This window comes from Gorilla gorilla, chromosome 10 (genome assembly GCF_029281585.2).
Source record: "Gorilla gorilla gorilla isolate KB3781 chromosome 10, NHGRI_mGorGor1-v2.1_pri, whole genome shotgun sequence".
In the NCBI taxonomy this organism is placed as follows: domain Eukaryota; kingdom Metazoa; phylum Chordata; class Mammalia; order Primates; family Hominidae; genus Gorilla; species Gorilla gorilla.
In genome coordinates this window covers 44,525,075-44,646,970 of record NC_073234.2, presented here as the reverse complement: position 1 = coordinate 44,646,970, position 121,896 = coordinate 44,525,075, and the positions used below count along the sequence as shown (strand labels likewise).

Sequence of the window (121,896 nt, the reverse complement as noted above, 5' to 3'; positions counted from 1 at the left end):
GCCTGCCCCACCTGCCTCAGTCTCCCAAGTTGGTGGGATTACAGGTGTGAGCCACTGTACCCGGCCGGCCTCATTTTTTATGGAGACCAAAAGACTGAATTCTATAAAAATGTCTTAACTCCTTTAGTTCTAAAGCCCAGTTTTAGATGTTAGCCACATTTTTTCCCATTCTAACATATTCCTTCTAGGTGTATTTTCACGTTCTTTCAGGATTCTTGCCTCTACATTTACTTGTAACTTTCCCATTTCTAAATTGTAGCCCTTTGATTTCCTCCAAACCATTCTCTGACAACCCAAACTGAGTTTTTCTTGGAATTCCTACGTAGCTATCTGTAAACTAACTGTTATGTTTTAGTTAGCCTGGGAGAGTCCTAGTTTTCATTTATTGTCCTAATATGTAATTATGGCTGTCCTAATCAGAAGCTACTTTGTAGATTAAAATGTCTGTAGAGAATATGCTTAAGAGCAGAAGGTTTACAATATACTCAATATCTTCCCCTTCAGGAGGTAGCCTTTTCATGTACCTCCAACTTTCTCTTCAACCCTGTACCAAGCTCTTACATGTCAATATGTAACCAATGTAAACTCCTCAGAGGCCACAAAAGCCCCAGTGTGCATTCAGAAAGATTGGAGTTGAGTGAAGGGGCTGATTACTAGATACAGAAGAATCAGGATCTGCTAACAGTTAACATCTGGGAAAGAAAGTGGAAATGAGAAACTAATTTTTTTTTGAGACAGTGTCTCACTCTGTCACCCAGGCTGGAGTGCAGTGGTGTGATCTCAGGGATTACTCAGTGATCCTATTTTTTGTAGAGGCGGGGTTTTGCCATGTTTCCCAGGCTGGTGTCAAATTCCTGGGCTAAAGAGATCCACCTGCCTTGGCCTCCAAAAGTGTTGGGATTACAGGTGTGAGCCGTCACGCCTGGTCAGAAATGAGAAACTTTATAGTCAAGTTGTATTTCCTGAAGTTAAGAAGGTCCTAACAGCCTAGTATAGTAACTTTTTTTTTTTTTTTTGAGATGGAGTCTTGCTGTGTCGCCCAGGCTGGAGTGCAGTGGCGTGATCTGGGCTTACTGCAAGCTCTGCCTCCCAGGTTCACACCATTCTCCTGCCTCAGCCTCCCGAGCAGCTGGGACTACAGGTGCCCACCACCACGCCCGGCTAATTTTTTGTATTTTTAGTGGAGACGGGGTTTCACCGTGTTAGCCAGGATGGTCTCGATCTCCTGACCTCGTGATCTGCCCCCTCCTTGGCCTCCCAAAGTGCCGGGATTACAGGCGTGAGCCACCACACCTGGCCAGTAACTTCTTAAAAGAGGTATAAAGTCTGAGATTCTAAGTGGGAAATCTGTGGCACTAAACCTTATCAAATGAGGGAGGCCTTAGGAGTAATTAATACATTACTAGAACCTTTTTAAGTTTTTTTTTTTTTTTGGTGGGGGGGTGGCAGGGAAGAGACCAGTCACCGACTGAGTTCATCCAACAAGAAGCCATAACTTTATTTATGATAGAAACAGTACAAATTTCAAACCAAGCTGCAGTTACTCCTTTGAGACACCAAAAAAAGTTGTTTCCAGATGGTTACATTGTTAATTCCTGTAATAGAGAAAAGATAATTAGCGGTTCTTATAGGCAAATCAGGAGAATTCAGGTCACTAAAACTCTTACAGGCAAATCAGGAGAATTTAGGCCACTAAAACCTATACGGCAACTCAGAAGAGGCTCTGGAACGAGGTTCCTTAATTGGCTGATATTTAGCAAGACAAAATAAAGTCACTCATAATTGGTCAGGGCAGAGGGAGTCAAGGAACAAAGGCTTGAACACTTACCATAATCGCATTTACAATATCATTACTGTTGTTCTTCAGGGCTCGGACTGCCTTTGCTCTCGACACATTTGCTTGTGACATGACCAGTTCTATGTCCTTAACTTCTACACCTGTTTCATCGACCTGAGAGATGAGAGGGAAAAAGCAGTAAATTAAAGGCAAGAACAATTTCAGCAGTTCTTTGGAGTCTCCTGAATCTAGTTTTTAATATAGCTCACCAACACGAACACAATGCTATATGGCAAGAGTTAAAGTATGAAAGATTTCCTAGTATACCTCTTCCTCTTCACTCTCCTCTTGTACAGTTGGAGTCTGTGTGTTTTCTTGAATGTTTGAGACAGCTTCACCTTGAACTTTGAATTTCTCAGCAGCTGCTAGTTGTGCTTGCTGGGATAAATCTTCGATCTACAGGGTAGAAAATACAGATCCATGTAAGTAGATTAGCAGTCTTTGAAAAATAAATCATATAGTTTCATAACTCTCTGTAAACCCATTCAGGTAACTTATTGTACAGCTTTAAACTGCTTGCCCTCACAGTATAAAGAGTAGTTGTTTAGGTTTAGAGCAGTGGTTCTAAACTAGGGGGTAGTTAGGTCTCCCAGGAGATATATGGCAATGGAGTTTTTGGGTAATCAAAACTGGATGTAATGGATAGCCCTTCCATAACAGAGAACTATCTGACGCAAAATGTCAGCAGTGCTGAGGTTGAGAAACCCTGGTCTAGAACAACGCCCAAGAAAAGTTTACTCACCTTGGCTTCCCCAAAAACTATGTAAGTATCTGAAGCAGGGCTCTTGTAGACATCTGGTTTTGTGATGACAAAGAGGATATTCTTAGATTTCCGGATAGTGACTCTAGTAACTCCTGTAACCTGCCGAAGACCCAGTTTGGACATAGCCTAAAGAAGAGAAAATAGTATCAGGTTTTCAACCTCTTTAGAAGCAGCCTAAAGAAGCAAGGAACATAATACAACATCCAAAGCAAAGCCTTTCCCCAGGCTGAGAAAAGTTCATACAAGAATAGAGAATGGGTTTTCTGCCGTAGTAACTTCTGTTACTTTATTTTTTATTTTTTGGAGGCAGGTCTTGCTCTGTCGCCCAGGCTGGAGTGCAGTGGTGCAATCTCGGCTCAATGTAATGTCCGTCTCCCAGGTTCAAGCAATTGCCGTGCCTCAGCCACCTTAGTAGCTGGGACTACAGGAGCGTACCACCATGCCCTGCTCTATTTTTTTGGTATTTTTAGTAGAGATGGGGTTTCGCCATGTTGGCCAGGCTGGTCTTGAACTCCTGACCTCAAGTGATCCACCCGCCTTGGCCTTCCAGTGTGCTGGGATAACAGGTGTGAGCCACCAACCCAGCTACTTCTGTTACTTTCAACAGGATTCTACCACTACTAAGAATTGGGTTCAGTGTATACTGCTTGGGTGACAGGTGCACCAAAATCTCAAAAATCACCACTAGAGAACTTACTTGTGTAACCAAAATACCACCTGTTCCCCAAAAACCTATGGAAATAAACAGTTCCACTCTGTATAAAGGTGCTTCATAAGATCCTGAAATCCTTTTCAAATCTTACCTTCCGTGCCTTCTTTTCACTCCGACTCTGTTTTGCTTTACTGACTGGTTCTTCATCAATTTCAGCTGCTGCCGCCAGCTAAGAAGATAAAACAGCTATTAGTTAACCAGAATCTAAGATCTGGATAGCACAATCTCCTTGTGGGTTTTCCTTTATGAAGGTTCACAGTTCCAAATACAAAAGTTGCCCTGATCAACCCTGCTTCTTTGACCCAATACCAGTTAGTAAGAGAATACCCACCTGGGCTTGTTGTGTGGTTGCCTGGGTGGAATCCTGTTCTTCAAGCTCTGGTACTGATTCATCACTGTCAGATTCTGTTCCAGACCCTAAGATGAGAAACAACTTTTACTGCTTTATAGTAGAAATTATAAGAGAAGGTACTTCACCACAGCCTGCCCTGGACTAGAGGTGAATGCCTCATGCTAGACCTAAGAATGTTAAATGTAAACCAACTGGCTTGTGTGAAGCCAGCTTGATAGCCCCTAACTTAGTCACTAACTAGCGGGTACGTATCTAGTAAAGACCCAGCCCTAACCCCAGAAATGAGGAGTAATCACTAGAAATAGCTGAGCAGTTTAATATACTGTAACTGCTTTCTTTCCCTCAAGGTCTTTGTTTCTTGGCACAGGCAAATAATGACCCATATGACTCTAAATTTTACCCAATAGTCCAATTATCCCTGTAAAGTTCTGTCAGAAGGTGCCCCCAGATACACTTAAGTGAAAAAACCAAAATCACACCGTGGAGGCACAACAGGTTGGGTGGTTTTCCCCTCAACTTTTAAACTGGGTTGGAGGAAGTCAAAAGCAGACACATACACATATTCAGCCTCATTTTCAAACCATTCACCCCAGCAATGTGATCTAATCAATAATAATAAGAAGATTCTCAATGATGATGACCTATATCTCTAGTTTTTCCAAACATAATTCACATAAATTTCTTTCAATTCAAAGGCCAAGCATCAGTAAAGACTACTGAGGAAAAAAAGCATACACCTGCACCATTTTCAGGCTAGGAAAAACAGATTTCTACATTTTTATGAAAAGGGAGTCCCTGGACAACTGGTCATTACTAAGTCTAATAATGGAAAAATAAATACAAATAGTTCAATTCTCCAATAATTTTAGCAAATCTCAGGCCCAGGGACAAGGTTAGTTAGTGATGTGGTAGGGATTAGAGCAAATGAAAAGGTCTGGCAGGTCTTGGTTTTCAATGTCAGATCAATTAGGTAAAATAGATGGCATGGCAGGCTCAGGGTAGTCCAGGCCACATTATACAAAAATGATACACAATGTACTATGTATCTATCTGAAGTAATGAAAACCAAGATTTGGTTTCATATTCCTAGAACTTTTGCATTTAAAATTATCATTCTATGTTCTACATCCAAACCCAAGCAGATTCACTGGAGAAAGCGGCGCATCACAGGGTTAGTATTGGTGGGTAGCCCCCAAGAGGGGTGTGGACGACAGACACACCATGCACACGGCAAACCAAGGCAAATACCCTTGTTGTTCTTCATAACAGGTTGCTTGGCAGAGGGGGTTGGGACAGGGATTCCAGCAGATTTAGGGGTGGGCATGTTGACGAGGACCGACTGGAAAGGCACTCCCCCAGAGATTGGTTCCGGGGGAATCAGAGGCGGCAGCTCATCCTCATCAGCAGGGGCAAGGGGTTTAGAGGGTGATTCCAACACCAGCCCAGGAGAGGACGGCAGAAATTGCTGTTTAGGAGGCAGAGTGGGAACTGGGGAGGGAGCAAGAGGCAGAGAGACTGGTGGGGTGGGTGCTGGAGAGACAGATGCTGATTCAGGTTTAGGAAGGACCTTCTCAAAGGCAGCTGCTGTTAGAGGGGTGGATGCCTTAGACTCAGGAGGAGCCAAGGGGCCCTTTGGGGAATGAGAAGCATCTTTGCCTTTTGCTGTCTTTGAAGAGTCTTTCTGAACAGGGAGTAGAGGGGCTGGAGCCACTGTGGAAAGGGGTCCTTTAGAACCATTCTTAGCTGAGGGATCTGGGCATATAGGAGGTGAAGTAGCAGAACTCTTTTTGGTCTGTGGACCTTTCCGAGTGGGAGCTGTGATGATTGGCGTGCTTTCTGGAGCTGGGGCAACAAGTACTTCTTTCAGAGCTGTGGGGCCTTTCTTTGCTGGAAGCCCTTTAGATGCCTGAGGAACAGTGGCCCCCATTTTACATGTGACAGAAGCTGGGGAAGTAGGGGAGTCTTTGAGGGAGGAAGGAGTCATAGGTGGGGAAGTGGGAGTCCCTTTCGGGGCTGGAGTTGCTGGGCCCTTTTCGGGGGATGGAGGAGTCACAGCTGGAGGAGTAGGTGCCTCTTTGGGGGAGGGAGAAGTCACAGCTGGTGGAATGAGGAGCTCTTTGGGGGATGGGGCCCCTTTGTAAGTGGAAGGAGTCACTGCTGGGGGACTGGAGGCCTCTTTGGAGGATGGGGTAGCTGGGGCTTCTTTGGGGGCTGGAATTGCTGGGGTCTTTTTAGGGGAGGGAACAGTCATAGCTGGGGGAATGAGGGCCTCTTTGGGGGCTAGAGTTGCTGGGGTCTTTTTAGAGAGAAGAGTCGCTGTTGGGGCAATGGGGTCCCTTCTGGAGGATGGGGTAGCTGGGACCTCTTTGGGGGAAGAAGGAATCACAGCTGGCAGAGTGGGGGCCCCCATGGGGGCTGGAGTTGCTGGGGCCTTTTTGGGAGAGGAAGAAGTGGCAACTTGTTTGGGGGCTGGGGGCTCCTTGGGGGAAGGAGGAGTCACTGCTGGGAGGGTGGGATCCCTTTTGGAGGATGGGGTAGCTGGGCCTCCTTTGGGGGCTGAAGTTGCTGGGGCCTTTTTGAGGGAGACAGGAGTCACTGCTGGGGGAGTGAGATCTCCTTTGGATGGGGTGGCTGCGCCTTTTCTGGTGACTGGAGTTGCTGGAGCCTTTTTGGGGGAGAGAGGAATCACTGCTGGGGAAGTGGGGTCCCCTTTGGGAGATGGGATAGCTGGTCCTCTTTTGGGGGAGGGAGGAGTCATAGCGGGACCTCCTTTGTGGGAGGGGGTTGCAGCTGGGGGAGTGGGGCCCTCTTTGGAGGATGGGGTAGTTGGGCCTCCTTTAGAGGAGGGAGTTGTAGCTGGGAGAGTAGGGGTCCCTTTAGGGGAGGGAGGAGTTACAGCTGGGGAAGTGGGGGCCCCTTTGGGGGGTGGGGTACCTGGGCTTCCTTTTGGGGAGGGAGGAGTTGCAGCTGGGGGAGTGGGGGCCCCTTTGGGGGGTGAGGTAGCTGGGCCTCCTTTTGGAGAGGGAGGAGTTACAACTGTGGGATTGGGGGCCCCTTTGTGGGGTGGGGTAGCTAGACCTCCTTTTGGGGAGGGAGGAGTTGCAGCTGGGGGAGTGGGGGCCCCTTTGGGGGGTGGGGTAGCTGGGCCTCCTTTTGGGGAGGGAGGAGTTGCAGCTGGGGTTGTGGGGGCCCCTTTGGGGGATGGGGTAGCTAGACCTCCTTTTGGGGAGGGAGGAGTTGCAGCTGGGGTTGTGGGGGCCCCTTTGGGGGATGGGGTAGCTAGACCTCCTTTTGGGGAGGGAGGAGTTGCAACTGGGGTTGTGGGGGCCCCTTTGGGGGATGGGGTAGCTAGACCTCCTTTTGGGGAGGGAGGAGTTGCAGCTGGGGTTGTGGGGGCCCCTTTTGGGGGTGGGGTAGCTAGACCTCCTTTTGGGGAGGGAGGAGTTGCAGCTGGGGATGTGGGTACCCCTTTGTGGGGTGGAGTAGCTAGATCTCCTTTTGGGGAGGGAGGAGTCGCAGCTGGGGGAATGGGGGCCCCTTTGGGGGATGGGGTAGCCGGGCCTCCTTTTGGGGAGGGAGGAGTCGCAGCTGGGGGAGTGGGGGCCCCTTTGGGGGATGGGGTAGCTGGACCTCCTTTTGGGGAGGGAAGAGTTGCAGCTGGGGTTGTGGGGGCCCCTTTGGGGAGTGGGGTAGCTGCTGGACTTCCTTTGGGGGAGGGAGGAGTTGCAGCTGGGGGTGTGGGTGCCCCTTTGGGGAATGGGGTAGCTGCTGGACTTCCTTTGGGGGAGGGAGGAGTCACAGCTGGGGGTGTGGGGGCCCCTTTGGGGGATGGAGTAGCTGGACCTCCTTTGGGGGAGGGAGGAGTCGCAGCTGGGGGTATGGGGGCCCCTTTGGGGGATGGAGTAGCTGGACCTCCTTTGGGGGAGGGAGGAGTTGCAGCTGGGGGTGTGGGGGCCCATTTCGGGGATGGGGTAGCTGGGCCTCCTTTAGGGGAGGGAGGAGTTGCAGCTGGGGGTGTGGGGGCCCCTTTGGGGGATGGGGAAGCTGGGATTCCTTTGGGGGCTGGAGTTGCTCGGGCCTTTTTGGGGGAGGAAGAAGTCATGGATAGAGCGGGAGCCTGTTTGGGTGCTGGGGTAGCTGGACCCTCTTTGGGGAAGGGCAGATTCACCACTGAAGGAGTGGGGGTCTCTTTGGGGGGTAGTGTTACTCCTTTGGGAGACAGAGGAGTCACAGCTGAGGGAGTAGGGGCCCCTTTGGGGGATGGAGGAGTGGGAGAATGCTTCGTGGCTGGTGAGTCTTTAGAGCCTTGGAAAGAAAGACTATTCTCTGGAAGAAATGAAGCTTCAACTGGAGAAACAGGGGATGAGAGATTTCCAACAGGAGTATCAGGGCCAGCAGAACCCTTCTTGGTTGGAGGTCTTTTAGTCTGAGGAGACACACTAACCCCTAAAGGAGATGGGGAATCAGCTAGGTAAGTCAGAGTTCCTTTGGAAGATGCAGTAGCAGAAGCACCAGAGTCCTCAGTTGGGCACTCTTTGGGAGAGGAAGCAACAGGTGCCAATGCTGAAGTATGAGAAATACCATCAACCTTTCTTGTACCTGGAGGAGTCCCAGCTGGGGGAAGAGAGGGTGAGGGCACAGACTTTGGGACTTCAGGGGCCAGCACTAAGGTAGCCAGAGGAGCACAGGTATTCTGGGGGGATGGAGCCACAGGGCAATTTTCTGAAGCTGTAGGAACCAAGGGTAAAGTAGTAAGAGTACCTTCCTTAACTGGGTGGTTTTTAGGAGCTAAAGAGACAGTTCCTTCTAGAAAAGGGCTGGCTGTAGTTGTATAAGTTGAGGTACCTTTGGCAGTTGTGGGAGCCACCCCAGCAGGGTCAGCACTTTCCAAAGGAAATGCAGCCACTGTTGGGGTAATGAGAGAACTTTTGAGAAGCGGACCAGCAGAGTCTGGGCCTGCATAAGAATCTGTCTTGATTACAGAGGCCGAGGAGTTAACACCCAGAGGGGAGGTCATACTGCTGGCTGTCTTACCTATAGGGAGAGGCTCCCCAAGGCTTTTCTTTGCTAGGGTGGCTCCAGGAGAAAGAGGTATCTCTGGAGAAGAGGATGTACTTTGGAAAGAAGGGGAATTTTTAGGGGCTGCCTGGACTAACGGTAATATAGCAGGGTCTTTCTTGGTGGTGAGTCCTGCTTGGGCTGGAGAGAAAGGGGCTCCTTCAGGAGAGGCAGGTACAGTTTGGAGGTCTTTTTGTGTTGGAAATTTAATCAATACTGAACTGGGGAGATTTTTGAGGTCTTCAGGGTCTGGCAGAGGAGGAGAGACTGGTATCCTCAGAGTGGTTGCTACTTGAGTAGAAGGCTCTTTGGGAGCCACAGGTGCCATAACCAAGGCAGCAGGGGAAGTTGGTTCTATGTTACTTATGGGACCTGATGACATTGGACGAGAAACACAAGTAGCTACCTCAAAGGTAGTAGTAGGTGCTGCAGCAATTGTACAGGAGTTAGTCACCACAAGTGGGGTGGTTCCAACAGAAGAAACGGGCATTTGGGCCACTAAAGGATAATGAGTGGCATTAGGAGAGCTTTTGAGAATGAGAGAGGTTGTAAGAGATAATGAAGAAGAGGTAGCTACATTTAAGGAGCCAGAAGGGCTGTAGGTTATGCTAGAGATGGTAGAGGGACCTTTGTCAACAGATGGAGCCACCACTGGAAAGGCAGCCACAGTAGCAGGAACTACCTCATTTCTGGAAGGAAGGGGAGGAATTACAGATCTCTGAGGAGGATAAGAGGCCCCTGTGGAAGAATGATCTACAGAAATGGTCTTCACTGTAGGGTCTGACAAAGCACTAGGACCTGTTTGACCTAAAAGTTGGACAGAACCAAAAGAACTCTGATGTAAAGGTGCAAGATAAGAGCCCAGAGAAATGGGAAAATCCGGGGGGGTGTTGGGACCCGCAGTCTTTTGAGAAGAGGTCACCACAGGAAGAGACTGAGTTGAAAGAGATAAGGCAGCAGGTGGACTAACAGGCCCCTTCAGGCTGAGGCTTCCTGGGTTTTGTGGAGAAATCAGAACTGAGGAAATGGTGGTATCTTTGACTTGAGGGGAAGCGATGGCTAGGGTAGTTGTGGGTGTTGTCTGAGGAAGGGAGGCCACTCCAGATTGAATAGAGGCCATGGGAGTCACACAGTGGTAAGGAACAGTACTGACTATACATGGAGGGCTGGGGGTGCCTTTTGGATTAGGGACTACCTCAGATGGAACTTTATTAAGATTAGTCTTTGGTTCTGAGGGAGCAATGGGAGCTGACAGAGTTATCGCTGACCCTGACTCAGCTACAGCCACTGAAGGAGGTGAAGTAAGAAGGTTAGGTGGAAAAGCAGAACTCTTCTGAACTGAGTGGGGAGCCAGGGCAACCAGAGCTAAGGGAGCTGAAGAGGAAGGGGTCCCTTTCAGAGTTGGAGCTATCATGGGAGAGGCTAGAGCTAAGGCAGCTGGGGAGATGGGAGGCCCTATTAGGTTTGGTAGGAAGGTTGGGGCTTCAGGGGCAGTTCCCAAAGGTAGGGCTGTTCCAGAGGATGACTGGGGAAAAGGAACTTCTAAAGGGGTCGAGGCAATAGTAGAGGGAGAAGGGAATGGGGAAGCCTGGTTAGCAGCTGAGAGAGGGCACTGTTGTGGGGCAGGAGAGCAAGGAGGGGGGAGGGTAGGTCCAGGCTGCCCTAAGGCAGCAGTGACACTCAAGGCTGAAGACATAGGTAGCACAGCTGGAGAAAGGCAAAAGGAGATAAAGAAAGGGGGAGGGGGAGGAGAAAAAAGGTGAGTTATGCAGCCCAACTTGGTACAACATGCCTCCTAGGAAACACTGGAGTTTAAAATCTGACAGTCTAAGTCACCACGCAGGATTAGATAAAGGTGACAGGCAACAACAACCTTCCCCAAACATTTTTCAGTGGTCAAGTGAGAAGACATTCCCCTCCTAATTTCTCACACTTCCCCAAGTTCTACCAAAGTAAACCAACTATTTTAGGGTGAGGAGAATAGTCTAAGAGCAGCCTATATCTAAATGGGGAGCACAGACTCTTGGTAGGTTGAGAACAACATGCTTTCTATCCTTTCCCAGTTGTGCCCTCCCCTTACTTCTTGAAATGGACTGTATTCCCAAGTCTTTCTCACAGCCAATAGAATTCCCACGAGAAGAACAGCTGTGCTACTCTGTCCACCCAAATATCATGAACAGAAAAGATACTGAAAACTGGAACAAAGAAGGTAGTGAGCAGTGACGATGATGGGGAATCTGAACTGAATAAGAAAACACAGGCTTTTATACTTTCAGGCTTCCACTAGGCTAGGAAACATCTGACTCTGTTAGAATAGTTTTGGGAAGGAGGTGCACAGCACAATTCAGTTCTTCCTAAAGTTGAAACACTTCAGAATTTAATATCAAGTATTAAAGTCACTTAGCTTCTTTATACCTTACCACTTTACTTACTCACAAAACCCAGACAAGAAAACCAACCACAAAAGGACTGTAATAGTCTCTATAAACCTTCCTAGGTGATGTTAATTCTTCAGACATCAATCCAAGATGAATTAGACATGAATTAGACCTCCAGGCAGAGAGCTTACTCACAAGGGTAGGGACTGTATTATGAAACTGTAACCTAACTTGTTAAACCAGATTGTGGTGCTATTTTAGAAGAAGAGAATTGGAGAGCCTGGAACAGTGGCTCATGCCTGTAATCCCAGCACTTTGGGATGCCTGGGAGGGCGGATCACGAGGTCAGGAGTTCCAGACCGACCTGACCAACATGGCGAAACCCCGTCTCTACTAAAAATACAAAAATTAGCTGGGTGTGGTGGTGTACACCTGTAATACCAGCTACTCAGGAGGCAGAGGCAGGAGAATGGCTTGAACCCAGGAGGTGGAGGTTGCAGTGAGCCAAGATCGCGCTACTGCATGCACTCCAGCCTGGGTGACAGGGTGAGACTCCGTCTCAAAAAAAACAAAAACAAAAACAAAAACAAACCAAAGAAGACAATTGGAGTGGCGAGAATACACTGGATCCCCACTCCTTAACTTGGAATTTAAGTGTTTCATTATGTCAAAATACACCAATGTTTGGCATGACAGTAAGACAGTATCTCTGGCATTCAGGAGGTAACACAGAATTGGATCAACAAATGCTCAATGCTTAGAAGGGAATGTTAAGGGGGGCGGGGGGGAAGCCCGTGGTACCAAAATTCAAATTCAAAATTCACTCAACCAGTAATTCTGAAGTTCTTATGGCATCCTACCATGGAAAAGACAAGGTGGCTCAACTAGTTTTTCCTGGAGAGTGGGTAGGCCAAAGTCTAACGATTACAGGAAAACACTACCAAACATAATGAATCAGAATTAAAAACATGGAATATGTTTTCTTCTGACTGGACCTCAAGTGGAATAAGGACTCAAATACTTGCTTTGACACCATCAACAATTCCTTGAGCTTCCTTCTTCATTCTAATAGACTATCATTACAGACAAAACCTTGTGTATTTATCATTGGTACTTCCTTAATATAAGCCTACTATGCAACTCAGACTATTCAGGAATACATTTAATAGCATTAAGGACTGTTTCAGAAGTAAATGCATTAGTTTTGAAGCTTGAATCAGATTATCCTAAATTCATCTGAATTTCAAATCTTCGTATTTGTAAAATTAAGTTGTTCAATGACACAATCTCTAAAATCTCGTTTTGTACTGAAATTACAGAATCTTTAGAGAACAGTACTTTATTTTTCCCCTTCCTTAAGCCCCTTGTACTTCAAGAATTTCATATTGTTTATACTCCAGCTTAGAGCCCCCTATTGTCCTTCCTAGCAGCTGTATTAATCCCTTCAGCTGCTAAAATCAAACAGGTGGGAAGAAGCTTTATGCTTTCAACTATAAGCAACTCTACTGTAACTCCAAAAAGGGACAGGAATTGCCCTTAAATAACAAATGAAATTTAAAAAAAAACATAAAAAGGTGAGAATGAAGATTACAGCCTGAAGATTTCCTTCATTTAACGCTGCACAACTGACTCAGAAAGGCTATCATTTTAAGAACTTTTCATTACCTCCTCCTAAGTTTTCTACAGAGATATGTTTTAACCAGAATTTAAAATTAGCCTTCACAGTCATTAATTTCGACGCTGAGGATAAAAGAAGGATTTATTTCAATCCTGGGTTTCACACAATGATGCAGGAACTATTCCAGCACACTAGAAGTATCTCAGCACCACCAACCCATAAACAAGTTATCCGACCTAGGACGACTCTGGGGCCCAGTAGGACACATTTACCACCAGCACACATCTCATCCAGACATGTGATAAAGGCACAATGCCAAGCTCTGCTAACTAAAACCTTGATGCAACTTGCTGGCTGGAGTTTCACAAATGCTCCGGGCTCCTTGGCCTGTGTCATCTAGTTCCAATAGGTAAGAATCACTGAGCCCCTTCCCTGCTGAGTTTTCCTATGTGAGGTGGGGGTTCCACAGGAGAGCTTCTTTTGAGGCGACAGGCATAACATAGAAAGCAAGCTAGGGTACTTTTAACATCCACGAATCTTAAAAATATTATTTTTACTCCAAATCCCTAAAGAAGTATCTCCAGGATAGTAATTTTACGGTCTATCCTCCTTGGTAAAGCTGCAACCCCAATCTCTTACAAAGTGTATTTCCCCTTGGTCATTTTGCCCACCAAATGGCCTTAGGGTTAATTTTAATTAATGGCAAGGAGGGTAGGGAAACCTACCTGTCTCAGCCTGGGGCTGCGGCAACTCCTGCTCTGTAGCAGGGACGGTTTCTGTGGCTTCGCCGGGCATTTCTGAAGGAAGGGAATAAAAAGGAGGCCTAAATTGATTGGGATACATTCACTTGCCCAACCCGGAGATAAGTATTCTTAAAAACTCCGAGGAGGGCTGTTAGAAAAAAATCGTGAGGGTGTTTGGTGACAACCTTCCCCAAAGCACCTGGGAATAAGAGGTAAATATGATGTGACCCTCACGCCTCTATCAAGGCCAGCAATTCCCACTGCATTCTCAACCCGAGGGAGAGGATCCCGGGCTGGCTCTCGATCATGGGAGACTTCAGACGCTACTGTGAACCCCCTCCACTCCTAATACTCACACTGGCTGGGCTGGGGCCTCCTGGACTACGTTTGCCGACTTTGGGGTACCAGGAGGGTAAAGACGGTGTTGTAAGTCCAACACTTGCTTGTCACAAGGAGAACGGTGTTAGAGGTTCTAAGGCTGTAACCCCTTACCCTTTTCTGGATCCTGTGAAGCAGTTCCCAAAACAAGACGCACTCCTCTTCCGCCCTCAACACTGCAACTGCTCCCATCTCTGCAGGCTCGGATTCTGGGCCCGGCCCGCAGCCCTTCTACCCTGCTTTTGCCAGGACACCAACCGCAGACCCCATTTTGTCCGCAGGTCGAGGGGCGAGTAGGAACCCTGTGGCCCAGTAAAGCCTCCAACTCTCCTTAACTCAGTCCCCGGGGCAGCTTAGCCCGAAAGAAAGGCGGATGGCTGCGGATAGAGAGTAGCGGCACAGAAAGTACTTACTGTGCAGGGAACGCGGAACCAAGATGGCGGCAGAAAGAGAGCGAGCGAGAGCGTGACCCACGCCTGTTGCAGAAGGAAGCCTGGAGCGGAGGGGGTGGAACTAGGATCCGATTCCGGGTCAAGAGCTGCCGGCAGCCACTTCCTTTGACGAGTGACTGTCAGGCCGTTCCCACGGCGGGGGTGGTGACAAGGACTAAAGGGTAAGAATTTAGAACGGGACGCGCAGGCCTAGCAGGAGCTCTCTGCGCGGACCCACACAGTCATCAGAACTAAGCAGACTCCGCCCTCCGGTCCGCAAAGTGACGACTGCGGTATTAAGTCGACCTCGCGATTTCTCAAATAGTGCAGGAAGATAAGACATTAAATAACGAATGCTACAGAGACTGCATTCACAACATTGGAGGGTGGAAGTGACTTAGGCTAACCAGTTATTTTTGGAACACACGATGTGAAAACATTTAAAAGCTGCTGGACCTTCCCCCCCCATCAACAACAACAACAACAACAACAAAAACCCATTTTAAAACTTGAGAGATGTGATGGGTCACATATAACTTCAGTTCAGATTATAAATTTAATTCAATTTATTTTTCTTGTTCTGTTCAATGACTAGAGAGACTCAAACGATGTCACCAGATGACAGCAACTCATGCGTGTTAAACCCTCCGTAAAACAATGTTAGCTGTACCCCCGCCCCCCCCAAAAAAAACACTGCTTGTAACCAAATTCTGTAATTATGTTCCAACCTTGTATGGATAACGTAATCCAGCTAAAAATTCCTCTGTCTCCCTAAATAAATGAAATCGTAACTTCTCTACTTCTGAAGGCTGACTCCATTCTTTGGAGGTTTTCTGGTTGGTCCATCCTCACACTGCCCTTGAATAAACTCTTTAAATAGATTCCGGCCCTTTTGATTGTTTTAGGTTCACGACAATTTAGCCGATGTTGAAATTATAAAGCTGCAGATTCTCCTTCCCAGAAAAAAAGAACATAGGCACATATACAATTCCTTTGCTTGCTATTTTGAGCACTTCTTGGATTTTTTTTTTTTTTTTTTTTTTGAGAGTCGCTCTGTCGGCCAGGCTAGAGTGCAGTGGCACGATCTCGGCTCACTGCAATCTCCGCCTCCAGGGCTCAAGCAGTTGTCCCGCCTCAGCCTCCCGAGTAGCTGGGATTACAGGTGTGTGCCACCACCCCCGGCTAATTTTTGTATTTTTAGTAGAGACGGGTTTCACCATGTTGGCCAGGCTGGTCTTGAACTCCTGACCTCAGGTAATCCGCCTGCCTCGGCCTCCCAAACTACTGGGATTACAGGCGTGAGCCACCATGCCTGGCCTGTTTGTTTTGTTTTTGAGACAGTCTCACTTTTATTGCCCAGGCTGGGGTGCAAAGGCGCGATCTCGGCTCACCGCAACCTCCCCTTCCCGGGTCAAGCGATTCTCCTGCCTCAGCCTCCCGGGTAGCTGGGATTACAGGCATGCGCCACCACGCCAGGCTATTTTTTGTATTTTTAGTAGAGACGGGCTTTCTCCATGTTGGCCAGGCTGGTCTCCTCCTGACTTCAGGTGATCCGCCTGCCTCGGCCTCCCAAAGTGCTGGGATTACAGGCGTGAACTACCGCCCCTGGCACTTCTTGGATATTCTAAGCTTATTTATTCTAGGTGTCTGGGACCCCACCTTAAACCATGCTTTGTACAACTGTATTTTTGAAAAGTAGAATGTAAAATCAGTGATGTGTTAATGAAAAGCCTCCCATATCTTCCCACAGCCCTACAAAAGAACTCAACAAATATTTGGTGTACCTGAATTAGCTAAACCAGTCAACATTTATTTATTTTTTGAGGCGGAGTCTCGCTCTGTCGCCCAGGCTGGGGTGCAGTGGCGCGATCTCGGCTTACTGCAACCTCGGCCTCCCGGGTTCAAGCGATTCTCTTGTCTCAGCCTCCAGAGTAGCTGGGATTATAGGTACCCGCCACCCCGCCCGGACTCCTGACCGTAGGTTATCCGCCTGCCTCAGCCTCCCAAAGTGCTGGGATTACAGGTGTGAGCCACTATGCCTGGCCTGATTTAATAGCTTTGACGACTGTGGCCACCTTTTTTTTTTTTTTTTTTTGAGACGGAGTCTCGCTGCCACCCAGGCTGGAGTGCAGTGGCACGATCTCAGCTTACTGCAACCTCCGCCTCCCGGATTCTGGCAATTCTCCTGCCACAAAAATTCTCCTGTTTCACCGTGTTGCCCAGGCTGGTCTCGAACTCCTGAGCTCAGGCAATCCACCCGCTTCGGCCTCCCATAGTGCTAGGATTACAGGCGTGAGCCACCACACCTGGTGTGGCCGCCTTTTAAGGGAAGCAGTGAAAATTTAAAATGCTTTGAAAGCTACTTTAACATTTCTGAAATCCTTAGCGTAGTGAAATGAGGATTAGGATTGGTGAATTAAAATTAAGTGAGATAGTGGGGTTTACCAGGAATGGGAAATTCTGAAATCCTCCTCAAATAGGAGAGGCAATATTGTGGAGTCATTAAAGACAGACTCTGAAATAAGACTCCTTTGTCTAAATCTATTAGGTCAGTTTAGGCAATTAACCTATATATATATTCATGTCAGTTTCCTGATCTGTAAAATGGGAAAAATAGTAGCTACTTGACAGGATTGTTTGGAAGATTAGTCTGTGTATATATATATACACACACACACTCACACTCCAATTGGAAGGAAAAAGAAACAGTCTATCTCATAAAATTATCCCATGTAATCTTTATATAAAACTTAAGGCCGGGCGCGGTGGCTCACGCCTGTAATCCCAGCACTTTGGGAGGCCGAGGCGGGCGGATCACGAGGTCAGGAGATCGAGACCATCCTGGCTAACACAGTGAAACCCCGTCTCTACTAAAAAATACAAAAAAATTAGCCGGGCGTGGTGGCGAGCGCCTGTAGTCCCAGCTACGCGGGAGGCTGAGGCAGGAGAATGGCGTGAACCCGGGAGGCGGAGCTTGCAGTGAGCCGAGATCGCGCCACTGCACTCCAGCCTGGGCGACAGAGCGAGACTCCGTCTCAAAAAAAAAAAAAAAAAAAAAAAAAAAACTTAAAAAATTTGTTACTATTAAATTGTAGATATAATCAATTTCTACCTAATAAATACATGATCTGGAAGATTTTCAATGCAGTCCTTTGGTCCATTTACCTTCAGAAGGACCAGAAATAGCCAATTTCCTTAGACAAAACTACATATTCACAATTTTTCTTTCTTCCCCAGCAAGCCCACATACTTTTTCCTCTCTCTGTAGTAATGACTAGCCAAGGAAGAATGTATTTTTTTTTCCTTTTTTTTTTTTTTGAGACAGGGTCTGGCTCTGTTGCCCAGGCTGGAGTACAGTGGGGTGATTATGGCTCACTGCAGCCTCCACCTCCTGGGCTTAAACGATTCTCCCACCTCAGCCTCCCGAGTAGCTGGGACTACAGGCGCACAACACCACACCCAGTTAATTTTTGTATTTTTTGTAGAGACGGGGTTTTGCCATGTTGCCCAGGCTGGTCTTGAACTCCTGGCCTCAAGTGATCTGCCCACTCTGCCTCCTAAAATGCTGGGATTACAGGTGTGAGCCACCACACCCGGCTAGTGTGTTTCTTAAGTTGGCAATTTTGAAGATAGAAGCCATTTCTTTGCCCCTTTGTTTCTACAGTCCTAATATGTGACTGAATTGGCAAATCAAGAAAAGGGGAAGTCAGTAGTCCTTGGGTATATTTTTGCTGTCTTTAAGAACTAAACATTGGCTGGGCGCCGTGGCTCACACCTGTAATCTCAGCAGTTTGGGAGGCCAAGGCAGGTGAACTGCTTAACCCAGGAAGGTGAACTGCTTAACCCAGGAATTAGAGACCAGCCTGGGTAAGATGGCAAGACCCCGTCTCCACAACAAAATAAAACGTAAGCCTGGCAAGGTGACGCATATCTGTAGTCCCAGCTACTCCAGAAGCTGAGGCACGAGGATCCCTTGAGCCCAGGAGTTCAGGCACTTTAATGCTAGACATATTTATAAAATGATAATGAAAGCTGAAAACGTCTCTTTTTGAGGCCGGGCATGGTGGCTCACGCCTGTAATCCCAGCACTTTGGGAGGCCGAGGCGGGTGGATCACGAGGTCAGGAGATCGAGACCATCCTGGCTAACACGGTGAAACCCCACCTCTACTAAAAATACAAAAAATTAGCTGGGGATGATGGCACGCACCTGTAGTCCCAGCTACTCAGGAGGCTGAGACAGGAGAATGGCGTGAACCTGGGAGGTGGAGTTTGTAATGAGCCGAGATGGCGCCACTGCACTCTAGCCTGGGCAGCAGAGTGAGACTCCGTCTCAAAAAAAAAAAAAAAGTCTCCTCTTTTTAAAAGCATACCAGTCTTTCCACTCTCCTTCTGAGTTCTTTACTGATTAGTTCTGGAATAATGAGTCTCTAGTAATTTTGTATTCAGGAATTTTAATCGACCCACTGTTTCTAGAACCTGAAGACTTAATAACCTATAGTACACATAAGCTCAAATAATGAAGAATTTTTGGGCCAGGTGAGGTGGCTCACACCTGGGAGGCCAAGGCAGGTGGACTGCCCAAGCTCAGGAGTTCGACACCAGCCTGGGCAACATGGTGAAAACCTGTCTCTACTAAAAATACAAAAAATCAGCTGGGTGTGGCGGCGTGCACCTGCAGTCCCAGCTACTCGGGAAGCTGAGGCAGAAGAATCGCTTGAACCTGGGAGGTGGAGGTTGCAGGGAGGCGGATTGCTCCACTGCACTCCAGCCTAGACGACAGAGTGAGACTCTGGCTCAAAAACAAACAAATAAACGAAAAAACCAAACAACGAGGAATTTTCCTTTTTTTGAGACGGAGTTTCACTCTTATTGCCCAGGCTGGAGTGCAATGGTGCAATCTCGGCTCACTGCAACCTCTGCCTCCCGGGTTCAAGTGGCTGGGATTATAGGTGTGCATCACCAGGTCTGTATTTTTAGTAGAGACAGAGTTTCACCATGCTGGTCAGGCTGGTCTGAAATTCCTGACCTCAAGTGATCCACCTGCCTCGGCCTCCCAAAGTGCTGGGATTATAGGTGTGAGCCACTGCACCCAGCAGGAATTTTCTTAAAATATAGGTCAAGGAATCAATGTGTTGACTGCAGTATAGAGTCTGTTTCATATAAACCAGAAGATAAGAAAAGATTGATTGTAGAGGAAACAATGTTAAAGGAAATGCAAAGGAAGGAAAATTTTCATTGTCATTAAAAGCACCAGCCTGACAGCTTGCTTCTCAATGTTTCTCGGAAGACAGAATATAAACTAGAATGACTGTTTTGTTTAGATTAGTTGTAAAACAGGGCAAGAGAAATCGGACACATTAGAACCCATCTCACAAAATCAAACTTTGAAAACTGAAGTACCTAGATACATAAAAAGTCCCAAGTATTTTCACAAGTTTAATACGTTTTATTTATTTTATAATTTTTATTTATGTTGCCCAGGATGGAGTGCAGTGGCATGATCTCAGCTCACTGTAACCTCCACCTCATGGGTTCAGGCGATTCTCTTGCCTCAGCCTTCTTAGTAGCTGGGATTACAGGTGCCCGCCACCACACCTGGCTAATTTTCTTGTATTTTTAGTGGAGACTGGGTTTCACCATGTTGGCCAGGCTGGCCTTGAACTCCTGGCCTCAGTCGGGTGTGGTGGCTCACACCTGTAATCCCAGCACTTTGGGAGGCCGAGACAGGCAGATCACGAGGTCAGGAGATCAAGACCATCCTGGCTAACATAGTGAAACCCCGTCTCTACTAAAAATACAAAAAAAATTAGCTGGGCGTGGTGGCGGGCACCTGTAGTCTCAGCTGTTTGGGAGGCTGAGGCAGGAGAATGGCGTGAGCCCGGCAGGCAGAGCTTGCAGTGAGCCAAGATCGTGCCACTGCACTCCAGCCCGGGTGACAGAGCAAGACTCTGTCTCAAAAAAAAAAAAAAAAGAACTCCTGGCCTCAAGTGATCTGCCTGTCTTGGCCTCCCAAAGTGTTGGGATTACAGGTATGAGCAACTGTGCCTGGCCCTCTAGATATAATTAAATGTCTAAAACTTAAGGACAAAACCATCATTCACCCAAACATATGACGTATCAAGTGAGCTGAGATGACAGTCCTATTACTGCTCACTTACCTCTATATATGGCAACTAGTAGAACTGGGTATTTATATCAGAAGCCTTAGAATTATCCTTGTAGAATATTGAATTTTACAAAATTATCTGCAATCCACTTATGCCTCCTTTTATTTCTCCTTCCAGGAACCTTGACACTCTCCTTGGTCGTCTCAGGAAATCTTACTTTTTTTTTTGTTTTGTTTTGTTTCTTTTTTGAGATGGAGTCTCGCTCTGTCGCCCAGTGGCTGTGATCTCAGCTCACTGCAACCTCTGCCTCCTGGGTTCAAGCAATTCTCCTGCCTCAGCCTCCCAAGTAGCTAGGATTACTGTATGCACCACCACACCCGACTGATTTTTGTAGTTTTAGTAGAGATGGGGGTTTCGCCATGTTGGCCAGGCTAGTCTCGAACTACTGACCTCAGGTGATCCGCCTGCCTCGGCCTCCCAAAGTGCTGGGATTACGGGCGTGAGCCACTGCACCTGGCCAGGAAATCTTTTCAACATAAATTATTTCTCAAGGAAAATTTACTTTGAGGTTTAAGACACATATATAGTTCTGCCATATTTATTAAATGGCTCTTGAAGTATTTGATCTGTGGTTGAAGGCAGAAGATATCCACAATGGTTTGAGGAGCTCTGTCTTCAGAAATCTTTTTGTAAATCTAAAATAGAATAGATAATATATGGAAGAACAGCAAAGGAAAACAAAACAAAGCCCATTTATTTTTACATTCTTTTTTGCCTAATGCTTCTATTTAACACACATCATGCACAAAGATTTGCTTACACATTTGCTGAAGTCCACATCATAGGCTGAGCTAGTATGGAACAGTGAGGATACAAAGGACTTAATATGGCCAGTTGCAATGGCAGCTTCAACCAGGCTTTCCAAGCTCAGAGTTGTTGTTCATCCAGTAATCACACATATGAGTGTCTACTGAGTAGAGCATTATCTTAGGCACTACTGCTTAAACCATCACATATTTAAATAAAAAATGAAGTGGCAAGATAATTTGTATTGCTATAACATTGTCACAGTTTTCTAGAGTATCCTTCATCTCTTGAATAATATTCAATCTGCTGACTTTTTTCGTATTGGCTTATACATATGCTCATATGTCTCCCATTTAGAGTACCCTTCATTTGACACTGCTATCCTCTTTGTGTTTCTTTCCAGTTATTATATGCAGCAGGATTTTATTAGTTTCCTACTGTACCTGACACTTGATAATCTTGCACTTTTCTTTCCCCTGGCTTCTATAACATTTTCCCTTCCATCTTTCATCTCTTCACTTCTAAATCATTAGCAAGTCTCAAGGATGGTTCCAGTATTTGCACCTTTCGGAGATCTCCAGTGCTACTGTTCTAGTGGCAATAGCGCAATTGGCCTCTTGGGCTCTATTCTAGTCCCTGTCTTGCCCAGATTTATCTTTCTAGATAAAAACTACAAATCATGGCATTCCCTTCCTCAGAACTTTTAAAAGCTTCCTATTAAGCCCAAAACCAAGCCCAAACACATAAGCTTGGAATTCAAGGCCATTCAGTTTGCTTCTTTGGATTTATAGCCCATCACTTCTTGACACACCATATACTAGATTAGCTGTACTACTTGATGGCTTCCAGAGTAACTGGATGCTTTCCTGTCTGTCTTTGCTCTTGCTGTTCCTTCAAGAATGAACAACCCTTGGCCTTTTTCCACCTCCATACCCTTATCTTATCATATTTCTGCTTGTGGAAATCCTTCTCATACCTTATGGTATAGTATATTGGCATTAGGGATTAGAAATTTTTTTTTTTTTGAGATAGTGTCTTGCTCTGTTGCCCAGGCTGGAGTGCAATGGTGCGATCTTGGCTCACTGCAACCTCCACCTCCCGGCTTCAAGCGATTCTCCTGCCTCAGCCTCCCAAGTAGCTGGGATTACAGGCGCACAATACCATGCCTGGCTAATTTTTGTATTTTTAGTAGAGACGGGGTTTCACCGTGTTGGCCAGGCTGGTCTTGAACTCCTGACCTCAGGTGATCCACCTGCTTTGGCTTCCCAAAGTGCTAGGATTACAGGTGTGAGCCACCGTGTCCAGCCTAGGGTTTTCTTTTTTTTGAGACGGAGTTTTGCTCTTGTTGCCCAGGCTGGAGTGCAATGGCACAATTTCGGCTCACTGCAACCTCTGCCTCCTGGGTTCAAGCGATTCTCCTGCCTCAGCCTCCCTAGTAGCTGGGATTACAGGCTCCCACCACCACACCCAGCTAATTTTTTGTATTTTTGGTAGAGATGGGGTTTTACTATGTTGGCCAGGCTTGTTTTGAACTCCTGACCTCAGGTGATCCACCTGCCTCAGCATCCCAAAGTGCTGGGATTACAGGTGTGAGCCACTGCACCCGGCTAGGGATTAGAATTCTTACAGCAGCTACACTGAAAGGAGTTCAGATACCACCATTTTCATATGAAATCTCAGAGTCCATCAGATAAAATCTCTTTCTTAGCATTTTGTACTTTTTTTTTTGTATTAAGTTAGTACTTCTTTTTTTTTTTTGAGATGGAGTCTTGCTCTGTTGCCCAGGCTGGAGTGCGATGGTGTGATCTCAGCTCACTGCAACCTCCACCTCCCCGGTTCAAGCGATTCTCATGTCTCGGCCTCCTGAGTAGCTGGGATTACAGGTGCCTGCCACCATGGCCAGCTAATTTTTTGTATTTTTAGTAGAAACAGGGTTTCACCATGTTGGCCAGGCTGGTCTCGAACTCCTGATCTCAAGTGATCCAACTGCCTTGGTCTCCCAAAGTGCTGGGATTACAGGCGTGAGCCACCGTGCCTGGCCAAGTTAGTACTTCTTAAGGGCAAGGAGGCATGATGTTAATTCATCTTTGTCTCCCTTATAGACCTGATACTTAGAATGTGTTTAATAACTATGTGTTAAATTGAATTAAGGAACCTCAATTTCCAAAACATTAAGGATAGTAAGATAAATCTGTAAATTTTGGGAGGAGGGCAAAGAAAGACTAGAACTCAAAAATTGCTCATTTCTACTAATAATAAGATCTAACTAGATAGAAGGGAAAGGCATAGAGTCTTACCACTCTTCTTAAGAAGTTCTCCTTTTCGGGATTTATCCAGATTTTCAAGAAAATGTTCAAAAACTTTCACATAAGGTGCTAGACTGGTCTTCTTATAATCTAAATTATGAAGAATGTACATTATAATTAGCATACTGGCAGCAAGAATAACATGAAAACACAACTAAGTTTCTTATAAGAATTCTCTAGGGCTGCCCAATTGAAATATGAGAGAAACATACATACTTTTAAATACTATATTAGTCACATTAAAAAAGGTGAAATTATTACTGAGACAGGATTTCACTCTGTCATGTAGGCTGAAGTACAGTGGTTCCGTCTTGGCTCACTGCAGCCTCGATCTACTGGGTTCAAGGAATCCTCCCATCTCTGCTTCCTGAGTAGCTATAACTACAGGCATGTACCACCATGCCCAACCAATTTTTTTTTTTTTTTGGTATTTGTAGAGACGAGGTCTCACTCTGTTGCTCAGGCTGGTCTTGAACTCCTGAGCTCGAGTGATCTCCCAGCCTCGGCCTCTGAAAGTGCTGGGATTACAGACACATGCCACCATGCCCAGCTAAAATATTATTTTTGCATGTAATAAAAATTGAGATATATGATACTCTCTTTCATACAAGTCTTTTATATATATATATATATTTTTTTTTTTTTTTTGAGACAGAGTCTCACTCTGTTGCCCAGGCTGGAGTGCAATGGTGCGATCTCGGTTACTGCAACTTCCGCCTCCCGGGTTCAAGCAATTCTCCTACCTCAGCCTCCCGACTAGCTGGGATTACAGGTGCCCGCCACCACAATGAGCTAATTTTTTGTATTTTTAGTAGAGATGGGGTTTCACCATGTTGGCCAGGCTGGTCTCAAACTCCTGACCTCATGATTCACCCGCTTTGGCCTCCCAAAGTGCTGGGATTACAGGCGTGAGCCACCGTGCCCGGTCCATGCCTTTATTTTTGAGTCTCGCTCTGTTGCCAGGCTGGTATGCAGTGGTGCAATCTTGGCTCACCGCAACCTCCGCCTCCCGAGTTCAAGCGATTCTCCTGCCTCAGCCTCCTGAGTAGCTGGGACTATAGGTGTGTGCCACCATGCCTGGCTAAGTTTTTGTATTTTTAGTAGAGACGGGGTTTCACCATGCTGTCCAGGATGGTTTTGATCTCTTGACCTCGTGGTCCGCCCGCCTCAGCCTCCCAAAGTGCTGGGATTACAGGTGTGAGCCACCGTGCCCGGCCCCATGTCTTATTTTTGAGACACTGTCTTGCTTTTTTGCCCAGGCTAGAATGCAGTGGTGCAATTGCAGCTCACTGCAGCTTTGACTTCCCTGGCTTAAATGATCCTCCCACCTCAGCCTCCCAAGTAGCTGGGATCACAGGGAGTGCCACCACAGCTGGCTAATTTTTTATTTTTAGTAGAGACAAGGTCTTGTGTTGCTCAGGCTCTGGTCACGCCCTTTTGGAGATTATTAGAAGTTTTTACATTGAGTATTCTTGTTTTTTTTTTTTTTGAGATGGAGTCTTGCTCTGTCTCCCAGGCTGGAGTGCAGTGGGGCAATCTCGGCTTATTGCAACCTCCACCTCCTGGGTTCAAGCGATTCTTCTGCCTCAGCCTCCCGAGTAGCTAGGATTATAGGCGCCCGCCACGACGCCCAGATAATTTTTGTATTTTTAGTAAAGATGGGGTTTCGCCATGTTGGCCAGGCTGGTCTTGAACTGACCTCAGGTGATCCACCCGCCTCAGGCTCCCAAAGTGCTGGGCCTACAGGCATCAGCCACTACGCCTGGCCTGCATTAAGTATTCTTTGATTTATAAAATAGTTTAAAAAATGTACACAACAAAAAATTTAATATAGGCAGGGTGCGGTGTCTCATGCCTGTAATCCCAGCACTTTGGGAGGCCGAGGCAGGTGGATTACCTGAGGTTGTGAGTTCGAGACCAGCATGGAGAAACCCTGCCTCTAGTAAAAATACAAAAATTAGCTGGACGTGGTGGCGGACACCTGTAACTCCAGCTACTCAGGAGGCTGAGGCAGGAGAATTGCTTGAACCCAGGAGGCGGAGGTTGCAATGAGCTCAGATTGCACCATTGCACACCAGCCTGGGTGACAGAGTAAGACTTTCTCTAAAAAAAAAAAAAAAAAAAAAAAGAATATACAATTTTATTCATCCATTTAATTACATAACCTATAATGATACCCAATGGGAAAAAATGATTGAGAATAAGAAAGGAGTTTCACATAAAATTTGGATTTTAGTAGTATCCTACGTTTGCATGGAATTAAGAATCCTCATAATAGTTCTTTAAAAAGAGTAAGAAAGAAATTATACTTTTTTTTTTTGAGACGAAGTCTCACTCTGTTTCCCAGGCTGGAGTGCAGTGGCGCAACCTCAGCTCCCTGCAACCTCTGCCTCCCAGGCTCAAGTGATTCTTGTGCCTCAGCCTCCTGAATAGCTGGGACTACAGGTGTGTGCCACCATGCCTGGCTAATTTTTGTATTTTTAGTAGAGACAGGGTTTAACCATGTTGGCCAGGCTGGTCCCGAACTCCTGACCTCAGGTGATCCACCCACCTTGACCTCCCAGAGTGCTGGGATTACAGGCGTGAGCTACTGCGCCCGGCCACATAATTTTCATTTTGAGACAAGGTCTCTCTCTGACACCCAGGCTGGAGTACAGTGGTGTGGTCAAGGCTTACTGCAGCCTTAACCTCCTGGGCTCAAACAGCCTCTTGAGTAGCTGAGACCACAGGTGCCTGCCAGCATGTCTAGCTAAATTTTTTTTTTTGGAGAGACAGGGTCTCTCTGTGTTGCCCAGGGTGGTCTCAAACTCCTAGGCTCCTCTTGCCTCGGCCTCCCAAAGTGCTGGGATTACAGGTGTGAGGTGAGCAGTAAGCGAGCATTACCGCCTGAGCTCTGCCTTATGTTAGATCAGCAGAAGCACTAAATTCTCAAAGGAGCATGAACCCTATTGTGAACTGCGCATGTGAGGGATCTAGGTTGCGCACTCCCCATCAGAATCTAATGCCTGATGATCTGAGGTAAAAAAGTTTCATCCTGGAACCATCCCCAACTCCTCCCCTTCTCTTTGCAGTCCGTGCAAAAATTGTCTTCCACAAAACTGGTACCTGATGCCAAAAAGGTTGGGGAGTGCTGCGCTGCTATGCAGCATCTTTTTTTTTTTTTTTTTTGAGACAGAGTTTTGCTCCTGTTGCCCAGGCTGGAGTGCAATGGCGCGATCTTGGCTCACCGCAACCTCCACCTCCTGAGTTCAAGCAATTCTCCTGCCTCTGCCTTCCGAGCAGCTGGGATTACAGGCATGTGCCACCACAGCCGGCTAATTCGGTATTTTTAGGATAGACAGGGTTTCTCCATGTTGGTCAGGCCGGTCTCGAACTCAGGACCTCAGGTGATCAACCCACCTGGGCCTCCCAAAGTGCTGGGATTACAAGTGTGAGCCATCGCGCCTGGCCTGCAGTATCTCTTAGGTGTTAGATTTGCCTTCCATTAGCAGGAAGATTTAGAAATTCCTTAGCTTCTTCAAATTCTTTTCTTTTCTTTGTTTGTTTGAGACAGTCTCCCTCTGCCGCCCAGGCTGGAGTGCAGTGGCACAATCTTGGCTCACTGCAACCCCTGCCTCCCGGGTTCAAGCGATTCTCCTGACTCAGCTTCCCAACTAGCTGGGATTACAGGTGCCCTCCACCATGCCTGGTTGATTTTTGTATATTTAGCAGAGTTGGGGTTTCACCATGTTGGCCAGGCTGGTCTTGAACTCCTGACCTCAAGTGATCTGCCTGCCTCGGCCTCCCAAAGAGCCGGGAGTACAGGCGTGAGCCACTGCGCCCAGCCAGCTTCTTCAAATTCTTGAATATACAACTTGGTAAACAGTTTAGACATACGTTTACCATAAAACCCACCTATATGCATCAGAAACAAAGAAAAAAAGTACTGCATATATAATAGTTGTTAAATAAATAGGTGGTGAATCTCAGAGACTGATTATTCATACTTATTGATAGTTTAATCTTACAGTATAGATCCTAGCATTAGAAGTTACTTAGGAAATACATGTTGAATCAGACTGGATTCAATAACGCCACTTGGGCCGCTGTTGAAGAAAGGACACAAACATTGTATGCAGTTCCAGGACAAATGCTGATCCATTCTAGTTGAATCAGAGAATTAATTACTGGAGTGACAGATGGAGATCTATATAAAAACCCTGTATTAAAGCGAAGCTTCAAAATATTACCTTACCTCTGGTTCTATGTTTGACATCAGATTCAGCTTCATTCTCCTCTTTTTCCTCTTCATTAGTGGAAATGGCATCCAATTCACGGCAGATGAAGCTGCAAGTAACAGAACAAGAGAATTTTGTTTTTGTTTTTGTTTTTGAGACGGAGTCTTGCTCTGTTGCCAGGCCGGAGTGTGGTGGTGCGATCTTGGCTCACTGCAACCTCTGCCTCCCAGGTTCAAGTGATTCTTCTGCCTCAGCCTCCCAAGTAGCTGGGACTACAGGCGTGTGCCACCAAGCGCAGCTAATTTTTGTATTTTTAGTAGAGACAGGGTTCCACCATGTTGGCCAGGATGGTCTCGATCTCTTGACCTTGTGATCCACGCGCTTTGCCCTCCCAAAGTGTTGGGATTACAGGCATGAGCCACCGCGCCTCACCACGAACAAGAGAAGTTTAATGTTGGTTTCTGGTCAGCATTATCCAGTGTATAATAGCATGTGAATCCCATAAAATTTACTGTAAAAAAATTATGTGGCCAACTAAATTTGGGATATTCTAAACACCATGATCTCTTCTTGGAGTTTTTCATGCATATTATCATATGAAAGACTGTGAAATACTGTAGTAAAAGATACTTTTAATCTGTTTAAGTCAGAATTTCCTAAATTTACTTGACCTTAAAATCTTTTTCTTACATAACAGCAGGTGAAAATCTTGTATTGTTCTATTAGGGCATCGTCATCTAACCTTTGAACCTTATTTGGTTTCCATAACCAAATATACCATTCCCATGCAACTACTTCTCTAAGGAGGCTAATTCAATTTATTTAAAATTCATAACAACAATTACAAACAAGGAGTGATCAATGATCTGAAACATACCTTATGGTCGGAACAGTAAATGGATCAAACTGATCCACTTTCTGCAAATCAATAGGCACAGATATGCGACCTGTAAGACACAGAAGTTATAAACTGATGATTGTGGACTATAAATCATTATAGGCATCTCCTACAGGTTATTTTTGGTTAAAATTTTTATTTAAGGCTTAGACAAAGGGTTAAACTTATCTGTTAAGAAGAGTATTTAGAAATATAAATTACTTTCACATTAGTTGTGCCCTTACTCTTTTTTAGAGTTAATGCCTCACTTTGTCACCCATGCTAGAGTACAGTAGCATGGTCATAGCTCACTGCAGGCTTGATGTCCTGGGCTCAAGTGATCCTCCCACCTCAGTTGTCTCCCAAAGTGCTAGGATTATAGATGTGAGCTACTGCTCCTGGCCTGGCCAGTTTTTCAATTTTTGTTGAGTTGGGGTCTCACTATGTTGCCCAGAACTCCTGGCCTCAAACAATCCTCTTGCCTCAGCCTCCTGAGTTGCTGGGATTACAGGTGTGAATGACCACGTCCAGCATGCCTTTTATTTCTCTTTAAAAAACCAGCCAGGTGCAGTGGCTCACGCCTGTAATCCCAGCACTCTGGGAGGCTGAGGAGGGTGGATCACGAGGTCAGGAGTTCAAGACCAGCCTGGCCAAGATGGTGAAACCCCGTCTCTACTAAAAATACAAAAATTAGCTGGGTGTGGTGGCGGGTACCTGTAATCCCAGCTACTTGGGAGGGTGAGGCAGAGAATTGCTTGAACCTGGAAGGCAGAGGCTGCAGTGAGCCAAGATCGCGCCACTGTACTCCAGCCTGGGTGACAGAGTGGGACTCTGTCTCGAAAAAAAAAGGAAAGAAAAAAAACAAAAACCAAAACCAAAAAGCAAATGTGAAGACTGTTGAGCTATTTCCCAGTTGCTCTTATCCCTACTTTTATTTCTATATTTAGAAATAAAGTATATTTAAATATTCCATATTTAAGTTCAGAACAATCTCAGAGTTAGTGAGTCCTGAAAATAGAACAAAATAGATGGAACTATTATATTTACATTGGCTTGGTTTATTTGAGATCAGTACAGATACCCACACGTCAGACACCTTTAAAAAGCATTTAGGAAATAAAATAGAAATTCCTCTACTCTTTTATAATACCCCCCAGGATACCATATAGAATTTAACACATCTCAAAAATGACATAATGAGGCTGGGCGCAGTGGCTCTTGTCTGTAATCCCAGCACTTTGGGAGACTGGGGTAGGTGAATTGCTTGAGCTCAAGAGTTCAAGACCAACCTGGGCAACATGGCAAAACCCTGTCTACAAAATATTAGCTGGCTGTGGTAGCACGTGCCTGTAGTACCAGCTACTCAGGAGGGTGAGGCAGAAGGATCGCTTGAGCCGATCGGTGAGCCGAGATTCCACCAGTGCACTCCAGCCTGGGTGACAGAGTGAGACTCTTTCTCGAAAAAAATTTTTTTTTTTTTTTTTGTCAGTGCTAGGAGTAGAGTTCATTTCATTTCTTTCTTTTTTTCTTTTTTTTGAGACAGGGTCTCACTCTGTTGCCCAGGCTGGAGTGCAGTGGCACCATCACAGCTCACTGCAGCCTCAACTTCCCAGGCTCAAGTGATCCTCCTGCCTCAGCCTCTTGAGTAGCTGGAACTACCGGCATGCACCACCACGTCTAGCTAATTTTTGTATTTTTTGTAGAAAGGGTGTTTAGACATGTGGCCTAGGCTGGTGTTAGACTCTGGGGCTCAAGTGATTTGCCCACCTTGCCCTCCTCAAGTGCTGGGATTACAGGAGCAAGCCAACACATACAGTCACACACAATTTTTTTTTTATGACCTTGGATGGGTTACATCTTGGGCCACCGTTTTCTCATCTGTACAACGAGAGCTGTTGTCCTAAGATTTTGACGGTCCTCTCCAAATCTAATATGGAACCTCAGAAACCCAACTGAAAAACAGTTACATAGTAGAAACTCATCTGGTAGCTACTTAACTGACTTAGGTATTAGGTGACAGAGCAATTCTTCTACCTTTAAATCATAGACATTATATATATTCAGACCTAATGCCATGCTTACTAAAGCCAGTAGCAACTCATTTTTCTTTTAGTTTTCCTTAGTTTCCTTGTGTAGTACCTGTTTTAGGATGAACACTAAAAGGGCTCTTCAGTAGATGATTGATTCCTTTGCTGACATTGATATCCAGCCGTGGAAAACAGTACTGGAGCATAATCTCCCACTCCAGCCAGGGTCCATATTTGTCATTTTTGATGTTATTCTAAAAGCAGATACAAGGCCAACATGAGGATCAGTAGGAACTGTTGAAGATTTCTTTAAAGAAAGTTAAAAAAACGATCTTCAACCACCTTTAACTGACTAGGCAAAGCAATCAATTTAATTAAGAATTGCATTATTATATCTGTAATACAGATTTCAGTGGCATATACCTGATATCTGCTGGCTACTTTCTTCAAGTGCTCCCAACGCTGAAGTGAATTGTGAGACTTTTGGAAGCGTTGTTGAAGTTCATCATGAATTGGTGATGGGTCATTAAGGAACAGACTCATTTAGGGAACATCAATGAACAATTTAGTTTTAAGTATGTATTACCACAAGGATGTCTTATAAATATTCAGAAAGTAGTTATTAACATTTCTTGAAATATAAATGTTGACTGGGCATGGTGGCTCATGCCTGTACTCCCAGCACTTTGGGAGGCTGAGGTGGGTGGATCACGTGAGGTCAGGAGTTCGAGACCAGCCTGGCCAACATGGTGAAACCCCATCTCTACTAAAAATAGAAAAATCAGCAGGGCATGGTGGTGCAAATCTGTAATCCTAGCTCCTCTGGAGGCTGAGGCAGGAAAATTGCTTAAACCTGCAAGGTGAAGGTTGCAGTGAGCTGAGATTGTGCCACTGCGCTACAGCCTGGGCAACAGAGTGAGACTCCATCTCAACAACAAAACAACCCACCCCACAAATGTTAAACTCAACAGCTGTATCCGGCCAGGCACAGTGGCTCATACCTGTATTCCCAATATTTTGGGAGGCTGAGGTGGGTGGATCATTTGAGACCAGCTTGGCTGACATGGTGAGACCCCGTCTCTATAAAAACACAAAAATTAGCTGGGCGTGGTGGCGTGTGCCTGCAGTCCCAGCTATTTGGGAGGCTGAGGCATGAGAATTGTTTGAACCCGGGAGGCGGAGGTTGCAGTAAGCCAAGATCACACCACTGCACACTCCAGCCTGGGCAACACAGTAAGACTCCGTCTTAAAAAAAAAACAACAACAAAACAACAAAAAAACCCCAAACCAAACCAACACCAGTTGTATCATTGAAATCTTCCCCTGTAAAAATACAGTGATGATATAACAGAAAGAATGCCAAAATAACTATAAGGTATGATGTAAAGTTTTCCCTGGTCTGCATGTATTTTGACTATGTAATTCACCATTCTTCAGCTGTTAATTCTAGGACCAACTTCCAAAATGAGAAAACTGATTTGCAACATGGCCCCATTTTTTATTATGTTCCAGACCAGAGATACTAAAATCCAGAAATACAGGAGATATTTTGTGTAAAAAAGATTAAACTTATAAGTATATGAGAACTTACAAGCAGACATGTCTAACATTTATAATATCACAGATCAAAACAACTAGCTCACACAGAAATGATCACGGGAAAGGATATTTTCAGGAACAAGGGCTAAAATCTTATCCCAGCTTTCTTTATTTTCGAGAATATCTTGATTAACCAAGGCATATTCTTCAAAGTATTTTTTTATTATGTTTATAGATTTTCTGTAAGAACAACAATAACAAGAGTCCCAACACTGTTAGTAACACATATGCCACATAGGTATTGCTGCCATTGTGGGGAAAGCTACTGCTTATTTTCATGACATTTTCAGAACTTAACTAGGTAAAATGGGAATACTACCCTTTGCAGGGTTATGATAATTAAATGAGACACTTTTAAGGGAAAAGAACCTGGCAAAGAACCTGGCACAGAATGGGTATACAAGAAATGTTTACTTTTTAAACCTCACAACTTAGAAGGTTAATATACGCAATAAGGGTAGAAAGTAACCAACCCAGGACACCATAATACATCAGTAGTAGAATGTGGGATGCAGCCTACACTTTTCCACTGTGAACTGCTTGTATTAATATCTCAACAATCATATAATGTTTGCAGTTTACAAATATGCATCACATTTACTCTTTCACTTAATCATTGATACAACTGTGAGACAGGTAGAGTGCATGCTGTTCTCCCCATCATAGAGATAAGGAAATGGAGGCAGCAATATTTTGTCAATATTTTATCAAGATCATAGTAAGTGGCAGAATAGGAATTTTTACTCCTAATATAAGGCTTTTTCCACTATCCTAGAGAAGTAGTGAATTCAGTGGAAAAAGCATTGGAGTAGCCTTTACAGTCAGGCAGACCAGGGCATGAATCCTAAATTTAACAACTAACTTGTCGTGTGATGCCAAGCTCATTATAAAATCTCTCTAAAACTCATTTTCCTTATCTATAAATGGAGATACCATCAAGTCTCTTGTGGGGTTTTTTTGAAGAGCAATGAGAACATCTGTAAAGCACCTTTTAGGAATACTGCAGCATAAAATAGGCACTCAATTAACCATAGCTATTATTATTATAAAATGCTACCCAGCAGTGAAAATTGATAGCAAGGTAACTCTAAAGACACATGCCGGTAAATCAGACACCTTAAAGTGCATGGAGACTTTTCCAACAGACCTGATAAAAGGATGAATTTTTTCACTTAGGTGAACTTTCTTTTTAATGTCTTGACCACCCTGAAAAATAAATCATTAAAAAAGAACTTCAGGTATACAATATAAATACAGTCATGTGCAGCATAACGACATTTTAGTCATGATGGACTGCATATAAGATGGTGGGCGCAGTGGCTCACACCTGTAATCCCAGCATTTTGGGAGGCTGAAGTGGGTGGATCACCTGAGGTCAAGAGTTCAAGACCAGCCTGAATCCCATCTCTATTAAAAATACAAAAAATTAGCTGGGCATGGTGGCGCATGCCTGTAATCCTAGCTACTCGGGAGGCTGAGGCAGGAGAGTCGCTTGAACTCGGGAGGCAGAGGTTGCAGTGAGCCGAGATCGCATCATTGCACTCCAGCCAGGGTGACAAGAGCGAGACTCCATCTCAAAAAAAAAAGAAAATGATGGTGGGTCCCATAAGATTGCAATACTGTATTTTTACTGTGACTTTTCTATGTTTAGGTGTGTTTAGCTACATCAATACCTATCATTGTGTTACAATTGCCTATAGTATTGAGTACAGTAACATGCTGTACAGGTTGTAGCCTAGGAGCAATAGGTTATACCATATAGCCTAGATGTATAGTAGGCTATACCATCTGGGTCTGTGTAAGTATACTCCATGACTTTTGCAAAGTGATGTATTTCTCAGGATGTATCCTTATTGTTAAGTGATGCATAATTATAATTAAAACATTTCTAGGGCTGGACGCAGTGGCTCACACTTGTAATCCCAGCACTTTGAGAGGCTGAGGCGGGCGGATCACCTGAGGTCAGGAGTTCGAGACCAGCCTGACCAATATGATGAAACCCTGTTTCCACTTGCCAACACGCCTGGCTAAATACAAAAATTAGCCGGGTGTGGTAGCAAGTGCCTGTAATCCCAGCTACTTGGGAGGCTGAGACAGGAGAATTGCTTGAACCCAGGACGCGGAGGTTGTGGTGAGCCAAGATGGCGCCACTGCACTCCAGCCTGGGTAACAGAGCGAGACTCTGTCTCAAAAAAAAAAAAAAAAAAAAAAATTTTGTAGGCTGGATGCAGTGGCTCACACCTGTAATCTCAGCATTTTGGGAGCCTGAGGTGGGAGGATAGTTTGAGCTTAGGAGTTCAAGAACACCCTGGGCAATATAGTGAGACCTTGTTTCTGCAAAAATTTAAAAAATTGGCTGGGCATCGTGGCGCATGCCTTTAGTCCCAGCTACTCAGGAGGCTGAGGTAGAAGGGTCACTTGAGACCAGGAGGTCAAGGCTGCAGTGAGCTGTGGTCACGTTACTGTACTCCAGCCTGGGTGACAGGGTGAGACCGTGTCTCAAAAAAAAAAAACAAAAAACAAAAAACAAAAAACAAAAAAAAACAAACCAAAACCAAAACCAAACTTTAACATGTTCTATTATTTTATATATAATAAATCTATTTTATCTATTATTTTACATATGCCACAAAGGAAGATATTTATAGCAAAATAAAATGAAATATCTTAAAACATGTAGCTACTATGACTTTAAATGATCTATTGGTAAGATCATTTACTCTGCAATGTGAATGCCATTAAAGATAGTTTTAGGCCAGTGTGGTGGCTCATGCCTGTAATCCCAGCACTTTGGGAGGCTGAGGTGGGTGAATCACCTGAGGCCAGGAGTTCTAGGCCAGCCTGGCCAACACGGCGAAACCCAGTCTTTACTAAAAATACAAAATTTAGCTGGGCACAGTGGCAGGAGCCTGTAGTCCCAGCTACTCGGGAGGCTGAGGCAGCAGGATTGCTTGGACCCAGGAAGCAGAGCTTGCAGTGAGCCAAGATCATGCCATTGCAGTTCAGCCTGGGCAACAGAGTGAGAGTCCATCTCAAAAAAAAAAAAAAGATAGTTTCATTTTCTTTGACAGTAAACATATCAGGCTTGGTAACATCTAGAAACTAAAGCAATGCAAATTAGAATTAAGAGGATCTTACCTTTACAAGGCTCAAATACTCAACTATCCCAGAACGTACTGCAGAAGACAGTTTTCTAACTGATTCATCACAGACCCAACAATGAACACCTCTCCTTCCAGAATATACCCAGAGACGATGCTTAAATCCAAAGTCCTCTGAGGAAGAGAGAAATAATAGGTTTTAAAACAAATCTATAAACTCCTTAATTAATGTATATTAAATTACTTGTTGTTTCCTGTGCTCCCCATGTTCTTGCTTCATCTCTTTACCCATCCTGGTCTCTCTGCTGGGAATTTCTTTCTTTTTTAAAAAACTATTTTATTAGGCCAGGTGTGGTAGCTCACGCCTGTAATCCCAGCACTTTGGGAGGCCGAGGTGGGCAGATCACGAGGTCAGGAGTTCGAGACCAGCCTGACCAACATGGTGAAACGCTGCCTCTACTAAAAATACAAAAATTAGCTGGGCGTGGTGGCATGCGCCTGTAGTCCCAGCTACTCAAGAGGCTGAGGCAGGAGAATCACTTGAACCCAGGAGGCAGAGGTTGCAGTGAGCCGACATTGTACCACTGCACTCCAGCCTGGCTGACAGAGTGAGACTCGTCACACACACACACACACACACACACACACAAATTAATGAGATTTGATCACAAAATACAGAGACTAATAGTTAATAGTAGTCAGAGGAAAACCGATTCTTACACTTGACCCCATTCAGAAACTGCTGATACTTGCCCTTCAATGCTCTGTCAATGATGCGTATGGCCATTGTCATGAGGGTCCAGCACTTAGGACATATGTCTGCAGAACTAAAGCAGAGTCATCATTACTCATTGTCAGTGATATCACCCACCCTAACAGCAAGACACACAGTGCTCACCTACAACATCTCCTCACATCGTCATAGTCTGTCATGTCAATGTCAAATACCAGTTCTTTTTCCTGAGCCTGGAAAGCTCCCAGCTTCACTGTATTGTGTTGATTGGGCTACAAATACAAAATATTGATCAGTTTCTATAAGAGCTGCCACACTGCTAAATCTGCTTATTTTCTACACATATGGAAAAAGTTGCCAAACAGAAATAAAGAGACTATATAATGCCAACTTTATGGCAGTGAAAGTTCACTATTTTGGATCTTACACATACACAGTTGATGAGAGTCTTAACTTTCACCAACTTAAAGCAGGGTTTAATGAATACATATCCATCATAAATGTTTGTTGGTCAATAAGGATAATAATGAAGCTGTTTTTAGTTTTCTGACAAGGGAACGTATACAAATAATGGCCTATTGCAAGGTGTTTTAAGAACGTTTACTTGTTACCATACATACAAGTATTTAAAATTTTTCAATAATTCAAAAAGATCTCCCCAATTAGTTTGAATTGAGACTTTATTATAAAGAGGCTATGAGAAGCTGGGCACGGTGGCTCATGCCTGTAATCCCAGCACTTTGAGAGGCTGAGGCAGGCAGATCACTTGAGGTCAGGAGTTCGAAACCAGCCTGGCCAATATGGTGAAACTGTCTCCCTACTAAAGATACAAAAATTAGCCGGGTGTGATGGCATATGCCTGTAGTCCCAGCTACTTGGGAAGCTGAAGCAGGAGAATCATTGAACCCGGGAGGTGGAAGTTGCTGTGAGTCAAGATCACGCCACTGCACTCCAGCCTGGGTGACAGAGCGAGACTGTCTCAAAAAAAAGAACCTGAGAGGGTAATTCCACCATAAGTTTTTATAACTGTAAGTCAGAAGGGAGTGATTACTGAGGAGATTCATAAAACTAAATCTTAGGCTGTCAGTAAGGAAAGATAAGAGGCGCAACCCAATTTATACCTCAGAACCCCCAAAAGGCTCAGGGATAGGTGATACCAGGTATTGCTGGAATGAGTAAGTGCGTGTTTAGTGAAGCTGAGATGAAAAACAGGAAGATTTTTCAAGGCCACCCTTGACTGAAGGAAAAAAAAAAGGAGGATTGGTTCAAAGCATAGTTAAGAAGCAGTTAGCTACCCAGATTCGTACACTTAGCTTGCAGAGCTAGGTGACTGCTCTTTCATTTCCCTGGCAGAAGACACCTGAATTATTTTCTGGAGAGCATAAAACAGAAGGTCCCTGGACTTGGACAACAAGTACAATTGAAGAGTGTGTTGTATTGATATTACAAATTGATATTAGGGGAATAATTAGACATTTATATGTGGAATGTTAAGACCCAGCCCTTTCCACCCACTTCTGTACTCTTCCACTACCAACTCAGGCAGGAAGCTAGAAGATTCCTCTCTAAATAATCTGATCAGGGCTGGGCGCAGTGGCTCACGACTGTAATCCCAGCACTTTGGGAGGCTGAGGCGGGCAGATCACGAGGTCAGGAGATCGAGACCAACCTGGCTAACATGGTGAAACCCCATCTCTACTAAAAATACAAAAAATTAGCCAGGCATGGTGGCACACACCTGTAATCCCAGCTACTCGGGAGGCTGAGGCAGGAGAATCGCTTGAACCCGGGAGGCGGAGGCTGCAGTGAGCCGAGATCATGCCACTGCACTCCAGCCTGGATGACAGAGCGAGACTCTGTCTCAAAAAAAAGCTTTAGCTAAAAGAAAGTGGTTGCTTCTGGGTCTGGGTGTGGTAGCTCATGCTTGTAATCCCAGCATTTTGGGAGGCCAAGGCAGGTGGATCACTTGAGGTCAGGAGTTCGTGACCACCCTGGCCAACATGGCAAAACCCCGTCTCTACTAAAAAACACAAAAATTAGACAAGTGTGGTGGTGTGCGCCTATAATCCCAGCTACCCGGGAAGCTGAGGTGGGAGAATCGCTTGAAACTGGGAGGCAGAAATTGCAGTGAGCTGAGACGAGCCACTGCACTCCAGCCTGGGCAAGAGAGCTAGACTCGTCTCAACAAAAGAAAGAAAGAAAGAAAGTGGTTGCTTCTGGGTAGCAAAAAATGAGGGGGAAGGGTAGCAGAATTTTTTTTAGACAGGGTCTCACTCTGTCGCCCAGGCTGGAGTGCAGTGGCGTGATCTTGACCCACTGCAGCCTCCACCTACCGGGTTCAAGCAATTCTCCTGCCTCAGCCTCCTGAGTAGCTGGGACTGTAGGCATGTGCCACCATGCCCGGCTGTTTTTGTATTTTTTGGTAGAGACACAGTTTTACCATGTTGGCCAGGCTGGTCTTGAACTCCTGACCTCAAGTTATCTGCTCGCCTCAGCCTCTCAAAGTGCTAGAGTTACAGGTGTGAACCACCGGCCCAGCCTGGTAGCAGATTTTTTAAAAGCCGAATAGAAGTACTTGATTTTGTAAACCATGTGCATACATAACTGATAAAAATCACAAAACAAAACACAAAAAGTAAATAAAGGTCTATAGATGCTTCTGTCTTGGCCCAAGAAAAAAATGAGACGTTTTCTCCCTTTAGAAATTAAGGAGAAGGAAGTAGAGAGTGGCACCCTAACCCTTCTTAGAAGTTCATTTTCAGTTTTATTCTCAACCTATAAAGGGGAAGTAAAACAACTCCAAAGTATTTTTTTCTGCCTGCCTTTTATTACCTCTTCTCCCCTTACTTTGATGATGAGAGACGGGTCTGGGATTTAGAGTCAGAAACCCTGGGTTTAAGTGCCAGCTCTATCATTTAGAAATTGTGTGTGAGCTTGAGCAAACTATTCAAGTTCTCTGGGCCTGTTTCCTCCTTCGTAAAAAGAATGAGGATTGATACAAGAAACAAGTTATATAACATGAAAAACTCCACATAAAAGCTATTATGCTATGTATGTATTCCCTCCACCCACCAGTGTATATATTTGAGAAGGGGAAGAAGGGCAATTTTGGTTTGTTCATTCACTCAACAAATATTTATAGTGTACTGTCTCTTGCCAGGCACTCTTCTAGGGTACTTAGAATATACCAGTGGCAGGGGGTGGGAGGAGTGGCAGGTTTTAGTAGACCTCACTGAGAAGGTGCTATTTGAGCAAAGATTTGAAGGAGGTGAGGGGATGAACCAAGTATAGAAATGGGTTTTAGGCAGTGGAAACAGCTTGAGCAAGGGTCAGTGTGGCAGGAATGAATGAGGGGGAGAGAAGGACTTTTAGTCAGTGAAATGAGCAGCCACCAGAGAATGTTTTCAGCAGAGGAATCACAGATTCTGAGTTGTTTTAAAAGGATTACTCTAGCTTCTGTATTGAGAATGGACTCTAGATTCTACAAAGGCAAACTGTTAGGAGGTTTTTACAGTAATTCAGATGAGATGATAATGTTGGTAGCACTGGTAGTAGTGGCTGGATTTTAGATACACTTATGGTAGAGCCAAAGGGATTTCCTAATAGAATGGGTATGGGAATGTGAGAAAGAGATGAATCAAGAATAACTCCAGGGGTATGAAGGAAAAAGAATATAAATGTTTATTATGACTGAACTGTACACTTAAACGTGGTAAAGATAATAAATTTTATATGTATATTTGACCTCAATAAAAATAAACAATTAAAAGAAAAAAAGAATAACTTCCATGGTGGGAGAGAATGTAATTCTCTTTTATTTCCCTCTTTTTTTTTTTTTTTTTGAGGCCAAGTCTCGCTCTGTCGCCCAGACTGGAGTGCAATGGCGCGATCTTGGCTCACTGCAACCTCCGCCTCCTGGGTTCAAGCGATTCTCCTGCCTCAGCCTCCTCAGTAGCTGGGATTACAGGCGCGTACCACCACGCCCAGCTAATTATTTCCCTTTCCTAAATCATGTCGACTTCCTCTTCCTAGTAGCTAGATACTCAATTTTTTTGTCCCAGTAAAAATGCAACCAATTCACTCCCAAATGATTTCATCAGTAATGCAGAATGTCAAAGAACAAAAAAGGATTAATCACTTGCCAAACAATTAAAAAGTGGCTTTTCATCTAGAATAAACTCTAAAAATTTAATCTCAAAACGCAAGAGGAATCAACCCATTCTTGGTTTACAAAATAAAACAACAAAATATATTAAAAAAATATTTCTTACTCTGTGAGAATATACTGCGCCTATATCAATCTTGTATGGATTCATTTTCTGCATCTCCTTTTCCAGATCACTCTGGTTGTTGAAGGATTGGTAGCGAATGTAAATATCATCTTTCAATGTGAATGAAAATTCACGGTGTTGAAAGTAATTCTTTATCACTGCAAAATAAATGTACATTTTAAAGTTAATTTGCTACTTTATTTGGCTCAGGGCATTATAATTTTAGCCAATGAGTTTTTTTTTTTGGTGAGGGAATCTTGCTTGCTTCCTGCTCTGTCGCCCAGACTGGAGTGCAGTGGCTCGATAAAGGCTCACTGCAACCTCCGCCTCCCGGGTTCAAGGGATCCTACCACCTCAGCCTCCCGAGGCTGTAGCTGGGACTACAGGCATGCGACCCACCATGCCCAGATAATTTTTGTATTTTTTGTAGAAACGGGGTTTCACCATGTTGGCCAGGCTGGTCTCGAATTCCTGACCTCAGGTAATCCGTACTCCTCGGCTTTCCAAAGTGCTGGGATTATAGGCGTAAGCCACGGCACTCGGCCCGAGAAGATGTTTTTAATGAGCCCCCGATGCTCAACACCGTGGTAGATGTAAAAGAAAAACAAAACAAAATCCACATGACCTAGTCCCTAATTTGAAAGCAGTTACCATTCCGTATTTGCTAGGGAACGGTACAAAAGATGAAACAGATGCATAAATATTTTAAATATGTAATGCCACCCCTCTCTCCTCGATTCGCACTAATAAATTCAGCTGCAAGGAAGAAAGTATTTCTCTTCCTCTGAGAGAGGCTCTTCCGCTCCTGATGCAAACCATGCCTCAGCAGCTTCACGCTACGCCCCAGCAACCCCCTGGGCACCGCTGCAGGTAAACGGGGCACCTAATGTGAGCCTGACCACGCAGAGGTAGGAGCGGCGGCTCTTTTTTTTTTTTTTTTTTTTTTTTTTTTTTTTTTTTTTTTACCGCGTGGCCGCAGGCTGGCTTATTATATCCTCTCTCGGCCCATTTACACCTAGGAAGTGGTGGGGCGGGCTCGAGAGAGCAAATGAAGGCGCGCGGCACAAAGCCTGGTGCACAGAAGGCGCTTCATATTGTCATTCTAAGGACACCCCGCCTCCAACCTCCTCACACTCCGCTCCCGAACCCATTCCTCGCCTCCATCACCTCCACCGTAGTTGAGCCAGCGATAGTACTGAGAGTAGGGAAAGAGCCTCCGGTAATAAAGTTTAAGCAGCTCGGGCAGCTCGGTGGGGTCAAACGTCTCCATTGAGCGCGGAACTCGCCACGGTAAGGATTACCACAGGAATTGGCGGGAACAGCACGGCCGGCGGCCGCGCGACTGCGCAGGCGCTTAGGGCCGAGGTCGGCTGTCTGACCCGGCGGCCCGCAGTCGGCCGGGGCCGCCGGGAGTTGTAGTTCCCACTTGGTGCGGGCGGGGGCTGCGGGAGACGCAGCAGTTTGCGCTCTGCCCACGCGTTCGGGCACTAGGGCCACCGCTCTTGTGGGCAGAAGGCCGCGTCCATTCCAGGAAGAGGATCTTCTCCGGAAATGTGAGACCTATAGCATATTGATTTAGGTTATTAAGATGAAGTAAAAAGGATGCTCCACGTGAACTTTTTGGATGTTTTAGAAATAACACCAGTATCTTTTTTTTTTTTTTTTTTTTTGAGACGCAGTCTCGCTCTGTTGCCCAGGCTGGAGTGCAGTGGCGCGATCTCGGCTAACTGCGAGCTCCGCCTCCCGGGTTCACGCCATTCTCCTGCCTCAGCCTCCCGAGTAGCTGGGACTACAGGCGCCAGCCACCACGCCTGGCTAATTTTTTAAAATTTTTTTATTTTTAGTAGAGACGGGGTTTCATCGTGTTAGCCAGGATGGTCTCGATCTCCTGACCTCGTGATCCGCCCGCCTCAGCCTCCCAAAGTGCTGGGATTACAGGCGTGAGCCACCAAGCCTGGCCGACACCAGTATCTTTTAAAAACGTTTGTAGGCAGGCGCAGTGGCTCATGCTTGTAACGTCAGCACTTTGGGAGGCCAAGGCAGGAGGATCGCTTGAGGCCAGGAGTTCGAGACCGGTTGGGGCAACATTGTGAGATCTCTGTCTACACACACACACACACACACACACACTCACACACAACTAGCCAGGTGTAGTTGCGTGCGCCTGTAGTCCCAGCTACCCTAGAGGCTGAAGGGTGGGGGGCGGGGAGTGGGGGGAGGGGGCAATCAATCTCTTGAGCTTGGGAGGTCCAGGCTGTTGTGAGCCATGATAGTGCCACTGCACTCCAGTCTGGGCAACAGAGAAAGACCGTGTCTAAAAAAAAAAAAGTTTTGGAAATTAGTTCTTCATGGAATTTCATGAATTACTGGATCCAATATGTGGAAATAAACAAATAACCAAATGAGAAAAGCATAGGCTATTTATTCAGAGCTTACTATAGCAAGGGAGTCAGCCATCATCACTTGCATTTGGTAGGACTCAAAGGCAGGCAGAGGAATAGGAAAGCTTTATAAAAAAGGGAAGCCGTCAAGGTATTCTTTGATTGGAGGCTGTTGGCATGGAGAAGCTGTACCTGGGCTAACTAGTAGTAGGATGCGGTATGTGATTGGTTTAGGGGTGGGTGTTTGGCTTTCTTTGGTTGGACCTATGTTGGAAGCTGTTAAGGAAGCTGTAGGATACTAGTTAAGGCATTTGGGCCCATTGCTACAGGGGTTGTTGTTTGGCCTCCAGGATCATCATTAGAGATAGCAGTTTGACTTTATACAAGTCTGACTTGTAGCAAGCTTGCTTCCTGTGCTGTTTATTATAGATAAGGGGGCTGGTTTCCCCAGCAGGTTGCTGTAGATTGTGGGTCAGAGTTCTGTTTTTATATATGGTCTGGCTGCTGTTCATATATTCAGTCTCTCAAATAGAACACCCAGGTATAAAAAAATATGAATTATAGGAAGCTTGCAGAATCATGGAGAGCTTTACAAGTATGAAGGGAACCCATCTGCTATTGATGTGGAGATCTGCCAATCACTCTTACTGTGTAATGATACCTTATGAAAATTGTGGGCTAGAGTGGGCAGTCACATGAATAACATGTCACATGAAAAACATAGTTTTATTTTATTTTACTTATTTTTTTGAGACAGAGTCTCGCTCTGTCGCCCAGGTTGGAATGCAGTGGCACAATCATGGCTCACTGCAACCTTGGTCACCCAGGCTCAAGCAATTCTCATGCCTCAGCCTCCCAAATAGCTAGGATTACAGGTGTGCACTGCCACACCCAGCTAACTTTTGTATTTTTAGTAGAGACAGGGTTTCACTATGTTGGCCAGGCTGGTCTCAAACTCCTGGCCTCAAGTGATCCACCTGCTTTGGCCTCCTAAAGTGCTGGGATTACTAGTGTGAGCCACTACCTCTAGCCTTGTCTAGCACTTTTATCTTATGGAGATGGCTTCTGTCCTTAAACCTCATGAACCAACTTCTGCTGGCTTCAAACTTCTGCAGCTTTCTCACCTGTCTCAGCTTTCATATAATTAAAGAGAGTAACCTTGCTGTGGGTGAGGCTTTGGCTTAAGGGAAGTTATGGCTGGTTTGATCTTCTATTCAGCACACTAAAAGTTTCTCCATATCAGCAATAAGGCTGTTTCACCTTCTTATCGTTTGTGTGTTCCCTGAAGTAGCACTTGTAATTTTCTTCAGGAACTTTTCCAGGAAGGAACTTTTCCAGGCCAGGCCTGATAGCTCACACCTGTAATCCCAGCTCTTTGGGAGGCCAAGGTGGGCAGATCGCTTGAGTCAGGGAGTTCAAGACCAGTTTGGGCAACATGGCAAAACCCTGTCTCTACAAAACCAAACCAAACAAACAAAAAAGCCCAGAAAAATTAACAGGGTGTGGTGGCATGCATCTGTGGCCTCAGCTGCTCAGGAGGCTGAGGTGGGAGGATCACTTGAGTCAGACAGGGAGAGGTTGCAGTGAGCCAGTATCGTGCCATTACACTCCAGCCTGGGTGACAGAGTAACACTCTGTCTCAAATTTAAGGCCGAGTGCAGTGGCTCACGCCTGTAATGCCAGCACTTTGGGAGGCCAAGGTGGGAGGATTGCCTGAGTCCAGGAGTTTGAGACCAGCCTGGGCAACATAGCGAGACCTCATCTCTACAAAAACTACACAAATTAGCCAGGTGTGGTGGCGCAGGCCTGTGGTGCCAGCTATTTGGGAGGTTGGGGTGGGAGGATCACCTGAGCCCAGGAGGCGGAGGGTGCAGTGAGCCAAGATTAGGGCACTGCACTCCAACCTGGGCAACAGACTGAGACCTGTTTCAAAAAAACAGAACTTTTCCTTCGTATTTACAACTTGGCTAATTGCTTGGTGCAAGGGGCCTAGGTTTTGGTCTGTCTCAGCTTTCAACATTCCTTTCTCACTAAGCTTAATCATTTCTATGTTTTGATTTAAAGTGAGAGATGTGGGGCTCTTTTCGTCACTTGAATACTTAGAGGTCATTGTAGGGTTGTTAATTGGCTTAGTTTCAATATTGTTGTGTCTTAGGGAATAGGGAGGCCTAAGGAGAGGGAGAGAGAGAGGAGAACAGCATATTGGTAGAACAGTCAGAACACACACATTTGTTGATTAAGTTTGTCTTCTTATATAGGCACAGTTCGTTGCACCCCCAAACAATTACAATAGTACCTCAAAGATCACGGATCACCGTAACAGATACAATAATAATGAAAAAGTTTGAAATATTGCAAGGATTACCAAAATGTGACATAGAGACATGAAGCAAACACATGCTGTTGGAAAAATTGCACTAATAGACTCACTGTAAGTAGGGTTGCCACAAAGCTTCAATGTGTAAAAAATGCAATATCTCTGGAGCATAATAAAGTGAAGCACAATAAAATGAGGTATGCCTGTATATAGCTTTTGCCATGATGTCAGGTACCATTTTATGAATTTATCCCTCATGAGAACTCCATGCGGTAGTTGCCAACATCATCCCTATTTTCTTTTTCTTTTCTTTTCTTATTTTTGAGACGGAGTCTTTTTCAGTCGCCCAGGCTGGAGTGCAGTGACGCGATCTTGGCTTACTGCAAGCTCCATCTCCTGGGTTCACACCATTCTCCTGCCTCAGCCTCCTGAGTGGCTGGGACTACAGGTGTCCGCCACCACGCCTGGCTAATTTTTTTTGTATTTTTTTAGTAGAGATGGGGTTTCACCATGTTAGCCAGGATGGTCTCAATCTCCTGACCTTGTGATCCACCCGCCTCAGCCTCTCAAAGTGCTGGGATTACAGGCGTGAGCCACCATGCCTAGCCTCTTTTTTTTTTTTTTTTTTTTTTAACGCTTTTCCTGTTTGGAAGAAAAAAGTGCAGCTCGCTGCCAGCAGTCATTTAATTTTACATAAGCACGCTTTTTGAGGCTGAAACAAATCTGACTGATTTCCAATGTGAAAATAAAATATAAAAACTGTTCTTGGAGTTCTTTCTCTCTCTCTCTCTCTCTCTCTTTCCTTTGAGGTAGAGTCCCGCTCAGTCGCCCAGGCTGGAGTGCAATGGTGCAATCTCGGCTCACTGCACCCTCTGCCTCCCAGGCTCGAGCCGTTCTCCTGCCTCAGCCTCCCGAGTAGCTGGGATTACAGGTGCCTGCCCACATGCCCGGCTAATTTGTGTATTTTTAGTAGAGATGGGGTTTCACCATGTTGGCCAGTCTGGTCTTGAACTCCTGTCCTGAGGCGATCCACCCACCTCATCCTCCCAAAGTGCTGGGATTACAGGTGGGAGCCACTGCGCCTGGCCTCTTGGAGTTATTTCTAAACAGAACTAACATTAAAGTCATTGGAATAATCAGAATTGTGGATTAATCAAATGAATCTTCGGCCAACAAATGTTCAAGAATGTTGTTAACATCATACATAGGAATTCAGCATTTTCTAGGATTTGACGGTTTTAATGATCAGAATTACTGTATTTTGTAAGTGGAAGTACCACTACTGAAAACAGAATGCTGTTAATAGAATGATGTCTTTTGTTTCCAAAGTCAGTAATACTAGAGCAATGTGAAAATAATAATAAAGCAAGATATTTCACGGCAAAGTTATCTCTGGATAAATGCTGCAGCTACAAGTGCTGCCAGCAAGTATTCTTGGGGCAAATGGGAAAAGGGTTAAATTTTAAATTTATTGTTATTTTTATTTTTTGTAGAGATGGGATCTCACTGTGTTGTCCAGGCTGGTCTCGAACTTCTGGGCTCAAGCAATCAGCCCACCTCGGGTATATTAAGTATATTCAGAGGAACGGGCCAGGCCAGGTGGCTCATGCCTATAATCCCAGCACTTTGGGAGGCCGAGACAGGCTGATCATGAGGTCAGGAGTTCGAGACAAGCCTGGCCAGCATAGTGAAACCCCATCTCTACTAAAAATACAAAAAAATTACTAGCCGGGCGTGGTGGCACGTGCCTGTAGTCCCAGCTACTTGGGAGGCTGAGGCAGGAGAATCGCTTGAACCAGGGAGTCGGAGGTTGCAGTGAGCTGAGATGGCGCCACTGTACTGCAGACTGGCGACAGAGTGAGACTCCGTTTCAAAAAAAAAAAAATAAAAAGTGCTCTGGCATAGAGGCCTTTATCTCAAATGCCACTGGGAGGCAGTATCACCATTCAGTTTGTTTCCCTTTGTGATTTCATACACATAGGTGCAAACCCCTTTTTTCCTTCAGTCCTTACGCTACCTGGCTCTACCATCGTTTTTAGTTTTTTTTTGTGGTATATCTATCAGGCTCAAGTTTCTTGCCCCATGTTGTTTGCAGACTTCGACACTTGCCTCATTGATTGCCTGTCTAGTTTAAGTCCTATTGTTATTCTGGGTGTTTTTAGCATCTGAAATGATGATCTATTCTGTAAAGGTATGGTTAATTCAGTCATTCATGAATTCATTCATTTATTCCACAAATAGTTAATGAACATATGTGTTGGGCACTGAGATGAACTGTGGGGAAAATAATTAATGACATGATTTCTGCTTCTGAGAAAGCTATAGCATACTAGGGGCAATAGACACAAATAAAAAAGTGTAATGAATGAGCTGGGCGTGGTGGCTCATGTCTGTAATCCTAGCATTTTGATAGGCAGAGGCAGGTGGATCACTTGAGCTCAGAAGTTTGAGACCAGCCTGGCCAACATGGCGAAACCCCATCTCTACAAAAAATACAATAATTAGTGTGGCATGGTTGCTCATGCCTGTAGTCCCAGGGAGGCTGAGGTGGATTGCTTGAGCCCAGGAGGTTGAGGCTGCAGTGAGCTGTGATTGTGCCACTGTACTCCAGCCTGGTGATAGAGCAAGACCCTGTCCCCCCGCCCCAAAAAAGCGTAATGAAGTATTATAGGTGCATTTTTAACCCAACTGTCTATTTGTTTTGCCATGTTCTTAAGACATGGATAAGATTGGTACAGGGAACACAGGCACAAAAGTATAAATGGCACTTTTGGGAAGCTGCCAATAGTTTCATATGGACAGAGCCCAGACTTCAAGGGAGGGTATAGTGAGAGATGGGGCTAAGAGGTAAGCCATGGTCAGAGCATCGCCTGCCAAGTTAAGGAGTGTGGAAGTAAAAATTATTCATCATCTACTTTATTTGGTTAAAATGAAAATAAACTATTGATCCTATTAATATTTGACAAGAAGCCTTGGGAGTTAAAATCCTGTTGAAGTAAGTAAGTTGCTTGAAAACTTGGAGTACTCCTATGTTAGTTATTTTCCTCGTTAATAAAATAAAGAAGAGAAGATTAGGAAATATGTTACAGGACCAACAGGTTTGTATGCCCACTGCACAGCAACATACCAATACACTGAGACAGTAGGGTTTGCAGCAGAGAAAGAGTTTAATGATTGCAGGGTGGCTGAACAAGGAGATGAGAGGAGATCTTCAAGTCCATCTCCCTGAGGAGTTCTGGGCTGGGGTTTTTAAGGGGATTGTGGAGAATGAGGGACTGGAAAATTGGGGTCATTGAGTGGTTGGGGTCAAAGGGATGAAGTCGTCAGGATGTGGAAACTGCATTCAGTGAGTCAGCTCCTTGTATGATCCTTCAGAACTGCTGATGTCGATGGGGTCCTTCAGATCAGCTGACATCATTAGTTTCACTGGTGTGCAGGACCTGAAAGGATATCTCAAATGGAAACAACATTTTATAATGTTCAAGTTGTTATCTATAATAGAGCAGTTAAGGGGAACTATACTGTCCGATCTATGTGATTCTAGGACAATATGCCTAAACAACGATGAGAAAGCAGGTCAGAGAGCCAGCTGACCTAATGATTAATGCTGAATGTGTTGCAAGCTTGGTTTGTTTTCATTTCTTTCTCTCCCTTCTTTCCTGATTAATTTTCAAAGGTTCATAAGGACAGTTTCAAATATGTTCTATTGACACAGGAGCATAATAAACAAAAGGAGAATGGGGCCAAAGTCACATCTCAGTTTAAATATGATAAGCTCTGTCTCTTGTTATCATAAACTACTGAAAAGTAGCAGAGAGTTCCGTCATATTTGCTTAAATGCCAGAGTTTTGGATTGATCTCACAGGAATGTTCCCTCTAACAGCACGTGATGATCACAAAGCCAATAAAACGTGTTCTGGGACATTGCAATTGCTCTTTAATCTATTTGATGCGTTTGGTATAGGAAACTGAGTTTTTAAAACCTAAACTGTAAATTAACCTACCAGACTTTAGATAAGCAATCTGCCAATATAAATATTGTGTAGGTTCTCTTGTTAGCCATAAGGCTATACATGTTTTGGCTCTAGCTTTCTCCTTGTAGACTGCTTGAAATAAAGGATTGGCAGATTCACATTAAAGCACAACATTAAGCCTTGTTCCTTCATAGGAATTTGGATTTGTGTGAAGACAATGGGAAGCCATGGAAGGGTTTTTTTTTTTTTTTCAGAGTGTCACTCTGTCACCCAGGCTGGAGTGCAGTGATGCCATCTCAGCTCAAGCGATGACCCTTGGGTTCAAGCGATTCTCATGCATCAGCCTCCCTAGTAGCTGGAATTACAGTTATGTGCCACCATTTCCAGCTAATTTTTTTGTATTGGTAGTAGAGGTGGGGTTTTGCCATGTTGGCCAGGCTGGTCTCGAACTCCTGACCTCAACTGATTCACCTGCCTTGGCCTCCCAAAGTGCTGGGATTACAGATGTGAGCCACCATTCCTGGCTCATGGAAGGGTTTTAAGCAGAGTAGAAACATAATCAGAGTTGTGTTTTGTTTGTTTGTTTATTTATTTATTTATGAGACAGGGTCTCTGTCATCCAAGCTGGAGTGCAGTGGCATGATCATGGCTCACTGCAGCCTCAACCTTCCCAGGCTCAGGTGATCCTCCCACCTCGGCCTCCCGAGTAGCTGGGATTATGGGCATGTGCCACCACACCCGGCTAATTTTTGTATTTTGTGTAGAGATGGGGTTTTGCAATATTGGCCAAGCTGGTCTCGAACTCCTGGGTTCAAGTGATCTTCCCACCTCGGCCTTCCAAAGTGCTGGGATTACAGGTGTGAGCCACCGCCCCTGGCCTCAGAGTTGTGTTTTATAAATAAACTCTGGAGCCCTGTAGAGGGCAAATAGGAGGGTAGAGAGCAACCAGAGGTGGAGCAATCCTAGCAGACTGTTGCCAGAAACCAGGTGAGAAATACTGATGGCCTGAGCTAAGGCAGTAAAGTGGAGATGGAAGGGATGGGATGGACATAATGACTTTAAGGAGGTAGAATTAATATTGATTGGACATGGGGGATGAGGAAGGGGTCTAGGATGATTCCCAGGTTTCAGACTTGGGCAACTGGATGGAAGGGAGTTGCCTGGCATCTATTAAGCACTTATTAAATTTGTTGAATACATGTGCAGATAGGAAATAACATGAAAATAAGGAGGAGGACCAGATTGCAGTGAATCATCATTATTTTAGTTTTGAATGTGTTGAGTTTGAGGTACTGCTGTGATTCTCCCTAAGTACGATTTTACTACGGGGTCGTACTGTGACTCGTCACATTTAATATAAGACAAAAAATGAGCAAAAGATTTGAATAGGCATTTCACCAGAGAAGACAAACAAATAGCCAATAAGCACATGAAAGGATGCTCAACATCATTAGTCATTAGGGAAATGCAAATCAAAACCACAGTGAGATATCAATCCATACCAACTAGGATGGCTAAAATAAAAAAGATAATATGGCCAGGCGCGGTGGCTCATGCCTGTAATCCCAGCACTTTGGGAGGCCGAGGTGAGTGGATCACTTGAGGTCAGGAGTTTGAGACCAGCCAGGTCAACATGGCGAAAACTCGTCTCTACTAAAAATACAAAAATTAGCCAGGTGTGGTGGCATGCACCTGTAATCCCAGCTACTCAGGAGGCTGAGGCAGGAGAATCACTTGAACCCAGGAGGCAGAGGTTGCAGTAAGCTGAGATCGCACCACTGCCCTCCAGCCTGGGTGACAGAGTGAGACTCCCTCTCAAAAAAAAAAAAAAAGATAATAAGTGTTGGTGAGCATGTGGAGAATTTGGAACCCTCATATGAAGCTGTTGAGATTGTAAAATGGTGCAGCCTCTTTGGAAAACAGTTTGGGAATTCCTCAGAATGTTAAAAATAGAGTTATCATTTGACCCAGCAATTTCACTCTTAGGGTACATATATCCAAGAGAATTGAAGGCCCATGTCCACACAAAAAATCTGCATGTAAATATTCGTTTCAGCATTATTCATGATAACACAAAAAAGCAGAAACAACCCAAATGTTTATCAATTGATGAATGCATAAACAAAACATGGAATAGCCACACAATGGAATATGATTCAGACATTAAAATGAAGTACTGATAAATAGATGAACCTTGAAAACATTATGCTAAACAGAAGAAGCCAGTCACAAAGGCCACATATTGTGTGATTCCATTTATATGAAGTGTCCAGAATAGGCAAATCCACAAACATGGAAAGTAGATTACTGGTTGCCAGGAGTGGGGTGTGGGAGGAAAGAATGGGAGGTGACTGCTAAGGAGTATGGGGTTCTTTTGGGATAATAAAAGTATTCTGAAACTAGATAGTGATGATTGTTGCACAACCTTGTGAATATACTAAAACCCATTGAATTGTACACTTCAAAAGAGTGAATTGTATGATATGTGAATTATGCCTCAATAAAGCTGTTACTTAAAAAAAAAAAAAATATATATATATATATATATGTGTGTGTGTATATACACACACACAACCCTAGGTCCAGGGCTCAAGCTATGAAACAGCTGCAGTTCTTTCAGAAAGGTGATTGAGCCAGCCCCAGTTTGCAGCAGCTGATCTCAGGTTGGCAGTCTTAAGAAGTGGGCTTTGCTAAAATCAACCTGCCCTCCGACCCCATTCCAGCAGGGGATTTGCATTGTAATATTCCAGTTTAAATTAGAGGATGGGGCCAGGCACGGTGGTACACGCCTGTAATCCTAGAACTTTAGGAAGCTGAGGCAGGCAGATCGTTTGAGCCCAGGAGTTCGAGACCAGCATGGGCAAGCTGGTGAAACCCCATCTCTACAAAAAACAAACAAACAAACAAACAAAAAACCCCCAAAATTAGTTGGGCATGGTGGCGTGCACCTTTAGTCCCAGCTACTCTGGAGGCTGAGGTGGGAGGATCACTTGAGCCTGGGAGGTCGAGGCTGCAGTGAGCCCAGATTGTGCTACTGCACTCCAGCCTGGGCGACAGAGGGAAACCCTGTCTCAGTAAATAAATAGAGGGCTGGGTGCGTCAGCTCATGTGTAATCCCAGCACTTTGGGAAGTCAAGGCAGGTAGATCACTTGAGGCCAGGAGCTCGAGACCGGCCTGGCCAACTTGGTAAAACCCCATCTCTACTAAAAATACAAAAATTTTTACAGGCGCCTGTAATCCCAGCTACTCCAGAGGCTGAGGCAGGAGAATTGCTTGAACCCGGGAGGTGGAGGTTGCAGTGAGCCAAGATCATGCCACTGCACTCCAGCCTGGGTGACAGAGCGAGACTCTGTCTCAAAAAAAAAAAAAAAAAAAATTAGAGGATGGGGGCTGAGGAGCATACAAGACTCTCTGGTCAGGGCAGCTCTTTTCTTTCTTTCTGTTTTTCATTTTGGTAATAACAGATCTGATTCTGCAGCTGATCAAGGATGACACTGGTGAGAACCCTATGAGGGAGTGAAGCAGCCTGGACTCTTACCACAAGAGGGAGGTTATAAGAGCAATGCAGAGGTTGGAGTGGGCAGCAGTTGGGGCAGGAGGAAGCCAGCTGCTGCCTGGTCTGCAAAGAAGTCCTTTCAAGTCTCTAGGACTGGACTCTTCCTAAGCAAGTCCGGTATGTAGGTGGGTAAGGGTGGTTGTGTGTGTGTGTGTGTGTGTGTAGGGGATATGGGATATGGTCTGTTTGGAGACAGGTTTTGATTATGATTTTTTATCATCTTAAAAGATCCTTCAACTTTGATTCGTGAAAGAAATTTTGTCACAATTGCTTGCTCTGCTTTTTTGATCTTTACTCCCATGAAGTTTGGGAGAGTACTGGTTACAAGTTGGGAGTGATTTCATACTTACAAATAGGGACTCTGGGTATGCTCTGAAAACAGGATTCTCGGCAGTGGGGGAAACAAGCTCTTTAACGGTTAATGCTGGTAGCTGTTGGGTAAGTTCGTGAAACTTTGGGTAAGCGGAAAGGGGCCTTCTGTGATTGGGCCAAGATCCCAGAACTCTGAGAGGTTGAGGAGTGAGGATCCCTTGAACTCAGGAGTTTGGGACCAGCTTGGGCAACATGATGAAACCCTGTCTCTACAAAAAATACAAAAAATTAGCTAGGTGTGGTGGTGCACACCTGTGGTCCCAGCCACTTGGGAGGCTGAGGTGGGAGGATCACCTGAGCCCAGGAGGTCGAGGCTACAGTGAGCTGTGATTGCACCACTGCACTCCAGCCTACATGACAGAGTGAGACCGTGTCTCAAAAAAAAAAAAAAAAAAAGAAAAAAAAGAAAATCAAAAAGAAAAGAAAAAACAATTATTGACTTGAAGAATACTTAGCCTGTATGCCCAAGTGGGAAGAAAATAATGTCATGGTGGATCAGTTCAGGGAGCCATGTGCTGTTTACAGACTTGCTCTTAGGATCAGTGACTAAACTGATTGGAGTTTATAGACAAACCCAGGTCTGAAGATTTTAACAAAAGAAGGGAATAAAGACTACTTCTTACTTTGCCATGTATTATATTGCAGAGAGAGAGGTCCTCGCTTGAGACAGAAGGACGTTAAGGTGCACGAGCATGGCCCAAAATAGTGATAAAGAGCTGATAGAAATGATTAAGGATGTTGCAATATGTGGAGTTATGCATACTGTAGAAAAGTGGTGGTGTAATGCACCAGATAACGCACATTCCCACGGCACAGTTTCCTTCTATGAAAGCTCAGGGGAAGAGACAGGGCTCAGGGAGAAAGGTCTCATATGGCAATAATAAGACAACAACTACCCAAAATAATACTAATATCTAACAATTATGTATTGCTTTACATGCATTAACTTATTTAACCCTCTCAATAAATCACTGAGGTTTCTTTTTCCCATTTTGAACACGAGCACACAGGAACAGAGGCCAGTTCACTTACTCAAGGCTGCAGAACAAGTAAATCTCGAAGCCTGATTTTGAACCCAGGCCATCTGGCCTCAGAGTCTATGCTCATGATTCTATTTTTTATTTTTTTCTTTTGAGACAGAGTCTCACTCTGTCTTCCAGGCTGGGGTGCAGTGGCATGATCTCAGCTCATTGCGGCCTCTGCCTCCCAGGTTCAAGCTATTCTCCTGCCTCAGCCTCCTGAGTGGCTGGGATTACAGGCACCTGCCATCACACCTGACTAATTTTTGTATTTTTAGTAGAGACGAGGTTTCGCTATGTTGGCCAGGCTGGTCTTGAACTCCTGGCCTCAAGTGATCTGCCTGCCTCAGCCTCCCAAAGTTCTGGGATTAAAAGCATGAGCCACCGTGCCTGGCCTCATGATTCTATTTAAGAAAATTTTTTTTAGGCTGGGTGCGGTGGCTCACGCCTGTAATCCCAGCACTTTGGGAGGCTGAGGCAGGCGGATCACGAGGTCAGGAGTTTGAGACCAGCCTGGACAATATGGTAAAACCTTGTCTCTACTAAAAAATACAAAAATTAGCCGGGCATGGTGTTGCATGCCTGTAGTCCCAGCTACTCAGGAGGCTGAGGCCGGAGGATCGCTGGAACCCAGGAGGCAGAGGTTGCAGTGAGCTGAGATCACGCCACTGCACTCCAGCCTGGCGACAGAGCAAGATTCCATCTCAAAACAAACAACAACAACAAAAACACACACAAAAAAACCAATCCTTTTTTTTCTTATTATCTATTTATTAATTTTTCCAAACAGGGTGTTGCTCTGTTGCCCAGGATAGAGTGCGGTAGTGCAATCATGGCTCACTGCAACCTTGACCTCCCAGGCTAAAGTGATTCCCACCCTCTCCCCCCACCGTGTCAGCCTCCAGAGTAGCTGGGACTACAGGCACTCCCCACCATGCCTGCCTAGTTTTTGTATTTTTTGTAGAGATGGGATTTTGCCATGTTGCTCAGGCTGGTCTCGAACTCCTCAAGGAATTCGCCTACCTCAGCCTTCTAAAGTATTGGGATTACAAGTGTGAGCCACTGTGCCCAGCCTCATGATTCTATACTATCCACAGAATCAGGGTTGGGGCAGGGAAGCTCATGCAGAGAGGTTCTTGGAAAGAAAGAAAAGGAAAGGTGTCACGCCTCTGAGCCCAAGCTAAGCCATCATATCCCCTGTGACCTGCATGTATACATCCAGATGGCCTGAAGCAACTGAAGATCCACAAAAGAAGTGAAAATAGCCTCAACTGATGACATTCCACCACTGTGATTTGTTCCTGCCCCACATTAACTGAGTGATTAACCTTGTGAAATTCCTTCTCCTGGCTCAGAAGCTCCCCCACTGAGCACCTTATGACCCCCGCCCCTGCCTGCAAGAGAAAAACCCCCTTTAAATGTAATTTTCCGCTACCCACTCAAATCCTATAAAACGACCCCACCCCATCTCCCTTTGCTGACTCTCTTTTGGGACTCAGCCCGCCTGCACCCAGGTGAAATAAACAGCCTTGTTGCTCACACAAAGCCTGTTTGGTGATCTCTTCACTGGGACGTGTGTGACAAAAGGTAGTAGGAATCATCCAGAGTAGTCTTGTTGGTATCTCCATTTATTAGTGCTCTGTACTTTCCATGTTCCAGGTCTTTGCTCTCACTATTCCCTTTGCCTGAAATGCCCTGGTTCCCAATCTCTGCATGTCAAATACCATCTGTCCTCCAAGGCTCAGCAAATCATACTTCCTTCATTTTAAAGCTCTTTGGTTTTGATGGAACATAGGCAGTGTGAGAAAGAGGAGGGGGAGAAAAGGTCAAGATCCAATCATGGAGGGCCTTGTACAACTAAGGTTTTAGATTTAGATTTTCAGTAGGTTGAATGCTATTCAGGGAGTGACATCGGCAGAGCTGCGCTTTAGGGAAATTAACCAGACAGCCCTATGTGGATGAGAGGGGAAGTGAGAGTGACACTGTGGGGTTAGTGAGAAAGCTTCTGTGATAGGCCAATCAAGAGGCATTGAGGAGTCCTTGCATTTAGGGTAGAGAAGGGAGAGGAGGAGCTGGGAGGGGTGAAGGGGAAGGGACGCTGTCTGTGACTGCTGTAGGAGAACGGGAGTAGAGCATCTCAGAAGTGAACGGAGAAGCGTGTGCTTCAAATTGGGTAGTCAGAAGGATTAAACTATGGCTTCTGGCTGTGAGAGACAGGAGCCAAGGGGCAAACATAGGCCATGGCCTGACCATGAAAAATCAGCTAATTTTTGTATTTTTAGTAGAGATAGGGCTTAGTCATGTTGCCCAGGCTGGTCTTGAAAGGGAAAGGCAGTGTAGTGCAGTGGTTAGATGCAAGGCTTCTGCAGGTGAACACTCTGGAGTTGATCCTGTCTCTACTATTCACTCTGTTTCACCTTGGAAAAGTCACTTAATTCTTGCCTTAATCTGTGCTTCAGTTTCCTCATGTGAAAAGTGGGCATAATAATTGCATACACTGCCAGGCGCGGTGGCTCACGCCTGTAATCCCAGCACTTTGGGAGGCTGAGGCGGGAGGATCACGAGGTCAGGAGATCGAGACCATCCTGCCTAACACGGTGAAACTCTGTCTCCACTAAAAAATACAAAAAAAAAATTAGCCGGGCGTGGTGGCAGGCGCCTGTAGTCCCAGCTACTCGGGAGGCTGAGGCAGGAGAATGGCGTGAACCTGGGAGGCGGAGCTTGCAGTGAGCCGAGATCGCGCTACTGCACTCCAGCCTGGGGGACAGAGCGAGACTCCATCTCAAAATAAAACAAAACAAAAACAAAAACAAAATAATTGCATATACCCTCTATTGTGTATATATATTATATTACATACACAATATATATACACTATATATATATACACACATATATATACACTATATATACACACATATATATACACAATAGAGGGTATATTATATATACACATATATACACACATATATAATATATATGTATTATATATACGTGTATATATGTGTATATATTGTGTATATTATGTATATATATGTGTATATATGTGTATATATAAAAATATATGTGCATATACGTAACCATATATGTGTGTGTGTGTGTGTGTGTGTGTGTGTGTGTATTGTGTATATATATATATGGTTTCACACAGTGCCTGGCAAGGAAAGTTCTCTATAACTGTTCACTATTATTATCGTGTGGCAAGCTGAGGAGTTCTGACTTTATCCTGTGGGTGACAGGGAGTCACAGACAGAATCCAGTGAGAGCATGGCACGATCTGAAAGCAATCTTCTTCTTCACTGAAGGCCAGGTTAGGATCTAAGAATCAGATAAAATCATAAGAAAAAAGAATGTGCTAAATATTGCAGTGAGGTCTGAGGAGAAGAGAGAGGAAGCCTTGGGAATTGTCTGCTAATAGGTCCTTGGTGAGCTGTGAGAGTTTCCAGAGAGTGATGGGAATGGAAGGTAAAGTGCAAGGAGCTCGTGGGTGGCAAGAAAATAGAGGGCCTGTGCTTGCCCTTTGAATATTTTGGCCATATGGGGAAGAGAGAGGATGGTTATTAAAGGAGTGGCAGGTTAGGATGGTCTTAGGGAGGATGAAAGGCAGAAGAAAGAGGATAGAAGACAATACAGAGAAATTTAGAGCAGAGGTAGCCTCACTGGGCCCTGGAACCCCCTGAGATGACAGGCAAAATGTTGTGGGTAGGAATTAGAGTGTCCAGGTTGAGCAGATCTGGATTTTGGCAGGGAAGCAACGTGTATGCTCATCTGTGGAAGGAGAGCTAGGTAAACATGAGGTTGGGAAATTTTGAAGGCTAGTAAAGATTTGGAACAGGTGTTGCTGGGAAATAATAAGGGAGGAGTCAAATGGAGGCAAACAGAAGGTTTGCCTTATATCGGCAGTGGGCGGGGGGGGAGGGGGCGCAGCTGAGATAGGATAACATTGATTTGTTGTATAAAAGTTTGTTTTCTGGTCTTTCTCTAGCACCACTTGGCAGCTGGCAGCTAGAGAACATGGATGGTAAAGGCTTTGGGGTGCTAGTGAAGCACCCCTAAAATGGCCAACTATGAGACCTGTGCTGAATAAGGAGGCAAATGAAACTGTGAGAGGATTGCAGTAATAGAGAGAGGCTGAGGAAAAGGAAGGCAGAGCGGGAAGAAAGAAGTAGAGGGGAGTGGGGGGAGGGGAAGAGCCCCAAAGACAGGATGGGGCTGTGCAGAGAGGGCAGTTTCAGCTTTTCAAGGTTTTTTTTTTTTTTTGAGGCAGAGTCTCACTCTGTCACTTAGGCTGGAGTGCAGTGGCGTGATCTTGGCTTACTGCAACCTCCGCCTCCCAGGTTTAAGCGATTCTTGTGGCTCCGCCTCCCAAGTAGCTGGGACTACAGGCACTGCCACCACACTCAGCTAATTTTTGTATTTTTAGTAGAGATGAGGCTTAGTCATGTTGCCCAGGCTGGTCTCGAACTCCTGACCTCAGGTGATCTGCCTGCCTCAGCTTCCCAAAGTGCTGGGATTACAGGCGTGAGCCACCGTGCCTGGCCTAGCTTTTCAAGATCTTTGTGGGAGAGTAGCTTCAAGCAATGATGAAGCCCAAGATGGGGATCAGACCTGAAATAAACAGTAGAAGTTCTTAACCTATGCATGTGTGATTATGAAGGTGTTTTCTAGGCTAGACCTCAAAACTCATTAAATAAAATTAACCAGATAGCATAGTGTAGATGAGAAAGGAAGAGACTGACAATATGATGTAAGAAAGCTGAATTCTTATTTACCATAGCAGGAAGTTAATTGAGAATGTCAAAAATTGGTAAATCAAGAAATAGCAGCTTAAGTACTGTGTATAAATAATTTGAGTCAAAGGCAAAAATGTAAAGTAATTGCACAGCTTTTGCAGATGAATGGTTTGTAAAAGCAAGCAGGCCACGCCACTTTGGGTATTTGGACATTTGAAATATTCGAGGCACATTCAGGTTTGGCCTAGGGTTTGGGATTCCGCCAGGTGTATCTCTTCTGCAGGTCTTCTTGCTGCTAGGCATGCGATGGCTGAATAGTAATGCCCGGGGAAACTGTGAGGGCCAAGCTTCTCTCTAATGGGGGAAATACGTTTTCATCTTTGACTGGCAACAGAAAATTACCTTTTAGTCAATAAACAGTCAGGATGAAGCTCTCTGTGTTACTGTAGTGCACCAGGGAATGCCACTTGGGCAGAACAGAGGCAGCTGGCTAGAGAACACAGAGCTCTCAGATTGGAGAGAGGCAAAGGGCTTCAGAGAAGGAAGGAGAGAGACAGAGGGAAGAGGGGAAAAGGAGAGAAAGAGAAGATGGTGGGGGAGGGAGGAGCAATATATGCCTCTCTCCACTGTTTTCTCCCTTTCACTGTCTCCTTCCACTTTACTTGCCTACACCCTAAGTTGCCCTCTCGCTACTGCCTTCTCTCCTCTCCTTCCCAGACCAGGCTTTTGAAAAAGAGTCTCCACTCGGCTCCACTTCCTGCCCTCCTATTCATGCAGCAGCCCACTGAAGATTGGCTTCTGTGCCCTTCACTGTCTGAGTCTTCCCATTAAGAGCACCAGTGCCCTCCTATTACCCAGCAGACCTCCTGGTTGCATTGCTGATCCTCATTAAGCCCCCCTTCCCTTGGCTTTCATCAGCTTGCTTTTTCCTACTTCTCTGGCTCATTCTCCCTGCTTTTTTTCTCTCAATTTTTTCTCAGGATATTTTTACTTAGTATAACTTAATTTATCTAACATTTAGTAAGTATCTGCTATGTGCCATTCACTGGGCCAGGTGCAGACTAATATGTAACCTGGGCTCTCAAGGGCCTTATAGTCTAAAAATGGGGAAAAGCAGTGCAATGAAGTACAGCAGGCATCATGATAAACCCAGGCCACAATGGGGACACTAAGGAGGGTATAGTCAATTCTGTTAGACCATGGGGCAGGTTAAATGAGGGCAGGAAAGTCTCTTGCCTGGACCATTTTTGTCCCCTCTGTCTAGTATTGTATGTAATCTCTCAGTGCTCACCTATGAAACAGTGTGGCAGCCATTGAGGTGCATTGCTCAGATCACTCAAGAGAATCTGCTATGAGGAGTGAGGTTGACTTCCAGCCTCCAGTTGTGGCACCCTCCGATCTGCTGTGGTATTTACACTGAGGCACGCTCCTCTTGGGCACTGGTCAGCCAATGACCAGAAGGATGGCAGTACTGGAGCTGGACCAGTTCAGCCCAGTGTGGAACTTCTCCAGTGGCAGTCTTTGTTCAGGCTCATGGGCCTGGCTGAGACTTTCTTGGGGCTCTACTACAGTCTAAAGCTCTTCCTATCTTCTCCTCCTTCTGTTCCCCTCTCCTTCCCGAGGTGTCAGATCTGCATTACCACCTATTCCTGTGCCTTTGTCCTCTGAGGGTGTTTCCCCCATAATCTCTTGCATGTCTAATTTTGTCTTGGTATCTGAATTGACACAGAAGAATAATGATGGGACCTGTCTTGTAGGGTTCTTGTGAGAATTCAAAAAGTTAATATATGTGACATCTTAGAACAGAGCCTGATACACAGCAAGTGCTCGGCAAGGGTTGCTATTTTTTTTTTTTTTTTTTTTTTTGGGATGGGCAGAATCTCGCTCTGTCACCCAGGCTGGAATGCAATGGCATGATCTCGGCTCACTGCAACCTCCACCTCCCGGGTTCAAGCAATTCTCCTGCCTCAGCCTCCCAAGTAGCTGGGATTACAGGCGCCCACAATCATGCCTGGCTAATTTTTGTATTTTTGTAGAGATGGGGTTTCGCCATGTTGACCAGGCTGATCTCAAACTCCTGACCTCAGGTGATCTGCCTGCCTTGGCCTCCCAACATGCTGAGATTACAGGCATGTGCCAGTGTGCCTGGCCTAGCTATTATTTTTTAATTATCCTTTTGCTATGGTTTGGCTTTGTGTCCCTACCCAAATCATATCTTGAATTGTAATTCCTAGGTGTTTAGGGAGGAACCTGGCGGGAGGTGATTGGATCACGGGGGTGGTTTCCCCCATGTTGAGTTCTCATGAGAGCTGATGGTTTTATAAGTGTTTGGTAGTTCCTCTCTTGCTTGCTTTTGCTTTCCTGCCATCATGTGTTTGCTTCCCCTTCTACCATGACTGTAATTTTCCTGAGACCTCCCCAGCCATGTGGAACTGTGAATCAATTAAACCTCTTTTCTTTATAAATTACCCAGTCTCGGGTGGTATCTTTATAGCTGTGTGAAAACAGACTAGTACACCTGTAGATCTCAACTTATATTTTATTCTCTCTAGGAAGCTTCTCAGACCTCTCTAAACTGCCTTAGAAGCCTCTCCTGAGTGTTCCAGCAGCTTCCTGTTTTTACTTCTGTTATAATGCATTGTTGTCAGTCTTCATAATGAGACTGTGAATTCAATGAAAAATGGACTATGTATTGTTCACTCTTGTGTATCAGTGCCTAACACTGTGTCTGACTCAAGTAGTTGTTGAATTAATGTTTGCTGAATGAAAGTGATGATTAGGCTGAGACTTAAAAGATGAGTGTTATGGCTGGGTGTGGTGGCTCATGCCTGTAATCCCAGCATTTTGGGAGGCGAAGGTGGGTGGATCACCTGAGGTCAGGAGTTCACAACTAGCCTGGCCAACATGGTAAAAAACTCTCTCCCTACTAAAAATACAAAATTAGCCCAGCTTGGTGGCACGTGCCTGTAATCCCAGCTACTCGGGAGGCTGAGGCAAGGAGAATCACTTGAACCCAGGAGGCGGAGGCTGCAGTGAGCTGAGATTGTGCCATTGCACTCCAGCCTGGGCAAAAAGAGTGAAACTCTGTCTCAAAAAAAAAGAGTGTTATTTGCCAAGTAGATGAGGGCTACTTCTTTCCAGTAGAAAGAAGTGTGTGCAGAGGCATAAAAAGCCTGTGCTTTGCAGGGGACTGAAAGTTGTTTGTTTTGGCTAAAGAGTAGGATGCAAGAGAGAAGCCTAAGTAGCCAGAGTGCTGGGGACATTCATGTCAAACTAAGGAGTTTGAATTGCATAGACTAGCCTCATGCAGGCATTGTGGTATAGGCCTTATGATGCTAGCGGGCCCATACCCATATTTGACCTCTACCTATGTTGTTATGAATTATGTTAGTTCAGCCAACATGTATAGATTACTAAAAAATGGTGGACTTTGCTCCAGAATTTCATATAGAAACATAGGCATCTGTGAACACTCATTTCAACAATGCTTCTGATTGGTCTAGGTTTACAAATTGCTTTGGCTGCAATAACTCACCCCAACTATTGGATCTCCTAATGGATCTCACTGCCTTCACCACACCTGTTTCATCTATCCTCCACTGCCATTGTGAGACAAATCTTCCTAAAACTTAATCTGGCCACCTGACTCTAGTAGCATACTCTGTTTAATGTCTTCTAGTAGCATACTCTGTCCACAGGATAACATCCAGATTCCGTAGTGTGGCTTACAAGGCCCTTCATGATTTGGCCCTTCACTACCTCATCTCCAGTCTCTTCTTCTGTATGTTCTGCTCTGCACTCATGCAGAATTGTTTATAGGTCTCAAGAAGTTCTGTGCTGCTCACGACTCCCTTCATGTACACATTGTTACTGCCTGGAATGTTGTCATCCTTATCCACTTTTTGAACTTACTTATCCTATTTGGTAGGAAGTAGTACCAAAATCATTCCTTCTGTGCTAGGCTATCCTTTGTAGACTGTGTGTATACTTCTGTTATGGCAGCTTTCACACTGCATTGGATTTGTTTGGTTACCTTACTGACTTCCCTCTCTAGACTGTGGCCCCTTGAGGGTAGGACCAAGTATTAATCAATAAAGAGTCCCTATCACCTAGTGCAATGCCTGGCACATGGCAAATACTGAATAGATATATTGGTTAAATAATAAGGAAGGAATAAAATGTTTTCTTTCTATTGAAAGAGAAGGAAGCACCCTCACTATGTGGCTCTACCTGGCGGCCTTCGTGGGCCTGTACTACCTTTTGCACTGGTACCGGGAGAGGCAGGTGGTGAGCCACCTCCAAGACAAGTATGTCTTTATCACGGGCTGTGACTCGGGCTTTGGGAACCTGCTGGCCAGACAGCTGGATGCACGAGGCTTGAGAGTGCTGGCTGCGTGTCTGACAGAGAAGGGGGCCGAGCAGCTGAGGGGCCAGACGTCTGACAGGCTGGAGACGGTGACCCTGGATGTTACCAAGATGGAGAGCATCGCTGCAGCTACTCAGTGGGTGAAGGAGCATGTGGGGGACAGAGGTATGAAATATTTTCTCCTTTTATTTACCTAGCATGAAGATGCTAAGGTTATATATACAGTTGTTCCTTGGTGTCTCCTGGGGATTGGTTCAAGGACTGCTTGTGGATACTAAAATCCGAGGATGCTCAAATCCCTTATATAAAGTAGTGCAGTATTTGGTTATAACCTATGCACATCCTTTAAGGTATGGATACTTTAAATCATGCCTGGGTTACATAAAATACTAAATACTTTGTAAATGATATGTAAATAGTAGTTATACTGTATTGTTTAGGGCAGCTGTCCCCAGCCTTTTTGGCACCAGGGACCGGTTTTGTGGAAGACAGTTTTTCCATGGACAGGGAGTGGGGATGGTTTTGGGATGATTCAAGTACATTGCATTTATTGTGCACTTCATTATATTATTACATTGTAATATATAATGAAATAATTATACAACTCACCATGATGTAGAATCAGTTGGAGCCCTGAGCTTGTTTTCCTGTATCTACATGGTCCCATCTGGGGGTGATAAGAGACAGTGACAGATCATCAGGCATTAGATTCTCAACAGGAGTTCACAGGCTATATCCCTGGCATGTGCAGTTCACAATAGGGTTAGTGCTCCTGTGAGAATCTACTGCTGCCACTGACCTGACAGGAGGCGGAGCTCAGGCAGTAATGCCTGTGATGGGGAGTGGCTGTAAATACAGATGAAGCTTTGCTTGCTTGTCTGCTGCTCACCTCCTGCTGTGTGGCCTGGTTTCTAACAGGCCATGGGCTGGTACCAGTCTATGGCCCAGGCACTGGAGACCCCTGGTTTAGGGAATAATGACAAGGAAAAAAGTCTGTATATGTTCAGTACAGATGCAAATTAAAAATTGTGTTTTCTATCCACGGTTGATTGAATCCATGGATATGAAGGGCTGACTGTGTGTATCAAAGCTGAGCTTAGAAGGCTGGCCTTGTCATTTGAAGGACTGTTGAGGTCTTTTGTGGCATTTCATTTCCTTAACAATGTTTATTTTGTTGTTGAAAAACAAGCTCAATAGATTTGAAGCTATTATCTCATATTGGAAGTAGAGTATTTATAAACATAATTCTTTATATTTGAGGAGTTGGGGTACAGTGGCATGATCATAGCTCACTGCAGCCTTGATCTCCTGGGCTCAAGCGATCTTCCTACCTCACCCTTTCAATTAGCTGGGATTAGAAGCAGTTGCCACCATGCCTGGCTAATTTATTTTTATTTTTATTTTTAGTAGAAACACGGTCTTGGTATATTGCCCAGGCTAAGATGTTCTTAAGAATCTGATTATCTTGGCTGCTACTTAAAATATAGGCATTTCTTAAAGTCAATCTTTGGTCTTCTTTAAAAAATGTTTTAAAATTTCATTATATTTAAAAATCAACACACTATTTCTTAGAGAAATTTTAGGTTTATAGAAAATTGAACAGAAATACAGAGTTCCTATATACCCCCTCAACAATTTTCCCTTTTTTTTTTTTGAGACAGAGTTTTACTCTGTCGCCAAGACTGGAGTGCAGTGGCGAAATCTTGGCTCACTGCAACCTCCGCCTCCCAGATTCAAGCAATTCTCATGACTCAGACTCCCGAGTAGCTGGGACTAAAGGCATGTACCACTACGCCTGGCTAGTTTTTGTATTTTTTTTTTTTTTGAGATGGAGTCTCGCTCTGTTGCCCAGGCTGGAGTGCAGTGGTGCGATCTTGGCTCACTGCAAACTCCGCCTCCCGGGTTCACGCCATTCTCCTGCCTCAGTCTCCTGAGTAGGTGGGACTACAGGCGCCCGCCACCACGCCCGGCTAATTTTTTGTATTTTCAGTAGAGACAGGGAGTTTTTGTATTTTTAGTAGAGACGGGGTTTCAGCATGTTAGCCAGGCTGGTCTTGAACTCCCAACCTCAGGCGATCCTCTTGCCTCAGCCTCCCAAAGTGCTGGGATGACAGGTGTGAGCCACTGTGCCTGCCCAGTTTTCCCTATTATTAACATCTTTCATTGGTGTGGTACATTTGTTACAATTGATGAACCAATGTTGATATGTTATTGTTAACTAAAGTCCATAGTTTACATTAGGGTTCACTTTGTATTATGTAGTTCTGTGGGTTTGAACAAATGTGTAATGACAAGTAGCCACCATTATTGTATCACACGGAATAGTTTCAGTTCCCTAAAAGTCCCTCGTGCTTTACATATTCATCACTCCCCACATTCCTGGCAACCACTGCTCTTTTTACTGTCTCCATAGTTTTTCCATTTCCAGATGTCATATAGTTGGAATCATATTTTTTTGAGACAGAATTTCACTCTTGTCACCCAGGTTGTAGTGCAATGGCGTAATCTCGGCTCACTGCAACCTCCACCTCCCGGCTTCAAGTGATTCTCCTTTCTCAGCCTCCCAAGTAGCTGGCACTATAAGCATGCACCACCATACCGGGCTAATTTTTATATTTTTAGTAGAGATGGGGTTTCACCATGTTGGCCAGGCTTGCCTCGAACTCCTGACCTCAGGTGATATGCCCGCCTTGGCCTCCCAAAATGTTAGGATTACAGGCGTGAGCCATTGCGCCCGGCCGGAATAATGTTATATGTAGTCTTTTAGACTGGCTTCTTTCACTTAGCAGTATGCATTTAAGATTCCTTCATGTCTTGCCTTTTTTTTTTTTTTTTTTTGAGACAGGATCTCGCTCTGTTGCCCAGGCCTGAGTGCAGTGGAATGATCATGGCCCACTGCAGCCTCACTCTCCTTGGTTCAAGCAATCCTCCCACCTCAGCCTCCCAAGTAGCTGGAGTACAGGTACACACCACCATGCCTGGATAATTAAAAATTTTTTTTCTTTTAGAGACGTTGTCTCACCATGTCACCCAGGCTGGTCTTGAACTCCTGGGCTCAACTGATCCTCCAACCTTGGCTTCCCAGTGTTGGGATTACAGGCATGAGCCACCACACCTGTTCTCCATGTCTTTTCATGGCTTCATAGCTCATTTCTGTTTTTTTGTTTGTTTTGTTTTGTTGAGATGGAGGTCTTACTCTGTTGCCCAGGTTGAAGTGCAGTGGTGCAATCATAGCTCACTGCAGCACGGAACTTCTGGGCTCAAGTGATCCTCTTGCCTCAGCCTCCCAAAGTGCTGGAATTACAGGTATGAGCCACTGCACCGAGCCTGACAGCTCATTTCTTTTTCTCGCTGCATAATATTCCATTGTATGTGTGTACCACAGTTTATCATTCACCTATTGAAGGACATCTTGGTTGTTTTCAGTTTTTGGCAATTATGAATAAATTCTCTTTTTAAGTTCTATTTTGTCTAGATATTATTCAACTCCTCTTTGATTCCCTTCTTCTCCTTCTCCCTTGGTTTTATGGTTCAGTAGATTCTGGTAATTGGATCTCCTAAATAACTCCTCACTCTAGGAGTTGCAAAGTAGCAATGAAATTGCTTCTTTTGGCTGGGTGTAGTGGCTACACATCTGTAGTTCCAGCTACTTGAGAGGCTGAGGTGGGAACATTGCTTGAGCAGGAGTTTGAGGCTACAGTGGGCTATGAAAGCACTTGTGAATAGCCACTGTACTCCAGCCTGGACAACACAGTGAGACCCCATCTCTAAAAAGTAAAATCTTGTTTTGCTTGGGTTGCAGGATGTTATTTATTTATTTGTTTGTTTATTTATTTATTTTTGAGATGGAGTCTCACTCTGTCGCCCAGGCTGGAGTGCAGCGGTGCAATCTCGGCTCACTGCAAGCCCCGCCTCCTGGGTTCACGCCATTCTCCCACCTCAGCCTCCCAAATAGCTGGGACTACAGGCACCCAACACCATGCCCGGCTAATTTTGTTTTTGTATTTTTAGTAGAGACAGGGTTTCACTGTGTTAGCCAGGATGGTCTCCATCTCCTGACCTCATGATCTGCCCGCCTCGGCCTCCCAAAATGCTGGGATTACAGGCATGAGCCACCACGTCCAGCCTATTTATTTATTTTTCGAGACAGGGTCCTGCCCTGTCACCTAGGCTGGAGTGCAGTGGCATGGTCGGCTCACTTCAGCCTTGACCTCCCAGGCTCATGTGATCCTTCTACCTCTTAGCCTCCAGAGTAGCTGGGACTACAGGCGTGCACCACCATGCCTGGCTAATTTTTGTATTTTTTGTAGACATGAGGTTTCTCCATGTTGCCCATGTTGGTCTCAGACTCCTGGGCTCAAGCCATCCACTTGCCTTGGCCTTCCAAAGTGTAAATTTTTTTTTTTTTTTTTTTTTTTTTGGAGATGGAGTTTTGCTCTTGTTGCCCAGGCTGGCGTGCAACGGCATGATCTCCGCTCACTGCAAACTTCGCCTCCCAGGTTCAAGCGATTCTCCTGCCTCAGCCTCCCAAGTAGCTGGGATTACAGGCGCCCGCCACCATACCCTGCTAATTTTGTATTTTTAGTAGAGCTGGGTTTCTCCATGTTGGTCAGACTGGTCTCGAACTCCTGACCTCAGGTGATCCGCCTGTCTTGGCCTCCCAAAGTGCTGGGATTACAGGCGTGAGGCACTGCACCTGGCCCAAAGTGTAAATTTTTTAAAAAACAATTTACTTTAAACTTGCAAATTTACTGATTTGGCTAAAAAAATTTTGAAAATCTAAAATGTATTTTAAAATATTACTTCCTTCCAGCCAGGGTGGGAGGATTGCTTGAGCCCAGGAGTTCAACACCAGCCTGGGCAACACAGTGAGATACCATCTCAATTTAAAAAAATAATAAAATATTGCTTCTTGTCTGAGGATGTTCTTAACTCCCCCAGGCAGAGTCAGAAGTTATGGGTAGTTATAGTCTCTTTGCTGTGCATACCCGTTTATTTCTATTGTATTGTTATTGTTTTCCCATCTGTTAGACTGTGAGCTCCTTGAAGATATGGGCCTCTCTTACTCATTTTTATATTTCCAACTTCTGGCACCTTGCCTGGTACATGTTAAGGGCTCAACAAATGCTGAATGAATCCTCTATACTCATACTTTTGTCTATTACCCTTTTTATCTGTGCCCTTGGTTTCTTACTCCTCACATTTGAATTTCCAACTACTTGCTGCATGTCTCCATCTGGAAATTCTACTAGTGCCTGAAACTCACAAAATCTAAAGGAGTCTTTGTTTTCCTCTCACCTCTTCACCAATTCTTTTTTTTTTTCTTTCTTTCTTGGAGATAGAGTCTTGCTGTGTCACCCAGGCTGGAGTGCAGTGGCGCCATCTCAGCTCACTGCAGCCTCTGCTTCCCGAGTTCCAGCGATTCTGCTGCCTCAGCCTCCTAGGTAGCTGGGATTACAGGCACACACCACCATGCCCGTCTAATTTTTGTATTTTTAGTAGAGACGGGGTTTCACCATGTTGGCCAGCCTGGTGACCTCAGGTGATCCGCCCGCCTCGGCCTCCCAAAGTGCTGGGATTACAGGCGTGAGCCACTGCGCCCGGCCTCTCTTCACCAATTCTACTTTTCTTTCTAGTCCTTCTCTCAGTTTATAATGTTACTATCCCTTCAGTTACAAATACTTTTTACCTTGGAGTCTTTTTTTTTTTTTGAGACGGAGTCTCGCTCAGTCGCCCAGGCTGGAGTGCAGTGGCGCAATCTCGGCTCACGGCAAGCTCCGCCTCCTGGGTTCACGCCATTCTCCTGCCTCAGCCTTACAAGTAGCTGGGACTACAGGCGCCCGCCATCAGGCCCGGCTAATTTTTTTGTATTTTTAGTAGAGACGGGGTTTCACCGTGTTTGCCAGGATGGTCTCGATTTCCTGACCTCGGGATCCGCTCGTCTTGGCCTGCCGAAGTGCTGGGATTACAGGCGTGAGCCACCGCGCCCGGCCACCTTGGAGTCTTTTTTAATCCTTATACTTTCAGCTTTTCTGTGTCTCTGTATTTTATGTGAGCCTCTTGTAAGTAGCATATAGCTGATATAAAAACTAATCCAATCTGACAATTTTTTTTTTAGTAGAACATTTCTTTCATCTATACTACTTTATTATTATTATTTTATTTTTTTTTAGAGGCAAAGTCTCACTCTGTCATCCAGGTTGGAGTGTAGTGCCACGATCAGCTCACTGTAATGTCGAATTCCTGGACTCAAGCCATCCTCCCACCTCAGCCTCCTGAGTATCTAGGATTGCAGGTGTGCACCACCACACTTAGCTAACTTAAAATAAAAAAGTTTTGTAGAGTGGGTCTCACTGCATTGCCCAGGCTGGTCTCAAACTCCTGGTCTCAAGTGATCTTAATGCCTCAGCTTCCCAAAGTGTTGGGATTACAGGCATGAGCCACTGAGCCTGGCCTTAATTATTATGTTTGGATTTATTTCTTTCATCTTTTTTTGTGCTTTTTATTTGTCCAATTTTTTCCTGTTTCCTTTATGCTCTTTTGAATTGATTGAATTTTTATTCCACTTTTTCCACTACTAAATTGAAAGTACTATAATATTCTCTATTTCTATTTCCCTAGTAGTTCCTGTAGAAATTTTAAGTGCATATGTGGTTTATCAAATGTAAAATTAACATCTTTACCTTTCTCCTGAGTAATCCAAGCCCTCAGAACACTCACATTTCAGTCATCCTTCCTGACATACATGCTCTTGCTGCTGTGTATTTCAGTTCTGTTTTTTGGCTCTCCAATATGTAATGTTTGTTTAGATTTATCCTCTTTTTACCTTTTTTTTTTTTTTGCTTATTATTCCTTCTTGAATTTTCCATATAAAATTGCTTTCTTCGTTACCGAATATATGCCTAAGAATTATAGAAGATGCTGGGGCAAAATCTTTTAAAAAAAAAAAATTTATTAAAATGTCTAATTACCCTCATTCTTGAAAGATAATTTTGCAGATAGGCTAGTCTATGTTAATAATTACTTTCTCTTGGCACATTGAAGACACCATTCCAGTCTTCTGTCTCCTGTTGTTCATGTCTTGATAAGTCAGTTGTTAGCCTAATTGTTTTTCCTTTGAAAATAATCTGTCTTTTCTTTCTGGCTATTTAAGGATATTCTCTTTCTTTGATTTTATTTTTTCTTTGATCTTTATTTTGGTGTGTTTAGGTATGGATTTCTCTGTTTATACTGCTTGGGATTTATTTTTTGGGGGGTGTAAAAAGTAAAGTAGAGGTTCCTCCTCAAAGACTTTCCTCCCCATCTGATTAGGAATAAATAGTGACTTCTCTTAAAAACATAATTTATTCAAAGACCTGTACTAACATTCTTAAATATCTGCTAGCTGTAATAAAGAAATCAATGTACTTTATGTTCTTAGCTCCCACAATTTAACCTAAATATTTGCCCTGGCATGCTTATACGGGTCCAAACAAGCATTAGGTCATAGCCTGTTCCTCTTCCTTATTTGAAGGTGTTTTTACCTTTTTCAACATTCCACAAGTTACTTCCTCCTTCCTTTGTTCTCCTCTGCCTTTGCCTCTTTTAAAAAGTTCTAAGTGAGGCCGGGTGCGTGGCTCACACCTGTAATCCCAGCACTTTGGGAGGCCGAGGCGGGCAGATCACGAGGTCAGGAGATCGAGACCATCCTGGCGAACACGGTGAAACCCCCGTCTCTACTAAAAATACCAAAAAAATTAGCCGGGCGTCTGTAGTCCCAGCTACTCAGGAGGCTAAGGCAGGAGAATGGGGTGAACCCGGGGGGCAGAGCTTGCAGTGAGTGGAGATCCCGCCACTGCACTCCAGCCTGGGCGAGACTCCGTCTCAAAAAAAAAAAAAAAAAAAAAAATTCTAAGTTGCTAGCCAATCAAGACAAATATAAAATGTGAGGTCCTGTTGCAGTCAGTAAAAACCAGACACAACAATAAAATAGACATGTCAGGTTATAAATGACCCTGTCTCCTTTGTTCAGTATACTCTCATGGCAAATCTGCTGGCAAGTATACCCTTTCCGCAAAAAGTGAAAAAAATGGCCTTACTAAAAAAATTAAATTTATGTTCAAGTGCTATTTCTTTATGACACCAAAAAGCAAACATTTCAAACAGCGGGGCTTCTTTAATCTGTTCATTATCAGTTCTGGAAAATTCTTAGCCATCATTACTTCAAATACTGCCTTTATTCCATTTCCCTCCCTTATTTCTGGATCTTATTAGACATATGTTTCATGTTTTTACTTTGGTCTTGCTTCCCTTTTCTTTCATGGTTTTAATCTCTTTATATTTGTTCCATAGTCTGTATATTTTTCTTTACTGTCTTCCAGTTTGCTACTTTCTTTCTTCCACTATGTCTATCTACTATTAAACCTGTCTAACAAATTTTAAAATTTCAATAGTTGTATCTTTTATTTCTGAAGTTTTATTTGGTTCTTTCTCAAATCTGCTTGATCAATTTTATAGTATTTTAATGAATATTTTCAATCCTTTTATTTAAAAATTATATTTAGCAGGCTGGGCGCGGTGGCTCACGCCTGTAATCCCAGTACTTTGGGAGGCTGAGGCGGGTGGATCACGAGGTCAAGAGATGGAGACCATCCTAGCCAACATGGTGAAACCCCATCTCTACTAAAAATACAAACATTGGCTGGGTGTGGTGGTGCATGCCTGTAGTCCCAGCTACTTGGGAGGCTGAGGGCAGGAGAATCGCTTGAACCCGGGAGGCAGACTTTGCAGTGAGCTGAGATCATGCCACTGCACTCCAGCCTGGCGATAGGGCGAGACTTTGTCTCAAAAAAAAAATTATATTTAGCAAACTTATATGTTATATCATTTGGGCTGCAAACTCTCATGGGGGTGGTTAGTGGTTATGATTCCTCAAGAGTGATTCTTTCCCCACCAAAGTTCAAAATAGAGTATTTTTGCCTGAAACCAAACTCCTGATATGACTTTTAATTGTTTTAGGACTCTGGGGACTGGTGAACAATGCAGGCATTCTTACACCAATTACCTTATGTGAGTGGCTGAACACTGAGGACTCTATGAATATGCTCAAAGTGAACCTCATTGGTGTGATCCAGGTGACCCTGAGCGTGCTTCCTTTGGTGAGGAGAGCACGGGGAAGAATTGTCAATGTCTCCAGCATTCTGGGAAGAGTTGCTTTCTTTGTAGGAGGCTACTGTGTCTCCAAGTATGGAGTGGAAGCCTTTTCAGATATTCTGAGGTAACTCTTAAGTTAAAACAAAAACAGCTATTGAGCACTGAAATATGTCTTAGGCATTGTGCTAGTTGCTTTCACCTATCTTATTTCATCACTCCTCAAATCTTGATACATAGTTATTATTACTAGTCTATTTTATATAGATAACAGGCTCAAATTTTCTTATCTGTCCCAAAGTTCACCTACCATAGCCAGAATTTGGCAGAACTGTGTTTTGACCCAGGTCTTTGTCTTCTACCACTATGTCACACTTCAATTCTCAATATTTATTTTTTATTTTTGAGACAGGGTCTCACTCTGTTGCCCAAGCTGGAGTGCAGTTGTGTGATCATCATGGTTCATTGCAGCCTCAACCTCCTGGGCTCAAACGATCCTTCCACCTCAACTTCCCTGGTAGCTGGGACTATGGGTGCATGCTGCCATGCCCAGCTAATTTTTTATAGTTTGTAGAGATGGAGTCTCATTATGTTGCCCAGGCTAGTCTCAAACGCCTGGGCTAAAGTGATCTTCCGCCTCAGCCTCCGAACGTGCTGGGATTACAGGCATGAGACATTGTGCCCGGCCTGGCTTTTATTCATGCATTGTTTCAGTTTCATGTCCTTCCACCGGCTGCTTCATTCTTTTGATAGATCCCCCTCCCCCATATATATGTGTGTGTATCATATATATGTATGTGTATTTATTTATTTTCTGAGACGGAGTCTCACTCTGTTGCCCAGGCTGGAGTGCAGTGATGCGATTTTGGCTCACTGCAACCTCTGACTCCCGGGTTCAAGTGATTCTTCTGCCTCAGCCTCCCAAGTAGCTGGGACCACAGGTACGTGCCACTACACCCAGCTAATTGGTGTATTTTTAGCAGAGACGGGGTTTCACCATGCTGGCTAGGATGGTCTTGAACTCCTGACCTCATGTGATCCACCCATCTTGGCCTCCCAAAGTGCTGAGATTACAGGCATGAGCCACTGTGCCTGGCCTATTTATTTGTTTTTAAGAGACAGAGTTTCACTATATTGCCTGGGCTGGAGTGCAGTGGCTATTCACAGGCATGATCATAGCTTACGACAACCTTGAACTCCTGGGCTGGAGCTGTCCAGCTGCCTTAGCCTCCTGAGTAGCTAGGACTACAGTCCTGCACTACTGCACTCAGCCTATTTTCCTTATAATTCTTGAGAGAGCATCCTATTGGCTGAGTTCATTTTTTGTGTGTGCCAGGCAATACCACACTGTGTGACATTTTTGTGCATGGTTATGGGTAAGGTACTGCAGGAAGTACTTTCCATCCATTAAATCATTTAACTTTCATAGCAACCCAATGAAGAAGGCATTATTTTTATTCTTATTGTACATCTGAGGAAACTGAGGCACAGAGGTTTAGTAATTTGCCCATGGTCATATTGGTAATCACAGGCAGAGCTACTGTTCAGCCTTACAAGGGACTCTCCTCCTGTCAAGTCCCCTTCCTGGTCCAATCAGCTGTGGACAAGAGGCTGTAGTCACATGGTCCAAAATATTGCTGTGCACGCTCCTCTTTAGCAGGGGCTGACTTTTGGGCAGTTTCACTTGGAAATGGGCTGTGAATATTAAAGGCAGTATGTATTGACTTTTATGGCCACTGTAATAAATTATCATAGGTAATTTATGGTATATGGTGTTTTAAAACACTTTTTTTTTTTTTTTTGTAATCAGTTCGTAATCAGTATCATTTGACCAAAACTGAGGTGTTGACAGGGCCACATTCCTTCTGAAATCACTATGGGAGAATCCATTCCTTGCCTCTTCCAGCTTCTGGTGGCTGCCAGCATTCTTTGGCCATGGCTACATCACTCCAATCTCTGCCTCCGTGTTCACATCACCTTTTCCTCTTTTGTCAGTCATCAAATCCACTTCTGCTTCTCTTATAAGGATCTTTGTGATTGCATTTAGGGCCCACGCAGATAATCTAGGATAACCCCCTATCTCAACCGCCTTAACTTAATCACACCTGCAAAGTCTTTGCCACATAAGGCAACATTTACAGGGATTAGGACCTGATCTCTTTGGGGGCCGTTATTTAGCCTACCACTTACCATGACTGGTATATAAGTGTTGCAATATGAGTGTTATATGCCTAGGGAGAAAACAGAGAAATAGCCAAGAAATTACATGAGTTGTTACCATGCAGTAGGCACCTCACTTGGTTTCCTGCCTATCTAACGTTCTGTGTACTGCCACAGGGCTGCTGTGTGATTTACCACCACCTAGGGCTGGTCTCTCGGACTCCTTGACTCATTCCCAGACTAAGAGCAAAGATATATCCTTCCAACATTCAAATGACTATGTAACTCCTTTAGAAAATTCAAGTTCACCCTAGTTGTGCTCAGGATAAACAGGGAAAGGAAGTTTTGTTCTATATTTGCATTGGAATGTTAAAGGGGAATGGAGACAAGGGGTGGTAGGAATCAGAGTGAGAAAACTCCAAGGAGAAGTGAAATTTAGAGGAGGAGAGTCACCTCTGGCTGCAAAGCCCTCTCCTCTTCTCCATTACATGTGGGCACCTGGAGACTCTCTTTGAAGCTCTAACATGGAAGGTTTTAGGTTTTGGTTTGGTAAGTGAGGCTTTTCCCTTAGAACAGTAGTTCTTAAACTCTAGCATGCCTCAGAGTCACCTGGAAGGCTTGTTAAAACAGATTATTGAGTCTCACCCCCAGAGTTTCTAATTTAGTAAGTCTAGACTGGGGCCCAATACTTTGCATTTCTAAAAAGTTACCAGATGCTGACGATGCCATTGATCCAGGGTCCACACTTTAAGAACCACTGCTTAGAGGTCATAATGCTTGTGGTCTGCCTCCTTATGGACCATTATTTCAAACGTTTCTCCTTGCTGACAGCTTGAGCTTCGTCTTCTCCAGCAAGGCTGCCTGGACCCATAGTTTAGGGAACACTCCTCCTCACTGTCCCTAGAGCTCCTAGAGTACGCCTCTGCCGTGGTGCACAGTGCCATCTTACTTCTCTCGGTGTAGGCAGCACTTAGTGCAGTACTTAGCCCATAGTCGGCCTTTGATAAGTATTTTTGGAACTGTTTGCTGAACTAACTTGAATATTCTGGAATTGGCAATTTTAATGCTCACATCCTGTTTCATTAGTGATCTCTTAGTCCACACACTGTCATTTTCCACAAGCCCATGCTTTTACATGTGGAATTCCCATTGCCTGGTTTGTTATTCTTCCCTTTTCTTTACTTGGAAATTTCCTTTTGTCTTTTAAGATAATGGTCCCCAACCTTTTTGGCACCAGGGACCTGTTTCGTGGAAGACAGTTTTTTCATGCCCCAGGTGGGGATGGCGGGAAGAAAGAGATGGTTTCGGGAAATAACTGTTCAACCTCAGGATTCTTATAGGGAGTGTGCAACTTAGGTCCCTTGCATGCACATTCACAATAGGATTCATGCCCCTATGAGACTCTAATATCTGGCTGATCTGAGAGGAGGTGGAGCTCAGGCGGTAATGCTGGCTCACCCACTGCTTACCTCCTGCTGTGTGGCCCAGTCCCTAACAGGCCACGGACTTATGGGTCTGCACCCCAGGTTTGGGGATCCCTGTTTTAAGAATCAACTGAAATATTTTTCTCCTCACTGAAGCTTTCCCTGACTGCCTCAGAAAATCTATCTGTACCTTCCTCTCTACTTTCATAGCCCCTTGAATCCCTCTCCTTTATAATTCTTTTGAGTTGTGTTGTAGTTATTTGTCTACTTGTTGGACTCACCCACTGTGAACTTTCTGAGATGAGGAACTGAGTCTTAATCTTCTGAGTTTGTGAGACACTTAGCACAGTGCCAGTCATAATAAATGCTAATTTTATTTATTGTCATTTGTATCCTTCATGTCTCCAGAGTCTAGCACACAGTAGGTACTTAATAACTGTTTATTAAATGAGTGATTCTAGAATTGAATGGTTACGGTAGTTGGTATAATAATTTCCTAATTGTTGGATCCAGGGATGTTTATATTTAAATTTTTTTTCCTCTCCATTTCTTTATTCTTTAAAATATTCAGTAAAGGTATTTTATAATTTTTTTTGTTTTGCTTTTCCTTCCTGAAAGCATTGAAATGGTGGTGGTCTTTAATCATAACTTGTGGGGTTTTATTTCAGGCGTGAGATTCAACATTTTGGGGTGAAAATCAGCATAGTTGAACCTGGCTACTTCAGAACGGGAATGACAAACATGACACAGTCCTTAGAGCGAATGAAGCAAAGTTGGAAAGAAGCCCCCAAGCATATTAAGGAGACCTATGGACAGCAGTATTTTGATGCCCGTAAGCTTTTTTCTTTTGATAGGGATAATGGGTACCCTGTATTAGTCCATTCTCATGCTGCTATGAAGAAATAACCGAGACTGGGTAATTTATAAAGAAAAGAGGTTTAATTGACTCACGGTTCTGCATGGCTGGGGAGTCCTCAGGAAACTTACAATCATGGCAGAAGGCACCTCTTCACAGGATGGCAGGAGAGGGAATGAGTGCAAGCAGAGGAAAGCCCCTTATGAAACCATCAGATCTTGTGAGAACTCACTACTAAAAGAACAGCATATGGGAACGACCCCCATGATTCAGTACCTCCCACCAGGTCCCTCCCACGACATGTGGAGATTATGGGACTATAATTCAAGATGAGATTTGGGTGGGGACACAAAGCCAAACCATATCAGTACCCTTGCATGAGAAGGGGAAAAGAGGGTTGGTGGACAGTGATTGGCAGATCCTCTCAGGACAAAGCTCCTTAAATAAAGCATTCCCAGAACAGAAGGAAGTCAGGAAGGTCCCAGTGCTCTCATGGTTGGCTTGGTCTGATGACTATCATGGTTGAGGAGGGGGACATATAGGTGGCCTGGGGCCAGGCTCTTCCCTGCCTTGTCCTCTGTGGGCCAGGGCACCTGAACACTAGGAGGTATTACATACTTAGAGGCATGGACTCTTGAGAGGGTGTGCCCCTTGGTAGCATGGCAGGGCTGGTGTGAGATGTCTGCTCAACTAAAGTGCAGTCTTCATCATTGTTTACCCTTTTGATAACAAAGGGCTTGTCCACAAACTATGTATCTTAATGTGACAGGAGAAAGCATGTAGGTGGGAAGAGGTAAGTCAGTGAGGACAAGTCTTTGCAGAGCCCTATGGGCCATTCCCTGAGGCTATATTTCTCTTGTTTGGGTGATAGGAGCTTTGTGGGAGTGGGATTTGTCAATTTCCTATAAGAATATTATTCTGAAGACCTGGAGGAGGAGGTGGCAGCAGCGGCGAAAAATGGGAATGACTTCTAATAGGTACAGGGTTTCTTTTTGGGATGATGAAAATGTTCTAAATGTAGATTGTGATGATGATTGCACAACTCTGAATATACTAAAAATTATTGATTTGTACACTTTAAATGGCTGAATTTTATGATATATGAATATCTCAATAATGTTAAAAAAATTTCCAGTTGAAAAAGTATATTCCCATATCTGTGTTGTTCTAAACCTATTTAAAAATCCTCTAGTAACAGAATTAAGTTGTGTGTGTGTTTTTTTTTTTTTTTGAGACAGAGTCTCGCTCTGTCACCCAGGCTGGAGTGCAGTGGCGTGATCTTGGCTCACTGCAACCTCTGCCTCCCGGGTTCAAGCAATTCTCCTGTCTCAGCTTCCTGAGTAACTGGGACTACAGGCATGCACCACCAAGCCTGGCTAATTTTTGTATTTTTAGTAGACATGGGGTTTCACCATGTTGGCCATGCTGGTCTCGAACTCCTGACCCCAAATTATCCACCCACCTCGGCCTCCCAAAGTGCTGGGATTACAGGCATGAGCCACTGCACCCAGCCATCAGAATTGAGTTTTGAGCCCAGGCGTGGTGCCTCACACCTATAATTCCAGCACTTTGGGAGGCTGACATGGGAGGATCGCTTGAGCCCAGGAATTCAAGACCAGCCTGGGCAACATAGTGAGACCTTGTGTATACAAAAAATAAACAAAATTAGCTGGGCATGGGGATGCGTACCTGTAGTCCCAGCTATGTGGGAAGCTGACGAAGGAGGATCACGAGCCTGGGAGGCAGAGGTTGCAGTGAGCTGAGATTGTACCACTACACTCCAACCTGGGTGACAGAGCAAGACCCTGTCTCAAAAAAAACCCCAAAAAACAACCAAACAAAAAAAGAAAAATGATTGAGTTTTAAAATTAAAATTAAATAAAATCCAAAATTTAGTTTTTATTCCAGTGCATTAGCTATTGTTTAAGTGCTCAATAGCTACATATGGCTAGTGGCTATCATATTGGGATGCACATTCTAGATCATTCTATCTTGTAGAAATTAGATGTGGTGAGACTTCTGTGACTGCATGATCTTAAAAATATAAGGAATAAGATTGTTGACCACCATTTCTTTTTTTGTATGCAGTTTACAATATCATGAAGGAAGGGCTGTTGAATTGTAGCACAAACCTGAACCTAGTCACTGACTGCATGGAACATGCTCTGACATCGGTGCATCCGCGAACTCGATATTCAGCTGGCTGGGATGCTAAATTTTTCTTCATCCCTCTATCTTATTTACCTACATCACTGGCAGACTACATTTTGACTAGATCTTGGCCCAAACCAGCCCAGGCAGTCTAAAGAAAACTGGGTTGGTGCTTCTTGGAATGAAGGCAAAAATCTGAAATTGTTAGTGTCTCAGTAATCCTGATTTAGAACCCAGGCTTTTTGTAACAATGTGTTTTCTTGCCTAAATTCATTTATCTGGCATCATCAGAGTACTAACATGTTTATATTTCAGATATCCAAAGCTTACCCACTTTAGGTGATGAATCTTTACTATTTTAGCCCTTTTTTGATGAGACTATTTGTCTAAAGTGAATCATTTGTTCTTGCCTTATTAAACAGAGTAGATGGAAAACAATGTAACCTATTTTGAAGTCATTTCTTTATGAATATGAATAATTGTTCTATGCTTTAATAATCCATTGTGAAGAAACTACTAAGAAATATGTTGGTGTGTTTGTCCTTACTTGAAATGGGTCTGTATTATGGTACTTTTAATAAATATTTGATTTTTCTTTCTCTTCTCTTTTTGTCAGCAGTCTTTTTTCCCCAATATATTTCTTCCTTTTTTAAAAAGAAATTACTTTTTAAATTTTAAATCAAAATAATGTTATACATATATAGCTAAAAATTCAATTAATACTCAAAAGCTTAAAATGAAAAATGGCAATCCTTGCCCTTATCCTCATCCTTCATTGCTGCTCGTCAGAGGCAAATGGTCTCAACTTTTAGCTATTTCTTCTGGTATTTATCTCTGAACTTCTAAATGATATACTGTTATTTTTTTATTAATTTTAGCTATTCTCAATTGACTTTCTGTTATGGTGCAAATTTGGCTTTTTTTACATCACTTTCCTGCCCATTTCCTTTATCCTTATAGTTTGAATATAATTTTATCACATTTCTGGTTAAATGAACAGTGTTTATATAATTAAGTATGTGAATATTATTAACTATTTAATCAAGTATTTTTCTTTTATAGTAACATTTTTTTGTTTTTCTTGGAGTTAATTATTGCCTTGCTTTTTTGCTTGCAAAGGTTTTTATTTACCTTAACCTGTTTTTGGTTGTTCTCTCAGATCTGTCACTACCAGTAGTGTTCTCTAAATAATTAAATAGATTATAGACTTATTCAGTCTATTTCAACCCCCCACCCCTCCTGTCCCTGGAGATTTCCCTCTCACAGCTTTTTTTTTTTTTTTTTTTTTTTTTTATTGATCATTCTTGGGTGTTTCTCGCAGAGGGGGATTTGGCAGGGCCATAGGACAATAGTGGAGGGAAGGTCAGCAGATAAACAAGTGAACAAAGGTCTCTGGTTTTCCTAGGCAGAGGACCCTGTGGCCTTCCGCAGTGTTTGTGTCCCTGGGTACTTGAGATTAGGGAGTGGTGATGATGACTCTTAACGAGCATGCTGCCTTCAAGCATCTGTTTAACAAAGCACATCTTGCACCGCCCTTAATCCATTTAACCCTGAGTGGACACAGCACATGTTTCAGAGAGCACAGGGTTGGGGGTAAGGTCATAGATCAACAGGATCCCAAGGCAGAAGAATTTTTCTTAGTACAGAACAAAATGAAAAGTCTCCCATGTCTACTTCTTTCTACACAGACACAGCAACCATCCGATTTCTCAATCTTTTTCCCACCTTTCCCCCTTTTCTATTCCACAAAACCGCCATTGTCATCATGGCCCATTCTCAATGAGCTGTTGGGTACACCTCCCAGACAGGGTGGTGGCCGGGCAGAGGGGCTCCTCACTTCCCAGAAGGGGCGGCCGGGCAGAGGCGCCCCCCACCTCCCAGACGGGGTGGCTGGCCGGGCGGAGGCGCCCCCCACCTCCCTCCCGGACGGGGCGGCTGGCCGGGCGGGGGCTGACCCCCCACCTCCCTCCCAGATGGGGCGGCTGGCCGGGCGGGGGCTGACCCCCCACCTCCCTCCCAGACGGGGCGGCTGGCCGGGAAGGGGCTGACCCCCCACCTCCCTCCCGGACGGGGTGGCTGCCGGGCGGAGACACTCCTTACTTCCCAGATGGGGTGGCTGCCGGGCGGAGGGGCTCCTCACTTCTCAGACGGGGTGGCTGCCGGGTGGAGGGGCTCCTCACTTCTTAGACGGGGTGGCTGCCGGGTGGAGGGGCTCCTCACTTCTCAGACGGGGAGGCCGGGCAGAGACGCTCCTCACCTCCCAGACGGGGTCGCGGCCGGGCAGAGGCGCTCCTCACATCCCAGACGGGGCGGCGGGGCAGAGGCGCTCCCCACATCTCAGACGATGGGCGGCCGGGCAGAGACGCTCCTCACTTCCTAGATGGGATGGCGGCCGGGAAGAGGCACACCTCACTTCCCAGACTGGGCAGCCAGGCAGAGGGGCTCCTCACATCCCAGATGATGGGCAGCCAGGCAGAGATGCTCCTCACTTCCCAGACGGGGTGGCGGCTGGGCAGAGGCTGCAATCTTGGCACTTTGGGAGGCCAAGGCAGGCGGCTGGGAGGTGGAGGTTGTGGCCAGCCAAGATCATGCCACTGCACTCCAGCCTGGGCACCATTGAGCACTGAGTGAACCAGACTCCGTCTGCAATCCCGGCACCTCGGGAGGCCGAGGCTGGCAGATCACTCGCAGTCAGGAGCTGGAGACCAGCCCGGCCAACACAGCGAAACCCCGTCTCCACCAAAAAAATATGAAAACCAGTCAGGCGTGCCTGCAATCGCAGGCACTCAGCAGGCTGAGGCAGGAGAATCAGGCAGGGAGGTTGCAGTGAGCCGAGATGGCAGCAGTACAGTCCAGCTTCGGCTCGGCATCAGAGGGAGACCGTGGAAAGAGAGGGAGAGGGAGACTGTGGGGAGGGGGAGGGAGAGGGAGAGGGAGAGGGAGAGGTCTCACTGCTTTCTCCTCCTGTTTCTGTGTGGGCTGGTTGTTCTCTGGTTCTGCTACTCAATTATTTTTCTAGGACTTCCCTACATCTCTTTCCTGCTGTCTGAAATCCTGTTTCCTGGAGCATATGGCCTCTTAGTTTTCTCCCTTATTTTGACAGAACTCATTCTTACTAGCTAAGTCTTTGCATGTTTAAAAAGGTCTCTGTTGGCCGGGCGCGGTGGCTCACGACTGTAATCCCAGCACTTTGGGAGGCCGAGGAGGGTGGATCACAAGGTCAGGAGATCGAGACCATCCTGGCTAACACGGTGAAATCCCCGTCTCTACTAAAAATACAAAAAGTTAGCCGAGTGTGGTGGCAGGCGCCTGTAGTCCCAGCTGCTCGGGAGGCTGAGGCAGGAGAATGGCGTGAACCCGGGAGGTGGAGCTTGCAGTGAGCCAAGATCACGCCGCGGCACTCCAGCCTGGGCGACAGAGTCAGACTCCGTCTCAAAAAAAAAAAAAGATCTCTGTTGGCCAGGCGTGCTCTGTTGGCCAGTCATGGTGGCTCACACCTGTAATCCCAGCACTTTGGGAGGCCAAGCTGGGTGGATCACCTGCAGTTAGGAGTTCGAGACCAGCCTGACCAACATGGTGAAACCTCATCTTACTAAAAATACAAAAATTAGCTAGGTGTAGTGGTGGGCACCTGAAATCCAGCTACTCTGGAGGCTGAGGCAGGAGAATCGCTTGAGCCTGGGAGGTGGAGGTTGCAGTGAGCCGAGATCACACCACTGCACTCCAGCCTGAGTGAGAGGGTGAGACTCTGTCTCAAAAAAAAAAAAAAGAGAAAAGGTCTCTGTTCTTATAATAGATTAGCTGAGCATGGACTTCTAGGGTTGAAAATAATTTTCTTTCGGGATTTTAAAGACATTGCTTCACTTTCTTGTCATATCCATTAAGAACCTTAATGCCATTCTGATTCTTGTTCCTTTGTTCCTTTTTGTCCCTATTCTATGGAAGGTTTTAGGCTCTGTTTAGAAGATAAGTACATAAATGTTTATTTTATTCGAAATCTTTATCTTTTATTGCAGGTGTTCCAAAATTTCATAATGATGGACATAGGGGTAGCTCTTCTATTCAGTTATTGTACTGGGTACTTAGTACAAGTCATGATGTAGGAGAGAGATTGGAGAATTGCTAAAATGATGGCAAGGAGGTTGAGAGAGATTCAGTTTGGTGCATAAGTGGGAGAACGGGCTTCAAATAGCATGACTTAAGTAAGAGTTTGTTTTCTTAGGCCAGGCATGGTGGCTCACGCCTGTAATCTAGCACTTTGGGAGGCTGAGGTGGGGGTGGATTACCTGTGGTCAGGAGTTTGAGACCAGCCTGGCCAACATGGTGAACCCTGTCTCTACTAAAAATACGAAAATTGGCCAGGTGCGGTGGCTCACTCCTGCAATCCCAGCACTTTGGGAGGCCGAGGTGGGCGGATCACTAGGTCAGGAGTTCGAGAACAGTATGGCCAACAAGGTGAAACCCCGTCTCTACTAAAACTACAAAAATTAGCCAGGCGTGGTGGCGGGTGCCTGTAATCCCAGCTGCTTGGGAGGCTGAGGCAGGAGAATCACTTGAACCTGGGAGGCAGAGGTTGCAGTGAGCTGAGATCGCGCCACAGCACTCCAGCCTGGGCGACAGAGTGAGACTTCATCTCAACAACAACAACAACAAAACAAAAAAATTAGCCAGGGGTGGTGGTACACACCTGTAATCCCAGCTAATCAGGAGGCTGATGCATGAGAATCGCTTGAACCTGGGAGATGGAGTTTGCAGTGAGCTGAGATCACAACACTGCACTCCAGCCTGGGTGACAGAGCGAGACCCTGTCTCAAAAAAAAAAAAAAAAGAAAAAAGTTTGTTAAGTAATAGTAAATTAGCGGATAGGAGGTCACTGGCATTGCTTCAGTAACTCATCTTTGTCAGGATTAAACTCTATGTGCATCTTCTGGCCTTTTCTTCCAGCTTGTCACTTCAAGGTTGTAAGATGGTTGCTGCGGATCCAGACATCACTTTCAAGTGACACCATATAAGTCAACCTAAATAACAAAGGGAGGCTCTCTAAAAGAAAAAGACATTTATTTGGGAATAGAGTATTGCAATGAGAATATACCCGTCATAGTAAACTATGTGCATATTCAGGGAGGTAAAGGAAGACAAAGGTTTTTAAAGAAAAGAGGGAAATTGCACAATTGTTTTAAAATAATTATATTTGGCTACAAAGATCAATAACAAGGATGATGTCAGTCCAGGTTGGACAGGCAGTTCTGGGGCAGATGTTCTTGCGGTGTTTTTTATGGAAATTTCTGGTGGCTTCTGTGCAAGGATATGATTTTTCCAGAGTCTTTTTTGTGAGGCATACAAGCATAAAGAACCTTCTCTTCATGGCCTTCCATGGCTCGATTTGTCAGGGCTCTTCTTTCTTTAAACATTAGTGACTCCATTTTGATTCTGGCAACTTTCACACAAAAGAGAATGATGGTATAAGGGAGAATGGTGGTGATGTCTGCATCTATCATCTTCTATAAGGAGAACAAAAGATTTCTCAGAAATCCCCACAGCAGACTTTCCCCTATATGGGTGACCGCTATACGGGTTACTTTTGAGAGTGAAAGGAGGCACTTTTATTTATTTATGTTTTGAGTCAGAGTCTTGCTCTGTTACCCAGGCTGGAGTGCAGTGGCACAATCTCGGCTCGCTGCAACCTCCATCTCTTGGGTTCACGTGATTCCTGTGCCTCAGCCTCCTGAGTATTTGGGATCACAGGTGTGTGCCGCCATGCCCGGCTAATTTTTGTATTTTTCATAGAGACAAGGTTTTACCATGTTGGCCAGGTTGGTCTCAAACTCCTGACCTCAAGTGATCCATCCGCCTCAGACTCCCAAAGTGCTGGGATTACAGGTGTGAGCCACCGTGCCTGGCCAGGAGGCACTATTAATCATTTACACGGAACCCTGATTTTATCTTTACACATTATATGAATGTATCAAATTATCACATGTATCCCCAAAATAAGTACATCTATTATGTATGAATACAAAAAATTAAAAAAAATTTACACAGGGATAACAAATATAAATGAGTACTGTCCTAGGTAAATCGAGACATCTGATCACCCTGCTTTGATATACTACCATTATCTAATCTTTAGTTCTTATATAAATTCTGCCAGTTGTTTGAAAAATGTTCTATATAGCAATTAAATTTTTTCCCCAGGATCTAATGCAGCATCTTACTTTGCATTCAATTGTCATGTTCCTGTTCTCACTTAATTTTGAATAGTTTAATTTCTTTTTCACAATTCTTTCACATTTCTGACATTTTTAAAGAGTGTGGGCCAGTTATTTTGTAAAGCGACCCCAAGTTGGATTGTATGCTGTGTCCTCATGATTAGATCCAGGATGTGCATTTTGGCAGAAATGCCACAGAAGTGATATTGTGTCCCTCTCACTGCATCATGTCAGTAGGCATAGATGTGTTTATCTCATTATTGGTGTTAATTGTGAATCCTTGCTTAGAGTCTGCCATGCTTCTCCACTGCAAAGTTAACATTTTTTCCTTTGTAATTAATGAGTAATTTGTGAGGCTATTTTGAGATTGTATAAATGTCCTGTTCCTCATCAAACTTTAACAAGTAATTTTTAGAACTACTAATGATTCTTATCTAAATCAGTTATTACTATGACGGTTGCAAATAGTGATTTCTAACTTCATCATTCCATCTATGTTTAAAAGGTGACATGTCTATCTCCTTTATTTTTTATTTAAGAATGGACTAATTGGCTGGGCGCGGTGGCTCACGCCTGTAATCCCAGCACTTTGAGAGACCGAGGTGGGGATGGATCACCTGAGGTCAGGAGTTCAAGACCAGCCTGGCCAACGTGGCAAAACCCCATCTCTACTAAAAATATAAAAATTAGCCGGGCATCATGGTGTGCACCTGTGATCCCAGCTACTTGGTAGTCTGAGGCACAAGAATCGCTTGAACCTGGGAGGCAGATGTTGCAGTGAGCTGAGATTGCGCCACTGCACTCCAGCAGAAAAGAATGGGCTAATTAATTCTTGTTTTATTCAATTAGTTATAAACCATTTCTATCACTATGTCTTGAAACAAATCTCAGACATAACATAGAAACTAATTTTTAAAATGTTATAATTTGCAATAGCAACAACAAAAATATAAGGTACCTAGAAATAAATCTGATAGAATTTATATAATACTGTGTCCAGAATTGGTGGGTTCTTGGTCTCACTGACTTCAAGAATGAAGCCGCGGACCCTCGCAGTGAGTGTTACAGCTCTTTAGGTGGCGCGTCTGGAGTCTGTCCCTTCTGATGTTCAGATGTGTTCGGAGTTTCTTCCTTCTGGTGGGTTCGTAGTCTCGCTGGCTCAGGAGTGAAGCTGCAGACCTTCACGGTGAGTGTTACAGCTCTTAAGGTAGCGCGTCTGGAGTTGTTCGTTCCTCCCGGTGGGCTCGTGGTCTTGCTGGGCTCAGGAGTGAAGCTGCAGATCTTCGCGGTGAGCGTTACAGCTCGTAAAAGCAGCATGGACCCAAAGAGTGAGCAGTAGCAAGATTTATTGCAAAGAGCAAAAGAACTAAAGCTTCCACAGTGTGGAAGGGGACCCGAGCGGGTTGCCAATGTTGGCTCGGGCAGCCTGCTTTTATTCTCTTATCTGGCCCCACCCACATCCTGCTGATTGGTAGAGCCGAGTGGCCCGTTTTGTCAGGTGCGTTTGGTGCGTTTACAATCCCTGAGCTAGATACAAAGGTTCTCCACATCCCCATCAGATTAGTTAGATAGTTTCCACACACAGGTTCTCCAAGGCCTCACCAGAGCAGCTAGATACAGAGTGTCCATTGGTGCACTCACAAACCTTGAGCTAAACACAGGGTGCTGATTGGTGTGTTTACAAACCTTGAGCTAGATACACAGTGCCGATTGGTGTATTTACAATCCTTGAGCTAGACATAAAGGTTCTCCACGTCCTCACCAGAGCAGCTAGATACGGAGTGTCGATTGGTGCACTCACAAACCTTGAGCTAAACACATGGTGCTGATTGGTGTATTTACAATCCCTGAGCTAGATATAAAGACTCTCCACGTCCCCACCAGACTCAGGATCCCAGCTGGCTTCACCTAGTGGATCCGGCACCGGGGCTGCAGGTGGAGCTGCCTGCCAGTCCTGCACTGTGCGCTCGCATTCCTCAGCCCTTGGGTGGTCGATGGGACTGGGCGCGGTGGAGCAGGGGGTGGCGCTCGTCGGGGAGGCTCGGGCTGCACAGGAGCCCACGGAGGGGGTGGGAGGCTCAGGCATGGCGGGCTGCAGGTCCCGAGCCCTGCCCTGTGGGAAGGCAGCCAAGGCCCGGGGAGAAATCGAGCGCAGCGCCGGTGGGCCGGCACTGCTGGGGGACCCAGTACACCCTCCGCAGCCACTGGCCCGGGTGCTAAGTCCCCCATTCCCCGGCGCCAGCAGGGCTGGCTGGCTGCTCCGAGTGCGGGGCCCACCAAGCCCACACCCACCCGGAACTCCAGCTGGCCCGCAAGTGCCGCACACAGCCCCGGTTCCCGCTCGTGTCTCTCCCTCCACACCTCAGTGCAAGCTGAGGGAGTGGGCTCCGGCCTGGCCAGCCCAGAAAGGGGCTCCCACAGTGCAGTGGGGGACTGAAGGGCTCCTCAAATGCCACCAAAGTGGGAGCCCAGGCAGGGGAGGTGCCGAGAGCAAGAGAGGGCTCTGAGGACTGCCAGCACGCTGTCACCTCTCAATACCTTCATGTAGAAAAGTATAAAACTGGCCGGGCACGGTGGCTCATGCCTGTAATCCCAGCACTTTTGGAGGCTGAGGCGGGCAGATCATTTGAGGTCAGGAGTTCGAGACCAGCCTGGCCAACATGGTGAAACCCTGTCTCTACTAAAAATACAAAAGTTAGCCAGGCATGGTGGTGCATGCCTGTAATCCCAGCTACTCGGGAGATGGAGACAGGAAAACTGCTTGAACCTGGGAGGTGGAGGTTGCAGTGAGCTGAGATTGCGCCATTGCATTCCAGCCTGGGCGACAGAGCAAGACTTGGTCTCAAACAAAACAGAAAAGTATAAAATTTCATTGAAGACATTAAGGCCTAAATAAATGTAAACATATACAATACCCATGAATAAGGAGTCTCAATATCATAAAAAGATATATCAAATAATTTATAAATTTAGTATGGCTCCAATTCAATCAATCAAAATCCCAATAGCTTTTTTTTTTTTTTTTTTTCAATTTGAGAAGCTGATTTTCAAATTTAATTGGGAGAGCAAAAGGGCAAACAGAACCAAGACAATTTTGAAGAACAAGGTGACGGAAACTTGCCTCCCCAAACATTAAGACTTGCAGTAAAACTGTAGTAACATAAACAAATAGGTGCAAGCAATAGAGTGGAAAGGCCGAGTGCAGTGACTCATGCCTGTAATCCCAACACTTTGGGAGGCCAAGGTGGCCAGATCACCTGAGGTCGGGAGTTTGAGAGCAGCCTGGCCAACATGGTGAAACCCTGTCTCTACGAAAAATACAAAAATCAACTGGGTGTGGTGGCACACACCTTTAATCCCAGCTACTCAGGTGTCTGAGGCACGAGAATTGCTTGAACCTGGGAGGTGGAGGTTACAGTGAACCAAGATTGTGCTATTGCACTCCAGCCTGGGCGACAGAGTGAGATTCTGTGTGGGGAAAAGCAAGAGAGATCAGATTGTTGCTGTGTCTGTATAGAAAGAAGTAGACATAGGAGACTCCATTTTGTTCTGTACTAAGAAAAATTCTTCTGCCTTGAGATTCTGTTAATCTATAACCTTACCCCCAACCCCCTGCTCTCTGAAACATGTGCTGTGTCAACTCAGAGTTAAATGGATTAAGGGCGGTGCAAGATGTGCTTTGTTAAACAGATGCTTGAAGGCAGCATGCTCCTTAATAGTCATCACCACTCCCTAATCTCAAGTACCCAGGGACACAAAAACTGCGGAAGGCCGCAGGGACCTCTGCCTAGGAAAGCCAGGTATTGTCCAAGGTTTCTCCCCATGTGATAGTCTGAAATATGGCCTCGTGGGAAGGGAAAGACCTGACCGTCCCCCAGCCCGACACCCGTAAAGGGTCTGTGCTGAGGAGGATTAGTATAAGAGGAAGGCATGCCTCTTGCAGTTGAGACAAGAGGAAGGCATCTGTCTCCTGCCTGTCCCTGGGCAATGGAATGTCTCGGTATAAAACCCGATTGTATGCTCCATCTACTGAGATAGGGAAAAACCGCCTTAGGGCTGGAGGTGGGACCTGCGGGCAGCAATACTGCTTTGTAAAGCATTGAGATGTTTATGTGTATGCATATCTAAAAGCACAGCACTTAATCCTTTACATTGTCTATGATACAAAGACCTTTGTTCACGTGTTTGTCTGCTGACCCTCTCCCCACTATTGTCTTGGGACCCTGACACAACCCCCTTTTCGAGAAGCACCCACGAATGATCAATAAATACTAAGGGAACTCAGAGGCTGGCGGGATCCTCCATATGCTGAACGCTGGTCCCCCGGGTCCCCTTATTTCTTTCTCTATACTTTGTCTCTCTGTCTTTTTCTTTCCTAAGTCTCTCGTTCCACCTTACGAGAAAGACCCACAGGTGTGTAGGGGCAACCCACCCCTACAATTCTGTCTCGAGAAAAAAAAAAAAAAGAATAGAATGGACATACATGAAAACTTGATATGACAGTGGGAGGAAAATGAGGTGGTGGGGAAATGACCCAATAAATGGTGAAAGGACAACTTTTAAAAAACAGAGAATTATAAAATTAGATACTTATCCCATACCAGGCACAAAAACAAATCCCAATGCAATAAATACCTAAATGTGAAAACCAAAACTTTAAAAGATTTAAAATAAAACATTGAGAATATATTTATGTCTTTAGAACAGGGAAGCCTCTTGAAATAAGGTACACAAAACTTAATCATAAAGGAAGATTGTTAAATTTGACCAAAATTAAGAACTTCTCTACATCAAAATACCCCTTAACTTAGAGCAAAAAGACAAGCCACCAGCTGGGCAATATATTTGCACCATAGATAACCACAAGGTTTTATTGTTAAGAAGAAGAATTTGGGCCAGGCGCAGTGACTCACGCCTGTAATCCTAGCATGTTGGGGAGGCTGAGGCGGGCAGATCACGATGTCAGGGGATAGAGACCATCCTGGCCAACATGGTGAAACCCTGTCTCTACTAAAAAGACAAAAAATTAGCCAGGTGTGGTGGCAGGCGCCTGTAGTCCCAGCTACTAGGGAGGTTGAGGCAGGAGAATGGCGTGAACCTGGGAGGTGGAGCTTGCAGTGATCTAAGATTGCACCACTGCACTCCAGCCTGGGCGACAGAGCAAGACTTCATCTAAAAAAACTGAAAAACAACAACAACAAAAAAATAGAAATTGTAGGCTGGGTGTGGTGGTGTACACCTGTAATCCCAGCACTTTGGGAGGCTGAGGGAGGTAGATCACCTGAAGTCAGGAGTTCAAGACCAGCCTGACCAACATGGCAAAACCCCATCTCTACTAAATACAAAAAATTAGCCAGATGTGGTGGCTCATGCCTGTAATCCCAGCTACTTGGGGGGGTGAGGCAGGAGAATCACTTGAATCTGGGAGGCGGAGGTTGCAGTGAGCCGAGATTGCCCCATTGCACTCCAGCCTTGGCAACAAGAGAGAAACTCTGTCTCAAAAAGAACAAAGCTGGAGGCATAACGCTACCTGACTTCAAATTATACTACAAGGCTACAGTAACCAAAATAGCATAGTACTGGCACCAAAACAGATATATAGACCAATGGAACAGAACAGAGGCCTCAGAAATAACACCACACATCTACAACCATCTGATCTTTGACAAAGTGACAAAAACAAGCAATGGGGAAAGGATTCCCTATTTAATAAATGGTGCTGGGAAAACTGGCCATATGCATTTCTAGCCATACACAGAAAACTGAAACTGGACCCCTGCCTTACACCTTATACAAAAATTAACTCAAGATAAATAAAGACTTAAATGTAAAACCTAAAACCATAAAAACCCTAGAAGAAAACCTAGGCAACACCATTCAGGACATAGGCATGGGTAAAGACTTCATGACTAAAACACCAAAAACAATTGCAACAAAAGCCAAAATTGACAAATGGGATCTAATTAAACGAAAGAGCTCCTGCTCAGCAAAAGAAACTATCATCAGAGTGAACAGGCAGCCTACAGAATGGGAGAAAATTTTTGCAAACTATCCATTTGACAAAGGTCTAATATCCAGAATCTACAAGGAACTTAAACAAGTTTACTTAAACAAAAGAAAAAAAACTCAATCAAAAAGTGGGCAGAAGATATGAACAGACACTTCTCAAAAGAAGACATTTATGCGGCCAATAAACATATGAACAAAATCTCATCATCACTGGTCATTAGAGAAATGCAAATCAAAACCACAATGAGATACCATCTCACACCATTTAGAATGGCGATCATTGAAAAGTCTGGAAACAGATGCTGGAGAGGATGCAGAGAAATAGGAACTCTTTTACACTGTTGGTGGCAGTGTAAATTAGTTCAACCATTGTGGAAGTCAGTGTGGTGATTCCTCAAGGATCTAGAACCAGAAATACCATTTGACCCAGCAATCCCATTACTGGGTCCCAAAGGATTATAAATCATTCTACTATAAAGACATGCACACGTATGTTTATTGCAGCACTATTTACAATAGCAAAGACTTGGAACAAACCCAAATGCCCACCAATGATAGACTGGATAAAGAAAATGTGGCACATATATACCACGGAATACTATGCAGCCATAAAAAAGAATTTCACGTCCTTTGCAGGGACATGAATGAAGCTGGAAACCATCATCCTCAGCAAACAAACACAGGAACAGAAAACCAAACACCATATGTTCTCATTCATAAGTGGGAGTTGAACGACGAGAGCTCATGGACATGGGGAAGGGAACATCATACACTGGGGCCTGTTGGGTGTGGGGGGCAAGGGAAGGGAGAGCATTAGGACAAATACCTAATTCATATGGGGCTTAAAACCTAGATGATGGGTTGATAGATGCAGTGAACCACCATGGCACATGTATACCTATGTAACAAACCTGCACTTTCAGCACATGTATACCTGTGTAACAAACCTGCCTTTTAGCACATGTATCCCAGAACTTAAAGTAAAAAACAAAACAGCACAAAACAAAAAAACCCAAAAAAACTACAGTAACAACATATAATTTAAAAAAAAGAAATAGAATTTGTATACATTTATTAGCAAAACAAATCTTCATAGAAAAGTGGACAGACAAACAGAAAGTCAGAATGGCCAATAAACATAAAAATATGCTAATTTTCACTAGTAGTCAGGTAAATGCAAAGTAAAACCACAGTGAGATACAATTTTACATTATTCATAGTGGCAAAAAAAAAAAGTCAGCCAATACCATGAACAAAGCTCTAAACCAATGTGCAGCTTAAACACTTCTGGGGCAAGTGTGAATTTGTACAACCACTTCTGTAAGCAATTTGGAAAATATCTGTTAAACTTGAAACATGTTTGCCCTATGACCAAATAATTGCAATCTCAGATACAGGTGGTAGATGTACATGTACACAAGAAGACTTGTACATGAATCTTCATTGCTCTATTTGAATCATAATAAACTGAAAACAATGTATATGCCCATTCATAGGAGAATGAGTAACTTGTAGTATCTTCATGCAACAGTTTGTCCTTTGGTCTGTTTACATTTAACTATTATCTATCCATCCTATTCATCCATGTATCCTTTTTATATGATGGTTAACATTAATGAGGTTGATTTGCATTTATCAATGTGGGTAAAGTTAATAACATAATGAATGAAAAAGTAAGTTGCAGAACATGTGAATAGTGGTATGACATTTTGCTTAAAATGTTAAAATTTGGCTGGGTGTGGTGGCTCACCCCTGTAATCCCAGCACTTTCGGAGGCCTAGGTGGGTGGATCACTTGTGGTCAGGAGTCCGAGACCAACCTGACCAACATGGTGAAACCTTGTCTCTACTAAAAATACAAAAATTAGCTGGGCATGCTGGTGTGCCTGTAATCCCAGCTATTTGGGAGGCTGATGCAGGAGGATCCTCTGAACCTGGGACGGGGAGGTTGCAGTGAGTTGAGATCATGCCACTGCACTCTAGCCTGGGCGACAGACCAAAACTCCATCTCAAAAAAAAAAAAAAGTTAAAACTTGCAGGAAGTGCTACATATTGTTTATGGATATATATGTATATAGTAAAAGTACTAAAATATTTTTGAGAGTGAGAGACTGATAAACGTCAAATTGTTGACAGTAGTTACCTTTGGGGATTGAGGAGGGATATTGGAGATGTCAACTGAAGTAATGTATTTTTTTGAGACGGAGTCTTTCTCTGTCACCCAGGCTGGAGTGCAGTGGTGTGATCTTGGCTCACTGCAACCTCCGCCTTCTCGGTTCAAGCGATCCTCCTGCCTCAGGCTCCTGAGGATCTGGGACTACAGGCACGTGCCACCACATCTGGCTAATTTTTGTATTTTAATTTTGTATTTTTAGTTCGAAGTCTCGAACTCCTGACCTCAAGTGATACTCCTGCCTTGGCCTCCCAAAGTGCTGGGATTACAGGCATGAGCCACCACGCTGGCCTTTTTTTTTTTTTTTTTTTTTTTTTTAACTTTTAGGTTCAGGGGTACATGTGCAGATTTGTTATATAGGTAAACTCATGTCAGGGGGTTTTGTTGTACAGATTATTTCATCACCTTATGGGTTAGATACATCAGTATAGGTGATAATCAATATTGTCTATAATATTTTGTATTCTTCAAATATTTAATAATAAAAATAAAATGTCATGGTCTGTGTAATCTCTATAGGAACTATTTTACACACATATTACTATGCCTTATATAAAACAGTCAAAAAGCACTTGTTGAATTAAAAAATAAACTATATATTTTCAATAGGGACTAGTAATTTAAATCTGCTTTTGTATGTTCTCATTGTTACCTAGCAAGAAATGGCTTGCTGCCTGATACGCATAAAAGCCAATACTATTGCATCAGCTTTTGAGAAAACAAAGCTTTATTGCAAATTGACTGGCCACAAGACAGGAGGCAATGTTTAAATGTGTCTTTCAAGCTGTAGTCTGAAGATGGTAATGAGGCATGCTCTGATTGGATCTTGCAATGCAGTAATGCCAGGAGGCATGATCTGATTGGATCATGCCATGGGGTGATGCCAGGGTTCAATCTGATTGGATCATGGATCTTGCCATGAAGTGTCCTCTTGCTTTTTTTTTTTTTTTTTGGTGAGATAGGGTCTTGCTGTGTTGCCTAGGTTGGTCTCAAATTCATGGCCTCAAGAAATCTTCACACCTCGGCCTCCCAAAGCACTGGCATTACAGGTGTGAGCTACTCTGCCTGGCCTGGTGTCGACTTCTTAATTCCATCCCCTTTCCTTGGTTCAGGCATTTAGGTGCTGCCCATGGTTGCATTCTTGGTTCACCTGGGCACACTCAGTTTATATAACTTGCAACCTGGGGTCAATAGCAATTGAAAAACAACACATTATTTTATTATACAAAGTGGAACCAGATTGCGCTAATTTTGTGGGTAATGGATATTGCTGGGAATTTTCTTGTGGCCAAACACTGTTTTAAAGAATTTTTTTCAAATTGATTATTAACAGGAAGACCTTTTAATCCTGCCGACTGATCTAAGTAAAGTGTAGAATGTTTGGAGGGCATCGGCATTACGAAAGACCTTAGTCCTTGGGAAGAAAATGAATAAATGTGTCAATAAAATTTTAACCTAGATACAAGATCTTGTACCTAGTAGTTATTCAATAAATATTTGCTGAATGAAGCAAACACAGAAAATATAAAATTATGTGAAGTGTAAAGTCTGTTTTTCTGATGCTTTGTGAGGGAGAGATTATTTTTTAAATGTATTTATTTATTTTTAACTTTTTAAAAATTAAACTTTTTTTCTTTTCTTTTTTTTGAGACAGGGTCTCATCTTGTCACCCAGACTGGAGTGCAGTGGTGTAGTCTCAGCTCAGTGCTCACTGTAGCCTTGACCTCCCAGGTTCAAGCAATCCCCCTGCCTCAGCCCCCAAAGTTGTTGGAACTACAGGCACACACCACCACACCCGGCAACTTTTTGTATTTTTTGTAGAGATGGGGTTTCACCATGTTACCTAGGCTGGCCCCAAATTCCTGGGCTCAAGCAATTAACTTGCCTGGACCTCCCAAAATGCTAGGATTACAGGCATGAGCTACCATGCCCAGCTTACTTTTAACTTTTATTTTAGTTCAGGCTGGGGTACATGTGCAGGTTTGTTAATACAGGCAAACGCATGTCATGGGTGTTTGGTGTACAGACCATTTTGTTACCGAAGTACACTAAGCATAGTACCTGATAGCTATTTTTCCTGATTCTCTTTCTTCCTCTCTCCTGCGTCCCTCAAGCAGGCCCCAGTGTCTGTTATTTCCCTCTTTGTGCCCATGTGTTCTCATTATTTAGCTCCCACTTATATGTGAGAACATGCAGTATTTGGTTTTCTGTTCCTGTGTTAGTTTGCTAAGGATAATGACCTCCAGCTTCATTCATGTTCCTGCAAAGGACATCATCTTGTTCTTTTTTACAGCTGCATAGAATTTCATGGTGTATATGTACCACATTTTCTTTATCCAGTCCACCATTGATGGGTATTTAGGTCGAATCCATGTCTTTGCTATTGTGAGTAGTGCTGCAGTGAACATTAATGTGCATGTGTCTTTATGGTGGAATGATTTATATTCCTCTGGGTATATACCCAGTAATGAGATTGCTGGGTTGAATGGTAGTTCTGAATTCAGTTCTTTGAGGAATTGCCTTACTGTTTTCCACAATGGTTGAGCTAATTTACACTCCAACCAGCAGTGTATAAGCATTCCTTTTTCTTGGCAACCTCGCCAGCATCTGGTATTTTTTGACTTTTTAATAATAGTCATTCTGACTGGTGTGAGATGGTATCTCATGGTATTATGGGATCTTTGGGGTGTTGTTTTTCTAGCCAGGAACCTCTGTGGCTGGTGGCCCCTGCGCCCGAGTTTTGCTCTGGCCCACTGGGCTTGTTTCACCTACTCAGCCTGGCAGGCTGTGTTTGGCTCACCCTACTGGTCTGGGACCCATGTCTGCCAAGGGTGAGTCAGGCATGGAACAGTGAGGAGTGTGTGAGTGAGTGTGGGATCCGGCCACTGTACACAGTCAGACGTACCAGCTGCCGCAGTGGGCCGGGCAGCTCCAGGTGCTGGCATGGGCTCTGGCTCTCTGTGAGGCTGCAGCTAGACCAGGCACACTGCAAGCAGCTTCCATGACTGGCACTGGAGGACACATTGGCACCCAGAAGCTCGGAGATGCCAGGAACCACAGGGCCCCAAAATAGGAGTCACAGCCCTGGTCTGGGGAACTCCCAGGTCTGGGTTCCCCAAAGGGCTGCAGCTCTTCTTTTCTTCTCTTTGCCCACAATGAGGCAAGCAAGGGGCATGTCTCAGCCCTGTTTGTGTTACAGCTCTTTTATCCTTGCCATTCAGTGGGTCCTGAGTTCTTGTCCTGTGACCAGGAAGAATGAGGTAGGCAGAAAAGAGGAGAGTGAGTAAGATGAAGGGGAGCTTTATTGAGTGATAGAACAGCTCAATGGAAACCTGCAGGGGCAGCTACTTTCTGCAGCCAGGGTGTCTTGATGAGTGTTCAGCTCCTAGCAGAGAGGGTAGCTCCTCTCTGCTAGGCAATTCATCCTGACAAGTGTTCAGGTATCAGCAGAGAGGGTAGCTTTTGTCTGCAGGCAGGTCATCCCAACATCTGCTCAGCTCTGGCTGAACCCAGGGCTTTTACGGGCCTCAGAGGGGAGGAGGTGAGCACTGATTGTTCCATGGGCAGCCAAGGATGGGCCTGGAAAAGACACCACAAGTTTCCACTGCAGTCTATGGGACCAGCAGCCCGGCCCCCAGCCTTCAGGCCCTCCCTGGCCTGATGGTGGGGCCTCACGTGGGACCCACTCCCTTCCCCCCAGGAACCTGTGTGCCTCCTGCTGCCATTCATGGCACCCAGGCTGTAGGTGCCAAGGGGCGCCTGTAGGCCAGTGCCAAACTTCCCTTAGCACCCCCTCAGCTTCCCTCCTGTGCTCTTTGGCACCCAAGGTTCAGAGGCAGGCTGAAGTGGCAGGGGGCTGGTGTGTCAACACTTCCCTGAGCATGTACACACCTGGCTGGGCTGTGACAGAGCTCAGGCTTGACCATGACTTTGCTCTTAGATCGGAGTGGGTACCGACAACAGGGAGAAGCCAGGCAGCAGGAGCAGGCACTTCCAAGCCTGTGAGGGCAGGGGGAGAGGACCTTCCTGGGCCTCCAAGAGTGCAGGGATGCCTGGGTTCACAGCCACAGTTTGGGTGTCTGCAGCTGCATCCAGGGGGTGGGAGTCCCGCTCTGTGGAGTGGGAGGTCATGCTCTGCAGTCACGACTTGGGTGGCTGCAGCCACGCCTAGGAGGACAGGGCTCCTGCCTGCTCCCAGCAGCCCCAAGAGCACAGGGAGGCCTGGGTCTGCAGCCATGACTTGGGCAGCTTAACCCGTGTCCCAGGGGGTGGGGCTTCTTCTTGCTCTGTGCTTTGGGAGGCCCAGTTTGCAGCCACAACTTGGGCAGACTTGTGTCTGCACCTGGGGAGCTCCCACCCAAACAAATCAGAAGGGGCAGGGCTCCCACTTGTCTGAGGCTCCCCCCAGCTGCATGGAGTATACAGCTGTGGCTGCACCTCCCTGCTGCAGCCTGTGTGATGGCAGCGGCCACTCTAGATGGCCCACCACTGCCATCAATCACCACTCTGTAGAGGTACATCTAACTGCCGTTAGGATAGGGACAGTGACCATTCTTAACTGCTTCATGCTGACAGGGGGCATTGTTTTTGGGAAAATGGCAGTCAGGTTTTCTCTCAGGGGCCTATATAAGGGTCCGCAGTAAAAGGGAGCCATTGTCCGAGGCTCCATTTGCATGACCATTGGAGTTTGACGGCCCATCCTTTTTGTTTCTTCTGAGCTGCAGTCAGAGATCACTGGTTGGTTCACCCTCACAACTGTCAAAAGCTACAAATATCTCAAAAGGAAAGCTTCCTTGATTCTGAAAAACAAAACGAAGGATCATCAATGGTTCAAGCAAAATATCAAAAAAGATTACTTCAGTCTTCTGTTAGTTCCGTTCACTCAAAGAAACTCCTGTTCACAATCTCCAAAATTATCAGAAACCTTGGGACAAAAAGGTGCCTCAAGAGGGTGTGTGGGCCCATTAAATTAGTCCCAGGCAGCCCTCACCAAATTGCAGCTAGCAACTGGCTGGGGTTGCTCCTCTGTTGCCTCCCTATCATAAGCAGGTGAAGCTGTGGGACCAGTTCCTCCTCAAACAAGGGAGAGAAAGGGAGTCCCAGGAATTGGGGACCTGGCCTAATGAGGTACCTCCTGAAAGGAAAAAAAGTTAACCTGTTGCAAGAAAAAGCTTCCTGTATTCACAGGACTATGACAGTGGCAGAAGGAGACCTGAGATGCCCCTCACGGTTGTGCCAAGGGAGGAGGAGGGCCTAGATTGAAGAGGAGAACTGAAAGACCTGCTCCAGAGTCCAGAAGGAGGTCAACCCTCCTTCCCTTGATGCCCAGAATCACCTGGGGCTCCTGGGTGGCAATGGTAGCCTGAACAACCGGAGCTGGGGAGAGGAGCCCCAGAGCCTGTCAGTCCCGCTGCACTATAAGGGAGGCTGGCCCTGGACCGGGTGACCCGTGTCTCCAGGGATAGTCTGCCCTCTAATTGTCCTCATCACAAACTGGACAGGGTCGAGGTGGCCTCCCCACACTGTCCAGACAGTCCCTCCTAAAATGACCTGGCCTGCCACATTTGCAGTAATCAATGGGTGCATCTCAGGGACTCTGGGGTCCATGAGCCCACAGAGCAGCTATTAGAGCCTCTGTCTTTTTCCTGTATCTCCCCTCTTTTCTGGACTTCCTCCCAGTTCCCACTGCAAAAGACCAAGGTGGCCCCTACCAGGAAGCCCTCCAAAGTACCATCTGGTCCCACAGCCCGTTTCTGCTGCCCCCTCCTGACATCAGGGGCCACCTGTGTGATAAAGTCAGTGCCTAGGACCAGCTATTCTGCTACTGAATCAGGAGATAGAGAGATGTGTTTTACCAAGGCCCCTCCCTCTTAGCCTTTCCAGGAAGCCAGTGGGATTCTCATCAAATCCCTATTCTACCATGAATAGGTTGGTGTAATTCAGGGCCTTAGTCCTTGTCCTTCATAAGCCCTCCGGTATACACACCTGAAAGTGTTTCCTCTTCTATTCTCCTATTTCATCATTGGGGTCCAATTTTCAACCTCCAATGGTACTGCTATTTTTCCAATCAGATAAGTCTCATCCCCTTTCCTGGTCCTATATAAGATATAAAGCTCATTGGCCAGGCACAGTGACTCATGCCTGTAATCCCAGCACTTTGGGAAGCTGAGGCAGGCGGATCATGAGGTCAGGAGATCGAGACCATCCTGGCTAACATGGTGAAACACCGTCTCTACTAAAAATACAAAAAATTAGCTGGGCATGGTGATGGGCACCTGTAGTCCCAGATACTCAGAAGGCTGAGGCAGGAGAATGGTGTGAACCTGGGAGGCGGAGCTTGCAGTGAGCTGAGATTGCCCCACTGCACTCCAGCCTGGGTGACAGAGCGAGACTCCGTCTTTAAAAAAAAAAAAAAAAAAAAAAAATATATATATATATATATATGGCTCATTCCCCAAATTCTCTGCCACTTGCAGGGTGGCCTGCTTTTCAGCGGTGGTCAGGGTTTGATTCAAAAGTAACATGAGGCTTGGTGCAGTGGCTCACACTTGTAATCCCAGTACTTTTGGAGGCCGAGGCAGGCAGATCATCTGAGGTCAGGAGGTTGAGACCAGCCTGGCCAACATGGTGAAACCTGTCTCTACTAAAAATACAAAAATTAGCCGGTTATGGTGGTGGACACCTGTAATCCCAGCTACTCAGGAGGCTGAGGCATTGCCTGAATCTGGGAGGCAGAGGGTGCAGTGAGCTGAGATCACACTATTGCACTCCAGCCTGGGTGACAGAGTGAGACTCTGTCTCAAAAAAAAAAAAAAAAGTAACATGACATCCTTCCAGGAGAGCTCAAATACTTTGGTTAAGTTCTGGAAAGCCCCTATATACCTGTCAGAGCCATCTAAAAACTTGCCAAGATCCCCTTAATTTGCCTTAAGTCCTGTAGAGAAAAGGGAACCTGGACCTTAATGGGGCCATATTCACCAGGCATCTGTTGTAGGGGCAGTTGTGACTGGGACCTGCCTAAAATGAGGATTTCTAGGCTGAGCCAAGCTTGAGAGAGAACAGTGGAGGGGGTTGATTCCCCCACTTGAGGTACCTCTGGGGTTTGCTTCCCTATTTCCCTGGGATTGCCCTTTGCAGGCTCTCCTGAGATGGCCGTGAGGTGAGCTGATTCAATCCTACAACATCAGCAAAGGTTTGGATTACCCTGCAAGGCAAAAAAGGCCTGCATGTATGGGACCTTGGACCATTTGCCCTTGCATTTACAGAAAAGCTTCCTTCCTGGGGCCATGCTTCTTTTCTGTGCCTCAATGTTCTTGGCACTAAATTGGCAACCAAGGAAATGACAAGAACATTTTCACCACAAATTTATGTACAGATACCAAGGCCCACTTTGCTTCATCTGTGCTACTCTTAACCTTCCATTTTATACTTTTGAAGACTAAGCCAAATGCTTATTCTACCCAGTAATATTTCTGGTTTGCAACAACATCCTTAACATTCAACATTGTATATAAAGTAGAGATAGGAACTTTGACAGCCGTGAAAGAAAGAAAGAGTGATAGGAAAGATGGGAGGTTCTAGTGGCAACACCCTAATGGACAGTCGGGGACTGGAGTTAGTCCAGGGGCCTTTGGATAACAATGAGGCAAAGCCTCAGCCAGATACTCTGAGTTGCCCCACAACCTCCTTTGTCTTCCACCCAGTGGCTAGACCTCCACGAAAGGAAACCGGGTTGGAATAAAGCCAACATTCCCAAAACCTGAGGGTAATGGGGGATTGACAGTGTCCTCCCCAGCAAGCCTGTCCTCTGTGTCTTAAGTCCAGCAGCCACACTAGTTGCTTTTAACTGGCTGACAGAGGCTGGTATTTTTCTTTCATTTTAGCTATTGTGGAATTTAGGGACTCCAAAAAAAGGACAGAAAGAGCAGATCTGCTTTTACTTACCCTTCCACAGATCCTGGATGAGCCCCCAAAATATTACAGGATCTTTGGGGTGTTGTTTTTCTCACTGGAAACCTCTGTGGCTGGCAGTGCCTTTGCCTGAGTTTTGCTTGGGCCTGCTGGGCTCATTTTGTCCACTTGGCCTGGCAGGCTGTTTTCAGCTTACGTTACTGGCCTGGTTCCCATGCCTGCTAAGGGTGAGTCAGGTGCGGAATGGCGTAGGGTGTATGAGCAAGCATGGGGTCTGACCAGTGTGCACAGTCAGACATGCCAGCTGCTTCAGTGGGCCAGGCAGCTTCAGGTGCTGGCATGGGCACTGGCTCTCTGCTAGGCTAAGGCTGGATCAGGTGCACCGCAAGCAGCTTCCATGGCTGGCGCCAGGGAATATGGTGGTGGCTGGAAGCTTGGAGATGCCAGGAACTGCAGGGCCCCAAAGAAGGAATCATGCGCCAGGCTTGGGGAGCTCCCAGGTCTGGGATCTCCAAAGGGCTGCAGCTCTTCTTTCCTTCTCTTTGCCTGCAACATGGAGAGCAAGGGGGAAGCATGTCTCAGTCCTGTTTGTGTTACAGCTCTTTTAGCCTCACCATTCAGTGGGTCCCAAGTTCTTGTACTGAGACCAGGAAGAATGAGGTACGTAGACAAGTGGAGGGTGAACAAGACAAAGAGGAGCTTTATTGAGCAATATAACATCTCAGAGGAAACCCACAGGGGGCAGCTCCTTTCTGCAGCCAGGTTGTCCTGATGGGTGTTCAGATCCTAGCAGAGAGGGTAGCTCCTCTCTGCAGGTGGTTGTCTCGTTGTCTATACAGCTCTCAGGAGAGAGGATACCCTAGAGTGGGTGGCTCCCCTCTGCAGGCAGGTCATCCTGTCATCTCCCTGTCATCTCTCCATCAACTCTGCAGCTCTCAGCAGAGAAGAAGCCCTAGAGTGGGTTGCTCCTCTCTGCAGCTGGTTGTCCTGCCATCTGCTCAGCTCTGGCTGAGCCCAGGGCTTTAATGGGCCTCAGAGGGGAGGAAATGAGCACCAGTTGGTCCATGGGCAGCCACAGGCAGGCATACAAAAGACACCACAAGTTCCCACTGTGGTCCATGGGACTGGCATGCTTGGCCCCCAGTCTTCAGGGTCTCCCTGGCCTCAAGGTGGGGCCTCACCAGGGACCCACCCCCTTCCTCCCAGGAACCTGTGTGCCTCCTGCTGCCATTCATGGCACCCAGGCTGTAGGTGCCAAGGTGCACCTGCAGGCCAGTGCTGAGCTGCCCTCAGCCCCTTGTCAACTTCCCTCCTAGGCACATCAGTGCCCAATGTCTGGAGGGGGCTGAGCTGGCAGGGGGCTGGCATGTCAGCACTGCACTGAGCATGTGTACATCTGACTGGGCTGCGACAGCACCCAGGTTTGGCCCCAACTTTGTTCTGAGATCAAAGCAGGTGCCAACAGCAGGCAGAAAGCCAGGCAGCAGCAGCAGCAGGGATTTCTGAGCCTGTGAGGGCAGGTGGGACCTTCCTGGGCCCCCAAGAGTGCAGGGTAGTCTGGGTCTGCAGCTGTAGTGTGGGTGGTTGCAGCTGTGCCTAGGCAGGCAGGGCTGCTGCCTAGTTCTGGCCTCCCTAGAGCACAGGGAGGCTCAGGTCCACAGCATTCAGGGTGCCAGGGCTTTTGCCTCCTCCATGCAGCAGGAGGCCCAGGTTTGCAGCCATGATTTGGGTGGCTGTGGCTGCATCCAGGGAGCTCCTGCCCCACCAACTCAGAAGTGGCGGAGCTCCTGCTTGTCCCCAGATCCCACTGGCTCCATGAAGCATAGAGCCCCAGTCGTGCCTCCTTACTGCAGCCAGCATGATGGGGTTCTTGTTCTGGGAGTAGGAGAAAGACATTTGGGATAGATGATAGGGTGGGTGCTAGGGAGAGCACAACACAAAGCCTCTGTAATCATTTGAAGGCCAGGTTGATACTCTTAGTCGAATGGGAAAAGTTATCTTGTCCTCCTCGCAGGGCGTGTGACAGGGGAGCTGCTCGCTTCTTCAATGCCCCACTGCTCAAACCTCTAGGGGAGCATACAGATGGGCAGAATGTGATGCTCCGACCCTATAGCAGCATCTAGGGGTGGATGGTTACAGTTCCTGAGCCCCAGAGGGCGTGTGCTAAGGGGTGCTCTTTTAGTTTTGCTGTCTATAGGTGGTTGTGTTAACCAGCTCTATTAGACCCTCTACCTTGTTGCAAGGACAGAGGGTTTTCTGTATCCTGGATTCTTGCCCTAGTGTATTGGAAGAATCAGATCACACCTGGGCTTGGAGAATGAGTGCAAGGTTTTATTGAGTGGAGGTAGCTCTCAGCAGATGGGGGAAGCCAGAAATGGAATGGAGTGGGAAGATTTTCCCCTGGAGTCAGGCTGCTCAGCGGCCTGGGCTCTCCTTCAACTGCCCTGGCCAAATTCTGTGTCGTTCTGCTTCTGCTGGTCAGTGGCCTGCTGGCATACCAGTGCCTGTTGGTGCGTTCTTCTTGACGTCCAGCTGCCCGTGTGTTCCTCTGCTGATATGCTCCATTTGACGTCCAGCTGCCCGTGTCTTCTTCCGCTGATCTGCTCCTCTCAACATCCAGCAGCTTGTGTGTCTGCCTGCTAGGGTCTTGGGGGTTTTTATAGGCACAGAATAGGGGTGTGGCAGGCCAGGGGAGGTCTTGGGAAATGCAACATTTGGGCAGGAAATGCCTGTCCTCACCTAGGTCCATGGGGGTAGAGCCCTAGCCAGGGACCATGCCCTCCTCTACCCAGCACTTCCCTTCCACACTTCTGTATGGTTTAAAGAGACCACCCTCTTCCCTTCCCAGCACTTCCATATTATTGCCACCTGCAGAGCTTCTTATTGCAACCAAAGCCTCTGTAATCATTTGAGGGCCAGGTTGATACTCACCACCTGCAGAGCTTCTTATTGCAGGAGTACCAAGTAAGTAGCTCTTGATGTCAGGCCTTTACTTCTTGTTAAAGGAAGTAAAGCCCCAGAATGGTTTTCAGGGTTTTTCTTGACTCGGACATTTTACCTCTGTGACAGCAGCAACTATCACTTTCCAAATGGGGGGCAGCAAGTCCATAAGGAAGTCTGAAGTCCTGGCCCAGGGCACTTTTACCCACTGACTGTGGGACTATAAATTGATTCAACTCTGTTTGATTCAGTTTGCATACATCATTTGAAGTTGTAACAGTAGAATATTTTTACATCCAGAAATTTAATTTTAAGACTTTATTCTATGGAAATAAAGTACAGATCCAACAAAGACTTAATTACAAGGAATGTTCCTGGCTGCATTAAAAAAATATAATAAGGAACAGGTCAGGGATGGTGACTCATGCCTGTAATCCCAGTACTTTTGGAGGTTGAGGTGGGAGGATTGCTCGAGCCTAGGTGTTGGAGACCAGGCTGGGCAACATGGTGAAACCCCATCTCTACCAAAAAAAAAAAAAAAATGCTGGGTGTGGGGGTGTACGCCTGTAATCCCAGCTACTCAGGAAGCTGAGGTGGGAGGATTGGTTGAGCCCAGGAGGCGGAGGTTATAGTGAGCTATAATCGCATAATTGCACTCCAGCCTGGGTGACAGAACGAGATCCTGTCTCAAAAAAACCCCTCTATCTATCTATCTATCTATCTATCTATCTATCTATCTATCTATCTACCTACCTACCTATCCACACACACACACGTGCACACCCACACGTATAATAAAGAACAAGTGAGAAATAGCCTGAATTGTCAAAAATAGGGGAAATGGTTTATGAAAAATGAAGCAGCCATATCATAGGAGAATATTTAATACATATATTCATAATATACTTCAAAAATGAAAAGGGACTACAAATCAGTCTGAATTGTATGATCCTACTTTGATTTTAAAATAGGATACATAATACACACACCCACCTAAAGAAAAGCCTGGAAGGATACACAATGATTATTCACAAGGTTTATCTCCCGTGGGATTATTGTAGTTCTTCCATCCTTTGTTTGCCTTCCTTCCTTCCTTTGTCCCTTCATTTCTTCTATTTTTTTTTGAGATGGTGTCTTGCTCTGTTGCTCAGGCTGGCATGCAATGGTGCTATCTCTGCTCACTGCAACCTCCGCCTCCTGGGTTCAAGCAATTCTCCTACCTCAGCCTCCCAAGTAGCTGGGATTACAGGTGCCCACCACAACGTCCGGCTAATTTTTTGTATTTTTAATAGAGACAGGGTTTCACCATGTTGGCCAGGCTAGTCTTGAACTCTTGGCCTCGTGATCCTCCCGCCTTGGACTCCCAAAGCTGGGATTATAGGCGTGAGCCACCGCACCTGGCCCTTGTTCTTCATTTCTTCTTTCCTTTCTTCCTGTATATCATATTTCCTAAATTTTCTTTCTTTTTGAGATGGAGTCTCGCTCTGTTGCCCAGGCTGGAGTGCAGTGGCGTGATCTCAGCTCACTGCCACCTCTGCCTCCCAGGTTCAAGCGATTCTCCTGCCTCAGTCTCCCGAGTAGCTGGGATTACAGGCACCGCTATCATGCCCAGCTAATTTCTGTATTTTTTTAGAGATGAGGTTTCACCATGTTGGCCGGGCTAGTCTTGAACTCCTGACTTCAGGTGATCCACCTGCCTTGACCTCTCAAAATGCTGGGATTACAAGCGTGAGCCACCACACCTGGTCCTAAATTTTCTACAATGAGGATTGTAATAAGAAAAAAAAAGGAATAATAAGAGTTTTTTAAAGTCTCAGGGCAGATTGCATGATAATGTGAATGTAATTAATGCCACTGAACTGTACACTTAAAGTGCTTAAAATGGTAAATTTTATGTTATGTATATTTTATTACTACAATAAAAAAGTCTCAGTTCAGGGATCACTTCTGAGAACACCTCCTCAACTGCCCTTCTATCCCTCTTAATCTGATGAATTGCTTCTCTTCTGGTCATAGCACAACATCAGGGTGTATGGATGCCCTAACACTTACCACATTATAACCAAAGCGTTGAGTAACTTAGCTATTTCTTCCACTAGCCTGTAAAATTTTGAAGACTTCAGTTTCCCCTGGAGCCTGCCAGTACTTGGTACATGGAGGTTTGTAGAGTGAATGAATAAAAAATACAAAGAACATCTCTGGTTCAGTTGTCTCCCTACATGTATGTTAAATAAAGTTTGGAGTTGGAGTATGGTTTTAAACAATAATCCAAATCTTGTACCTTAGTATTAGTTTGTATCTTACTATAATACATGCTATCCCTACCACCTGGAATGACCCGCCCGGGTATCCTTTCCTTCCTGGGGATTCCTGTGCCACTTCATCAACTGTATTCTGGAGCTGCTTTCTGTTTTATATCCACAGACTTCTCTGCCACTGTAGACTGTAACATTCTGGAGAACAGTATACCCCTCTGAGTATCTAGGCTAGGTAGTACCTAGGGGTAGCCAGATATAAACACAGTAAATATTCTGTGGAACGAATGGATGTCAATGACTTTCCAGCATCAATATGTCAGATTGAAAAGAGCAAATCATAACATGGCAAAAAATGTTAAATTCCTACCTTTGACTTTCAAGACAAGTTGTTTATTTTAAAGGAGGGATGGGGACAAGTGCAGAGAGACAGACATGCATATCCTAAGTAGAAAACTCAATGGGATGTTCTGAAGATATTTGAACATGGGAGAATGTTGAAAATGTAATGTTAATTGCAAAAAATGACCAGGCCAGGTGTAGTGGCTCACACCCGTAATGCCAGCACTTTGGGAGGCCGAGGCAGGAGGAATGCTTGAAGCCAGGAGTTTGAGATCAGCCTGGGCAACATAGTGAGACCCCATCTCTATTAAAAAAAATAGAAACTTAGCCAGATGTGGTGGCATGTACCTGTAGTCCCAGCTACTTGGGAGGTTGAGGATCCTTTGAGCCCAGGAGTTCAAGGCTGCAGTGAGCTATGATTGTGCCACTGCACTCCAGCCTGGACAATAGAGTGAGACCCTGACTCAAAAAAAAAAAAAGAAGAAAGAAAGAAAAAAACCCAGATGTAAAATAGTATATGATCCCAAATATAGGGTGACTAAATAATTTATTGTCAAAACCAGGACAATTTTGGGAATGAAAGTGGTGATAAAATAATAATTTTTGAAATATGTATTAACTGACAAATTTGTTTTTGGATTTTTTGAGACAGGGTTTGGCTTTGTTTCCCAGGCTGGAGTGCAGTGGTACAGTCATGGCTCACTGCAACGTCTACCTCCCAGGCTCATGTGATCCTCCCATCTCAGCCTCCTGAGTAGCTGGAACTGCATGTGCACAAAACCATGCCCAGCTAATTTTTGTATTTTCTGTAGAGATGGGGTTTTGCCATGTTTGCTAGGCTGGTCTCGAACTCCTGAGCTCAAGTAATCCACATGCCTCAGCCTCCCAAAGTTCTGGGATTACAGGTGGGGACTACCATGCCTGGCTGACAAATTAGCTTTTATTTTTATTAGAATACATGTAATAATTCTACTAAAATCTATTTTAAAATATTTTTTTCTAAAATAACATATTTGTGAATATTAAAACATAAAATCTTTTTTTTTTCACATTTAAAACAATTCTCTTGTAGGCTGGGCATGGTGGCTCATGCCTATAATCCCAGCACTTTGGGAGGCCGAGGCAGGAGATCACCTGAGGTCAGGAGTTCCAGACCATCCTGGCCAACATGGTGAAACCCCGTCTCTACTAAAAATACAAAAATTAGCTGGTGTGGTGGCCTGCACCTGTGGTCCCACCTACTCAAGAGGCTGAGGCATGAGAATCACTTGAACCCAGGAGGCAGAGGTTGCAGTGAGCCGAGATCACGCCACTGCACTCCAGCCTAGGCCACGGAGCAAGACTCTGTCTCAAAAAAGAAAAAAAAAAAGAAAGAAAATTTAGGAAATATGATATACAGGAAGAAAGGAAAGAAGAAATGAAGAACAAGTGCCAGGTGCGGTGGCTCACGCCTGTAATCCCAGCTTCGGGAGAGACAGAGAGGATAGAGAGGTGTTGTGCCCATACCGTGGACAGGGGAGGACAAGCTGTTGGGATTTACACACCCACCTAGCCTGCAGACCACAGAGAGAGGTAATTCTCCAAAAGGAAATCAGGGTGCCACATTAGAAGAGGAAGAAATGGAAGCTGGGCCGTCAAAAACCAAATGTCCACCATACCCATTGTGTTTTCACCTGGCTTAGGACCTTCCTCTCTGTCACAGTCCTGCCATCATTTTGAGTGTCTTTGGTGCTCATGAAGACGATACAGTATCTTAGTTTCACCCTTGATCTCTCCAACTTTAGTGATCTTCATTTGTTTCAGGCAACCACACAGATCATAACCTCAATCTGGACTTTAAGCACTCAGAGCCACTCCTTCTCTGAAGTCTGAAGTTTCAGTACCTAATTCCTGATTTCGTAGTCCTATCTTTCCAGGTCTCTCCCTTCTGTCCTCCCAAATCCTGTTGTTTGACCTCATGGAAACTGCAGGTCCCTTGACCATTGCCTCCATTTTCTTCAATCTGTCAACATGTTCCTGCCTTCATTTTCTTCCTAGGAGGAGGAAGAAGGGAGAGTGGCTCCTTCCTCTGTGTGTCCTCACGCTCACCATCCTGTGTTTCAGTTACTCACTTGCTAATACAATACTGAGCTTGCAGTCTAGCACTGAGCTTGTTGCAGCAGCTATGTCCCTAACCAGCTGTCTCCAATTTCCCCAAGTGTTATTTTAAACACTCACTATTGTTTTCAATGCCCTGACACCACTGACTACTTGTCACACTGAGAGAAAATTGTGTCACATGAGAAATCCCATCATTTCCTGTTTTCCCCACTGCCCAGTATAATTTCTTCCCCTGCAGTTTTATGGAAGAAGTGTCCGTCTCCTATGGAGGGCTAATTCCTTCCCCTCTGTTCTGAATCCAATCTCCAGCCCCCCACCCCCACCCTCATCCTCAGCTTCTCCTATCCACTGGCTCGTCTGCCAAGCCTAGATACATATTTGCATCTCTCCACTGTCTTTAAAAGTCCCCTCTTGGTACCCTGGGACCTCTTTTAGATACTATCCTGTCTTGGTCTTCTTTTGAAGTCAGATTCCTAAAAGAGTAGTTTACACTCTCCCCTCCACTTTGTCACCCTCATGCCTTCCTCAATCCAATGCAATTCAGTCCTTTTCATTGCCAGCACTGAAACTGTGCTTGTAACTGGTGAATTGCAAAATTAGTGGATGCTACTCAGCCTTTACTTCAGTTGAGGTTGCTATAGTTTCTGCCCCTTGATTACCATTCTTCTTTATATTTCTTCCCCATAACACCACGTTTTCCTAAGTCTCCTCTGAGGAGGTCCCCTTCCTTTGTGTGTCTCAGGCTTTCTCTACCTCACTCCAGCCCTGTTCTCAACACAGAATGAACTTTGTTAACTTCTTTTTTTTTTTGAGACAGAGTCTCGCTGTGTTGCCCAGGCTGGAGAGCAGTGGCGCGATCTTGGCTCACTGCAAGCTCTGCCTCCCGGGTTAACGCCATTCTCCTGCCTCAGCCTGCCGAGTAGCTGGGACTACAGGCGTTGGCCACCACGCCCGGCTAATTTTTTTTTGTATTTTTAGTAGAGACGGGGTTTCACCGTGTTAGCCAGGATGGTCTCGATCTCCTGACCTCGTGATCTGCCCGCCACGGCCTCCCAAAGTGCTGGGATTACAGGCGTTAACTTATCACATGAGAAACTGAGCTTCTATTTCTGTGCAATTCAATGTTATGAGGAAGAGTGATGCATTTTGTTACAGAAGATAAGACCTTCAGTTCTGCCGGTGTGAGGACGCACTTTACTTTTCCGGTACTGTTACTTCTCATTAGGTGTAGGAGTGATCATGAACAACAAAGTTTTTCTAAACTTAAATAGCCTTATTTTAAAAGCTGTTTCTAGATGCTTGTATCATGTGGGCCGCCTAAGTTATAAAGTTGAAAAGGCACAGGGAAAGCTAGGACAGGATGTACTGATTTTGAAAGCACAAGTTGCAGAGGTAAAGCTGGACGCATCCTCATCCGTCATTATTCAGTGTCTGGGTGTACATTTATAATAATGCCCCTATTTACTTCTTGCGGTGGGTCTCAAGAGGGCTGCCCAAAGAGATTGTTCCTTGCACATAATAGTTGCTTACTAAATATTCATTGAATGAGAAAGCAGGGACAGGCACTTTAGATCTTTGCAGATATAAAGAATTGCTCATTGAGATGTACTGCAGGCTTTTGGTGTGGGTGGAAGTGGTAATAAAATGGCAGTTTTATGTGGAACACGCAGGGCACCGAGGCAACACGATGGCAAATAGCACTGTGAAAAACTTCTGATGTGATTGTATAACAAAGTTACTCAGAGCTGAGTTCTTTTCAGCCTAGACCCAAGGAAATCTGATGTCTCCTAAACCTTTCGTATATTCCTTTTTCTTTTCTTTTTCAAATTGGCATCCATTTAACACAACTGAGCTCCCATGAGCCAGGCACTGGGACCGCTGAGGTCAGGAGGCAAGCATCCCTGTCTTGGGAGGGCACATAGCTTAAACTGCAGCAAAAAACTACCTCCCATGTGGGACAACAGCAGCTGGTGCTGGGACAGTGGGGCTCAGAGAAAGAAGTCATTGCTCAGAGAGGGGAGGGAAAGGAAATAATTTGGGGAAGGTTTCTCAGAGAATGTACTAGGTGAGTAGGCCATGAAAGTAAAGCAGAAATTTGCTTCCAAATAAATCATGTGTGTGGTGGTGTGTGTGTGTGTGTGTGTGTGTGTGTGTGTGTGTTGAAGAGAAAGGACTTATCAGTAGCTGACAAGGCATGAAGTGATTGGTGAAACAAATATGAACTTGCTGAAAATCATTTTCAAGGATTTGAAGTCAGGTAACAATTATGCTGAGTCACCCTTGCTGGTGCTGGTGGGCCTTCAGGCTGTATCTTTCCTGAGGGAATTGGGAGAAGACAAGTGGGAACTGAGTCCCCTCATGGAAAGGGGAGCACGGAAGAGAAGTATCTCCTTTGGAAGAACAGAAAATGGTGAATAACAGGTGATTGCGAGTCTGTTACAGGTGACATCACTGGCCTCTGAACGGGGCTTTCACCTTTAGCTTCTGCCCATCCTGCTTTTCAGAATGGCTTTTCATGACAACCTCAGTTCTCTTGCTCAAAAAACTTCAGGATCCATCATCCATGTTACGGTAAAAAAAATAGCCATTAAAGGTCAAATTGTAGAAGGATGATGCTTAATGAATGAGGAAATGTTCATGTTATATGGTTAAGTAAAATGTAGATTATGTTGGGTATGATCCAAGTTCTGTTAAAAATACAGGTCAAAATGATATATAAATCAAGACGCTAACAGTGGTGTGATTTCAAATGATCTTTATTTTTATTTTTCTGTATTTTCCAATTACCTACAATAAATGTATCTTACTTTTGTCTTCTTATTTATGGTGGCCAGGCGCAGTGGCTCACGCCTGTAATCCCAGCACTTTGGGAGGCCAGGGTGGGTGGATCGCTTGAGGTCAGGAGTTTGAGACCAGCCTGACCAACACGGTGAAACACCGTCTCTACTAAAAATACAAAATTAGCCGGGTGTGGTGGTGGGCGCCTGTAATCCCAGCTACTCGGGAGGCTGAGGCAGGAGAATTGCTTGAACCCGGGAGGCGGAGGTTGCAGTGAGCCAAGATTGCTCCACTGCACTCCAGCCTGGGTGACAGAGCAAGACTCTGTCTCAAAAAAAAAAAAAAAAAAAACTCACCATAATTTTTTTTTTTTTTAAAGAGCAAGTCTCACTCTTGTTGCCCAGGCTGGAGTGCAATGGTGCGATCTTGGCTCATTGCCACCTTCACCTCCCGGGTTCAAGCCATTCTCTTGCCTCAGCCTCCCAAGTAGCTGGGATTACAGGAGCCCGCCACCACAGCCAGCTAATTTTTGTATTTTTAGTAGAGACGGGGTTTCACCGTGTTGGCCAGGCTGGTCTCAAACTCCTGACCTCAGGTGACCTGCCCTCCTCGGCCTCCCAAAGTGCTGGGATTACAGGCGTGAGCCACTGCGCCTGGCCACCATAAACTTTTTTAAAAGACAAAAATTATGATATAGTTGTATGGTGGAAAATTATTCAGCAGTGAGAATGAATGAACTACACTATACAATATCGACATGGATTAATCTTAGTAATGTAAGGCTGAGTGACAAAAGGAGGTTTAAAAGACTGTAACGTGAAAAGATTTTTATAAAGTTCAAAAGCAAGGAAAACTAACCTAACGTTGTTTAGGGAGAGAGATATATATCTATATATCTATATGTATATTAACATATAGTAAATCTATAAAGCAAAACAGGAAAAAAAATAGGTAGCAGGATGGTGGTTACCTCTGGGGGAAGTAAGAGCTTTTAGTGGAGAAGGACTCACCAGGAGCATCAATTATTTTGATAACTTTCCAATTCTCAGGTACATACATAGTTCTGTGGTCTTTAATCTAATGGGGTCTTGATGTTTTTGTCTACCAACATGTATGGACATTTTATATGACACAGCTATTAAGTACTTGCTTATCACGTTTGCTACACCTTCTACGTCCCGGAGAGAAGACACAATTGTGACCAAGATAGTTATGATCTTTAACGTCAAATTAGTGGGAATAAGGAGTAAGACTGGAGAAGGGGGTATCAGAAGGGTACAGGGACCTAACTAAGAGGAGGTGATGACAATGATGACCTGGAGTAAGGAGAACATAGTGGAAATAATATCTCACATTTGTATAGCACTTTCTAGTTTACAGAAAACATTAAAAAACTGTTATCTTATTTTGAAATGGAGAGAAAGAATGGATCCTAGAGACACTGCAAAGAAAGAATGAGTGGGACTTGGTGACTGATTATATAGAGTGATGGTGAGGAGAAATGCCAGTGATCCAAAAGGACCAAGAGCAATTATCTTCTTCACTTTTGTAAACTGCCTAGTGTACATACATGAAAAACCCATTTTTTTTGCTTCTAATTTTTTTTTTTTTTGATATGGGGTTTCACTCTGTTGCCCAGGGTGGAATGCAGTGGTGTGATCATGGTTCAAGCAATTCCTCAGCCTCCCAAGTAGCTGGGACAATAGGTGCGCACCACCACACCCGGCTAATTTTTAATTTTTTTTTTTTAAAGATGGGGTCTCCCTATGTTGCACAGGCTGGTCTTGAACTCCTGGGCTCAAGCACTTTGGGAGCCCAGCCTCCCAAAGTACTGTGATTATATAGGTGTGAGCCACTGTGCCTGGCCCTTTACTTCTTAAAAGAGAAACTAATCTGGGGTTAGGCTGAAACAGAAACTATCTGGCAAAATTCAGTAAACCCAGCCAGGAGAACGTCTAGTGTAACTTATATAACATTTTGTGACATTAACACCTTTTTACAAGTGTGAAATATTGACAAATCTATTGAAATAGATGGTTTTGACACTGTTGGGCTTTCATGTTCATCATGGTTCACATTTGCTCAGGGCAGACAGATATTACAAGGCATCATCTGAATGAAAGAGACTTCTTTAATGTCAAGATCTTTATCTTGGGTGGGTAGGTTAGCGTTCAGAATTTGTTTTTACAAAATATGAGATTAAGGTATTTAAGGAACAAAAAAGGAATTGATTTGAGGAAGAAATATTCCAAAGCATCAATATGATTGAGAATAATATACCTGGTCATATATTAAATTCATGAATGAGTTTTCCAACCTCACTTTTTCTTTTCTTTTTCTTTTTTTTTGAGTCAAGGTCTGGCTCTGTCACCCAGGCTGCAGTACAGTGGTTTAATCATTCCTCACTGCAGCCTTGAACTCCTGGGCTCAAGTGATCCTCCTGCCTCAGCCTCCCAGGTAACTGGGACTTCAGGCATGTGCCACCATGCCTGACTAAAAAATATATCTGTTTAAAAATATATGTTGTAGAGACAAGGGTCTTACTGTATTGCCCAGGCTGATCTCAAACTCCTGGGCTGAAGTGATGCTCCCTCCTTGGCCTCCAAAAGTGCTGGGATTACAGTCACGAGCCACCGTGCCTGGCCAATTTTCTTTTCTTTTCTTTTCTTTTTGTAGGCCAAAGAAAGAGAGATCAGACTGTTATTGTGTCTATGTAGAAAGGAAGGACATAAGAGACTCCATTTTGGAAAAGACCTGTACTTTAAATAGTTGCTTTGCTGAGATGTTTTAATTTGTAGCTTTGCCCCAGCCACTTTGACCCAACCACTTTGATCCAATCTGGAGCTCACAAAAACATGTGTTGTATGAAATCAAGGTTTAAGGGATCCAGGGCTGTGCAGGACGTGCCTTGTTAACAAAATGTTTACAAGCAGTATACTTGGTAAAAGTCATTGCTATTCTCTAGTCTCAATAAACCGGGGGCACAATGCACTGCGGAAAGCCACAGGGACCTCTGCCCTTGAAAGCGGGGTATTGTCCAAGGTTTCTCCCCATGTGATAGTCTGAAATATGGCCTCATGGGATGAGAAAGATCTGACCGTCCCCCAGCCCGACACCCGTAAAGGGTCTGTGCTGAGGTGGATTAGTAAAAGAGGAAAGCCTCTTGCAGTTGAGATAGAGGAAGGCCACTGTCTCCTGCCTGCCCCTGGGAACTGAATGTCTCGGTATAAAACCCGATTGTACATTTGTTCAATTCTGAGATGAGAGAAAAACCACCCTATGGTGGGAGGCGAGACATGTTTGCAGCAATGCTGCCTTGTTTTTCTTTACTCCGCTGAGATGTTTGCGTGGAGAGAAACATAAATCTGGCCTACGTGCACATCCGGGCATAGTACCTTCCCTTGAACTTAATTATGACATGGATTCTTTTGCTCACATGTTTTTTGCTGACCTTCTCCTTATTATCACCCTGCTCTCCTACTACATTCCTTTTTGCTGAAATAATGAAAATAATAATCAATAAAAACTGAGGGAACTCAGAGACCGGTGCGGTGCAGGTCCTTGGTATGCTGAGCGCCATTCCCCTGGGCCCACTGTTGTTTCTCTATACTTTGTCTCTGTGTCTTATTTCTTTTCTCAGTCTCTCGTCCCACCCAACTAGAAATACCCACAGTTGTGGAGGGGAAAGTCACCCCTTCACTTTTCTTTTCTTTTCTTTTTCCTTCCTTCCTTTTTCTTTCTTTTCTTTCTTTCTTTCTTTTTTTTTTTTTTTGACGGAGTCTTGTTCTGTCACCCAGGCTGGAGTGCAATGGTGCTATCTCGGCTCACTGCAACCTCCACCTCCCAGGTTCAAGCAATTCTCTTGCCTCAGCCTCCCAAGTATCTGGGATTACAGGCGTGTGCCACCACGCCCAGCTAGTTTTTGTATTATTAGTAGAGATGGGGTTTCACCATGTTGGCCAGGCTGGTCTCGAACTCCTGATCTCAGGTGATCCACCTGCCTCAGCCTCCCAAAGTGCTGGGATTACAGGCATGAGCCACTGTGCCCGGCCCAGAACAATTTTCATATAATCTATTGACTTGCCTGCCCTAAGACAAAGGCTGTTGTTTTGAGGTAGCCTTGGTTTACTTTCCAAGTTCTATCTGCTTTTCCACTGGAGTTCAGAGGTCTTTCATGGCCAGCCCATTCTGCCATCCATGACCTTTGATGGATCCTGTTCTCAGCTCAAGGCAATCTCCAGAAACTGAAGAACATGACCTTTCTAAATGCAAGTAAGAATTCGTCAAAGAAACTTGTGCTGGTTAAACCTTAAGATAACCGGATAGCCAATAAATTCAGAGATAGAGGCATGACTAGTTGGGACAGGCTTTTAAGAAAACTGTGATTATATTTCTTTGGCAAAATTAAAACTTGATGGAAACTCAGGGAACATTTTGTCTAACCTAGATAATAAAAGCAAAGTCATATCTTTTCCTTGTTTAAATGACATGGGGGAGGCTGGGTTGGATGAGAGTGAACTGGGAGGACACAGAGATCTGTATTTGGAACATGAGAAAATGTGCTAGGCAATCTGAAACAATATTGATCATCACTCTTTTAGCTACATCTTATAAGTTGATTACTTTTTACAGAAATAGAATTTTGTCTAGACTATTGGATAAGCTCTAGGAAAAAAAGTTGATTTCCCACATGAATGCTTGGGATCATCAATTTTCATTTATGCTTTTGATCAAATACTATTTGGCTAATACATTCATAGGGTCCTCTAGTTTTCCCAACCTTTTTATCTGTCCTGACTAAGAAATACAGAGTGCCTTGACCACTCTGTGACCTGGCCAGTTGCATGTTTTTTGGCAGGGTTAAGTCAGGTCCTTGAACATTCCCAGGCTCTGGTTAACATGTTTAGGTTGTTGTCCAGAACACTGAAAGAAACTAGCCCCAGCCCTTAACCAAACTCCTCAAACCCTCATATAAACTCCATAACACAACCCCCTTATTGCAGACATAGCTAGGTGGAGCATCTCTTTCGCTTGCTGTTGAGAGGATTCCTGCAGCCCCTTTTGTAAGTAAGTTCCCCTGATAAATACTTTAGACTAATTACCCTGGTGTTTAGTGCTTCTCTCTTTGGAATCTCAACTAGCCCCATCTCCAAATGGTTTACAGATAATCCTTCTTGGGAATTTCCCTGCTAAAGCCTTTGGGGCTCCAGTTTTGGTTTTGGCCTGGACAAAACAACATTGCAGGAATAGTTTAAGGTATTTGCCTTTTGTGATAGTGTCCATTATAATATTATTTTCTTATTACTATTAATTTTTTTTTTTTTAGAGGCAGAGTCATCCAGGCTGCAGTGCAGCAGTGGCAATCACGGCTCACTGCAGCCTCAAACTCCTGGGCTTAAGTGATCTGCTCACCTCAGCCTCCTGAGCAGATGGGACTACAGGTGTACTACCACATCTGACTAATTTAAAATTTTTTTTGTAGAGATGCTGTCTCCCTATGTTGCCCAGGCTGGTCTCAAACTTCAGGGCTCTAGGGATCCTCCTGCCTTGGCCTCTCAAAGTGTTGGGAGTACAGGTGTGAGCCACGGCGCTTGGCCTATTATTACTATTATAATTATTTTTCAACCACCTGGTAAATTTGCGAGGGTTGTTTTATTAAGTAAATAAATCAAAATCTTCCCTGGAAATTTAAAGGAGAAATGTCGAGGAAGAAGTTCATGTCATTTGAGGATAATTGGCTGCACAGTTACTCTTTTGCAGAGGAAGGCATGTGTTTGTGATGGACATAGCAGCTGTCAATATGCCCCCACTATCAGAGGGTATACCAAACCTGCAAACTCTTTGTTTCGGCAGCAAAATATATTAACAAAAATTCAGGAGTGGACAGAAGTTTCTAATTTTGATGTAGTCCAATGTGTCCATTTTTTTTCCTCTTGTTGCCTGTGCTTTCAGTGTCATATCCAAGAAATCACTGCCAAATCCAACGTCATGAAGCTTTCTCGCTGTATTTTTGTTTTTTGAGACAGGGTCTTGCTCTGTTGCCCAGGTTGGAGTGCAATGGCGTGATCAGAGCTCACTGCAACCTCTGCCTCCTGGGCTCAAACAATCCTCCCACCTCAGCCTCCCTAGTAGCTGGAACTACAGGTGCATGCCACCATGCCTGGCTAATTTTTGTATTTTTTGTAGAGATGGGGTCTTGCCATGTTGCTCAGGCAGGTCTCCAATTCCTGGGCTCAAGTGATCCACCTGCTGTGGCCTCCCAAAGTGTTGGGACTACATGTGTGAACCACCACACTCGGTCATCTCCCTGTATTTTCTTCTAGGAGTTTTATAGTTTTAGTTCTTAAATTTAGGTCTTTGATCTATTTTGAGTTAATTTTTGCATATAGTGTAAGGTACAGGTCTAACTTCATTCTTTTGCAGGTGAATATTCAGTTTTCCCATTACCATTTGTTGAAAAGATTGTCCTTTCCCCATTGAATGGTCTTGGCACCCTTGTTAAAAATCATTTGACCATATATGCAAGGGTTTATTTCTGTGTTATCTATTCTATTCCGTTGGTCTAGGTATCTGTCTTTATGTCAGTAACACACTGGTTTGATTATCATAGCTTTGTAGTAAGTTTTGAAATCAGGAAGTGAGAGATTGCCATCTTTGTTGTTCTTTTCAACATTGTTTTGGTTATTTGGGGTCATTTGATATTCCAAATGAATTTTAGAATGGATTTTTAAAATTTATATAAAAATATTGTTGGGATTTTGATAGGGATTGCATTGACTCCGTAGATCACTTTTGGTGGTATTAATATCTTTACAATCTTAAGTCTTCCAATTCATGAATATGGAGTGCTTTGTGTTTATTTGTGTCTTTTTTGTTGTTGTTGAGATGGAGTCTTGCTCCTTCGCCCAGCTGGAGTACAGTGATGCAATCTTGGCTCATTGCAGCCCTGCCTCCCAGGTCCAAACGATTCTCCTGCCTCAGCCTCCCAAGTAGCTGGGATTACAGGTGCACACCACCACGCCCAGCTAATTTTTTGTATTTTTAGTAGAGATGGGGTTTCACCATATTGGCCAGGCTGGTCTCAAATTCCTGACCTCAGGTGATCCACCCGCCTTGGCCTCCTAAAGTGCTGCAATTACAGGCGTGAGCCACCATGCCTGGCCTGAGCCACTACCATGTGTGGCCTTTTTTTTTTTTTTTTTTTTTTTAGAGATAGGGTGTCCTCTGTTGCCCAGGCTGGGGTGCAGTGGCACAATCATAGCTCACTGCAGCCTTGAACTCCTGGGCTCAAGTGATCCTCCTGCCTCAGCTACCCAAGCAGCTGGGACTACAGGCATGAACCACCATACCTGTCCCAATTTTTGTGCCTTTTAAAATTTCTTTCTGCAACATTTTGTGGTTTTTAGTGTACAAGTATTTTGCTGCCTTGATGAAGTTTATGCCTTAGTATTTTATTCTTCTTGATGCTATTGTAAATGGAATTTAAAAAAATTTCCCTTTTGGATTGTTCATTGATAATGTATAGAAATGCAGTTGATTTTTGTGTGTTGCTTTTGTATCCTGCAACTTTGTAGAATTTGCGTATTAATCTAACAGGTGTGTGTGTGTGTGTGTATGTGTGTGTGTGTGTAATCTTTAAGGTTTTCTATGTATAAGATAATCTCATCCATGGACAGAGATCATTATTTCTTTCCAGTGTGGTGGCCTTTTATTTCTTTTCTTGATTGATGGCTATGGCTGGAACTTCCAATACAATGTTGAGTAGAAGTGGTGAAAGTGTGCATGTATAGACCACTCTTTGGAGAAGTGATCTATATTAAGGGAGCAAAGAAATGCAGTATTACATGGAGGGGCAAAATGCATTTTCTTTTTTGCTTGTCTTTCCTTTTTTTTTTGATAAAGTGAGAGAAACAGTGTGTTTGTGTGCTGATGGGCTGGCCTGAGTAGAAAAGGGGAATGAGGTGGAGGGTAGGATCTGGTGCACAGGAGACAGCTTCATGGAGAGCTCATCTTTGGTGACAGGAGAGAAGACTGGCTATGCGCTGGAAGACACTGACAGGAGAACCACGTGGTGCTGGGAGTGGTGGAAGTTTTCTTTAGAATGCTTCAATTTTCTCAGGAAAGTAAGAAGCAAGGTTATTGACTCAAAGTGGGATGGGGGGAGATACTAGAAGTCTGAAGGGAGAGGAAAAGGTATAAATCAGCTGCCTAGGAGAGTGGGAGACAGAATGGTCTAGGGAAATATAGTATAATTGCTGGGCAGTACTCACGGCCCAAGGAAGGTTTGTCAATTTATTTATTTACCTAAAATGTAGAGACGGGGTCTCACTGTGCTGCCTTGGCTGGTCTTGAACTCCTGGGCTCAAGTGATCCTCCCACCTTGGCCCCCCCAAATGGGATTACAGACATGAGCCACCATGCCTGGCCAAGTTTTGTCAATTTAAATACACATTAGCTTGGTTGTTCTTCAGCTATGTTCATGTGGAGCAGCCAGAGATGGATTCAGCCAGCTGTGGTATGGCTGAGTGAGTACACTTTTCCTGGAGACAGGCAAGTAAATTGATTATGAACAAGGGATTGAAACAATTGTTCATGGAATGTAAGCTGGCTAGAGTATGGAGTGAATACATGAAGGGTGTGAATGACAGTGAAGAGATGGTAGAATGAGTGTGAGTGTAGATCCTGGTGGGATGTAAGGATATTTACTACATTTACTACTGTAAGGGTGTGAGCTGGAAAGATAGGAGAAGGTGGTCAAGGACAAGGATTCCTGAAACAAGACTGCAGAGACTTCCGTAGCCGAGGAGGAAATGATTCCAGGGCACCTTTGTGTGCTGCCAAGAGTGAGGCAGTTCCTGTGAGAATCTTGATGTACTCAGATAATTGTAGGCCTATCATAGGCATGTCCCCACACCTTATTCCACCCAAAAGCTTTATCAATTCAGAGTATGTTTGCATCATATCCAGACAGAGAAAAAACATTAGTTGAAATTTAAATAACTGCAATACTGATAGATTGCTTTAGAAATAGACATTGAAGGAAATGTTCCTGGGGCAATATGTGTCTTGGATCTTAACTTTTCTCTCTCTAAAAGATCATGGTCAAATCATGTGAAAAAATCACTAGTGTTCCTATAGACCACTAACAGTCAAGCCGAGAGCCAAATCAGGAACTCAATCTCATTCTCAATTGCCACAAAAAAGTAAAATACCTAGGAATACAGGTAACCAGGAAGGTGAAAGACCTCTACAAGGAGAACTACAAAACACTGCTGAAAGAAATTAGAGATGAAGACCTGGCATGGTGGCTCATGCCTGTAATCCCAGCACTTTGGGAGGCCAAGGGGGGTGGATCACCTGAGGTCAGGAGTTCAAGACCAGCCTAGCCAACATGGTGAAATCCCATCTCTACTAAAAATACAAAAAATTAGCTGGGCATGGTGGCACATTCCTGTAATCCCAGCTATTTGGGAGGCTGAGGCATGAGAACCACCTGAACCTGGCGGGTGGAGGTTGCAGTGAGCTGAGATCGTGCCATTGCACTCCAGTCTGGGCGACAAGAGTGAAAGTCCATCTCAAAAAAAAAAAAATCAGAGATGACACAAATAAATGAGAAAACATTTCATGCTCATGATTAGGAAGAATCAACATCGTTAAAATGGCCATACTGCCCATAGCAATTTATAAATTAAATGCTATTCCTATTAAACTACCATTAACATTCTTCACAGAACTAGAGAAAAAGATTTTAAAATTCATATGGAACCAAAAAAGAGCCAGAATAGCAAAGGGAATCTTAAGCAAAAAGAACAAAGCTGGAGGCATCACACTATCCAACTTCAAACTACACTACAAAGGCTACAGTAATCAAAACAGCATGGTACTCATACAAAAACAGATACATAGACTAATGGAACAGATCAGAGAACCCAGAAATAAGGCTGCACACTTACAACTATCTGATCTTTGACAGACCTGACAAAAACGAACAATGGGGGAAAGATTCATTATTCAATAAATGGTGCTAGGATAACCGGCTACCCACATGAAGAATTGAAACTAGACCCCTTCCTTACGCCATATGCAAAAATCAATTCAAGATGGGTCAAAGACTTAAATGTGAAACCCAAAACTGTATAAACCTTGGAAGACAACCTAGGCAATACCATTCTGGACATAGGAATGGGGTAAGATTTCATAATGAAGACACAAAAAGCAATCACAACAAAAGCAAAAATTGACAAGTGGGATCTAATTAAACTAAAGAGCTGCACAACAAAGGAAAGTATCAACAGAGTGAACAACCTACAGAATGGGAGAAAATTTTTGCAAACTATGCATCTGACAAAGGTCTAATATCCAGCATCTACAAGAACTTAAAAAAATTTATAAGCAAAAAACAAACAACCCCATTAAAAACTGGGC

The 121,896-nt window shown here is 44.8% G+C and overlaps 4 protein-coding genes and 1 long non-coding RNA gene across 20 annotated transcripts; 1 reads left to right on the top strand and 4 right to left on the bottom strand.

Annotated features, from left to right (window-relative positions):
- Positions 1-1,469: 1,469 nt before the first annotated feature.
- Positions 1,470-15,114, bottom strand: NACA (nascent polypeptide associated complex subunit alpha). 6 transcript variants are annotated; one of them, XM_031016602.3, is made up of 8 exons: positions 14,253-15,114; positions 13,444-13,515; positions 3,644-3,729; positions 3,404-3,481; positions 2,580-2,726; positions 2,105-2,233; positions 1,829-1,951; positions 1,470-1,595 (listed from the first exon to the last, which is right to left on the bottom strand). In XM_031016602.3, exons 2-8 carry the CDS (start codon positions 13,511-13,513, stop codon positions 1,581-1,583), a joined length of 648 nt encoding a protein of 215 aa, XP_030872462.1. In that variant the 5' UTR covers positions 13,514-13,515; positions 14,253-15,114; the 3' UTR covers positions 1,470-1,580. The 6 variants fall into 6 exon arrangements, with proteins under 6 accessions (XP_030872462.1, XP_030872464.1, XP_030872463.1 ...); XM_031016604.3 differs by having other exon boundaries at positions 13,444-13,541; positions 14,253-14,518; XM_031016603.3 differs by having other exon boundaries at positions 13,954-14,426.
- LOC129526062 (nascent polypeptide-associated complex subunit alpha, muscle-specific form) lies at positions 3,736-13,434 on the bottom strand. The gene has a single exon (XM_055359328.2). It carries the CDS (start codon positions 10,416-10,418, stop codon positions 4,809-4,811), a length of 5,610 nt encoding a protein of 1,869 aa, XP_055215303.1. The 5' UTR covers positions 10,419-13,434; the 3' UTR covers positions 3,736-4,808.
- A 4,580-nt stretch (positions 15,115-19,694) lies between the features above and the next one.
- PRIM1 (DNA primase subunit 1) lies at positions 19,695-41,664 on the bottom strand. 3 transcript variants are annotated; one of them, XM_004053390.5, is made up of 13 exons: positions 41,484-41,664; positions 40,317-40,474; positions 36,211-36,317; positions 36,066-36,139; positions 35,350-35,486; positions 33,359-33,417; positions 32,282-32,391; positions 31,036-31,127; positions 30,725-30,866; positions 28,586-28,655; positions 27,726-27,817; positions 23,483-23,581; positions 19,695-21,073 (listed from the first exon to the last, which is right to left on the bottom strand). In XM_004053390.5, exons 1-13 carry the CDS (start codon positions 41,584-41,586, stop codon positions 21,054-21,056), a joined length of 1,263 nt encoding a protein of 420 aa, XP_004053438.1. In that variant the 5' UTR covers positions 41,587-41,664; the 3' UTR covers positions 19,695-21,053. The 3 variants fall into 3 exon arrangements, with proteins under 3 accessions (XP_004053438.1, XP_055215304.1, XP_055215305.1); XM_055359329.1 differs by lacking the exon at positions 19,695-21,073 and adding an exon at positions 21,112-23,088 and having other exon boundaries at positions 41,484-41,602; XM_055359330.2 differs by lacking the exons at positions 19,695-21,073; positions 41,484-41,664 and adding exons at positions 21,112-23,088; positions 40,793-41,255.
- LOC101153072 (17-beta-hydroxysteroid dehydrogenase type 6) lies at positions 41,503-79,359 on the top strand. 8 transcript variants are annotated; one of them, XM_055359332.1, is made up of 6 exons: positions 41,503-41,606; positions 52,454-52,662; positions 62,869-63,200; positions 72,033-72,291; positions 76,417-76,580; positions 78,693-79,359. In XM_055359332.1, the coding sequence occupies exons 3-6, from the start codon at positions 62,888-62,890 to the stop codon at positions 78,908-78,910; spliced, it is 954 nt and encodes a 317-aa protein (XP_055215307.1). In that variant the 5' UTR covers positions 41,503-41,606; positions 52,454-52,662; positions 62,869-62,887; the 3' UTR covers positions 78,911-79,359. The 8 variants fall into 8 exon arrangements, with proteins under 8 accessions (XP_055215307.1, XP_018894692.1, XP_055215308.1 ...); XM_019039147.3 differs by lacking the exon at positions 41,503-41,606 and adding an exon at positions 41,678-41,869 and having other exon boundaries at positions 52,468-52,662; XM_055359333.1 differs by lacking the exon at positions 41,503-41,606 and adding an exon at positions 41,685-41,869 and having other exon boundaries at positions 52,468-52,670.
- LOC129526063 (uncharacterized) lies at positions 48,169-68,792 on the bottom strand. Of its 2 annotated transcripts, none has more exons than XR_008670671.1 (3): positions 68,725-68,792; positions 63,645-63,702; positions 48,169-48,466 (listed from the first exon to the last, which is right to left on the bottom strand). It is a non-coding gene; the product is annotated as an uncharacterized lncRNA (long non-coding RNA). The 2 variants fall into 2 exon arrangements; XR_008670672.2 differs by lacking the exon at positions 68,725-68,792 and adding an exon at positions 68,334-68,508.
- Positions 79,360-121,896: the final 42,537 nt, after the last annotated feature.

Bases quoted from the DNA above. Each gene is read 5' to 3' on its own strand.
- LOC129526062 (XM_055359328.2), bottom strand. From the start codon at position 10,418: ATGTCTTCAGCCTTGAGTGTCACTGCTGCCTTAGGGCAGCCTGGACCT.
- NACA (XM_031016601.3), bottom strand. From the start codon at position 13,513: ATGCCCGGCGAAGCCACAGAAACCGTCCCTGCTACAGAGCAGGAGTTG. The intron at 3,730-13,443 runs GTAGGTTTCCCT...TTCTCATCTTAG, and splicing joins GCAGCCCCAGGCTGAGACAG to GGTCTGGAACAGAATCTGAC. The intron at 2,727-3,403 runs GTAAGATTTGAA...TCTCTTCTTTAG, and splicing joins GTGAAAAGAAGGCACGGAAG to GCTATGTCCAAACTGGGTCT.
- PRIM1 (XM_055359329.1), bottom strand. From the start codon at position 41,586: ATGGAGACGTTTGACCCCACCGAGCTGCCCGAGCTGCTTAAACTTTAT. The intron at 35,487-36,065 runs GCAAGTATCAGC...TCTCTTCCTCAG, and splicing joins CATTGACAGAGCATTGAAGG to AGGACTTTGGATTTAAGCAT. The intron at 33,418-35,349 runs GTAAGATCCTCT...TTTATTTTTCAG, and splicing joins AGTATTTGAGCCTTGTAAAG to GGTGGTCAAGACATTAAAAA.
- LOC101153072 (XM_055359332.1), top strand. From the start codon at position 62,888: ATGTGGCTCTACCTGGCGGCCTTCGTGGGCCTGTACTACCTTTTGCAC. The intron at 63,201-72,032 runs GTATGAAATATT...TAATTGTTTTAG, and splicing joins GGAGCATGTGGGGGACAGAG to GACTCTGGGGACTGGTGAAC. The intron at 76,581-78,692 runs GTAAGCTTTTTT...TTTTGTATGCAG, and splicing joins ACAGCAGTATTTTGATGCCC to TTTACAATATCATGAAGGAA.